Source organism: Lethenteron reissneri, chromosome 36 (genome assembly GCF_015708825.2).
Source record: "Lethenteron reissneri isolate LAM-NWPU_2019-01 chromosome 36, ASM1570882v1, whole genome shotgun sequence".
NCBI classification, from domain to species: domain Eukaryota; kingdom Metazoa; phylum Chordata; class Hyperoartia; order Petromyzontiformes; family Petromyzontidae; genus Lethenteron; species Lethenteron reissneri.
In genome coordinates this window covers 11,503,923-11,648,101 of record NC_083814.1, presented here as the reverse complement: position 1 = coordinate 11,648,101, position 144,179 = coordinate 11,503,923, and the positions used below count along the sequence as shown (strand labels likewise).

General features: G+C 49.0%; 4 protein-coding genes across 7 annotated transcripts; 2 read left to right on the top strand and 2 right to left on the bottom strand.

Annotated features, from left to right (window-relative positions):
- Positions 1-11,550: 11,550 nt before the first annotated feature.
- On the bottom strand, positions 11,551-24,678 carry LOC133351142 (calcium/calmodulin-dependent protein kinase II inhibitor 1-like). Its single transcript, XM_061566125.1, has 2 exons — positions 23,606-24,678; positions 11,551-12,256 (listed from the first exon to the last, which is right to left on the bottom strand). Exons 1-2 carry the CDS (start codon positions 23,844-23,846, stop codon positions 12,189-12,191), a joined length of 309 nt encoding a protein of 102 aa, XP_061422109.1. The 5' UTR covers positions 23,847-24,678; the 3' UTR covers positions 11,551-12,188.
- A 10,466-nt stretch (positions 24,679-35,144) lies between these two features.
- P3H1 (prolyl 3-hydroxylase 1) lies at positions 35,145-63,959 on the top strand. The gene is made up of 16 exons (XM_061566118.1): positions 35,145-35,743; positions 40,529-40,731; positions 52,321-52,473; positions 52,753-52,942; positions 53,654-53,785; positions 54,232-54,371; positions 54,857-54,946; positions 55,622-55,674; positions 56,027-56,148; positions 56,587-56,714; positions 57,036-57,131; positions 58,084-58,234; positions 58,684-58,801; positions 59,283-59,358; positions 60,025-60,165; positions 60,645-63,959. The coding sequence occupies exons 1-16, from the start codon at positions 35,470-35,472 to the stop codon at positions 60,735-60,737; spliced, it is 2,160 nt and encodes a 719-aa protein (XP_061422102.1). The 5' UTR covers positions 35,145-35,469; the 3' UTR covers positions 60,738-63,959.
- Positions 63,960-67,546: 3,587 nt separating this feature from the next.
- On the top strand, positions 67,547-91,288 carry MLF2 (myeloid leukemia factor 2). Of its 3 annotated transcripts, none has more exons than XR_009756153.1 (8): positions 67,547-67,776; positions 73,294-73,417; positions 77,145-77,192; positions 78,921-79,010; positions 79,825-79,971; positions 82,043-82,202; positions 83,445-83,750; positions 84,602-91,288. XR_009756153.1 is itself a non-coding variant. In XM_061566119.1 (8 exons), exons 1-8 carry the CDS (start codon positions 67,736-67,738, stop codon positions 84,618-84,620), a joined length of 783 nt encoding a protein of 260 aa, XP_061422103.1. In that variant the 5' UTR covers positions 67,547-67,735; the 3' UTR covers positions 84,621-91,288. The 3 variants fall into 3 exon arrangements, 2 of the variants coding, with proteins under 2 accessions (XP_061422103.1, XP_061422104.1); XM_061566119.1 differs by having other exon boundaries at positions 83,445-83,598; XM_061566120.1 differs by having other exon boundaries at positions 67,550-67,776; positions 79,843-79,971; positions 83,445-83,598.
- Positions 91,289-93,601: 2,313 nt separating this feature from the next.
- LOC133351141 (probable G-protein coupled receptor 162) lies at positions 93,602-140,091 on the bottom strand. Of its 2 annotated transcripts, none has more exons than XM_061566124.1 (5): positions 139,545-140,091; positions 128,111-129,109; positions 106,390-106,579; positions 99,790-99,950; positions 93,602-98,541 (listed from the first exon to the last, which is right to left on the bottom strand). In XM_061566124.1, the coding sequence occupies exons 2-5, from the start codon at positions 128,909-128,911 to the stop codon at positions 97,831-97,833; spliced, it is 1,863 nt and encodes a 620-aa protein (XP_061422108.1). In that variant the 5' UTR covers positions 128,912-129,109; positions 139,545-140,091; the 3' UTR covers positions 93,602-97,830. The 2 variants fall into 2 exon arrangements, with proteins under 2 accessions (XP_061422108.1, XP_061422107.1); XM_061566123.1 differs by having other exon boundaries at positions 139,578-140,091.
- Positions 140,092-144,179: the final 4,088 nt, after the last annotated feature.

Genomic DNA, 144,179 nt, shown 5'->3' with positions numbered 1-144,179 from the left:
TTACATGAAGATCTGCCTCCGAGTTATCATTTACACCCCAACAACTGGTGTCAGAAGTGGGGTCACTAGCGACAAATTGGCTACGTTCTGCTTACGTGACAACCCTTACTAGTTGGCTGTGTCGGGTGGTGGCGGGTTTAACGACACACTTATTTTGCCTCGCGCGATCTAACTCAAACACTAGATTTGAAGCTTTTTTGTGACTGCAAGGATTCATAATCTTAGGTTTTTCGGTAAAGTCACGTAGGTAAAAAAAATAAAAATATAATTGAAATAATAATAGAAATAAAATAATTATAATTATTATTTCAATTATATTTTTATTATTTCTTTTTTACCTACGTGAAATAAAGTAAATATTGTATTTCTATTAAAATTATTATTTCATTTCTATTATTATTTCAATTCTATTTTTATTATTTATTTTTTACCTACGTGACTTTACCGCAAAAAACTACGAGTATAACCCAAACACCTCCGTGATGGGGTTGTGTTTTTTGCGCCATTCGTGTCTTGCCGGGGGCCGCACTAAAGGGCCCCCGAGGGCCCCCAGGAGCCACCAATGACCCGCGGGGCCTTGCGATGAAAGTCGCTGCCCAACAACAAAAAGTGGCCGTGCAGAGAGAGAGAGAGAGATGCATTCCAGACGGTTTTTATGTTTTTATTCGTTTTTTTTCTTCTTTCAAATGTATTAATAATAATCATCGTCATCATCATCATTGTTAGTAGTATTTTTTTAATTGTTATTTTATCTTGAAATTAAGTCATCGTAAAGCGTGCATGGGGGTGGGGGGGGGCAGGGGTTTAGTTCGCGAGTCGCACGATCCTTACCAACGTCTCAGCAACGTCTCAGCAACGTCTCGTATCAAAAACCTTCACCTCGCGATGTCGTAGCCGGACCATCAGAACTAACAAAAACGTTCGACTTAACATCTGTGTGTGTGTGTCCGTGTGATTGCTACATCTGTGTGTTTTTTGTGTCTGGGTCTGTGTTTGTGGTTTATACATCTGTGTGTGTGTTCGTGTGGTTGCTACATCTGTGTGTGTGTGGTTTTTGTGTCTGTGTGTTTGTGGTTTCTACATCTGTGTGTGTCTGTGTGTGTGTCTGTGTTTGTGGTTTCTTCACCGCGCCTCGCCGTGACACCATCACGGCCCGCCAAGATTATCTGGCCCCTGTCAATGTCCACGTGACGAGTTACTGCGTTGAGCTACCATTTGTGCCCTTGAAAGTGAGACCCAGAAGGTGAACATCGGCCAGAGAGTTCCCTTTACTCGACTGGACATCTGCGAGAAAGAGCTTTATAGCTCAGCGGGTTCCTCCGGCATAAATGAGTATTGTGAGTCTGATTACTTTGCCGACACTAATGCTCGCGAGGCAATATTGGTAGACTGATGGCCTAGACAGCATTGTATTATAGTTGTGTACGTGAAGACGTGGGGGGCTGGTGGTACAGGTCACGTGCATTATTCCCGTGATGCTCCTCGGCGACGCGTAACGAGTTTGTGTACAAACAACAACCACAACAACCACCACCACCAACAACAACAACCGCTCCGTTGTGATTTTTTTTGTTACTGGAAAAGGCGAATCAATGTATATTCATGGGGGAGGTAGGGGGGTGGAATCGTTTTCTCAGATTTCAAGTAGCAAAAACAATAATGATCATCATTGGAACCTCATTTGCCAGTAGCAAAATATGATAATTGGTTTTTACCCTTTTATCTGGCAACAAAACTGACACCTTTTGGCGTCATCTGGTCCAACACCATGAGAGACTAGGCTCTAAAGAAAGCTGTCTCGGGTGTGGACCAATCGATTTCAAGGACAGTGCATACATGATCAGAGTTATGTTTTTGTTTGCATTCCGACTGCAGGTATTGTGGTCAATACAAACATGACTCCTTGTAAAAAAAGGTGTCAGTTTTGTTGCCAGATAAAAGGGTAAAAAACTAATTATTATAATAATGATCATTATAATGATCACCACCACCGAGGAATGAATACACTGGTCAACAAGAAAAAAACATTTTTTTCTGGCATGGACTTTTGCAGCTGTTTTAGACTAATTTCAGGGTGCTGATTCCAAATCTGATTTCAAATTTGCTCTACCACATCATTTTTATGCTATCGGCATACCCCATTTTCATTGCTTTTACCCGAAATTAACTCTGTCACTTATGATTGCAAGTTGTTGCGAGTCAGTGACTGCTTTAGTGTTAAAATATGGTGCTGTATTTTTAGGATAGTGTGTTTATAATATCATTTTATGTAGATATCCACATTTAATATTTTTCTTCTGCAGTTTTTTTATTGAAAATGCAATATTTGATATCTCAAAAACCTGATGTGATAGACAAAAACTGATGACAGATTTGGAATCAGCACCCCAAAATTACCTTAAACCCGTTGGAATATCTTATGCCAGAAAAAGTGTGTTGACCAGTGTTATTGCCACTTCATCTATCGCGGTCGTGGGGAGACTCCGGGATGGTCACTCCACGTTCTGGAGCCATCGTGGGGTCACGGCGACTCGGGCGTGCGCACGCGAGCGAGAGACACCGCGCGCTGGCCAGGTACTACGTGCTCTGTGCGCTGATGGATGGGGTCCTACGTGGCATTGAGGGTGGGTTTATGATTTTACATCGGTGGTGGTGGTGCTGGGCCATTGGGATGTGGAGTGGAGGGGAAGGGGGGGGGTCTATGGGCGGAGTTTGCGGGGGGGGGGGGCGGAAATGCCCTGCTCAAACTGGGCACCTTTATGAAATCATGTTCAGTAAGTTTACAATCAAGATTTTTTAATTTTATTAATTATACGCACCCGCGATTCCTAATGTGAAGAACAAAGCGAGTCCCTGCACCCCCCCCCCTCTCCACCCACTCAAATATAGAAGTCAAACTCCGCCACCCGTCAGCCGCGCGTGTTATTGACAATCACCGCCCGGTATCTCTCAGCCAGGGCAGACTTGTCCGAGCAGGCAAACTCCATCCACCATACATACCCCTCTCTCTCTCTCTCGTTCTCAGTACGTATCGGCTGCGGCTACTATTTGTGACACGTACGTACGGTGAACTCTTTTTTTCGCACCGTACGTGGCTAATCACCTACTCCCAAGTCTGCCAGCGACCCAGAAAAATACTTCAGAAACCCCCCCCCCCCACTCCCACCACAACCACCACCACCCGGCACACCACATCCAGTAAACCGCACCGGCAGTCCCAAAGGGGGCTTTCTGGCCGCCACCATTTCCACGTATCCCACCGACTCCAAAATTTAGCAGCGGAGCCGGAGAATTTACTCGATGACAAATTAAGCCGAGGCCGCTGTGATTGAGGTCCTAGCGAAATTAAATGTGGCGAGCGGGGGTGGAAGTGGTGGGGGGGGGGGGCTGTGTGATCATCATCGACAAATGCATGGACGGCAAGGACTGGAGCAGCCCCAGGTTACTGAGGACTCCACCCATGGAACGACGCGTTCTGTCTCTCGATATGTCGTCTGTAAGTTGTACAAAAAAAATACTTGTAATCATAGATCACAACGTGTGTGTGTATATGAAATATGCAACACTTTTCGTTTAAAAAAATCCGTGCAGCGACTGACGACGAATGTTGAGACCCCTTTCCGTTCTGCGCGCGGACCGCAAATGCGCCTCGTCTCCCCCCCCCCCCCCTCGTGTGCCCCACCTCGCCCCCTCCTCCACTCCCCCCCCGTTTCCCCCCCCCCCTTGCCCCCCCACCTCGTCTCCCCCCCCTCGTCTCCCTCACCTCGTCTCCCCCCCCCCCTCGTCTCCCCCCTCGTCCCCCCTCGTCTCCCCCCCCTCTCGTCTCCCCCACCTCGCCCCCCCTCGTCTCCCCCCACCTCGTCTCCCCCCCTCGTCTCCCCCCCCCCTCGTCTCCCCCCCCTCGTCTCCCCCCACCTCGTCTCTCCCCACCTCGTCTCCCCCACCTTGTCCCCCCCCCTCGTCCCCCCTCGCCCCCCCCCCCTCGTCCCCCCTCTCCCTCCCACCCACTTTGGCACTGTGACGCTGGGCACGTGGCCAGCGAAGGGGAACGAACGGTGCGTCGCGTGCGGACCTCGGCCGCTGAATGTTCAGTGTCGCTTCGCCCACATCACGCACCGTCATCATGATCACCACCACGACCACCACCTCCATCATCACATTCGTCATGTGTGTATGTTGAACTTCTTTCGCACCGTACAGATGTGCGGAGGAAGGACAACAAACTAAACATAAGTATCATAACAATTGTTACCATCATCATTGCTATTATCGTCATCATTATCACAATCGTTATCATACTCTTCATTACCATCATTGTCATTACCATCATTGTCATAGCCATCATCATTACCATCATCATTACAATCATCATCATTACAATCAGCATCATCATTACCATCATCATCATCATCATTGCCATCATCGTCGTTATTACCAGGGCCGTCCATAGAGGGGGGCACGGGGCAAACCCCACACCGTGTGTGCCCCCCAAAACGCGGGGCCCGGGGCGATCGCCCCGATTCGCCGTTACCCCTAGGGACGGCTCTGGTCATTGCCATCGTCGCCGCCACCGCGGTCACCGTTGTTGATGGAGCACTGCGTGCGCGCCGATGTCAGAATATTGATTCACACTGGAGAAATCCGATGAGCTATGAAGCTCTTTTCACAGATGTCCAGTTTAATCACCCACACCGCGCCTCCGCAGCGTTCATTTACTTTGATTGGCCGAGGAGCCGCGGTGCAGCGGTTACCGCTTGCGTTATTAGCCGGCGAGCCGAGTTCGATTCCCGCTCACGGCGATCATCGATGGGCTCCTGCCTGGTTCGTCAAACGTGAACTATGCCCCCCCCCCACGTGGATGGGGGGGGGGGCATCACCCCAGCAATTGATTGACAGGCATCTATACATTATTACAATGATTTAATTAAGGCGCCTTTGATAATAATAGTTTTTTTACCCTTCTATCTGGCAACAAAACTAACACCTGTTTTACAAGGAGTCATGTTTACATAGACCACAATACCTGCAGTAATAATGCAAACAAAAAACATAACTCTGATCGTGTGCACTGTCCTTGAAATTGATTGGTCCACACCCGAGACAGCTTTCCTTAGAGCCTAGTCTCACATGGGTTGGACCAGATGACGCCAAAAGGTGCGCCTTTGTAAATATGACTCCTTGTAAAAAAGGTGTCAGTTTTGTTGCCAGATAGAAGGGTAAAAAAACTAATTATCATATTTTTACTGGCAAATGAGGTTCCAATGGTGTAAGGCGCCTTTATTTAATTATTAAGGTGCGCTGCCTCTTTTGCATGGGGAGATGTAACCACTTGGATTGCTTTTGCAGTCGTGGGCTGTTTGCGTTTGGAATTTGGTACTTTGCCGATAACAAATGGGGCAACCACCAACCCTTAGAGAGGGCACGCGATGTCGATGATTGGCGCATTGGACACGCTCACCGTCCGAAACTCCGTTTGGTCGTTGCTGGAAAGACGATGACAATGACGACGACGATGATGGTGATGATTTCGGTGACCCTTGGCTAGGATTTCAACTCAAGACCTTTCAAATGTGTGGGTCAGTCGCTCTCGACTGCAGAGAGATAGTTACCCGGTCGGATTCCGGTTTAAAAAATATTTTTGTAGAAACGTGGGTTTGGTGGGGGGTACAAAGTTAATATCTCCACCACCACCGCCACCACCACCACCACTGCCGCCACCACCACCACTACCGCCGCCATCACCATCACCATCATAACCATCACCAACGCCACTACTACCACCACCGCCACCATCATAGAAAAGGCTACGGTTTTGTCGTGGCTTTTATTTTTTAAAATAAAATTTACGTCCGAGGTCCGGTGAAAAAAACGAAAACATAATTTCACCAAATAAGTTGGGGCGGTTCCGCACCAATTTTTTGCCTTTTTGTTGCTGTTATTAAATAATAATAAAAAGTTTTATTTCGAATAAAAACAATACATTGATAAACATTACAATTCCAAGCGTTATAAAACAAAACGTTATTCTAGCGTCGTTTAGTTTGTTTTCTTGCGTTTGTTTTGGCATTCCGGATCGATCGGAGGAGAGAATGGAAATCCGCGAGGTGCCAGGTTGGCATCGGAGGAACGGGCAACCCCAATCTCTGCCACCCCCTTCCAAAAAAACCTAAATCCACCGTCATTTCCAAAACTTTCACGATTCATTCAAACTTTCGTGACAAAATTCGCAGCCCTCCCTGTGCCCTCCGCGTCCCCGAACGAACCCCGCCGCGCCCCCCACACCCCCCACAGCGACACCGCCACCCGCGGCATCACCAGCGACCCACAGCGACAACATCGCAAGCAGTGAGAGACGTTGAGACGATCGCGGTAGAACACCATTTTCACGATGCAATATCAGTGTACGCAACCTCAGTATTTTTGGTTGTTGTTATTATTATTAATCGCAACAATAATATTATATTTTTTTCGCCGCTCGGTACGAATAAAGTGCCCTTGTTTCCGCTGACCGCGCAAGGAACATCCGTCGAACGCAACTATCTTCGTCGCCATGTTATCGTTGTAGTCATCGTAGGCATCATCATCATCATTGCCATCTTCATAATAATTCTTCATTGTGGTCATCATCGCCATTGTCATAATGAGTCATCGTCGTCGTCAACGCAGTTGGCAGGAGCGTTCGCCCTTTATTGACGGAAGGGCGAGGTTAAACAGCGCGTGCAGTCACAGAGAGAGCGAGAGAGAGATGGAGAGAGAGATGAAGACGCAGATCGCGAGTGAAACCGCCCCAAGCCACGCGAAACGCACCCAGACACGCAACTGCGCTCGTGTCATCACGGTGTAGGGGGGGGGGGGTGGATTTCTCGTGGGAATACTTTCAGGAGCTCGGCCGCAGGATGGGCCATGGACACGAGGTCGCTCTTGACCTCAAACGAAGCCCCTAGCCGGTGAAAAGGAAGCCCAGGAGACGGGCGCAATTGAAGGGGCTGTGCGTGTGTTTATATTTGATGGGTGCCGCACGTCCGACGATGGTTTTTACGAGTTCGTGCGGAAGCTGCCCTCGAAGCGACGTCGGTGAGTGTGGACCACTTCCACCGCGACGCATTTGCTCCCCTGTTCGTGTCTGTTCCACACGAAAGACAAAGATCCCCCCCCACCACCACACACTCCAGTGTAGCCTACGCAGACTGTTGGGGCAAGTGCAGTTCGCGAGCACCTATTAAGGTTGGCACTGCGGACGAAGGTCGTTGTGTAGTGCATCCAGCACCGCGCCCGGCCGCATTTGTCTTCCCAGTGCTGATGTTTCACACACACAGCATAAGCTTTTTAAAATTAAATTTAAATCACGATTGCCGAGCTTAGGCCTAACTAGCCTCAAAAAACATCGAGCGGCCAGCAACCCACAGCACTATTGCAGGTGCTGTAGTCATGGATACTGGTTGGCAGGCGTCTTGAATTGAGCAAGGTTGTTTGTTACGCGACCCTTTGGAGGAGACACGATGGGACGGAATTCCAAAGTTGAGCAGCGCGAAGGGAAGACGCAGGCGACGCGGTTGGACAGAGTGTGGTGCAGGATGAGACGAACCAGTCCGCTAGACCCGACCCCTCGACGTTTTCAAGTGAAAGTTCAAGAGAACTCCAGCCCTGGTCGTGGCGCTGACGAAGGCTGCGTTGACCTAGGGTGGGACCCGCGTTGCGTTTAGGTGCCACGTGCAATGATTGGCCGAACAACCTATAAATTGGTTATCTGCTTTGGTGCATCCAACATGGGCAGGGACTGGGGAGACAAAGGCGGCCGGGTTGCGGTTTTCCAGCCACACCCCCAGCTCCTCACCACATTGGGCCATGTCAGCTTTAATAGGTGCTCGCTAACAGCGCTTGCCCGTCACGTGCTGTGTGGTCGTACAGGGGGATCCGTGTCTCATTCACACTCACACACACGGTGTGACGTTGTCACCCATCACCTTGACGTCGTATCAATGTAAGTCCTCGCTTAACGCGTGGCGGGGTTCACACTACGACGCGCTTTTCGCTTTGACGCGGTTCTTCCATTCGGGAATACTTGTCGCGGAACGCGTGACGCGCACCGTTATAACGCGGAACGCGCCCGTTATAACGCGCCCGTTATAACGCGCCCGTTATAACACTGTTTCTGAGCGGTCGAAGACGAACTACTTTATTGAGCTGCGCGGCTGAGCAGTACAGCGATACAGGACGCGGAATGATACAGTAATGCAGTGGCGGTGTGTACCCTCCGTTATTTGTCACGCCATCTCACTGTGTTGTGTGCGTAGTAGTGGTAGTAGTAGTGGTAGTAGTACATCGCATCTCGCTGAACCTTTATCGTTACTACATTAATTACGGGGAAATGTTTTCGCTTAATGCGGCACTTTTCAGGAACGCATCTTCCACCGCGTTAAACGAGGACCTAATGTACACGCATCACCACCGTGCCGCGTCGAATCAGAATCGTCAATCGTCGCACGCAACTTCTTGGTTCTTTCGGTAAAGTCACGTAGAAGGGAAGTAATAAAATAATAAAAATAAAACATAATAAAATAAAATTATTTTATTTTATTATGTTTTATTCCCTGCAGTCACGAAAGCTTTAAATCGTCGCACGCAAGTCGATGCGTCGTACGCGTCGGGGTCTCCACCCATTTCTAACGGTGGCCCTGAACCAATGGTTGGAAATTCCACATTCCCATGACGGGCCGGGGGGGGGGGGGGCTACACGTTCCAGATGAGACTATAATACATCTCGTGTCACTGAATTTGCCTCCCAGTTTTATGGGGGGGGGGGGGGGTGGGGGGCGCAGAGAAAATCACATCGTGTGGGCCCCCCCAATGCCTTCAAGACTAAACCGGCACTATTACATCAGACACCGTGACGTGTAAGTGCCAGGTCCCCCCCCCCCCAAAGCGCGGGGCCCGGGGCGGTCGCCCCTTGGGACGCCTCTGGGCTCTATTCAGAACCCGTTCCTCAATACGGTCCCTTTATATCTGAAATCAGTGCGGCTGGACACTGGGATATCAGAGTCTGGCATGAGCCATCCTCCCTTCCCTAGGTCGCTCCGATATAACAAAGTTAACAATTGGGTGGTTAGGTCAGGGCAGTGCGGGGAGCGGGTTAACAGCAGTCAGCGGTGGGGGAGAGACAAAGGCGGCCGGCCAGGCGTCAACTTATTGACCGTCCGCCAAACATGCACCGCGCCAGCCTTAATAATAGGCGCTCGCTAGGGGGGCGCGTTACCGACACGAACGACGCGGTACACGGAGAGGATGGAAGGGCAGCCGGGGGGCCGTCTGTGAATTCACGTCACCAATGACATCACTGTGACTCGCACGCTTCAAATCATGCTGATACCGATGTAGTAGATACAACACGAGCGATAGTTATATATTGTCCCGTACGCAAAGGAGGAATTGTTTGCCTGTGGTAGAAATTCCACGTGCCCATGACGGGGCACGGTAGAAGAATAGCAGCAGCTGGGGCTCGGTTTGTATCTTTTTGTTTAAACGGAGACCGTTCATCTTAATAATAATTGGCTGACGCTTGCAAAATTGACGACGCTCACAGACCACGGGGGGTGGGGGCGGGGGGGGTCTTTAACGTCCCTCCTTGGTACAGCCCCCGGGCTGAGATGACGGGGCGGTCGAAAAAGTTATTGCGACGTTAAGCGACCGACGTTTCGTGCCCGGTCCGTATTGTGTTCACCCTCCCCCCCCTCCCCCACATCCGTGAGCGCGCCTCCTTACAACCCTCGTGGACAGAATTCCATCGCATGTCATTTCGCTAGAGACTTTTTGTTATTTAATATTAAAAGTATATATATGTACGCTTTTTACTTAGTAGTTATTTGTTTAATACAGCCCCACAATTATTATGGAACTTTGGATAACAGTTACTGTCAGTCGCAGGCAGCAGCAGGAGCTTCCTTGCCACCGAGCAGAGTGTGCGTGTCGTGCGTGAGTGCGGAATTGCGGGGCTGCAATTCCTTGATAACTTTACATCCATTCATATGGCTCGGATGAATTTCTCCCTCAACCCACCAAACACCAACCAAAAAAACGAAACTCCGTGGCAGCTGCTGCGTCGGGGGAGGGAGTTCAGTTTGTGACGTAGGGGTCAATAAGCGCGTTTCGACGCGTTGACGCATTCCGTACGCGCCCGCCTGCACGCGCGTTAATTTTTGTCGACAACGCAGCGCGTGGAGGCGTCCGAATCCGCAAAAGGTGGACGTTGAAATCCCGCTCACAGAATGAACGTTGAACGATGCGCAACGTTTCAGGCCCCGTGTATATAATGGAAGGAGGATCGGGCCTGGCTGCTGTAACTGGACATAATTAATCTCGTTCACAGAATTAATGATCAAATAATGTTAATGTTTGCAGGGCCAATATATGGAGGGATTGGGCATGGATGTGCCTAAATAGATCATTAATAATCATGATTCGGTTAATCGTTTTGGGGTGGCAGGGGGGTGTGGCAGGGTGGGTCTTCATCTAGCAGCGGATCAACCATGTCCTCGCGGCTGGGCCAACTGAAACGCCGCTCTGGCGTTCACTGAGCCACATTCACCCCGGCTCACGGGAGTCGGGGCCATTCGGTCTCACTCACTCTCTCTCTCTGAGCGTGAGCGGTTATAACTGCAGAATTAGTAAAGTTGGACTGCATTTATTTCGGAAGCATTTTGTCCGTAGACCAGCGTTACCGGACGGGCGCGGAATGAGGAGTGTTGCGAGCCAGTGTCACTGCAGAAATAATTTTTACTCGCTGTCAAAATCAACCAGGGGTTTGGCAGCCGTATCTAATTAACACCGGCGGCCATGAAAATGCCCAGATAGGGCCCCACGGCGATAAACGTCCCGCTAGTTCACCAGCATTGGTTTAAAGCAAAGGCTGACGGATTGCCCACGAGACACTGAATTTCGATACCGCTCCCGAGTCTGCTCGTGTTGAACCGATGCTGCTGATCAAATGCCCTGGCGAGGACAATGGCCCTGCCGCTTAACGGAAAGTGTGACACACGAACAAAACAATTGATGTTTTGTGTGTCACAAACACGGAGTTGGTGAGAGGCCAGAGCAGAATGCACAATAGACAAACATTCCAAAAATCGTAAATATTTATCTATTCCACCCTTTAAACAGGGTCACGCTCCGTCGCTGGCTAGCGAGTGTGCCGCTTGGCAAAGAGGGAGTCTCAACACCCATTTTCAAGAGGATCCTGACTTGGGATGGTTTGGCCAATTAAAACTTTATTGTTCTTGTCGAGTGCGTTTACTTGTGGGATGAACCAGAGTGCCCGTTGACAACGTCAGTGTGAGTTTGTGTGTGTGTGCGCGCGTGCGTGTGGTTATATAGATTTAATACAGTAAAAAACATTTTCCCCACCACACCACTGACGACACATGTAGTGCTATAATCGCACACACCTCTCTAATAAATACTTCATGCAAAACAAAATAATACAGCCAAAGAAGCGAGCGGATCGGGCAAACCAACCCGCCCCTCTCCCCCCCCACCCACCCACCCACCCCCCCCAAAATAATTTCCCCTTCGCCGAAATCATCGCCCGCAGTTCCTTCCCAGCGATCCCCGCATCATCCCCTCCCCTCCCCGTCCCGGCCCGCATCTCCGTTCTCCACTGCTGGCTTGCCGAAAGTGGTAGCCTCAAGTCGGTTTCCGTGGCGACAGTGCAGTTAAGGCGTTGTGTCCATTTGCTCCATCTCCCCCCCGTCGGTGTCGGGGGACGTAACCCGCGGCACGGGCTGGCGCGCACGGGAACGCACGCAGAGCTCGCGAGCGCGTATGCGCACGTGTGTACGCGCGCACGCGCGCACGCGCGCGTGTGCGCACGTGCGCACGCACGCACGCGCGCCATGCATGTACACCCGCGCGTCACGCTCACCTACACCGTGTGCCTGCTACACGCGTCTTCCCGATCGTGTCAAAGGTCCGCTGATATTGTAATTCCCCCGTTGATATCAATGTCACACACACACAGCATATACATGTGTGTGTGTGTGTGCCATATGCGATGATGATTCGCAGTGCACTGTTATCGATGGCATTTGCCCGAACGCGAGGGCTTCTCACTCTGCTGCCCTTGATTGATTGTTGGTCGATGGGTTGATGATTGGCCGACTCGTCGCTCTGTCGATCGATCGATGGGGTCGATCGATTTAATTGGGCGGTGTCTTGTCCGATAGGCCCTTGAGCACATCATCAATCCGCTCGTCCTCGATGACCACTGCGGAGAGGGGGACAGTGGAATGTGGGAGGAGGAGGGGTGGGGAGGATGAGGAGGGGCGAGGAGTTTGGGGGGGAGGAGGAGAGTGGAGAAGGGGATGGGAGGAGGAGGAGGGATGGGACGGAATGGGAGGAGGAAACGGAGGAGGAGGGAGCAGAAGGAGGGATGGAATGAAGAGGATGAGGGAGGGAGAGTAGAGAAGAGGAGGAGGAGGAGGAGGAGGGGGGAAAAGGAGATGGCAGGAGGATGAGGAGAAGGAGGAAGGATAGGAGGGGTGGGAGGAGGAGGGAGGAAGATGAGGGAGGGGGAGGAGGGGAAGGGAGAGAACATTGGTTAATTCAAACATTGGCCGATCTGCCCGTGTATGCAACCGTGTGCGGTTACACATCTATCATCGTCATCGATTCACGTCTCTTATTTACAAGACAGGAAAAACGCAGAGGTGGCCGGGTGGCTCAGAGGTCAGAGCCCCAGCGACGGCACCGCTAGGACCCTGGGTTCCAACCCAGATTTCGGCCGCCCCGTGAGCAAACCGGCTTCTCGTGTGCAGTGACTTGATAGCCTCAGCCCGGTCACCAACGCAATAACAACCATGACCCTCAATTGGTTTCCGTATTTAATTTGGATAAATTCCAACTTTGGCAATGAAAATGTCAGTTCAGACTGTCGAGCGATGAACGTTGCTCTTGCGTGCGGCAGAACGGGTGGGAAAGTGCCGTGCCCTCTGCAGTGTTGAGTAGGTGGCTCTCTTGAAGGGATCTTAGAAGTAGCTCTTTGAAATCCACTTCCTGGGGCCGTTGTCTTAAACGCAGCGGGTCCCACCACTGTGCGAGACATCCAAACGGACTCTTCGGGTCAATACATGATGGCGATGATATTTTTCTAGTTTTTTGCAGAGATTGGCAAAACCCACAAAAGTACGGTTATCTAATTGCACCTGGGTCCGTCTTGGGTCGGTGAACCGGAAGAAATATCCCCGTGCCCGGCACACCATGCCCGCCATACCGCTCGCTTATGGGTTGTGGCTACCTCCTCCTCAACTCCAGGCAGTGAACTGGAAAAGGCGGCCAGTGAGCAATGAGTCACGGGTGGAGGATTTGGAACTCTAGGCCACGTGCATCACGGCATGTCTCAAGCTTCGTTCGGGAGTAGAAAACAAAATATTTTGTTTAAATTTACGATCGAACACAGCATTGTGGCACGTTCGTGACATCACTTGATATGCAATGACAATACAGACTGTATTTACACTGCATGTAAAGGCCACTGCGTCTCAAGGTACTGATGTCAACAGAGAGCTATGATGGAGTACAGCGATGGTGAATTTTAAGTTTATTTTTAAAATTGTATTTCTCTTTATCAACGAACAAATGAGACTTAAATTGTTTTGGACAGCCCTAGACATCGACGCATTCGTCCACGTTGCTTTTACTGCCGTGAACGGGAACCCACGGTGTTCATGGGGTGCTCTTGCCCATCACATCAGACAACCTATCAGAGTATGCGGTCATTGGCCACACCTTGCCGATGAACACCAAGAGTTCGGAGGACGCTACAGAACGGGAACAATGGATAGCCGGGGAAGGGAAACACAAGAGGCCCTTTTGCCCATCAGTGGGAAGTTTTTGACTTGACAACAACCACGCTGATGAGACTCAGAGAAGTTGAAACCGTTGCAGGGTTTCCGGCTTAGACACATACCGCTGGAATAATTTATCTTGAAGTCCGACAGGATGCTGGGCGCAGTGTTAAGTGTGTCCCATGGTCACGTGTCCCATGTCTATGTGTCGGTTGGACGTGAGTCCCATGGTCGCGCGTCCCAGCAGCAGCAGCCACCACCGTTATTCGTCAGCGAGCCACAGCCTTTCTCGAGCGACCCCGACGATCTCGACCCTGACCCCGACCCCCTGGACCCTGACCCCGACGACCTCGACCCTGACCCCTGACCCTTGACCCCGACGACCTCGACTCAGCCTTTTACCTTCGATGGAAATCGGCAGTCAAGGAGCCGGCGCAAATATCCACGCGACGTCCCAACAAGACCCCCCCCCCTCCCCTGCCCTCCCATCATCTTCGCTCGCTGCTCTTCCTCAAGCCTTCTTCTCCCTCCACGCGAAGCTCCCGACGGAGGATCATCTCTGTTCGCTCTCTCTTTCTGCCATCCACGCATCGCTGAGGTTCAAGCTGCTGCTGCTGCTATTGTTGCAGTGGAGTTTCCTTCTTTGCATAAATTGTCACACGGTCATATTTTCTGGGTTAGATCGTGTACGTCTGTTGTCAGTTATATATATATATTTTTAATCTATAACAATTCACTACTCAACACAGTCAAATAAGCTCAAATTGTCACGTGGAGGGTGGGCGGACAAAAATGTCGATTGCTTTGTTTTTATCAGGCCAAAACCGGAGGGTGGGATGCCGATAAGCGGGCAAAGAATCTCGACAATTCCGCGCGGTTCGTTTGGAGATTCCATCCGAGCGTCGCCAGCTGTTAGCAAAAGAGCTCAGCGCTCTCGCGTGATATTAACTTCCCAATAATCAAACCGAAGATCATTTGGCGTCATCGTCCACGCGACAGCTCGCATTGATTCGTCTCTCGTCGTGTGGCAGAGGGTTCAGAGTTTAAACGTTGGCGCTGCGCCTTACGCGAAGATCTCACCTAAAATAATATGCTCGTGAATCATGATGTTGGTCGCGAAAGGCTACGTGTAAAATGTCCGATTTGCAATGTTCGTTCATGGTCAAGGTTTTTTTTCGTGAATATAAATGCGCCGTTAAACCCGCCACCACCCGACACAGCCGATTGGTAAGGTTTGTCACGTAAACAAAACGTGCCAATTCGTTACTAGTGCACCATACCGGTGTACGACGTTTCGCTGGTGCTTACAGCCAGCCTCATCAGGGGATTTTCCAGAATTGTGAAGAAGTCAAACTGCTTTCGGCCTTAAATAGAGCAAAAAGTGATGTCATCACTGCGAGTCTCTCAGGCGCGAAGACCAGTGGGGTTAATGTAGTCATGTAAATTACAATGGATTTTGTTAATCTGATCATGTGCAGGACCTATTAACGGCTGGGTTAGTCACAGTTAATCAACGATGTTACATTTTTCTGTGCTGTATTCTCCTTTTTTCACACCCCCCCCTTCGCTCCCGTAGTCACCTTTGAAAAACCTAGCCTCTTAAGCTCAAGAGGCTCAATGAATGAAAACAACAACAACAGCAGCAACACAACTCAGCTCAAACACCCAACAAGACAGACATCCGTATAAAAACAGAGACTATGCAGGACAAGGTCGCCTATCCGACCCTCACGGACCCCGTTCCGATCGAAGGCCCCCACCATCCCGTGTCGATAAATTCGCGTGGACGCATGCCACCGTCCCTTTCTTTTTGGCCCTACAGGGCCACATTCACGAATCCGACACTTTTCACGTAACCGCCTGCCTCTTACCTCCGGCCCGCCCACCCAGCCAGCCAGCCAGCCGGATTATGCGACGTTTCTCATTTGCGCTGGAATTGAAAATGACGGCTCCGATGGAAGACTGCCAGTTAATTATCGCATTTTAAATTCATAAATAAGAGAGGGGGGGGGGGTGGAGGGGCCGCGGGGCTTTAGTGGGGTGCGGGTGGGAAATTACATCCATAAACGGGGGCTGGAATTACAGTGGCGAATTCAGAGGCCAGCGTCTCCGCACCGAACAGAAACCTAATCCAATCCCATCGCCACAGCACCCTTCTAAGCTCATCCGATGACCCAATCTTTGGTCCCTCTGTCACTCGCCGTGCCCAGTGCCTCAACGCAGACCGACGCTCGATCCGTCAAACGTGAACCCCTTTATTTCACCACCGATCTGTCTGCGTATTTCTCGCCTGAGTCTCGGCCCGTGGAGGGTGCTCGTGTGGCAATTTACAGACGGTGAACACGGACAGGCGCCATCCCAGCCCGGTTGAATAAAGGGCATCGTCAAATGTGAAATGGCTAAGGGCTCTTCCAACTTGGTTTCGATACTACGTTGTCAAATATATATGAATAGAATGATATAAAGTCCCCTTGTCAATCCACTACTGTTGGACGGAAGCCATTCTATGGCAGCGCACGCAGTGGCGCGGTTTGTTTTGACCATACTTCACCACGTTGGTCAATGAGGTTTGGTGAAGGGCAGTAGCAGGGGCGGGAGACTGATTAAAAGTTGGTTACATAAGGGACACCACCCAAATGTGATTTCATATTTCATCAAAATATTTCACCCGGAAAATCCCCTGAGAAAAGAACATTCTAGATTGCAAGGGTGAATTTGCTCGGCGAGTCTAACCCTGATGAAATAATGGATGTAAAGTATGAAATGCGTGTAGGCCAGTCTTAATTTGTTTATTTAAAGGACATTACACATTGGGGAATGACTTGGCTGTTACATGGGCATGGTTATATAAAAACACATTCCTGCGGAGGGAGCTGGTAGGAACGTTGGTTTGCTCGGTCAATGGCCAGGGTCAACGGCGGCGTGGTGTATTTCGCAAATATGGGCGACTGTGAGGGCGGGCACAAGCCGGCGTGAGTAGGTTAAACGTTGAGTTTTATAAGGACACCACGGGGTGACCAGCCCCTCCCCATCCAGCCCCACCCCTCCCACCCCCCACCCAGCCCCACCGTCCCCACCCAGCCCCTCCCCACCCAGCCCCTCCCCACCCTCCCTTCCCCACCCAGCTCCTCCCTCCCCACCCAGCCCCTCCCTGCACGACGGACGCAATAATCCCCTGTGGGCTGGTGTAACCAGGATGTTTCTACCAGTATCAAAGGCGTGAACTGCCATATAAAGCATGAAGCTTACAGTATTGATGTTCGCGATCGCATGACTGCAACCACATTAAAATTTTAGGCTAAGCCGACCTAGGGGGGAAGTCATTGCACATCACAGTTGTTTACCGATGATGATGTGGTGAGTCATGCTGTGAATGTGTCATGTAAAAACGTATTAATGCCGAGTGTAATTATTTCAATTTCCAGCCACAGCCAACGTCAGTTAGCCGTGCATGTTAAGCACAAAGGCAAATATAAAGGTTACCCGTATAGCCTTGAGCAGCCTGTTGGGGCAAGTGGTGTTAGCGAGCCCCTATGAAAGCCAGCACGGCACAACCTATGAGCGCGGGGGAGGGGGGGGCAACACCACTCCCGACCGCCTTTGTCACCCCAGTGCTGATGTTTGAGACACCGCAGCACGTGACCCATTTAAGGTTGAGTCGACCTAAGTGAGGCCTAGGACCCGTTCAGATAATCGTGATTAGAAGTTGGTCGTAAGCGCGGGGATTCGACATCGGGTACCAGGGACTAGCAGGACACTGATGCTGGCCACTCACCCCCTCGTCGTTATGGCACTTGCCACGGCAGTCTGCTAAAGGCTATAGGGGGGCTCTTTGTCTTTGGCTGTATGTCTGTGTGCACACACTGGATACGAGTGCACGCAATGTATGCGTGTGAGCTTGTGCGAGATGATTGTGTGGAGAGTGCAGCAGCGTAGCGTCCCGAGTTCGACTCTGATGACGGCCAACACCGGTGACGATTATCTAAACCGGTCCTGGGACTCGCCTAGATCGACTCAACCTCAAATGAGTACCTGGTGCAATGTGTAAATATCGCCACTAGGGAGACAAAGGCGGCCGAGCGTGGTGCTGACCACCCACCCCCTAGCGTGCTGTGCCAGCTTCCATAGGCGCTCGCAAACAGCACCTGCTCCTACAGTCTGTTAGGGCTCTAGGGGGAATCTTTGTCTTTGTGCGGAGAGAGGGAGGGAGAAAGAGAGAATGGGTATTAAATTACAAATTGAGGTTTGAATTAATGTGAAATCACAAGGAGAGGGACAGGCCGTGCTTTTCAAACGATTATCAGTTGCGCGCCACATCAACACGTCACTTAAAGCCGCGCCAAGGTCAGCCCCAAGGACATCCAAGGTCAAACATCTATCCGCGTCGTGAGCGGGATTCGAACTCGGGACGTGTGTTCGTATGGTGGAGGGGAGATTGATGATGGATCAGCAATGGCCAAACGTTCATGTGGATGCGGTTGAGTGGGTGAGAGTGATTTGGGGAGTTGTCTCACGGCAGACATCTGAGATGCTGCCGGTGATGTAAACTCTGCGGTCAATGGTTTTGAAACATTGACTCATGTGGAGATTCATAGACTGACACAGAGACCCATCTATTCACACAGACCCGCAGACTCACACAGATACCCATAGACTCACACAGACACCCATAGACAAACACATACAACCATATACTCACATACACATTCATAGACTCACGCATATGCCCATACTAACATATAGCCACATTGACTTATGTTATAGAAACGGGAGATGTGTTACTATGCGGTTCATGGTTTCAGGTGTAGACTCACATGGGAATTAGTAGAGTCGCCTGGAGACCCATATAAACTCACACAGGAACCCGTTGACTCACAGGAGGACCAATTGACTCACCCAGAGACCAATACTAGACTCACGTAGTAGCAACCCATCGTCGAAAACTATCGGAGCGGGCAGTGGCGTTCCGTGCTCCGTGTGTGTGGCACACGGTTTCGTGATTAGTGACAGTCATCGCCGTATCGTGTGTGGGCTACTCTGCATTGGCTATTGGTGCAGCAGCAGCAGGAGGTGGAGGAAGGAGGAGCAGGCGGTAGCTGCCATCTGCTGCGCGCTGCTCTGCCGCCCATCAGCAAGGGGCCGTGGTTTTTCCTGCGGGGTAAACCGAAACCCGTCGGATGGATGTATGTCCCTGCTGTGGGGTAGGCGATTAAGGAAAGTGCTCGTTTGACTGTGCAGCACATCGCACCGCGTGTCACACCATCTTGCCGGAGTGCACCACGGATGAAAGGGCCCTTTGCCAGTGGACGGCGTTTGTCGACGGGGCTGTCGAGACCTCTATCGCCAACCCCACCACAGGCGGCAATTGTTTAAGCTGGATGCACCCTCGCCCATAAGACTCGGCAGCATCGAAGCTGGCCCCAAAATGGTGCCCGCGCGGTGTTTAGATCGCCTCCCCACGTGCCATGAATTGTCAGATCAGTGGAGTAACAAGCAAGGGGGGGGGGCAGGGGGTGCCTTACCCCCCCCTACCTCCCCCCTGGTGACCAAAGCTATGAGTTTGGGCCCCCTTGACAACCACCACGAGACATGTTAATCAACAACAGTCTCTAAAACAACAACAACAACAATCACTTGTATTTGTTATTGAAAACTCGGTTTAAATTGGTGTCTTTTTTTTCAATTAAAATGCTGAATGATGGGATGAGGCAAGAGGAGGAGCCGCGATGTATATATAATAGTCTCCTCGGTGCGACCGTGCGAGACAAATCAAATGTTGGGGTCCCATCTGACCAATTTCTGCACCTCCACCTGGGCTGATGACGTCGTTACCTCGCCACTGTGTCAGACACGTCGCACCGGAAGGCCGCTAGGCTGATGGAACTAAACATGGTCCATTTAAAGCTTTCGTGACTGCAGGGATTCATCTTCTTGGTTCTTTCGGTAAAGTCACGTAGAAGGGAAATAATAAAATAAGAAAAATAAAACATATTTTATTATGCTTTAATAAAGGGAAATAATCAAATAATAAAAATGAAACATCTTTTATTATGTTTTGGTTTTATTATTTTATTATTTCCCTTCTACGTGACTTTACCGAAAGAACCAAGAAGATAAACATGGTCCACCACATTCGTCACTTGACACCGTGGCCTTAAAATAAATGGATAAAAACACGTACATGAAAGGCGACGTTTCAGGCAACGACCCTTCTTCTGAGCACGTACAATGCACTTGCTAGAAATGGTGGTTGAATTTGTGTCGACGTTCCGCGCGGCTGATGTTGACCCTGGAAATAAACAACTCGAGGCCCAGCTGATGGTCACCCTGGGGAAGACGAGGCGCGTTTCCGTCTCTCGAGTGCCAGCCCCCGGTTGGACAAAAATAAACGTGGAATTGTCTCGTTTGTCCCCTTTTCTCAGCGTGGCAAGGCCACTGCCAAGCCCCCTCGCCCCCTCCCCCCGTGTGCACACCACTCGATTGTTAACGCGAGGCATCGGACAACTCCGTATGTGTGCCATTACATCCTGCGCGGGATTCCTCCGCTAAGCTCTGTTGCGAGTCATCTTCTTGCTTCTTTCGGTAAAGTCACGTAGAATGGAAACAATAAAAATAAAACATAATAAAATAATTCTCACGACGTTTCGGCCACAACGCACGCAGCCGTCAGACGCTGTCTCCCCGACAGACCTGGTCTTCACCTGGTGACGGCTGCTTGCGTTGTGGCCGAAACGTCGTGAGAATTATTTTATTATGTTTTATTTTATTATTTTTATTGTTTCCATTCTATGTGACTTTACCGAAAGAACCAAGAAGATGAATCCCTGCAGTCACGAAAGCTTTAAATCGAAATTTGCTGCGAGTGTTGGAGGAGAAAAGCCAGATTTCATTTGTGGAGTGTAAAAAAACAAGATATATACACCAACAATAAAGATTTTTGTTGTTGGGTTCGATCGCGTAAATAGAAATGTGTCATTAAACCCGCCACCATCCGACACAGCCAATTAGCAAGATTTGTCGCGTAAACAAAACGTAGCCAATTAGTTTCTATTTCAGCACGCCGGTTGTGTGTTGGAGAGGAAAAAACTCACAACGTTGAGAATTCGAGTCCTGTGACGTTCCACCGGTGACTACCACAACCGGCTTCATCAGGCGACAACTCGATCTAACCCCCAAAAAACTCACCTTTATCATTGATAATATTAGTCGCTTCGCTATTCTGGCAAATCGCCCGATGATGCTGAATGCAATTACCAGCGAAACGTCGTACTATTCAAATTTTAAATGTTGTGGATTTACTCTCCAACACACCGGTGGGCTGAAGTAGTATCTAATTGGCGCGTTGTTTACGTGAACAAACCTTACTGGCCGTGTCGGGTGGTGGAGGGTTACGACACATTTATACTTACGCGATCTGACCCAAAAACCGTTATTATAAATAATATTGGTCGCGAAAGCCTACGTGTTAAAAGCCTACATGTTACACTGATATATACAAATATATATATATATATATCCATGCATACAATGACAAAGCACTCAAATAGAGCTGCACGCGTAATAAGCTGCCAGCAACCTACTTTCTGTACTGCATCTCCTAGAGGCAACCAACCCCCCATGATCCGCTAACCCCCTAAACCCCTCCCAATACGGTGTGGTTTCAGGCCTGCATTATGGCAGTGGCGTTATCGAACAAGTGAAATTAATTGATTGAAATCGGGTTTGTTAAATGCACGAATGAATTGATGAACGGATGAATGAATAACAACGGATAACAGAAACTCGATAAGGGTCGGCCATTAGTGTTTGTTACGCCACAAATAACGCATGTCACGTTGCTAAATTACACACCGCCACGTCACCACGTGCGTATGTCTGCACTCGAAGTCGCGGTGGCGAGATGTTAACTCCCTCGCCTGGTATGCAGGAGGTCGTGGGCTCGATCCCGAAATTGACGCCTCTATATTTCGAGTTTGCGTGTCTGTCTCCCTCCCCGTGATCGCTTGGGTATTTCTCCAGGTCCTTCGGTTTTTCACTCCATTTTTAGAATCAACATTGTGCGTTTTAGAGTATTTGGCTGCGATGCATTTCCACGTGATTAGCCACTACGTTGATCAATCCATGTGGCCATGTCGCTACAGAAAAAAAATAGCTCTATATAGCTCAGTGGGCCTTACCATGGTAAAATAATAAAAACATGTTTAGTCTTCAGGTTTTCTATCCTATACGTACAAATCAGGTCGTTTGTCTGGCATACAAATCATAAAGGTTACCTGCGTTGATTCCAGGCAGGTGAGTTTCACGTCACCTCGTGCGTAGGAAGGGCTGCCCGCCAAGGATTGTATATGCAAATCTTCCAGGTCATGTGACTTACCAAAACTCCACGAATACATGTCGTACATCTTGCGTGCAATAATCGTACGAATCTTAAACGATTGTGCTCTGGGGATGGGCTTGCGGATGCCTTCATCCGGCAGTGGATTGATCATGGTGACGAATCCTCTCTCAAATGAAGGTGAACGTCACGTTCCCTCGTCCGTAGGACGGCCTGCCCTCTGGCCCATGCCCTCGCAATTGGGGCCGCTTACATAACCGGGTGAAACGCATTAAATTGGGGAAGATTATGGTACGAGACCAGACCTTGACGTCGTGGAAATTCCACAATGCCATGGCAGGGGATGGGCTTGGACAAGGGTAACCTTTTCGACAACCACCGTTTAACTCTTTCCCCCACAACGTGGTACTCGATTTAGCGACCACCCGACCCGAATGTGATCTTGGTTACCATCAGCCCACAGTGGGCCAGGTACCGTGCGCCTTGCTCACTGTGTGTACGCAATGGGCGCGTATGCACATGTACGTGTGTGTGTGTGTGCGCGTATTCATATGTGGGGAGCGGTGGTGTAGCGGTTTAGCGCTACGAACCTGGCGACCCGGGTTCGATTCCCGCTCACGGCCACCACCAGTGACGATTATTTGAACCGGCCCCGGGCCTCCCTCTATGTAGACTCAGCCTCAAATGAGTACATGGTACGGTGTGCAGTAAACATCGTCACTGGGGAGACAATGGCGGTCGGGCGTCGTGCATAGGTGCTCGTTAACTGCGTTTGCCAAAAGTCTGTCAAGGCTTTGTCTTTGTACTTATGTATGCGTGCAAGGCGGCGTATGTGTTTGGCGGTGTGTACGTTGTGTATATATAATAAACCCGATTGTGTATACAATACATTTATACTTATAGCCTTGTGTGCCTGTATATGTACACGCCTGTATATGTGCACGCCTGTATAAATATACACGTGCCACACAGGTACGGATTAGGCACAAGCCCTCACCTGTCTGACTCGGTGAGTCATCCAAAACACAGATGCTCACCCCGCCCCTACACCACCACCCCACATCCCTGGGCATCATCAAACAAAAGCAAAACGCCGAACGCCCCAAGTGGCTCAAGGCGCTCTACGCTCGTGAAACCAAACAAAGAAAGAAAAAAAAAACCCGAAAATAAACTAAACATAAAAATTGCAAACATCAATTAACGTCATTTGTAATCGTTCTATTCGAGCAAAACGTGCCACGCGGCTGATGTAATTAAGGTGGAGCAGCTTGTCTGACTCGCAGTCAAATCATTGATTAGGGTCCCCAGTAGGCGAGCACCCACCACTGCCCCCCCCAAAATAAAACTGCCCCCCTCGACACAGCCCCCCCTTTCCCCAGCCCCCCTCGAACACAACCCCCCCTCCCCCCACGTCGCACCACCCATTCATCCTCACCGCACTGCGTGCGTCCGATCTGACCCAACTTTGGAGGTCTCTTTCCTTGCCCACCGGCTCCACCTCCACCTCCTCCGCCACCGCCGCCGCCTCCTCCTCCACCACCTCCTCCTCCTCCTCCCCCGCTGCCGTAGAAGTTGTCTGTGCCCTGGAGGCGGCACGAGAAGGCCAGCTGCCCCACGTCCGATCCCTCGGGGAAGCGCGCCAGCTTCTCATCCGCGTAGGGCATCACCTCCGACATGCCTGCGCCAAGCGCTCTTCAATTCGCCGCGCTCTCTCTCTCTCCTCCTCCCCTCCTCCTTCACGCTCTGTTCCCTCGGCGTCTCTCCGTCTCTTCACTCCTCTTCTGGTCTCCGCGCCGCTGTCGTTCTCCCCCTCCCCTCCTCCTCCTTGTCTCTGTCTAATTGCCCGCTGTTGTCCCCTCGTCTCAGGGAGTCGTAGCAAGCCCCGTGTCCGTCCTCTCGTCTTCTGCTTCTTCCTCTCTGCGTCTCTTTGTTCAATGCGACCGCAACGCGATTGGAGATCGATGCCTCTCTGACAGTTAAACAGCTGCCACCACCACCGCCGCCGCCGCTGCTGTTGCTGACGATGATGATGCAGCCGCTGTTGCTGCTGCTGCTGCCACCGCCGCTGCGATCGGCCGACGAAACGCGTTCGTTACACGGACGCCACCAGCACCGCAGCAATCAAATCAATAGCAATACTAATGACAGCGGCGAGGGTAATTACGCTCGACGTTGGATAAATAATAGTCGAGGAGTCTTCTTCTTCTTCGATTGTTGTCGTCTCGAGCCCCCTTTTGTCGGATAAAAAAACAAACAAATTCGATTCTGTTGCGCGTCAATTGGTCCCAATGCTGCTGCTGCCGCTGCTGCTGCTACCGAAGCTGCTGCTGCTGCCGATGATGTTGTTTTATCACCGTGCCTCGATGAACGGCGCTGGTTCTATTCTACACAACGCGGACACCTCTGTCCATCGGTTGTGTCCGCTCGGCTCAAGCCTGGCGCTCTCTCTCTCTGCCTCGCGAGATCTCTTCACTCCGTGTGTCACCTACTCCCCCGCGCATCCCACTCATATAGGCGTGACGTCACCCCACTTCATCCCGAGCGCGAGCGCCGTTGTGGGGAGGGGGGCAAGGGGGGGGGCGCTACCACCAGTGTCATTGGCCTAGGTGGGATCCCAGGTACCGCCTACAACCAAAGCCAAAGACAAAGGTCCCCCGTAAAGCCAGCCTTCCCCCAGACCTTTTGGAGGGGCAAGTGCTGTTAGCGAGGAACACCTATGGAGGCGAGCACCACGCCCGACCGCCTTTGTCTCCCCCCCCCCCCAAGCGCCAATGTTGTTTTCACGTCCGCATCAGGTGCTCGTTTGAGGCTGAGCTGACCTTGGGGAGGGTCTAGGACCGGGTTCAGATAATCGTCACCGATGTTGGTGGCCGTGAGCGGGAAACCTCGAGCCGTCGCGCTAACCGCTACGCTACCGCTCCTGGGCCGCCTACAACCACCACCACCATCGTCGTCTCACCCACCACCACCACCACTCCTCCCTCCCCTCCTCTACATCACAACCCACAACCCCCCATTCACCCCCCCCCCAAATTCTACCCCCCACCACAATCCCTCTCTTAACGGTGACGTCACCTTAACGGCCCCATTGCACGCGTAGTGTTTTGTGAATGGCCATTATTTGTTTAATGCACAAACACAAATAGACAAGATTCACCCATATTTAGTAGTTGACTTAACGACCGCCGCAGTGATCTCGTCGGGATCGCCTATTGAGATGTGGTCCACGCACGAGAGGGTAGTGTGGTCGGAAAAAAAAAACCCACGCCCGGCCGCCTTTGTCTCCCCAGTGCTGTGTTTTTTGAGACCGAGTCGACCCAGGTTCAGATATTTGTCACTAAATTTGGCCGTGAGCGGGATTCGAACTGGGGGTTGATGGGTTCATCGCGCAGTGCGCTAACCGCGTCGCCACCGCTCCCCCTAACACACGCACACACTGGGACTATATATAGCGTGGGAGCTCATGCGGAGATAGTGGTAACATGTGCCTTACTCACAGGGGTTGTAACGAGCTTAATAATCGATTAAGATCTATTATTAAGCTCGCCGTAAATGCATCGATTGATGTCAATTATAAGCATCGATATTTTTCTTTCTTTCATATACGTATGCGGTGTATTTAACTGGATCACGTGACGCTTGCCATCGCCAGAGGCCGCTACAGTCACCACAATTGCAAAGCAAACTAAAATAAAGTCTTGAGGTGGCCGGTTGGCTCAAGAGTGTCAGAATATTGAGCTGTAATTGCGGAGAGCCTGGGTTCGAATCGGGGTCTCAGCCGCCCTGTGTTCAAACCGGGTTCTCAAGTGTATCGAGCTAACGATCTCAACTCGACCATCGATAACTTGCCATGGAAACCCATAGATTCACAGAGACCTATAGATTCACGTAGATACCCATAGATTCACAAAGATATTCATAGATTCAGAGACCCATAGATTTACATAGATACCCATAGATTCACATAGATACCCATAGATTCACAGAGACCCGTATATTCACAAAGATATTCATAGATTCAGAGACACATAGATTCGCATAGATACCCATAGATTCACATAGATACCCACAGATTCACAGAGACCCATATATTCACATAGATACCCATAGATTCACATAAATACCCACAGATTCACAGAGACCCATAGATTCACATAGATATCCATATATTCACATAGATACCCATAGATTCACATAGATACCCACAGATTCACAGAGACCCGTAGATTCACAAAGATATTCATAGATTCAGATACCCATAGATTCACATAGATTCCCATGAATTCACATAGATACCCATAGATTTACACACCCATAGATTCACATAGATACACATAAATTCACACAGATACCCATTGATTCACATAGAGACAAATAGATTCACACACTGGCGGAGCCAGTGGGGGGTGGGGTAGCACATGCCCCTCCCAATGATCCGACCGAAATCCCGAATTTCGATCGGATCAATGGGGTTTATGAGTAATAAATCGGCATTTTGCGACCCCCACTGCCACTGTGTAGCAGCATATTATTACGTGCCAGGGACTCGATGAGATGATAGGACAATAGTCCGAGTCCATAATTGGCAATAAGTAACGGCAAAGCAGTTATAAGTGACTCAGAATTGTGCGCAGTTGTGTATACAGAGCACACGACTTCCCTGAAGGAATTCACCTTCAGCGAGCGCGATGCCGATCACACAACGCGGTTCGAATTCGACCCTCGATCGATGGCTGCGCCATCGCCGCACACGCGTCGAATAAAAAGCAAGGGACAAGTCCTTAGTTACTAACAACTCCTTACTTGCTAACAACTCCTCTATCATTTTTCATTGCTGGATTCACATAAATATTCATAAATTATCATAGATACCCATAGATTCATACAGATACCCATAGATTCACATCGAGACTGAGTTGTAATGAAATCTGGGTTCTCCAGTGTAGCGAGTTCACAGTCTCAGCCCAATCAATGCGACTCGTGCCATTTTTATTCAGTAGTTCGATCGCGTCGAATCTGGAGCCTGGATATTTCTCGAATGGGTGACCATCACGCACGCACAAGGTCGTGTCATTGGGATATTTGGTGATGGGCAGCAGAGTGCAGCACAGTACAACAATGTGCTTTGATTGTACTTCTGTGCTGGCCACCTTCACCAACCCGCGTTGCCCAGCATGGTGAAGTATGGTCGAATAGCAACAACGCGCCACTCCGCGTGAAGTCCTCTTCGCGACAGGGCTGTACACGTACATGATCTGGCCGAGGTATTAATGCCATGACCCACACAGGTATTAGTCACCTAATGTGCGCGAATCTTCCCCAAGGGGACACTTGAGCCAACACCCATGAGAGGTCATCGAAGGCATCTTACTCATCAGCTTTGCCTGCATTCCCTCACAGATACTCATCTTCTGTGAGGACGTGGGCTACCACCACTATCATCACTTTTTCTCACCTATTCTTTGGTTCTTTCGGTAAAGTCACGTAGATAGAAAAATAATAAAAAAGAAAGTGAATAAAAAATTATAAAAATAAAAAATAATAAAAATAAAATAAAGACAAAAACCACGACGTTTCAATCGTAACACAAGCGGTCGTCCTGGTGATGACCGCTTGTGTTATTTTTTTTAATTCACTTTATTTTTTTTAAGTCAAACATTTTCTCACCTGTTGATGGAGAGGCGAGCCCACACCAGCCTGGGATTTCCAGCCTCCAACACACCCCACCGTCACATTTCAAGCCCTCCCCTATTTTTTGGCGACAGTTTCTGATGTCCTGCCCCTATTAGCAGGGGCCGTCCATCCCCTCCCATGGTGATAGGAGTTGGAACCAGTCCCAACTATTCCCGTCCGCATCTCACAGAGAGCCCGGGGGGTGGTAACGGTTCAAGCTCCCAACGGAGGATGCACGACCAGAGGCTGTTCTAAACCCGCCTGCCCGCCAGCGAGCTTCTGGGAAATTCCGTGCGGCCAGCCAAAGTGATTGGCTGGTGTTTCTCGAGGTGCGGTGAGTAATTATTTTGACTAGACCACGTTGGGATTTTTGGTTCGACGGCGTCATAGATGGGTTTTTTTCTATTGTTGTTCTTCTTCTTCTTCTCTCCAAGGGTCTCTCCGGCACAAGTTTGTCATCGCCCTTGTTTGGAGGTTCCTTAGGTAATTATTATGCCGCAGTGGAAAATGTTACCAAACTCCTATCAATAAACCAGAGAGCCCTCTTAGTCATTGAAAGGCACAAACAAGGTCGCGCACACACAGGCGAAGAAGGTACCCATATAATCTACACAGGCTGTTGGAGAAAGTGCTGTTAGTGAGCACCTTGTTACTAGAGTTACTAGAAACTAGCAGTGCACTGGGGGGGAAGGGGGGTCGTGAGTGTTCGGGGTATGTCGCCGGGGTCAAAGTTCAGCGCACCAAACACGACGTCACCGTTGACCACGCACAACAAAGACAAAGATCCCCCCTATAGCCTGTAACAGACTGTAGGGGCAAGTGCTGTTAGCGAGCACCTATGAAGACAAGCACGGCACAGGACGGGGTGGGTGGCCAGCACTACACCCGGCCGCCTTTGTCTCCTCGAGTGACGATGTTTGTACACCGCACCAGGTACTCATTTGAGGCTGAGTCGACCTAGGGGACGAGGCCCAGGACCAGTTCAGATAATCGTCACCAGTGTTGGCCGTGAGTGGGAATCAAACTGGGGTCACCGGGGTTCGTAGCGCAGCGCGCTGACCGCTGCACCACCGCTCCCCACACAAACATACAAAAGACAAAGATCCCCCCTATAGCTGGTAACAGACTGTTGGGGCAAGTGCTGTTAGCGAGCACCTATGAAGGCACCGCACCAGATACTCATTTGAGGCTGAGTCGACCTAGGGGAAGAGGCCCAGGACCGGTTCAGATAATGGTCACTGGGTGTTGGCCATGAGTGGGAATCGAACCCGGATCGCCAGGTTCGTAGCGCAGCGTAGCGCTAATCGCTACACCACCGCTCCCCACACAAACACACACTCACATGGACACACACACACACGCGGATTGATGCACACGCGCATACACACACGGACAGTCACAGTGACACAGACGCGTTATGAAAGGGCGTTGTATTGAATCGTATGCAAATTGACGCCGCACTGGCGTCATTAGAGTGCTTCTGACTCAGGTTTCAAACATGTTCTGGCTTCCCTCAAACTTGTTGGACTCTCTAAGACTGAGGGAGCCCGAGGGTGGTGTGGTAGGGCGTGTGTGTGTATACAAGGCGACGTTTCGGGCAATGATCCTTCTTCACAGCACACGGGTAGAGTGGGAGGTCCTAAGTCTCTCTGGCCTGTGTGCCGTGAGGTCCATTGGTTGAAACGTGGCTTATGTTTTTTTTAAAGACCACACACGTTTTGGCCAAAGTTGGTAAAACATTGGTTCCAACGGCTCCAACCGCATGCTAACGTTGGCCCAACGTCGCGCGTTTACAGGAGAAGTTTTCTACTTGTTTGTTTAAAACGTTGGTCAAAGATGACGATGACGGAGCGGGCAGTAACTCATCACGGGGCCGTGACTGCGCCAGTAGCGGTGCACCAAGGAAGACCACGCGTGGTATTTGGCTGTGCAGTACATGCCAGAGGTCGCAACCGGGTACCCGATACCCGTACTCTACCCGATACCCGGCTACCCGTACCCGGGTACGGGTAGCCGTTTGCCACCCTGGTGTGGCCGGGTACGGGTAGGCCGTGAGTCACTGGTGAGTAACCGTTTGTCACTCATTTCGGGTAGGGTACGGGTATGGGTAGGAAATCAAAACCCGTTTGCGACCTCTGGATACATGCAGGGTATATACATATTTACTGAGTTTACTAATTGGCTGAACTGGTAAAAAAGAAAAAAGTTCAAGGCGCGACCCTGCAATAGCCTGCGCTCGTCACTGCTGGCGGAAGGGTCTCCGCTAGAGGGAGCTCCAGAGAGCCCCGCTCCAGAGTATTTGGCCTACTCTTCCACGCTGGGCTCACTTAATTGGCTGAGCTGCTAATATTAATGGTGATGATTATGATGGGGGGGGGGGGGGTATTGCTCGCTCCTCAAAACAACATTTAATAGCTCAAGAGAGTCGGGACTGTCCGTTTCACTTACCTGGTAAGATTTTTAAAAGATTGAAGTAAAATTTGTATTTTTATTTTAAATGATTTGTTTACCTTTCCGATACTTTGCACTCCTATCGTGATGATGACCCGCCCCTACTAGACATCTGTGAAAAAAGTTTTATAGCTCATCGGATTCCTCCAGAATAAATACAGTATTCTGATCGCTGTAAACTAAGAGAATGAGTAGATAATCCACAGACTTAACAGACCAGGCTAAGATTCACCAGGGGTGTTGGCTACTAAACGAAGACTGCCCGCACTACGATTTGCACGGTTGGCTACGTACGGTGCGAAAGGAGTTCAACATAAATGCGCCACGTCCTTTCTCAAAGACGTCAGCTATCATTGCCTTACTTCCATTTAGCTCAGTCCACTTAGCTCAGTTGCCAATTGTTCAAGTTGCTTACGTAACTTCATTCATCGCTTCCCCCTGCTCCTTGCACCTAATAATATTCCCAGTCAAAAACGAAGACGTAACTACATTTTACTAAAATAACAAATGAAAGGACTGTGTAAAATTACGCGTCGCTCTTTCTCTCTCTGCTGGTCTTGGGGGTTTTCGAGTCAGCATTTGCAAGCCAAGTCTGCCACCTTGTGGCTACACACACACGTCACTGCATTATCATCCACCACCATCATCGTTATATGTCTCACTCTTACTGGTAGGAACCCACTGGTTCCACCAGCCCACAGGGGATTATTGTGTCCGTCCGTCCGTCGTGCAGGGAGGGGCTGGGTGGGGAGGGTGGGGAGGGGCTGGGTGGGGAGGGGAGGGTGGGGATGGGCTGGGTGGGGAGGGTGGGGAGGGGTTGGGTGGGGAGGGTGGGACAGGGTGGGGGCTGGGTGGGGAGGGGCTAGTCACCCCGTGGTGCCCTTATACAACTCAACGTTTAACCTCACGCCGACTTGTGCCCGCCCTCAATCGGCCATATTTGCGGAATACACCACGCCGCCGTTGACCCTGGCCATTGACCGAGCAACCCAACGTTCCTACCAGCTCCCTCCGCAGGAATGTGTTTATCTTCCATCCGTGGGCTTTCCACGCCCACATCCCATGAATTCATCCCGTCTCAATGTCGGCTTGAGAACAAGTTCCAAGGCAGGGTCTTTCACTAATTGTCATAGGAGGTGGGCCACCTTCGCCGATAAGACATCATCAGTGTGAGGTCCGCCACACAATTTGAAACCATGGGGGTTTGACAGCAGCACGATGATGATGATGATGGGGTTGTGTTTTGACCATTTGACATTTGTGTTTTGTCATCGGCCGCACGTTAGGGGCCGCACTAGAGGCCACCGCGGGCCGCTAGTGGCCTGCGGGGCCTTGCATTGAAGCACATTGCGCTAAGTTCTCATTCTTGACCTTGGCCTCAATCCGTTTCGTCATCGTTGTCAGCAATGATCGAGCCACTGCTGGATTAAAGCATCAAAAAGCCATCACCATCCCTCTAGATCTTGCGATAACACAATCCATCTAGCTCCCCCCTCGACTGCAGCTCCTCCACACAGGTGGTCGGGGTGACGAGATGTTAACTGCCTCGCCTGGTATACAAGGGGTCGTGGGTTCTATCCCGATCCTGACATGCATGTCTCTCTTTCTCTCTCTCCCCGTGGTCGCGTGGATTTTTCTCCGGATCCTCCGGTTTCCCCCTCCCCATTGAGAATCAACGTGCATTTAGAGTATTTGGCTGCTATGAATGTCCACATGATAAGCCACTTCGTTGAGCTATCATTTGTGGCCAGGTCGCTTCTGAAAAAAAAAGAACTACATAGCTTGGCGGGCCTTACCTGGTTAAATAACAAAAATAATTTAATGGTTTTTAGTTCAAGCCTATTAGCATCCTATCCCCTCGGCTACAGCTCCTCCACACTTAAAACTCCAGCACCTGTACTCGGCTCCCCGCATACATTGCATAGGGTCGGCCCGTCTAACCCGTTTAACCTGCCGCTTGATGATCATAACATTTTTGGTTCATCCCTTGTCACAAACAGCAAACGAAAAAAAAACATCCATGTCATTGTGGAACCCGGCTCTGTCTTTTATAAGCGCACGTCAAAACATATTTTAAAAAGTTATATTTACGTTAAATCGCTCGGATAAAATCCTGCCTGTCCGCCTCTGATGCAGATAAGTTGATCCATGCACTCGTCTTTTCTCGGGTCGAAGATTCTAATGCCCCTCTGTCAGAGGTCGCAAACGGGTTTTGATTCCTTACCCGTACCCATACCCGGCCGCACCAGGGTCGCAAACGGGTACCCGTACTCTACTCGTACCCTACCCGAAATGAGTGACAAACGGTTACTCACCGGTGACTCACTGCCTACCCGTACCCGTACCCGGCCGCACCAGGGTCGCAAACGGGTACCCGTACCCGTACCCGGCCGGGTATCGGGTACGGGTATCGGGTAGGGTACGGGTATCGGGTACCCGGTTGCGACCTCTGCCCTCTGTCAGGCTTCCCGGCAAAGGGTCCTGAAGCGACCTCGAGTTGAATCGAGAACTACTCCTTACCAACACATATGCCCAATTCTAGATTTGAAGCTTTCGTGACTGCAAGGATTCATATTCTTAGGTTTTTTTCGGTAAAGTCACGTAGGTAAAAAAATAAATTAATAAAAGTTAATTTTTTTAAAAATCACTTAATTTGAATTTTTTACCTACGTGACTTTACCGAAAAAACCTAAGAATACATATGCCCAAGTCATGGCCCCCTGGCACTGGCTCCCGGTAAGACAGCTTCTATTTAAATATTTACTGAGTGAACCTTTAAAGAATTAAGAGGGCTCGCACCGATCTGTATTCGTGACCTATTTTAAACAAAACGTTATATTTTATCAGGCAAGGCCCACTGAGCTATTTCGCTCTTTTCAAGAAGCGACCTGGCCACGAATGATAGCTCAACGAAGTGGCTCATCACTTTGACATTTATTGCAGCCAAATACAGTACTCTCAACCCAGTTTGCTAAACGTGGAGGTTAAAAACCCGAGGACCGAGAAAAATCCACGTGACCACGGGGAGACACGCAAACTCGAAATATACAGGAGGCGTCTGGGTCGGGATCGAACCCACGGCCATCCTGTATACCAGGCGAGGTAGTTAACATCTCACCACGGAGAGAGAGGCACACAAACTCCACATATACAGCGGGCGTCTGGGTCAGGATCGAACCCACGACCATCCTGTATACCAGGCGAGGGAGTTAACATCTCACCATGGAGAGAGAGGCACGCAAACTCCACATATACAGCAGGCGTCTGGGTCAGGATCGAACCCACGAGATAATCTACTCTATACCGTGGCTCACCGCCTGTGGGAATCACTGATTTCACCCTCAAAACGAATCGTTTTTCTTGCTTTAGCCATGCACCATGGCCACACAACCCTACCTATGGCTCGTTATATAGACCCGTCACAAGGGAACGGCAAATCGGGGTGACCGCCCCGGGCCCCGTGCTTTGGGGGGTGGGGGGGGGGGCGCGCTTTGACATCACGGTGTGAGATGATTTGGCCCCGGAGCCCCCGCACCACCCCACCTATGGACGGCCCTGCTCGTACACTAAACGATGGCAGTCTGCACTCAAAGAGTGTAGGAGGAGCAACAGCGAAACTACACGAACTCTCTCTGCTGAAACCCTCTCAGTTCGTGGCTGGCAAGACCTCGACATCGGAATTTGGCTCCTGAACCATATTGCTGCTGCTGCTGCTGCTGTCATCCTACACAGGAATGTAATATTCCCCAAGTTTGTTATCGCTCCTACAAGTTCCTCTCTCTCTCTGTCCGTCTGGCCAGGACTGCATTTCCTGTGGCCATAACTACTGCTTGGGTCATTGTTCAGCGCTCTGTGCATTTTTCTTTGAAAGGCGCTCTATGAAAAGAAATGTATACTTAATTCGCTATTCTTTTTAAACTAAGCCTCGGCGTGTCCAAATCTGCTCGGTCACAGCTCCTCCACACACACAGTTCAGCATCCGCACGTCCTCACACCCAGCCCACCGCCCCCAAATTAAAAAAAAATGTGGGATCCGCCCGTGGCAAAGAGGTCCATGGAAGGTTATGGAAAGCCATGGAAAGTTCACAGCTTGCGTGGAACTTCTGTCGAATATTTTTGGTAAGGAGGGGGAAGCGAAGGGCGGACACGGATGGGAGGAGCTGAGAGGAGTTGGTGGGGTGGAAGTGGGAGGAGGAAGGGAGGTGAAGAGAGAGAGAGAGTGGGGGGCGGAGAGGGTGGGAGGAGGAGAGATTGTGGCGAGGACAGCAAGACGTCGATTGGGTCGTGGAGAAAGTGGGCGCACAAGGAGAGAGGAGAGAAGGGAACAGGAGGAGAGAGAGTGGGAGGAGGAGGAGGAGAGAGTGGGAGGAGGAGGAGAGAGAGTGGGAGGAGGAGGAGAGAGTAGGAGGGAGAGAGGAGGAGAGGGAGGAGGAGGAGTGGGAGGAGGAGGAGAGAGGTAGGAGGGAGGAGGAGGAGAGAGAGGGGAGGAGGAGGGGAGAGGGAGTGGGAGGAGGAGAGAGTGGGAGGAGGAGGAGGAGAGAGGAGGAGAGAGGGGAGGGGAGGAGAGAGGGAGAGGAGGAGGAGGGGAGGAGACAGAGAGTGGGAGGAGTGGGAACAGAAGGAGAGAGTGGGAGGAGGAGGAGTGGGAGGAGGGGGAGTGGGAACAGGAGGAGGAAAGAGTGGGAGAGAGTGGGGAGGAGGAGGAGAGAGTGGGAGGAGGAGGAGAGAGAGAGTGGGAGGAGAGAGTGGGAACAGGAGGAGAGAGTGGGAGGAGGAGGAGAGAGTGGGAGGAGGAGGGGAGAGTGGGAACAGGAGGAGAGAGAGAGTGGGAGGATAGAGTGGGAATAGGAGGAGAGTAAAAAAAAGAGAGAGAGTGGGAGGAGGAAAGAGTGGGAGGAGGAGGAGAGAGTGGGAGGAGTATGAGAGGAGAGAGAGAGAGAGGGAGGGTAGGCGGAGTGCACATTCTGTGGGACAGATCCAAGACCCCCCCCCACTCAGCCAATACCGCTCAGCCACCCGGCAACTTTTTAAGCAACGGGATTCCGAGGCGGGCAATCCAGAAACGAGAGGCCGGAGCGAAGAAGTGTCCTTGGGGTCCACGACAACTCATCCTCCCAGTCTCGTCTCATCAGTCTCGTATCCTCCTCGAGTGACTCGGGCAAGCCAAGCTCAACCATGACCCGTACGGACGGCGCACGGAGCTCGCCACTGCTGCTTGTCACGACGACGACGGTGATGGTGGTGATGGTGGTGACTGTCTCCACCGTGGAGGTTTCGTCCACCCTGCAGCCCTACGACCTGCTGTTCGACAGCGGCGTGGAGGCGTACCACAGGGGCGACTGGCGGGTCGTCGTGTCCACCATGGAGCAGGCGTTGCGCAATCACGCCGAGCGGCGCCGCCTCACTGTCGTCTGCGGGCAGCGCTGCACCAATCACAGCGCCTTCCATGGTACAGCTTTGTTGTTGATGTTGTTGTTGTTGATGACCAGCTGAGGTTGTTTGTTGTTGATGTTGTGATGGTGGTGGAGATAGGTGATTGATTGGCGGTGGTGATAGCGGTGTTGGGTCGTGATATTGGTGATGGTGATAGCGGTGATGGTGTTGGTGATGATGGTAGTGGTATTCGCAGGTGATGATATGGATGGTGGTGACATTTTTGGTGATGGTAATGGTCGAATGGTGATAGTGACGATGGTGGTGGTTGATGACCAGCTGGGGTTTTGTTGTTGTTGTTGTGATGGTGGTGGAGATTGCAGGTGATTGATTGGCGGTGGTGATAGCGGTGTTGGGTCGTGATATTGGTGATGGTGTTGGTGATGATGGTGTTGGTGATGATGGTAGTGGTAATCGCAGGTGATGATTGCGGTGAAGATATGGATGGTGGTGACAGTTTTGGTGGTCGTAATGGTCGAATAGTGATGGTGACGATGGTGGTGGTGATAACAGTTGTGAATGATAACGCAATAGTGATATTGGTGGTTAGTGGTGATTATAACGGTAATGTGATGAGTGTGGTGTTGATATCCCAATTGTGGTTGTGATGTTAGTGATGATATTGATTTGATGATCGGCATGGTGAAGTGATGGCAGCGGTGATGATAAGGATGTTGATAACGGTGATGGGGATAATCCTTCGTGGCAATTGTGGTTACGACGGTGTGTGATGGTGATGGTTATTGTGGCGGTGGTAATGGTGAGAATTCCAGTGAAACTTTGGCGTCGACTTTCTGTTGGGTCAACTCTGCCAAGTCGCCATAAGGTCGCCCTCAAAAGCACAACGACCCTCGTGGGAACACGGGTGCTGGTGTGGTAACAGCAGTCCTGTACTAAGTACACACACAACACAGTACACACACAACACAGTACACACACACACATGTTGTTGTGTGTGTGCTGTGTTGGTGTGGGGAGCGGTGGTGTAGCGGTTAGCGCCACGCAACCAGCCACCCCAAAGTTCGATTCCAGCTCACGGCCACCAACAACCACCAGTGACAGATCACCTGAACCGGTCCTGGGCCTCCCCTGGGTCGACTCAGCCACAAACGAGTACCTGGTGCGGTGTGTAGTATAAACATCGCCACTGGGGAGACAAAGGCGGCCGGGCGTGGTGTTGGCCACAGTGCCGGCCTGCACAATTGCTCGCTAACGGCACTTGCCCCGTCAGTCTGTGCAGGCTACACGGGGGATCTTTGTCCTGTGCTTGTAACAGTATAGTGTGCACAGTACAGTGTGTACTGTACGCGCGCAGGGTATACAGTATGCTCATACAGTATGCAGACGTGCGTACTGTACGTGTGCATACAGTGCGTGTACAGTTTGCGCGTGCGGTATGCAGACGGTGTACACGTGTGCGTACAGTGCACACACGTGTGCATATTTGTAGCATATGAAGGCATATTAAAACTGTATTTTGCGTTAACGTGCAATAAACAGTATGTTATAGAAAGCTATTGCAATCACGACGACACGATGAGCAATCGTAATCGACCGTCTTTGGTCACGATCGTAAGAAACTAATTTAGCGATTGTAGGAATCGAATCAATCACAGATTTCTGAAACCCCAGGATATCGATCGGTTCGTTGTCTTCGAACACAGCCACCGTGAAACCTGCCTCCCCGTGAGGCACTCGGCCGCCACCACAACTACCACCGCCACCACCACCACAACTACCACCGCCACCACCACTCCCACCGCCACTACCACCACCACCACTACCACCGCCACCACTACCACCACCACTACCACCGCCACCACCACTACAACCACCGCCACCACCACTACAACCACCGCCACCACCACAACTACCGCAACTACCACCACAACCACCGCCCCCCCTATCACCACCGCCACAACCACTATCACCGCCACCACTACCACCACAACCACTACCACCGCAACTACCACCACAACCACTACCACCGCCACCACTACAACTACCACCACAACCACTACCACCACAACCACTACTACCACCGCGACCACAACCACCACTACCACCGTCACCACAACTACCACCACCACTACAGCCACAACTACCACCGCGACTGTAACTCATGCGCATTCCCTCTCAGGAATGCCAGCACTGTGTGTGCGGTTCCGTGTTCATTAAACCCCACCACGCCAACAATTTCTCTTGCACCATTCTCCACCTCTGCCATCGCCACACAACAGCGACGGGGAGTTTATTAAATCCCCTAATCTCCAGCCTCTTGTCCACCCAGGTTGGGTGGGCTAAAGTGTGGGTACTGCCCCGCCTCTTCTTCCAAGAGGCCGTCCATAAATGACGTCACGCACCTAGGGGGGTGAGAAATGTAACGTCACATCAAAATGGGCAACTTTAAATACATGTAGAATTGTTATAACAACTACTAATTGTTATAACAACACTCCTACAACATCAGAGTGCAGCGCCACATTAAATACGCACTACAATGACAATATTTTAAAGCGATTTGAAGCATGTTTTATATTTTTTGGGGGGGGGGGGGGCAGAGCTTTGTGACGTCATATTTGAGGGGGGGGGGGTCTGACTTTTTGTGACGCCGTGTGACGAGTGGGGGGGGGGTCAAAAATCGTCCAAAATCTCGTGACGTCATTTATGGACGGCCCCCAAGGTGTCTTCCCCGTATGGAAGAGTAGGCCTGAGATACCCTTTTCCAACAGACGGGCTCTCTTGAGCTCTTTCTAGTGGAGGCCCTGCTACAATGGGGCATGCTGCGGTGGCTAGGAGATGTTAACTCCCTCGCCTGGTATGCAGGAGGTCGTGGGTTCGATCCCGATCCTTCATGTCCGTGTATTTGGAGTTCTCCCTGTAATCGCGTGGATTTTTTCTCGAGGTCCTCTGGTTTTTTTTTTCTCTCTCCACGTTTAGAAACGTGTGCTTGGATTATTTGGCTGGGATACATTTCCACATGATACGTCGCTTCAATGAGCTATCATTTGAACGTTTTATTTTACCAGGTAGAGGCCCACTGAGCTATATAGCTCCATTTACAGAAGCGACCTGGAAAAATAGCTGTACACCAACAGCAACATCGCCCTTGACTGCGAAATCCTAACATGACTCTCCTGTAAAATTGTCTTGTGACTCGGTGAGGCGTTCCTGCATTTAACAAACGTAGCAGTAATAATAATAACAACAAACACGTTCCTTGTGTGTGATGTCATCCACCACGGCTCTGGTTCTGCAATGGAAAAAAAAACAACGTGGTTATTTCCTGAGCCGTGCCAGCCTGGCTCGTGATGGGCGTCGCTCGGGTATAGAGTGAAATAAACTCCTTAAAAAAAGTTTTTTTTAAACAACTTTTTTATTTTAAAATGCACTCAAAAGTAAAAAATACTTTTTTTCAGCCGTCACCAGCTGATCAGAATATTTTGGACATTTGTAACTAAAGAATAAAACCGTGGGGCGTTCCTTTAATATTTTTATGCATAATGAGTTGCTTTATAATGTTTTGGTTTGATAAAAGTGTATTTGTGTGATAGAATGTATGTAAAAAATATGTTCACATTTTTTTAGTAGAAGGCAAAATGTTGATAATTATGTCATTTGACGATGAAGTGTAGAACATTTACGCGTGATATCGATTCTAAATGCGGAGGGAAAAAAACCCGAGGACCCGGAGAAAAACCCACGTGACCAGGTGGAGAGAGAAAGACGTGCAAACTTCAAATATACAGCAGGCGTTGGGGTGTGTAGTCGAACCCACGACCTTTGCGTATCAAGTGAGGGAGTTGACATCTCGCCACCGTGGCACCCTTGACTCTCCACCGCCACCACCCTGGCAGCGGGCGCTGAGTGGAGAAATGTGTGTGCCATTAAGAAAACGAGACAGTGGGGCGTTGTGTGTTTGCTGTGAATCGACAGGCAACGGGGGCGGAAGTGGGAGAGACTCACTTAGTCTCGGGGATTTTCAGAACGGGATTTATGTACGTATGTTGAACTTCTTTCGCACCGTACGTAGCCAACCGTGCTAATCGGAGATCTGTGTAGTATGTTTGGCCAATTTATCACGAATAACCAGGAGTGTTTTGTGTTTATTGAAGCGATTTTCTATTTTGGAGAGACGGACACAGTCACACACCCACAGAACATCAGACTTGGTGTGTGCCTGTGATCACACAATGCCATCTATTTAGCCATTTTGAGTCTCGGGAAGATCCGGTATTGGGATATTTGGCTGATGCTCTTGCTGTTATATGAGCGTTTGGCACATGGGGTGAAACCAGGGTGCCCGGGGAAACCCCACCACGTGACCTCAAACGTTGCATGAAGAAGAAGTGTCCAAACTTTATTGTATCACAGCTGTGTGAAATAATTACATCATAAGACTTAATTACAATTGACATTATGTTAATAGTTTTATTATAGTGATGAGCTTTTTCTGTTATTATCAGAACTTGAACTGATATACTCTCTGGCTCTTTCGGTAAAGTCACGTAGGTAGAAAAAATTATATAATAACATTTCTCTACCTACGTGACTTTACCGAAAGAACCAAAGAATATGGATCCCTGCAGTCACGAAAGCTTCAAATCAAGATTGAACCGATATATGTTTTCATCAATCCCATCAGCCACACGGCCTTCTGAGAGTGCATGATTTCAGCGGCATTGGTTCAGCAAACGGCAGACCGGTTTTGCCATTCGGTGTCTCGTCAGCAGTCAGGCTTGAACCTATTTTACTTAGCGATGCCACTGCCCACTTGCCCCCCCCCCTCCCCCTTGCGTAGCCGTGCAGGCTGAGGGGGACCGCGGGGAGTGGGGGATGTGGGACCTGCGGCTGCTGGAGGCCGTGGTGCGACGCGCGCACTGCCTGCACTCGTGCCTCGAGCAGGTGCTGGGCCCCGCCTCGCTGCACCTTGTCTCCGAGGAGACGCAGCTGGAGTTCCGCAAGCGTAGCCCCTACAACTACCTGCAGCTTGCATACTTCAAGGTGCGTGCGCCCCCCCTGCCTACCCAAACAACCACCCAATCAAGCAAACAACCATCCACCCACCCAACCATCCATTTACCAAACCATCCATCCACCCAACCATGCACCCAACCAATCAACCACCAAACTGTTTCATTGCTGCTTGCTTAATTGCTGAATTTTGGTGGCCCAGGTCAAATCCTCTATCCCGGTGTCTTCTTAAATTCCCACCTGGTTAAACAAATAACCCTGACTTGAACCAACCCATCACTGAGGCCCGCTGTGGGATTTCTCTCCCCATCTATTTTTTTTACTTCAAGGTGCCATCCCCTGACCTGCCCTACCCTCCCCTAGTCCAGCCAACCCAACCAGACCCGACCCGACCCGACCAATCACGATCTCTTCTATAACGGTGACTCCCAACCGGTGGTCCATGGACGGCTGATGGTCTGGAACGCTGTCGTAAGCGGCCCGAGGAAATTGCGTCAAATCCGACCTTGATTAACAAAACGAATTTTTTTTTACTGCATGTTTATCTGCGAAAAACTGTCGAGGATTGACAGTTGTCCACTTATCTTCAGGATGGTTGGAAACCACTGCCCTTTGTGATCTCTCATTGCCTATCTTGCAATACAAGGTGCCGCCCCTTAGTCTGTCCCACCCACTCACCCACCCACTCGCCCACCAATCCACCCACCCATGAACCCACCCACCAACCTACCCACCAACCTGCCAACCCATCAATCCACCCACCAATCCACCTATTCATGAACCAATGAACCACCAACCCACCCACCCATCACAATTCAATCTGTAGTGTCTCTCTCTATCTCTTTCCTGCCTCTCTGACATGACATCTGGAATTTCACCTCCTCATTAGGGAATTTGGGAGAATTCCAAAATTCCTTGAAGACCCAGGGACAAAAATTTGGGAATTGGGGAGAATTCCAAATCCCTTGGAGGCCCAGATTCCTGTCCATCTAACTCAAATGTCACATTCGGGCCGCGTGTACGTCAGCCATGGTGGGGAATCGAACTCTGGACGGCGAGTTCATCCCGCAGTGCTCAAACCGATGGAGCGCTACCCCACTCCAATTGGATGTCGTCGATAAAGATGAGGATATTACATGCAAATGCGTGGACTTGTACGATGCTTTGAAACACGCGCTTGTCTTCGAGATGAAATTATGTCTATTCTTATTCTTGGTTCTTTCGGTAAAGTCACGTAGAAGGGAAATAATAAAATAATAAAAATAAAACATAATATAATAAAATTTTCACGACGTTTCGGCCACAACGCAAGCAGCCGTCGTCAGGTGAAAAAACATTTTATATAATGTTTTATTGTTATTATATTATTATTTCCCTTCTACGTGACTTTACCGAAAGAGCCAACAATATGAATCCCTGCAGTCACGAAAGCTTTAAATCGAAATGTCTATTCTTGCGTAAGATTTTGGAAATGCATTCATGAGCTAAATGTCAAACGTGGACGTCTGCTGCGACGAGAGGGCTTCAGCAGCGAGAGAGTTTGCGTCGCTTTGCTGTTTGTTGTTCCTCCTCTTCCGTTGAAGGAGTGCAGACCGCAGTGGGTTCACTGTGGTTTGCTATTTGTTCCATTTAATTAGCAAGTTTGGAAACTTGACGGGGACCTGTCGGGGGCGAAACGCCTTTGCATATTTGCACACAGCCCTCTTGGCTCTGGTTTTGTTTGTCTCCAAAGTTTTGGGCAAAGCCCTGGCCAGTTTGTCTGATTTTACAATCGGGTTAGTTCCCAATAGCAACACTCATTCATACTAAAGTGTCATTCGTAGTGCATCATTTGTATGAGAGTTCATCAGGCCTCCTTCATCATCAGAATCTTTACGTAGACTGCAGGAGGAATCCAATGCGCTATGAAGCTCTTTTTCACAGTTGTCCAGTACGGGCGGGCCAGCAAGTTATGGATAGGGCAGACGGACAGAGCTCGTCCGTAAACGCTTTCCGCCTCGCTTGGAAAGTGTTAAAAAACGTGGGAGCAACGGCTCAAGTTGGAAAGCTGAAAAACCCGGAACGATAGCATCGCGTTCCTTGTTGCACGACGCTGCTCCATAGCCTTGTGCCGCACCGGGCCCTTCACCGCCCACGGCCTGGCAGATTCCCGTCGTTCCCATCGTCATTCTCAACTACAAAAGTGTGCGGTCGTGCCGTTTGCCACTGGCTGCCTAGCGGTTTTGGGCCCTTGCACCCGTGTTCAGGAACCGTGATGGATCGTGCCATCGCAGGACTGTGAGGGGGGAGGTGGCGATAGCTTGCGGAGGCCTTCGTCTAGCAGCGGAGAGACCAAGGCTGATGATGGCGATGACGATGTTGTCGACGATGAGTTGTGTGTTCCATCTCTCTCGAGGCCGTGCCACGTGGCCCTCCCCCACCCCTCTCCACTGGCGAGTGTCTCCGAAGGCTTCTTAAATATTTACTTGACAGTTGACGGCTCTTGTTTAGATTTTAGTTGCAGCCACCAACCCACCGCTCAACCCAACCCCCCCAAAATTTCGGCGTGGATACCGTGCAGGAGCAATTTAGAATGTGCACGGGGAAACGTCGGTGTTGCACCGTGACGACAACATACACTGATGGTCAACGTGAGACTATCGCTTTACCAACACCGCGTGGACTAGAGGTGTGGACATGTGATCTCTCTCTCTCGCACTGTGCGAGAAAGGATGGGAATGGGGTTAGGGCTAGAGGTTTTGTTTGGGTCGGCCGCCATACCATAAAGGGTTAGGGGACAGAGTTGATGTGAACCCCTAATCCTAGCTCACCCCCACAGCACTCATTCGATCGCCCGCTCGCTCACCCGCTTGCCCTCCCTGAACCCGATCCGTCCCTCCCCTCCACATCGTGAACCCCCGCCCCCCGCCCCCCCTGCCCCCCGCCCCCCCCCCATGCCCTGGAGTCTCCTCTAACCTGGCTGTGTTTCAGATTAAGCAACGTCCATCGTCTGCCGCGCATTCCCGGCAGGGCAGGCGCGCGGTGGAATGTCCATTCATTCGCTCGCCCCGCGCTCCGCACACAGAGCCTAGAATGTTCGCAGCATCGCCACCGCCACCCTCTCTCGTGTGCGTGGCAGCACCTGCATTGGCAACAGGTGGTCACGTCCAGCAGTGGATAGAGCATAGCTCGTGATGTGTGTGTGGGGAGCAGTCGTGTCGCGGTTAGCACCCTGCGCTGCAAACCCGGCTACCCGAGTTCGATTCCCGCCCAAGGCCAACAACGCCGGTGACGATTATCTGAACCGGTCCTGGGACTCCCCTAGGTCGATTCAACCTCAAATGAGTACCTGCTACGATGTGTGAACATCGCCACTCGGGAGACAAAGTTTGCCGGGAGTGGTGCTGTCCACCCGCCCCTTTGTGTGTTGTGCCGGCCTTCACCGTAGGCGCTCGCCCCAACAGTCTTGTTAACGGCAATATGGGTGGGGGAGAGATCTTTGTGTTTGTTTGACGGCGCCCATATTCATTCGCTGTGTAGTTCTTTGTTGTGGGATCGCTCGTGTTCAAATCCACGGCTGGCTTATCTCTGCGTGGATGCGAGCCGTTGACGTTTTGTTTGAAAAAAATTGCCCCCCTCTCTGTTGACGCGGTGAACGCGTAGAACCGACAGCGAGCGAGCGCGAGAGCGAGCGAACTGATGCTCGAAGTTCCGATGGTTTTCAAGAAGAAGGGTTGTAAAGTCGATTTTTGGCCTGAATGTAGCCAAATCTGTTCATTATCAGAATTATTTTTCATCCCAAATCCAAATATTTGTTTTAATATTTTAGGTTCCTAGCAACTTGACAGCCAGGAAGCTGTGATTGATGATTGGTTTCACTCATGTGGCAAGGGTCACCCTGAAGATCTACAATGCTCTAAGTCTTGCACGTAAACACTTACACTTGTACACTTCACCCATTGTCAGTGGACTGAGTAATGTGCCCCCGCACCCCCCCCCCCCCTTCGGCGCAGTGTGACGATGGTCGAGAATCACTGCGAGAGGTTTGGTGGGGAGGCCTTCATCCAGCAGTGGAATGATCATGGCTGGCGATGACGATGGTGGAGTGTGACGATGTAGCCGGTAGAAAGCAGGACCGCTCGACCCTCTCTCGGAAAGGTCGCGAGTTCAAATCCCTTTATTATAATTATTATTATTTTAATTTAATCAATTTGGGACGAGCGTTGGATAGTTAATTTCATTGTGTGTGTACACACAGTAACGCATCTGTTCCGTCTCGGGATTGAATTTCAGGATTAAAATTCCCCCACCCCAGCAGTCGACCACGGGTTGCCGTCGGTAGGGGCGTGCTGGCGTGCGCCCTGGGCCGGCAGTGTGCGGTTACCCGCCGGTAACACCGGCTCCTTTTGTGTCCCGGCCGCTCGCTCGCTCGCTCGCTCGGCCGACTGGCCGGCTGGCCGCAGGTACGGGCCCAGTGCGAGGAGAGAGTGTCTGTCTTGTCTGTGCGTCAAAGACGCAAGGGAGATGGACAAATAAATTGATGTACAAGCAGGCTTTCTTATCCGCTGCTCCTTACTCATTAGGGGCCAGCGACTCGCTGCCCGCTGGACTGCAGACTCGTCGGCAAGTCAACGGCGATTTTGGGGGCAGCCTTCATCCAGCAGTGGCTGACGATCCCCCCACCTCCTCCACCACCCAATTTACATCTGCTTTGTATTCCCTGTGTTTGTGTTTGATGTGGGCTTTGCCATTTCCCCACCGCCGTTCCCCCAAAGTGAAAGAGAAACGCCTCCTGCGTGAAAGACTCCGCGTCGCAGGAGATCCCCCGGCTTCAATCTCCCGAGGAGCTCATGGGCCACAACCCCTGAACCGCATCCACTGCACAAACCATGGGCCAGCAGCAGATGTGGTCACTTGATGATGATAATAATTCACAAATAGAAAATACAAAACTCTCCAGCCAGCGTGCGGAGACAGAGCCACGGGGAAATGCCATGACGACTCAATGGCCCGATTCACAAATACCAAGGAGGAGGAGGCATCATCGCAGCCGTGACGCACCGCTCCGCTACTACTGGTGTGATTATCTGGCTCGTTAACTACCTCGATGTAGAATCACGGCCATTGCTCTTCGTCGACGTCGGCCACACGATGATGAAGATGGCGAAGACCGTGGACAATTGAGAGTTGGCTCGGCTTTAAAAGTAGCGTTGGGAAAGAAAAGTAACGGTGCGTACGTGCGCGCGTGCGAGCGTGCGGGCGGGCGCATGACGTTATTAAGTCAGTGGAAAATATGACCTTACAATCTACAAAGCGAAAATGCCAGACGGATGACATAGGTGCGGACGCTGACTATGAGCAGATTTTCGCGGGGGGTGGGGATGGTGGTCGGGGCAGTAGCCCAGCCTTAACAAAACCACATCTTTTCAGGCAGGCCTGACCGTTTTTTTTTGTTTAAAATCCCAGAAAATCCTCGCCGAGTCCCAAGACTCACCGCGAACGCTGTCCCACGGATGTTAAAAACGGCTTGCCGCATCGGCTCTATCCATCTGCCTGTCTGCTTGCCTGTCTGTCTGCCTGTCTGTGAAGGGGGTGTTTGCTTTCGACTGTCCCTTGTACTGCCTGGCTCATCTGTAACGTCTGTCTCGTGTGCACCATCTGTCTCGTCTGCACAGCGAGTCTCGATTTGTCACTATAGCTCGTGAAAGATGAGGCGTACGGCACGAATTACATTTTACGATTGCGTTGTGTTGCGAGTAGAGACTTGCCCTGTAAGACAACAACCGAAACTTGACAATTTAAAAAAAGGAAACACCCCACCGGTAAAATGGCAAGCCCTTGTCCCGTGACGGCGACATCGGACGCCGTGCACACGCAAACCCCGATGACGTCGTTAACATGTGACATCATCTCGCGACCATGCCATTTGGCCGTGATGACCTCTTGACCTGCACGCGACCTCTTGACCTGCACGCTGCAGAATTATCTGCCATGTAACCCGCAGGCGGGGGAATCTTCTCCCTGGCGAGGAACAAATTGTACATTCAGATTCCTGCGGCGGACGACCGCATGCGGACACGTGCCCCTCGTTCCATTCCGTCACTGCAGAGAGAGACCCTTCCAGCGATCGAAGTCGAGTCAATTTAATATTTTTTGTTGAACACATGCCGCCACCTTCCTGGCACAAATCTGCCACTCGGGAACTCCATCACATTAAAACACTCGTAAAACATCAAAATAGAAAAATCTGGACAATGAGACAACAGAATACGATTGATCGTTGTGACCAAACACCGTTAATTGTTGCCCGGTCAAAAATATTCTCCCCCTCTAGTCCCCGATGAGTGCGGCTGAGATGCTCTTGCAGCGACTGATTAACATTACCGCCACGTAGGTTGTCGCGGTTGTGGCCGCGATGTGTTTTCGGATGGTACCGCACGTTCAAGGGACTGGGATTTGGTTCCTGTAGAGAGCTCCTGGCGGCACGCGGAGCGAAACGTCGGACATCGTGTCGGAACGACGCGCGGGCACGATCTGACGAAGACGGCTACACAGCACGGCCGCGAAACCCCCCACGTGGGAGAACTAAAGTACAGCACCCCAAGCATCTCAAGGGGGCCCCAAGAAAGCCACCTTAGAGCCGATAAATATTTATCGTTTGCAGGCCGCGTGTCGCGCCAAACGAGCTCGTGGGCCGTGCGTGGGCTCCCCTCCCTCCCCCCTCCGGACGTAACCCGACGCCCGACTCGGTCTCGGCAAAAAGAATCTCAAATATCCCGACCGACGGAGCGTTCTCCTACGTCGACGCAATGTCCCCGTCCCCCGGGTGCCCCCACCCCTCCACCCCCCCTACCCGCCCTCACTCCCGCGATTTAAGCATTGGTGGAAACTTTTCCCCGTTTTCCGTTCGACCCCGCACCCGCGTTTCACTTTTGCCCTGAACCCTCCCTCTGACGCCCCAGGGGCAGTCAGTGAAGTGGGGCATGTATGTGTGTGTGTGCGTGCACGCGTGTGCGATCGTGCGTGCGATCGTGCGTGCGATCGTGCAAGGGCGAGCAGAACGCGAGAGTGAGCACGTAGTCGTGGCATGAGACGGGCGCTTGAAGGATTCCAGAAAAGCTTTTGCACCGTTTGCATCAACCAAAATTGGCCGGTTGCCCTCCCTCCCACTTTCCTTCCCTGTCTGTCTATCCGTCCGTCTGTCTGTTCATCCTTTGCCCTGTCTTGCTCATCTCTCCCGTCCCGTCTGTCCGTCTGTGTACCGAGGGCAACAACAGCCCATGGGATGCCAGCTTGAAACGCTTTGGCCAGCGTTTCCTGGAGCAGAATGAGAGACGGAGAGACAAATAAACAATGCGGCGCAGTCCCCCTTCTTTTTAAAGAGCGTTCTGCGGAAATGAAAGTGCTACGCACACGCTAGTAGTTAACGTCTGCAGGGCTTGACCTGCCGATAAACCGGCGGCAGGATGACTGTGTGTGTGTGTGTAAGTGGTCGCTAACAGTACTTGCCCTAACAGTCTGTTAAACCTATACGGGGTGTCTTTGTTGTGTTTGTATGGGGAGCGGTAGTGCAGGGGTTAGCGCACTGCGCTACTAACCTGCCTACTGGAGTTCGAGTCCTGCTCGTGGTCAATAACAGGGGCAAGTATTTGAACTGGTCCTGGGAATACCCTAGGTCGACTCGGCCTTAAATAAGCATCTGGCACGATGTGTAAACATCAGCACTGGGAATACAGAGGCACGCCCCCTCCGTGTGCTGTGCCAGCCTTTATAAGTGCTCGCTAACATTATTTGCCCCCAACAGCTACACGGGGTATATGTCTTTGCCGCCTTGACATGTTCTTTGTCCCGTGCGCCGTTTCCTGTGTCCTGTGTCCAGTGCCCTGTGTCATGTTCTTTGTCCCGTGCGCCGTTTCCTGTGTCCTGTGTCCAGTGCCCTGTGTCATGTTCTTTGTCCCGTGCGCCGTTTCCTGTGTCCTGTGTCCAGTGCCCTGTGTCATGTTCTTTGTCCCGTGCGCCGTTTCCTGTGTCCTGTGTCCAGTGCCCTGTGTCATGTTCTTTGTCCCGTGCGCCGTTTCCTGTGTCTCCAGTGCCCTGTGTCATGTTCTTTGTCCCGTGCGCCGTTTCCTGTGTCCTGTGTCCAGTGCCCTGTGTCATGTTCTTTGTCCCGTGCGCCGTTTCCTGTGTCCTGTGTCCAGTGCCCTGTGTCATGTTCTTTGTCCCGTGCGCCGTTTCCTGTGTCCTGTGTCCAGTGCCCTGTGTCATGTTCTTTGTCCCGTGCGCCGTTTCCTGTGTCCTGTGTCCAGTGCCCTGTGTCATGTTCTTTGTCCCGTGCGCCGTTTCCTGTGTCCTGTGTCCAGTGCCCTGTGTCATGTTCTTTGTCCCGTGCGCCGTTTCCTGTGTCCTGTGTCCAGTGCCCTGTGTCATGTTCTTTGTCCCGTGCGCCGTTTCCTGTGTCCTGTGTCCAGTGCCCTGTGTCATGTTCTTTGTCCCGTGCGCCGTTTCCTGTGTCCTGTGTCCAGTGCCCTGTGTCATGTTCTTTGTCCCGTGCGCCGTTTCCTGTGTCCTGTGTCCAGTGCCCTGTGTCATGTTCTTTGTCCCGTGCGCCGTTTCCTGTGTCCTGTGTCCAGTGCCCTGTGTCATGTTCTTTGTCCCGTGCGCCGTTTCCTGTGTCCTGTGTCCAGTGCCCTGTGTCATGTTCTTTGTCCCGTGCGCCGTTTCCTGTGTCCTGTGTCCAGTGCCCTGTGTCATGTTCTTTGTCCCGTGCGCCGTTTCCTGTGTCCTGTGTCCAGTGCCCTGTGTCATGTTCTTTGTCCCGTGCGCCGTTTCCTGTGTCCTGTGTCCAGTGCCCTGTGTCATGTTCTTTGTCCCGTGCGCCGTTTCCTGTGTCCTGTGTCCAGTGCCCTGTGTCATGTTCTTTGTCCCGTGCGCCGTTTCCTGTGTCCTGTGTCCAGTGCCCTGTGTCATGTTCTTTGTCCCGTGCGCCGTTTCCTGTGTCCTGTGTCCAGTGCCCTGTGTCATGTTCTTTGTCCCGTGCGCCGTTTCCTGTGTCCTGTGTCCAGTGCCCTGTGTCATGTTCTTTGTCCCGTGCGCCGTTTCCTGTGTCCTGTGTCCAGTGCCCTGTGTCATGTTCTTTGTCCCGTGCGCCGTTTCCTGTGTCCTGTGTCCAGTGCCCTGTGTCATGTTCTTTGTCCCGTGCGCCGTTTCCTGTGTCCTGTGTCCAGTGCCCTGTGTCATGTTCTTTGTCCCGTGCGCCGTTTCCTGTGTCCTGTGTCCAGTGCCCTGTGTCATGTTCTTTGTCCCGTGCGCCGTTTCCTGTGTCCTGTGTCCAGTGCCCTGTGTCATGTTCTTTGTCCCGTGCGCCGTTTCCTGTGTCCTGTGTCCAGTGCCCTGTGTCATGTTCTTTGTCCCGTGCGCCGTTTCCTGTGTCCTGTGTCCAGTGCCCTGTGTCATGTTCTTTGTCCCGTGCGCCGTTTCCTGTGTCCTGTGTCCAGTGCCCTGTGTCATGTTCTTTGTCCCGTGCGCCGTTTCCTGTGTCCTGTGTCCAGTGCCCTGTGTCATGTTCTTTGTCCCGTGCGCCGTTTCCTGTGTCCTGTGTCCAGTGCCCTGTGTCATGTTCTTTGTCCCGTGCGCCGTTTCCTGTGTCCTGTGTCCAGTGCCCTGTGTCATGTTCTTTGTCCCGTGCGCCGTTTCCTGTGTCCTGTGTCCAGTGCCCTGTGTCATGTTCTTTGTCCCGTGCGCCGTTTCCTGTGTCCTGTGTCCAGTGCCCTGTGTCATGTTCTTTGTCCCGTGCGCCGTTTCCTGTGTCCTGTGTCCAGTGCCCTGTGTCATGTTCTTTGTCCCGTGCGCCGTTTCCTGTGTCCTGTGTCCAGTGCCCTGTGTCATGTTCTTTGTCCCGTGCGCCGTTTCCTGTGTCCTGTGTCCAGTGCCCTGTGTCATGTTCTTTGTCCCGTGCGCCGTTTCCTGTGTCCTGTGTCCAGTGCCCTGTGTCATGTTCTTTGTCCCGTGCGCCGTTTCCTGTGTCCTGTGTCCAGTGCCCTGTGTCATGTTCTTTGTCCCGTGCGCCGTTTCCTGTGTCCTGTGTCCAGTGCCCTGTGTCATGTTCTTTGTCCCGTGCGCCGTTTCCTGTGTCCTGTGTCCAGTGCCCTGTGTCCCATGCGGTCAGAATCGCCCTGCCGCTACCGCCCCCCACCCCCTCTCCCCCCCTGGTCTCGTGTGATGCGGTGCAATATGACGCGCGAGTGCAGTGGCCGTGTCAGACACGGCCGATATTGCTGCTCGGTTGAGTTCGCTGTTATATGACGCGGCGTTAATGAGCCGATGGCTCCCGCCCCCCCCGCCCAATATGATATGAACCAACGTGGCATCGCTATGAGGGACTTGCCTCTCCAGCAAACCGGCCACGTTGACCAAAGGCTTTTTTGGCCCAGTGATTTGGAGGAGTGTGTGCAAACTCGCGACCACATTGGCCTCCTAGTACCGCAAATGGGGGGATTGCATTCCGGAGACGGGCGCGCGTTGGTGATCGCTGCGGAGTCCGTGCGGCGTGCGCATGCCTCTTCCTCAACACATCCGTAAACGGCGAGCTTTATTTAGTGCCGCCGGGTAGGTGTTGGAAGCCAATTTTATTATCCGTCAACGATCCTTGGGTTGAGCCACGCAACGGATCTCGGCTGGGTGGGGGGGGTGTGGGTGGGGGGGTGTGGGTGGAGGGGTGTGGGTGGGTATTTCAGATAAAGTGCACCTGGCCTGGCACGGGCGCCGTCGTGACGTCATCGTCACTTGGTGGCGAGTGGCGGGTATTGGTATTTGAGATAATTTCTCCGTAAAGTGATTGCAGACCTTTGACAATACTCACAAGCAGCACGGTGTTAGACAATACGCACGGACAATGAGCACCAACAAGCTCAGTCATTCATACGCAAGTCGCACGCAAATGTGTCTTCAATTTTTTCTCAAACCGATGATCTGTGGGCACATGAACACTATTTCCGGGTAATCTGTTCCACAACTGTGGTCCCAAAACGGCACATGCGCTGTTCAGCGATTCCTCATCTCCCCCGCCTTGCTTGTAGTAATAACAATAATCAAAGAGCTTTGACGTAGGATAATTTACGGTTGGGAACATAATATTTTCCTAATCGTTGTGCCAAAATACGGCGGCTCCGTGTTTTTTTCGTGGCTGAAACGAGTTGTCACCGAACACATGAATTCATATCTTCTCCAGTTCTAACATAATTTGTTGTTTTACTTACGAGGAAGAGTTCTTGCTGTGGAATTCGGCTACGCTTTGTAGCGGTCTGTGTTGCATTTTTTGGAATTCCAGCGTACGTCCTTCGTCCCGTGTCTCCAGGTGTCCTGTGTCTCATGTCCCACTGGCTGTCTCCCAGAGTCCCGTGTCTCTATTATCTCCAGTGTCCCATCATTTGTCTACTTACACTATTTCACGTCTTAAATCCCACATCCTGATCACCGCATCCCACGCACTGATCCCCACGTCCTGGTGTCCCATGGCCTGATCTCCAAGTCCCCGTGTCCCACGGCCTCATCCCCATGTCCCATGGCCTGATCCCCGTTTCTCACGCTCTGATCCCCGTCTCCCCATGTCTCACGCCGTGATCCCCCTGTGTGCCGGCCCAGATGGACAACCTGGCGGCGGCGGCGGCAGCAGCGCACACGTTCTCGGTGGGGAACCCCGAGCACACGGAGATGAGGCAGAACCTGGAGTACTACCGCCAGGTGTACAATGTGGAGGCGCAGCACTTCGTCGACCGCGAGGCGCGGCCGCATCTTGTGAGCAGGGACATGCGGGGAGCAGGGGACATGGGTGGACATGGGAGGGGGACAGGCGGGGACACGCGGGGACATGTGGGAGAGGGACACGTTGGAAGAGGACAGGCGGGACACGTGGGAGAGGGACATGCGGGGACACGGAAGGGTGGGACATGCGGACACACGAGGGGAATCGCGCGCATGCGCAGACACAGACGCGTACATGTCTTTCGGAAGACAGGACGCTTTCTAGCAGGGCGTATGCGTGCGCGTGTGCATGATGGCGTGCGCCGGACACAGGACGCGTTCCAGCAGGGAGTGGAGCGCTACGCGGCGGAGGAGTTCCCAATCGCCGTGGAGTACATGGAGCTGGCGGTGGACGAGTATTTCGCTGCGGACTTGGAGTGCCGCGCGCAGTGCGAGGGCCCCTTCGAATTCGACGGCTACGCCTACCTGGACTACAACTCGGACCTCTACCAGGCCATGGCCGGTGAGCGTTGGGAGCAGGCTGCGCGAGTTGAATGCGGGGGTGGGGGAGGGGTGGGGTAACGATCGATAACTTGAAATCTCAATAAACGTGACGGACCTCGATGGAAGCGGGAAGCCGTGGAAATTAGCGAAAGTGAGAAATATTATTTGAGCGAGTTGAATGTGAAGAGATTGTACGTGTGCAGCCCGTGGTCAATCCACGGCTGGATTAGAGGGCCTCCACCACTCAATACAGTGATTAGCGTGCAGGTAAACGGGGAAATATTAAATTTCGGCTACAATCATCTTTTGGCAAGCCGTGACCCAAATCTCTCCCAGTCCGCCCCATCCCATGCGATCTCGGAAGCTAGGCAGCGGGCCTTGAGGCTGGATAGTGCTTGGATGGGCAGCCACCAATTCGTCTTTACATGTGGGCGAAAACCAGAGTGCCTTGGTGGAAACCCAGACGGAAACAGGTGGAGTCCACATTTTTGCCGCTCCTCCTCGACGCCCACGGGGGACGGGAGTTTCTCAACAACGTCTGTGCGGCGATCCACCAACCCTCCCTCGCCTGCTTCCTCCACAATGCCGGATCGCGGGCCGCGTGCGGCAGCGTGGCCACCACCGCCACCACCGCTACGACCGCCACTGCCACCGCCGCCCGTCCTTTTACCGAGAAAACGGAATGCCGCGGCTGACTCGAGCCCCACGTTCCTGCCCCCTCCCTTCGCAGACCACTACGTGCAGGTGCTGAACTGCCGGCATGACTGCGCTCGAGAGTTGTCCACCCGTCCCGGGCGCACGACGCCCATCGAGGACTTCCTGCCGGCGCATTACAACTACCTGCAGTTCGCGTACTACAAGAGTGAGTTCGCGAGCCGGGCGCTCCCGGTGCAGGCCCCTGTCGATGCCCATGGCTTTGGCAGCTGTTGTGATCGTGGCTCGCGTCCATTGTCGTCACCCTCTGAGCACCGCCACTAGCAGCACCAACGGCGGTAGCGGCACCAACAGCAGCACCAATGCCATGAATACCACCACCACCACCGCTGCTGCTGCTGCTGCGCTACCAGCACCTCTAGTACAACCAGCAACATGACGAGCACTATCAATAGCACCACCACTACCGCTGCTAGACAAGACCACCGCTATGACCAGTATCACCACGACTATTACCAGCATATCACCACGACTATCACCAGCATAAATCACTGCCCCCCCACCCCCCGCCCCCTACCGCGCCCTGCGCCGTCGTGCTTGCGCCGCTCAACCGGCGCGCCGTGCTCTCTGTCCCACGTGCGACGCCGCCGGCAGTGGAGGAGCTGGAGAGCGCCATCGCGTGCACGCGCTCCTACCTGCTGTTCCGCCCGGACGACGAGATCATGCAGCAGAACGAGCGCTTCTACGTGGCCACGCTGGGGGAGGCGGAGAGCGCCGGAATCGAGCCCCGCAAGGCGAGCGCCGACATTCACACAACCATGAGCACCAGCAGGACCACCACCACCACTCACACTACCACCACCACCACTACCGCCACTCGCACTACCACCACCACCACTACCACCACTCGCACTACCACCACTCGCACTACCACCACCACTACCACCACTCGCACTACCACCACCACCACTAGCACTACCACCACCACTCACACTACCGCCATCAACACTTGTATTACCAGCAGCACCACTAGCACTACCACCACTAGCACTACTACCACCACTAGCACTACCACCAGCACTAGAACTACTAACACCACTTGCACCACCACTAGCACCACCACCAGCACTACCACGAGCACCACCACCAGCACTAGCACAATCACCAACAGCAGGACCACTACTACCACCACCACCTCTACCACCACCACCACCACCACAGGAATGACACCCACCACCACAGCCGACGGTGCTGACGGTAAAACGGTTGTGCGGTGCAGGAAGTGGTGAGCTACGTGCAGCGCTCGCTGCTCGAGAAGGAGATGCTGTTCTTCGCCAGCGAGGCCTTCGCCACCACCTTCCTGGATCCCGTGAGTGGCGCGTAAAAGCACAACAACAACAATAATAATGACGTCATTAACAAAACTACATATGCCACGTGCGCAAGTTCGCAAACGGGCTATTCGTTGATTCGTCCGACTTCCTATTTACAAAGCTTCGGCTCTGTCCGTCCGTCTGTGATGGCGAGGGTGGGGCCTTGATCCGTCTGACGGCGAGGGTGCAGGGTCTTGGTAGTAGGGGAGCGGGGGGGTAGGTGGGGGGAGTGGGGGGGCTACAATCGATACACCCTTAATGTGCACTTATCTGTTTTTATCATCTTCTGAAGCATTCGTCCGTTCTGCCATTCAGTTTGTGAACGTGCTTCTAAGTTCACCTATGAATTACCGCAACATCCGTGTTGAGTCCGTTCAGCCATTGCGTGCGAGGTGGCACAACTTGAGATGCGTACACGGCAGGCGCCAATTACTCATTGATTGGTTGGCTGATGAACTGGTGGATTGATCGGTTGATTGATTAACTGGTTGATGGATTGATTGATTGTTGGTTGGCTAAATTGCTTGACTGATTATCAACTGGTGGAATGATTGACGGGATGACTGAGTAGTCGGCTGATTAACTGGTTAACTGCTCTGTCGACTGCTTGAGTGATAAGCTGGGCTAACTTCGACCCTCATGTCTCCCCTGCTGTACCTCCTGCTGCCCAGGACACCTGGACCCCTGACTCTGTGAAGCCTCAGAGCCTCCTCCAGCGACAGAGGTCAGCACTTTCGTTTGACCTCGCGTTCACTGTGGGCGATGCTGCGGGGGGTGGGGGGGATGGGGGGTGGGGGGAGAGTGAAGAAGGTGCTGATGGTAGAGATACCTCACAGTGGACGTTAAAGATCCCCTGACGTCATTTGCAAGAGTAGGCCCACTGTGTGTGACGTTGTTCATGTTGATATCGGTGGTGATGATGGTCGTGATAATCATTGATGACGATGATGGTGACGATCTCGACGATGATGGTGACGATCTCGACAATGGTGATGATGACGATGGTAATGAATGTGACGATGTCGATGCTGGTGACGAATGGGAACGATGGCGACGACGGTGCCCGTGCGATGCAGGACGGAGCGGAGCGCGACGTCGCGCATCTCGGAGGAAATCGGGAGCCTGATGCGCGAGATCGAGGAGATGGTGGAGGAGAAGACGCGCGAGCACACGCAGCTCGAGTCGCTCATCAAGGAAGGTACGGACCCCCACAACCCCACATCCCTCCCTCCGATTGACCGGCTTGTATTTGCCGCGTCGCTTGTGAGCACCGATTGGCTGGGTCGTTTCTCCGAAGCGGGGCGATCGCCTACTGTGCTCTCCTAGTGTGCGCCGATTGACTCGTTTGTTGCCTTGATGTGTATTGATTGGCCAGTTCTCAAACTGCGTGCCGATTGGCTTGTCAACGCCCTTTTCCGGTGTGTTTTCCACGGGTGTGCCGATTGGCTGTTGGCTGATATGTTCCAACCAAGCATCTCCTATAATGTGCGCATTGCTGGTTGGCCGGGGGGGTGATCGTCGTCTCCCCGCCTCCACGTGAATGCTCATTACCGATTGGCCGCGGGGATCGCAAAGTCCCCGCCCCCTCGTGAATGCCAAATACCGATTGGCCGCTGCGGCTGTTGTTGACGGACAGGTGGGCCGCTGCTGTACCCGGGCGTGGTGCTCACCATGGACTCGCGCGCCCTCAACGGATCGCAGCGCGCGCTACTCGACGATGTCATCACGGCCGAAGAGAGTAAAGAGCTGCTGGAGCTTGTTAACGTGCGTCGTTGCCCCCTCCACCCTCGCACCGTGCCCCCCACACCCCCCCTACCCCCGAATGTAATTAGATCATTTGCATAAAACAGGAACTAGTCGATTCGTACGAGCGCTGTGCATTGCATGCCTCGTGAGCGTTAAGTCGAATTTATTTGTAGAATGCAACATATCGGTTCCATTCTCGTGTTTTGTCTGCTGTCGGCTCGATGACGCGATCAGTCGCTCGTCGAGGCTGGGATGATGATGATGACGATGGTAACTTGCCAGCGTGTCGCAATGTTTGACCCCCTAACCCCGATTCCAACTCTTGACCCCAAACATCAGACGGCGGGAGCCTCGGGTGACGGTTACCGCGGCAAGCCCTCTCCTCACACGCCCAACGAGAAGTTTGATGGCATCACCGTCTACAAGGCGCTGCGGGTTAGACAAAGATCCCCCGTGTAGCCTTAACAGACTGATAGGGCAAGTGCTGTTAGCGAGCATCTATCAAATATTAACTATTTTTATTTTGCCAGGTAAGGCCCACTTTTTCAGAAGCAACCTGGCCACAAATGATAGCTCAACGAATTGGCTTATTATCATGTGCCAATTTATAGCAGCCAAATACTCTAAACCAACATCGATTTTAAATGTGGCAAAACCGGAGGACCCAGAGAAAAATCCACGTGACCATGGGGAGAGAGACATGCAAACTCCAAATATAAAGGCGTCAAGGTCAGAATCAAACCCACGACTTCCTGTATACCAGGCGAGGTAGTTAACATCTCGCCACCGTGGTGCCCCATGAACACGAGGGGGTGGGTGGCCAGAACCACGCTCAGCCACCTTTGTCTCCCCAGTGGTAATGTTTACACATCTCTCCAGGTACACATTTAAGACCTAGGGGGAGGCGCAGGACCGGTTCAGATATTATCACCGTTGTTGGCCGTGAGCGGGAATTGATCTCGGGTCGACGCGTTTGTAACGCAGTGCGCTAACCGCAGTACCACCGCTCCCCATTACGGGTTCGACACACACACAGGTCGCACAAACGTAGGCAACGTTAGATTAAGGGTATTGATTCGCATTTGCATGGCGCTTAAATACCTCGGAAACTCAGAGCCCTACAGCACTTCTTATATCAACCATCACATTGTGTTCGTGTCACCGTCACAATTTGCCATGTTGAAAACTTACTCCGTAATTTACTCTAAGGATGACACACAAAGCAACCATTGCCTCTACTATGAAAAACTTGACAGGACCCGCCTGAAAATTAGTCATGAGACTCGGCGAGGCTTTCTTTCCTGGGTATAAAATCGTAATCGCAATCATGATGACGATAAAAAAAATGTTCTCTGGCGAACGAACTGACCATTTACCGTGGTCGCAGTTTGGACAGGAGGGTCGCATCGCGCTGAAGACGGCGCGTCTCTTCTACGACGTGAGCGAGCGTGTGCGCAGCATCCTCGAGTCCTACTTTCGGCTCGAGTCGCCGCTCTACTTCTCCTACACGCACCTAGTGTGCCGCACGGCTATCGCAGGTACCCTCCCCTCTCCTGCTGCTCGTATGCGTGCGTGTGTGTCTTTGTGTGCCGTGTCGGCCTTAATATGTGCTCGCTAACAACACTTGCTGTTAGAGTCTGTTAAAGGCTCCATGGGTGGTCTTTGTACAAACGCGCACATGCAGGTGAGATGTTTTCAACCAATTAATGTTTAAATATACACGCACGACTATGTTCCGAGTATGCAGTAATGCCATCTCTGACGATGGTGGTAGATATGACAGTGATGACGAAGATGTTGCGACTGCTGGTGATGATGATAATCAAATTGATGATGACAACACAGTGATGATGACTACGCTAATGACTGTGATATGAGAATGATGATGATGCTGATGACAAAGACGACGACGATTATGTTGTTGCTGCTGGTGATGATCATGACAATGACGATGATGTTTAATGTACGCGCCATGCCGTGCCCCCAGGCCAACAGGACAACCGCTCAGACCTGAGCCACCCGATCCACGCCGACAACTGCGTTCTGGACCCCGAGAGCAAAAACTGCCTCAAGGAGCCTCCGGCCTACTTCTACCGAGACTACAGGTGGCGTGGGGGAGATAGCAGGGAACTAGCGGGGGGACTCGCAGAGGGAAGTTGTTGTGGCGTTGCCTGGAACTTAGGGGGTGCGTGTGTGTGTGAGAGCGAGTACCGTGGGGGAGCGGTGGTGTAGCGGTTAGCGCACTGCACTACGAACCCGGCGACCCGAGTTCGATTCCTGTTTACAGCCACCAACACCAGTGAGGATTATCTGAATCGGTTCTGGGCCTCCCCGAGGTCGACTCAGCCTCTAATAAGTGCCTGGTGCGATGTGTAAACATCGCCACTTGGGAGACAAAGGCGGCCGGCCGTGGTGCTGGCCACCCACCCCCTCGTGTGCCATGTCGGCTTTCATGGGTGGTTGCCAACAGGACTTGCTCCAACATTCTGTAAAGGATATACGGGGGATCTTTGTCTGTATATCATGCGGCATGTTATAAGTTGATATTATTTAGCACAACGAGTTTTACGCGTTTCCTCTCTGCAGCGCCATCTTGTACCTGAATGGAGGCTTCGAGGGTGGGAATTTTGTCTTCACGGAGTTGGATGCCGACACGGTCACGGTAAGGAGCTGCTCCTGCTACCTCTGTTGTTGCTGTTGCTGCTGCGTGGGAGGGGAGTGTTGGGTGAGGAGGGTTGATGAGTCGTGGCAGGCCTAATGTGTGGGTGATAAATAGTCAATTTTTTACTTGCAACGCGTAGACGGCGCTCAGTGTCCGCTCGCTCACGAGCTGTGAGAACAACCTCATTCAGACGCTGTCTTCCCGACAGACCTGTTCTTCACCTGAGGAAGGCTGCTTGCGTTGTGGCCGAAACGTCGTGAGAATTATTTTATTATGTTTTATTTTTATCATTTTATTATTTCCATTCTACGTGACTTTACCGAAAGAACCAAGAAGATGAATCCCTGCAGTCACGAAAGCTTTAAATCGAAACTGTGAGAACGACTCGGAGGCGCGAGCCGGAACCACCGACGAACGGGGGACGGGCGGCATCCGGGTAGTGAGCTGGCGCCAACAAATGCCCACGCTCTGCAGTCCTCTGTATATAAAAATATTTTTTCCAGACATTAATGAGTCGTTATTATGCATGTGGGAGGGAAAATTAATGACGCTGGATAAAATGATTACGAGATGAAGATGCTCGAGAAGATGACTGAATGTGGCGGCACTAACGGATGTTCCCCTAATCACCAATCTCCCTTCTTGCGTCCCCACCCCCCCCCCCAGGCGGAGGTGGTTCCGCAGGCGGGCAGGATGGTGGCCTTTTCGTCAGGAGGAGAGAACCCGCACGGTGTTCGCGCCGTCACCAAGGGTCAGCGCTGCGCCATGGCGCTGTGGTTCACGCTCAACCCCATCTTCCGCGAGAAGGTGCCCCACCCTCCCCATCCCTCTCTCCTCCCTCTCTGCCTCCCTCCCTCTCTGCCTCCCTCCGTCTGAAGCGATATCCATCATATTGCTAGGCTCTATAATATTCGTTAAACAACGAAGTCCATTCCCCTTCGCCCCCCAGCGCCTTCCTTAGCCCTCGGTCTCAAGAGCTGAGCTGACCGATCGTTCAGACGTGCGTGCGGACCCCGGAAATAACGGAACTCTCTCCTGCCCCCTCCCTCCGTCCTCCACCCCCCAAGAGTCCACGGGCCCCGCTATAATCCTAAGTCATTCCTGACAATGTAACTCTCTTTACTTGTCTGGGAGTCCTTAAAACGGACGAGGATGAAACCTGGGACGTTTTGTTGCCGTGAGCATCAAACGACGTGCGTGGGAATGTTTCACGCGTTTCGCTGGCTCTCGCGCCCCCCTTACATTACGCTTGTGTGTCTTTTTAAATCCCCCTCCCCCCGCCACAGGAGCGAATCAAGGCCGACGACCTCATAAAGATGCTCTTCACGGAACAACAAAGCGAAAGCGATCTCTTCCCCAACGCGCGGGACGAACTTTGAGAAGTGACACACAAGCGCACGGCACGGCACACCCGCTGCACGCACCCATGAGCGTTCACCGTCTGGATCGTTCTTTGTGACGAGAACGTTTCTTCAGCCGCAGTGGTTATTCCCGCCTGCGCTACATGACCTCGTGTCGTTGTAAATGAAGCTGATGTCAAAAGGTAGGAAAGTAAAAAAAAGTAAAAGAAAACTGCTTCGCGGGGGGCATGTGGCTCTGGTCACGTGACCCTTACCTGGCCATTAACGATGGATGGGCAGTTTTGACGAAAACCGTCGTGATAAAACACTGCCTTTTAACTCCAGAACGTGGTCTTCCAGTGTTTCAGGCCGATCGATGGATGATTGTGAACCCATTGCCCCGAAACCCGAGCTCATTTAATTTTTGTATTCTTCCTACGTTAATGTTGGGCACATGCACGTATCCGCCAGCGAGCACGTTCCGCACGGCACGATCGCCGTTGAGCTGCAGAGAATCTTGTTTTTCTGCATCATTGCGGGAATCCGCCACAGTGGTGTTAGAGATTTTATGAGATAGCATTTTTTTTATTTTACTCGCCACTTCCAACGCACTCCACGAAATGTTCCAACCCAAAATGTTTTTGTATCTAATAATAATTATATGTAAATTAAAAATAAGCAATTTTTACGATGTGCCGTACTGCGCTGAATGTGCAACCGTGGTGCTCGCACGCCTTGCCTTGTATTCGTACGCCGCGATGAATCTGCGATCACCGATCTGCTTTCGGGTTGAACCGCGGAATGTTCGTCAAGCATGTATGATGTGAGTCACGCTGCAGCACGTGCTGTGCTCGGGAGCTTCTCGGTGAAGTTTCTTCACGGAGCTCCCAGTACGTGGAGCGAAACGTCGGACGTTGCGCCCAACGACGTGCGGCGCGACCCACAAACACATCGGAGAGCTTTGCAGCGCAACCGCGGCGAACATACGTTGTGCTATCTGTGCTCTTGTTTTCCATGAGCACTGCAGCTTTGAGTGGTGATTGTGGAGTCTCTTTTTCACCACCGCCCAAGCTATTTTTAAATTTGAACTCCGCTCAGAAGTGACATCGACCCTCCGAGTTGTCCTCATGTTGTGGTTTTTTATTCATTCATTTTAGCTGCACTGATTGCTGTGTCCCCTCTTGGGGTCATGACCCACGGTTTGGAAATCCCTGCCCTTGGGAATTTCACGACTCGTGCCAAAAATACATCGAGAGACTGGCGTATCTTTTTTACGAGAAGGGGAAAGTGCATGATTATGCCAAGGCACTGTGGATCGGAACTCGGCAACAACTTTTCTGGCACGTGGTGATGTAATGGCTTCACATCATCGCGCGAGAAAAAGCGGGATCGGACGCCAGACGTGTCATTAAAATTGTCCACCGAGGAAAAAAAACGGAGCGAGTCGGTTTACATTAATTTCGGGACCATGGTTCTTCCCTGCAGAAGAAATTCGGTTGGGAACTCATCGGGTCATTACTTTGTTCTATAAATGAAGAAAGCGGTTTTGTCCAGCTCCTATTCGTCTTGGGTAGAAAAAAAACATTGGCACGAGCGAGTGGCCCTTTTTCTGTCGACACAGAAATTCGCCGGCCAACACGCACTGTCCCTCCGCAGCTGAAGTTGATGGCTGCCATTTGTCGTAAATGTAGTTTTCATAATCTCGAAAATTGGAGCGTACAAAACTGACACCCTTCTGTATGAGTCTTATCATTTCCACTCGAAAAAGGGGCAAAACACCTGCCCATTCATTGCTGCCTTCCTGTGTTTTAAGTTTTAAATGTTTTTATTCGCTACGTATGGTGCTAATGATTTTAATGCGTTCTTGACAAGCCTAATATTTTTTTACACTACTTTAAAGCCTATGATGTGTTTTTGGGTTATACCGCGTGTTGTCCGCATTGATATCCGATATTTTGCTCCGCGTGCTAGATGATCAGTTTCTGAAGAAAGCTCTTGCATTTTTTTCGAGAAGCATGTGGATCAAAACGTTGGACATCGTGCCAAGCAACACACGGTAAAAACCCAATAACCCCATAGGGAGCGCACCACAGCATGACCTCCGCAGTACTATTACTCCTCACATGAAAACCACTGAGCCTTGGCAAAAGCTAAACGTTTTGAGGTTATAATTCAGGAGAGTGATCGGAGGTAAACCCATTTGCTGGAACCTAGCACAAACCGCGAGCTGATGAACGTTTGCAAATGAAAATACTTCTCGTCGGCGTTGCCAGTAGCTTTCCGAATGCTTTATTTATACGCAATGAAATCACTTGGAAATGTTTTTTCGTGTTTTTATTGTACATATATATTTGTACGCGGGAGTTGTGATTCGCGCGTTTTGTACGTTGTGGGTGAGGCGAGTGCAAACTACCGTATTCTCCGGATTGTGAGAATTTCCCAGAGAGTGAGAGACTCGTCAAACGTGTGTCCGCTGTCCATAAAGGTAGACAGATCTGGTCGCACGCACACACACACACACGCCTACACACGGCCAGGTTGTAAGATGCACCACCAATGTTTACTTTAAAATAGAAAATATGGGGAGTGTACCGTGTAATCCAGAGAATACGGTACTTGCATAACTATCAGGTCTAAGCAAACGGGTCAAGAGATGACCTATTAACCTTTTGACCTAATTATGGCTGCTGATGTGTCATTTTTAGAATCGCCCACGCTGAATTTGTTGGGTACCACCTACATTTTTTTTAAGTTTGTAAAAAAAAAATTACAAATAGCATTGAATTGATGCAAAACGATCACGCAATAAAAAAAAAGTTTTCATGTCTGATTTATGTTTTCTTTCATCTACCCCACCACACTTTGATTCTATGTGAAGCCGGGTATTCCCCACAAACATGCAACGTTGGGCCAATGTTGGAATGTGATTGGAATCTTTGGGTCAACGTTGGGTCAACGTTGGGTCCACGTTGCAACTATGTTGCGGCTTTGGTAGACTGTTGAGTGGTATTGTGCCGGATACAATCTTGAGATATAATTTTTGTTCAATTGAAGGACATGGGTTTTTTTCTCTCTCCAGGTTTGTGGCATAACGTGGAGTGAATGTCACTGAAATTCACTTCACTTGAACTCTTTTTCCATACTCGGCCCGGTAAACATGGAATGTTGGGTCAAAAGTTCTAACCACATGCCAACGTTGGGCAAAAGATCTGACCACATGCCAACGTTAGGTCAACATGAGATGTGGCATCACCCATATGGGTTTGACCCTGGACAGTCCTGGAATTGACATTACTGTGTTTGGGTGGTGAGAATTGATCTGTACCGAACTTTTATCACTGTAAACTGCAATGTTTTGATAGACAGGATGACTGAGAAATAAATCCTGGTTTGGTCTACAGTGGGAAAAGTGGCAGCCCCTAAGGTCGAAACCGGGTCTAGATGAGGTTGCTTACTTCAATGCTGTTTGGTACAATAAAAATGGTCTGAAAAGGAAATAGACCGATGGACCAGACCATGTTTTAGTCGGAATGTGAAGGCATAACTGAGTTACGCTCATACACATTTACCTCAGAATCTAGCTTATACATAAATAAAGACCTTAATCTGTCTCAAAAACCTCTTGGGACTTCCCAACAAGGTATAAAGCTGACATTTGGTACATATTTAGCTTTTAGGACAGCAAAACAGAAACATCTTTAAATCCAAGATTGATTATTTAAAGGCCCCAAAATCTTGATTTGAAGTGCCCCATCAACATGTTTGTGCGTGATGTAATTCAGAAACCGCTTGAAATATAAGATAGCGTTTTTTTTCTTTTGATAGAGTGTTAAACAAATAAAATTCAATTGACAACCATTGTTCCTTTATTGTTTTTGAGATATTTCGGATTAAATCGGTTTTGAACGAAATAATACGCATTTTATGATGTTCAAATCTGGGTAATTCGAAAACCGTAAAAGATAGGAGCTTTCCCTCAGAGTATTAAGTTCCTGAATTTTTGTTCTTCCAATAGAAAATAGAATGGAATTTTTACATTGAGCGGTTTCCGATGGATTACGTCTTTAAATAGAAATTTAATCAAGTCAACAATTTTCGTTTTTTTGCGGTATTTTTAAAAGTAGCGCCTGATTGGAAAAAAAATTATCAGCTAAATTATATTTATTGAAAACTTTTGCATGGCGAAGACTGCCTTTATGAACCATCTTTCGGTAAAGTCACGTAGGTAGAAAAATAATAGATCACGACTTAAGTAGTATGGATTCATGCAGTCACAAAAGCTTTGAATCAAGATCAGCAACACACTCCTGCGGAGGGAGCTGGTAGGAACGTTGGGTTGCTCGGTCAATGGCCTGCAGGGTCAACGGCGGCGTGGTGTATTCCGCAAATATGGCCGACTGTGAGTGCGGGCACAAGCCGGCGTGAGTAGGTTAAACGTTGAGTTTTATAAGGGCACCACGGGGTGACCAGCCCCTCCCCACCCAGCCCCACCCCTCCCACCCCCCACCCAGCCCCTCCCCACCCAGCCCCTCTCCACCCAGCCCCACCCCTCCCACCCCCCACCTAGCCCCACCCTCCCCACCCAGTCCCTCTCCACCCTCCCCACCCAGCCCCTCCCCACCCAGCCCCACCCTCCCCACCCAGCCCCTCTCCACCCTCCCCACCTAGCCCCTCCCCATCCAGCCCCACCCCTCCCACCGCCCCACCCAGCCCCTCCCCACCCAGCCCCACCCTCCCCACCCAGCCCCTCCCTCCCCACCCAGCCCCTCCCTGCACGACGGACACAATAATCCCCTGTGGGCTCGTGTAACCAGGAGGCTCCTACCAGTACAATAGGATTGTGCGTGTGTCTGTCTGCAACTTACCTGGATGACGTCATGCCAGATTGGGGTGCGGTGAGAAGGGGGGTTGATGACATCATAAAGGCTGGGTTGAGAGCGCAGTACAACGTCACGCCAGCTGGAGGTGAGGTTGCGAGAAGACAATTCGATGACGTCAGACGCTGGGTTGTTGAGAGGAGTAATGACGTCACACCAGATTTGGGGTGAGGTTGCGAGAAGACAATTCGATGACGTCAGAAGCTGGGTTGTTGAGAGGAGTAATGACGTCACACCAGATTTGGGGTGAGGTTGCGAGAAGACAATTCGATGACGTCAGAAGCTGGGTTGTTGAGAGGAGTAATGACGTCATACCAGATTTGGGGTGAGGTTGCGAGAAGACAATTCGATGACGTCAGAAGCTGGGTTGTTGAGAGGAGTAATGACGTCACACCAGATTTGGGGTGAGGTTGCGAGAAGACAATTCGATGACGTCAGAAGCTGGGTTGTTGAGAGGAGTAATGACGTCACACCAGATTTGGGGTGAGGTTGCGAGAAAACAATTCGATGACGTCAGAAGCTGGGTTGTTGAGAGGAATAATGACGTCACACCAGATTTGGGGTGAGGTTGCGAGAAGACAATTCGATGACGTCAGAAGCTGGGTTGTTGAGAGGAGTAATGACGTCACACCAGATTTGGAGTGAGGTTGCGAGAAAACAATTCGATGACGTCAGAAGCTGGGTTGTTGAGAGGAGTAATGACGTCACACCAGATTTGGGGTGAGGTTGTGACAAGGGAGGTTAATGACGTCACGCGACGCGAGGTTGCGATGGGCGTGATGACGTCATGATACAGAATCTTTATATTGGAGGAAATCGATGAGCTTTCAAGCGCTTTTTTACAGACGTCCAGTAGTTCAAGTTCAAGTTCATTTATTAGGTATAGCCCTGTGAGCCATTCAGCTCTTGAATCGGGTGCAACCGCAACAAACAAAAAACAAAAACATGAACAAAAAAACATCTTAAAGTGAATATGTGACTAAGTGCAAACAGAAAATCCAAGAAAAGACAGCAAAAAATATTGCAGAAAAAACACCGTACACCAACGCTGTGTGCAAAAATCCCAGTGGGATGCAAGTCAAACAACAACAACAACCACAAGACAACTTAGATTAAGGCCATCAGTCTAACTCTGTACTACAACAACACAAACATGGCTAAACCAATACACTTTTCGAAATCACCAAAATAAAGCCATGAAGGCAATGAAAAAGCAATCATAGGAACTGACGGAATTTTCACAATAAATGGCATAAACAACATGTACTACCAAAACCCTGCAGCCATAGCTGGCTGCATGAGTCACTCCACAACAGCAGGAGCATCAATCGGAGTATTGTAATTTTTCAATGCACCTTTAAGATCAGCACACTAAATCAAAACACAGGTCATACTTTGTAGCGATCATCCGGAGCGAAACATTTTATTTTAGGTCACTGAATAGCACTGGCAGCTAGGGGTGTACAACTCCTCTAGAGCAGTTTTGAGTGAAGATCTCATAGGTAGTGACTCAAGTTTCAATTTATTTGCAACAGCATTCCAGACCCTGGGGGCATCAATAGCAAAGGCCCTTCCTCCAGTATATGTACGGCAATAGGGACTATTAAGCTGGTAAATGAGTGTAGACCTTAGGTCAAATTTGTTCTTTGAAACAGAGACGAGATCCAGCAGTAGGGGCAGGTCAGAACGTTACAACAAGAAACAATAAAAAAAACGACGTGAGTGGAAAAATATAGTAACGGTTATGAAGTGGAATAATCGGTTCGTGAAAGCATCAGTCTCTGTACAGAATCGCCATCCTTTTACCGCGGAAACTCTGCCAGTGTGTAAGAATCGCACCTTACAATGACGAGACGACGTTTTAAATTTCCCGCCAAATTTACTTTGACGCCTGACGTCACCCTGGTCGGGATGCGGGGGGGGGAGGGGTGACGTCGTGACGTGGTGACGTCACGAGGGGTGACGTCGTGACGTGGTGACGTCACGAGGGGTAGTCGCTGAGCCGTTGTTAAATCGACGGCGACGTCGCCAGCAAAACAGCGTCCAAACCAACTCCGCGCAAACACCTCCACCACTATAACAACCACCACCACCAACACCACAGCCGCCACCGCTACAACCACGACGACCACAGCCAGCACCAGGAGCTGAGAGAAGGCGATGTTCGGTCTCAGAGATCTGGACGACGATCCCTTCATGGCGTGAGCGAGCCCCGGTGTTAAATCGTCTCCCCACCCCCTACCCCCCACTCGCGTTTAAGTCGTCGTGTTTTTGTCAAGATAACCATTAATGTGTAATCATCCGTCACCCCCCTCTGCTCTCGTCGCGATGGCGAGGTGGATGTTGACGTGTACGGCTCGTCTCGGTAAAGGGATATAGATACCAGGCCGAAGTTGGGCCTCACCGACGCTTACCGCTCTTGCCTGAATTCGCTGCCCGGCTTGAGCGCTGTTGCTCGGCAGATGGAGAAGGCTGAGAGGGGGTGGAGGGGGTCTCCCCCCCCCCCACCAGGCCGATACGACTCGGTGTCTTAACGATGCGCGCGGTCTTTGTGTCTCTGTGTTTGTCTCCGTGTGTGTCGCTCTCCTATGCGTTTGTGTGTCTTTGTATTGGCCTTTCGATGATACGCGATGTGTATCCGTGTGTGACTTTGCGGGCGTGTTTGTGTTGTGTCGGTTCCTCTCGTGATTCGCGCTTTCTATCTTCCTCTCCCGTGTCTGTCTTGTGCGTTTGTTTTCTCTGTGGCGTTGCATACGCTCATTGTAGCAATTCGCCCTCTCTATCTCTGTGTCGGTGTGTGGCCTCTTGAGGCCGTGTGCGTGTCTCACCTCTGATGCGTCTGCGATACCTCGGTGTCTCTCGAATGGCGCGGGTTCGGGTGTTCGTGTCTTTGTCTTTGCGTGTGCAATGTGTTGTCTCTGGCTCAAGTGACCCGCTCCCCGTGTGTGTGTGTGTGTACTGTGTTGGTGTCTGTGAATGTGTTGCATCGTTGTCTCTCGTGAGCCTCCCTCTCGCTCTGTGTATTTGTGCGAGCCTGTGTCCGTGAGTTGTATCGCTGTGTGTGTCTTTCTCCATAGTGTGTGTGTGGGGAGCGGTAGTGCAGTGGTCAGCGCTACGCTGCATTACGAACCCGGCCACCCGAGTTCGATTCCCCCTCACGGCCAAAACCAGTGACGATTATCTGAACCGGTCCTGGGCCTCCCCTAGGTCGACTCAGCCTCAAATGAGTACCTGGTACTGGCCACTCACCTCCCCCCCACCCCTCGTGTACCGTGCTTGCTAACAGCACTTGTCCCATCAGTCTATTAAGGCTACGGCGGATCTTTGTCGTTTTTGTTAGTCATACTTTAGTGTATATAGTGACTATTATTATATTTTAATCTCTCTGTTTTAATTCCGTCGGGGTATGGATTTATGTTATCTCTACCTGTCTCGCTGCGTATTATTCCAACTTCTCTATTGTCTCTGTCTCATTGTATGGACGTATCTTGTAGCATTATGTTTATTTAAGTTTGTATGCGTCTCACCTCTCAATGTGACTTGTACGTCTCACTTCCGCCTGAGCTATACTATATACCGTATTGTTTTATCGAAGTCTTCATCTCTGTCTTATGCATCTCGCAGTCTGCGTACCTTGGCAGCCTCCCAGTTTTCTCTTATCTAACTCCTCCTGGTCTTTATATGTTTTATCTTTCACCGTCTGTCTCCATTCAGTCTCTTATTCACCTGTTCTTCTTTGCATGTCCACTCTGTCTATGTATATTAGCTCTTGTGTGTTGTGCCAGTGTTATGTACGTCTTTGTTTCATGCGTGTCTGTGTATCTTTGTTATGTATCCATATTATTTTTCTCACCGAGTCTTATTACGTTTTCTATTGTCTCACGTGAGTCTATTTTTGCGTCTAATTTCCCTCAAGATTCCAGTGTTTGTTGTGTTTCTGTCGCCGCCTCTTAGTATCTCTTCTCTTCTTCTGGGCGTCTCGTATCGCGTGACCTTAATCCTGCTGTCGTTCGCTTTAACTTTGCCGTCTCCACGTCCCTCCCCTCCCAACTCTTCCATCGAATCCCAACTCCCTTCCAAGCTCAAACTCTCGTCATCTACCATCCCACCAGATCTAAACCCAATCTCCATGTCTCACTTTACTGATCCGACCTTGGCGTCATCGTCTCCTCTATGCGACTGCTCATTACCGATAATTTCAACATCTATGTTGATGATTTTATTTGATTCCAGTAACCTTCCGGTCAGTTTTATAATGCACGGATCTCGCCCAACTGATCTCATACACCACTCCTAAACTGTGACATTATACTAGGAAATAGTGCAAAAACTTGGAGTTGCTGTAGATATTAACTCTGCAGGACATCTGTACAACATTTTCCGCATCCACCTGCTATTATAACCCACATCCATGACTTTATCAAGGCCTCCCAAAATATGTCATTTGCAAACTCGGGTTAATTCAAAATAATGCTGCCAAACATCTCGCCCACAAACGAGACCATTTTACCCCGAAACTACCATCCACCATCTTTGTGATCCTCCACGAACTTGCACCTGCCAATCACTGAACCTTCTCATCCCACTCTACTCCCTCTCCACACACTCCGCTCCAGCAACCAAGGCCTTCTGTCGGCCACGAGTCAACATTTGTTCCATGGGACATAGCTCATTCTCTCTCGGTTGCCCATGTTGCCTTGCACATCCTCCAGACATCCGTGCTGTCGTCTACCCATGGCTGTTTCAAGTCCAAGCTCAAAACATTCTCCTTCTGCCCCTCATGACAAAATTATCACGCGCACCTGTTTCTGTGGAGTATCTGCAGATGCAATCGCATTCAGACACATTATGTTCATCCGATTTCTGTTGTATTGATTGATTGTAAAGTACATTTTATTTAACAGGTTTTGAAATTCAGGGCATTCTATTAAAACAGCTGAGGTGTGTCGAAGTTTGTATTGTAAAGTGCTCTGGAGTGCTCTGCATTATGAGCGCTATATAAAGACAATACTATATAAAAACAATGCGTTGCATTGTACGGGTTGTGGGGCTGCTTTTTTAATGTCAGCTATCATTGGAGGGCAGGTAATGGATACATGTTTAATAATGTCTAATTGGTCTTGCCCATCTGCTGTTGAGAGCTCTGCAACCAGTTTTATAATTGTGTTTTCCAGACCCAGGTATAAAAAAAGGAATTCATGTAGAGGGCATATTTGAACAGGTGTGAGAGCCTATTGGTATTGTTTACCTGGAGGGGGTCGTTAAGAGTGGTAGTTAAGGTTAGGATCAGGGTTGGTATTCAGTGAAGTGACTCAACATCAAAAAAGTAAATAAGCTGATGATAAGCCTCCTTCGCTTATCTGTCCATCCACATAAAAAAACGAGTTTTGATGCATCCCATCAGCCACACTGCTGTACTGGCATCGTCTATGCCCTCTGGGTCAGAAGAGGGAACGACGCAATGTGCTGTTTCTTGCATCGTATTCCGTGGTTATGTAAATAATTTACGTATGAATTTACAAATACAAAAGTTATTCCGTATGGCATTATTTATTAATAGGGCAAATGCGGTGTTAAAAGGCACTTATTAAGCCTGGCACAGCACACAAAAGTGGTTGGTGATGCGAGCATCATGCCTGGTCCCCTTTGACTCCCTCGTCCTGATGTTTACTCACTGCACCAGGTTGAGTCTGAGTCCACATAGGAGAGGACCAGATTAATTTTTGAGACCGCTTGCCATAAATGTGCGTGGTGACTGGGATTCGAACCCATGTTTTTGGGTTTGGAGTTCAGTTTGTAAATCAGTGCACCTCTGCTCCCCACAATGCATTAACACACTCAACCAGACTCGTGCGAGAGTCATAAACTACTAGATGCAAAAAATCCGCACACTCCCAATCCAGTTTTTTGTTAGTGTAGTCGCCCTTTAATATAAAATGTATGTTTTGTTTTGTATGGTAAACAAAGTTACGTGTATCAGCGCATATTTTGGTTGTTAAAAATACTGTATTAGCAGCATCTCTTTGGTCAACTATTATGTGTGTGTGGGAGTCTGGGAATTTGTGTGAATATGCCTATGTGCTGTTCCGTGAGTGAGTTTTTATGTGTGTGTTTATGCATTTGTGTGTTTGTTTTTGTGCGCGTGTACTGCACATACACAAAAGTCTGGTAATCGTGCTGCTGCGGCTGTAGTGGGTTGAGTTTTTGGCTTTATAAGGCATTCGCCCACATTGCATGTGTAAGCTTTCATGGTGGATATGGACTTGTGATTAGGAAACAAAGAACATGTTAATTTAACTCGATACATTTGTGTTTTTTTTACCCCCAACGTCTGCATCATTTGAATATATTATTCCAAGACTTTTAAACCATATCTTGGTGCATTGAATCCAGCCTTAAAGGATAACTGTTTTGAGTTTGATTTTAGAACACTGTAACATCCCAGAGAGCTCAAACTTGGCCTCTGATTACCAAGTTGGGGTGTGATGGTGCACGTCTCTGATCTAGCATTTTTGAGGCAAAGGGTTGGTGGATTGCTCAGGTTTCGTGAAATTCCCAAACTGGAAGATGACCAGAAAGATACCAGTTACATTTTTATCTTTTTTGTGTGAACCCATCTGTTATGCCCTCGTATGCACAGTCAGCTTCTCTGGCCACTAGATTTCCTTCCACAAGAAAAAAAACTCTGATAAAAAAAACGTTAGCAAAAAAGTCCCAATGCAACACCCTGATCATAAAGAAATGTTCTGAGGAACAATACATGAACAAAAAAACTACTGAAATTATAGTGTCAATAAATAATGTACAGCCCTTTGTCAATCCACTGCTTAGATGAAGACCTTGTCCACGCTGTGCTGGTAATGAGTGATGTTTGGCCATACTTCACCACTCTGGTCAGGGAAGGTTGTGCAAGGGTGGGGCATCCAGAGCGGGTTCAGATCATTATCGCCACCGATGTTTGTCATGACCGGGAATGGACCTGAATGCTGCTAACCACTGCACCACTGGTCCCGCCCCCAGATTAATGGAAGGAAGCTATTAACTACGTAAAATCTAAATGACATTTGATTGAAGTTGGGTAAAATGGCTGAATGGAATGAGCATGGAATCACCAAAAAGTGCCTTAAGGTAAATTTTTAAAAATAACCCTCAGCTCACATGGTGTTAAGAGACCATCATTCAGCATATATGGCTCTATTTCTATTATACGCAGAATTTAGAGAAACCTATGGCTATAAAAAAAATATTGGCCAAGTGGCTCGGGGTAGAGCGAGCAGCTCACAATTGGAAGGTTGTAAGTTAAAATCCTGGTTTGGGCAGTTGACTTGGCCCCACCATCCCTCCGGGGTCCATAAAATATAGACAACTTTGTGGGAAGTCAACAGTGATTGTTGTATGCATAGATTCTTCCAGCTGAAGGCATGTAGTATTTTCACGACAAGCTCAGGACTGTAAACAATGCCTTAATGCTCAATCGAGCATGAAATGTCTGACTGGTAAAGACAACATGGAATAAGGATGTGTACATGACCTCAAAGTGTAGCTCAGTATAACAGCGATGGCAACACTTTAATCTGTGCACCCGTTCCTCCCCCGTGCGCGGTCTCTTTTGCTCTCTCTTCCCATCTCCCGGACCCATCTCCCCCCACCCCCACAAATTCCTGGACCCCGCCGGTCCCCGAAAACACGACTGGTGGCGCCGTCTCTCTCCCAAGCAGCGACCCTTTCCGGGCACATCACGAGCGCGTGCGGCGCGCAATGCAGGGCTTCCCAGCGCCGATGCCCCTCGCTCTGCCCGACGCCCGTGCCCCCATGGGCCTCTTTGCTCCGTTCCCGAGATTGGTGAGGCTGACGTCGGCGCGTCTCGTTTCGAACTCCGCACTGTAAATGTTGCTGCCCCGCAATTGATTTGTTGTGCCACTGCTGGTGGAGGGGCCTCCACTAAAGGGAGCTCTGGAGAGCCACCCCACAGGGGCTTATTGGCCTGCTCTTCCACACTGTTTAGACATCTTAGAAGAGATGGGAGTATGTACACGTTATCCCACCATTCGCAACTTGCTGATTATTAACTGTGGTGTACCCATTTATATTCCTGGGTCGACAGCGGTGGGCGATTTTAAGAAACTTGCCCAATGAACCTGTGACCTGGATTGTAAGTCCAGTGTGCTAACCACTATGAGAGGGCAACATCTCCCCTCACTGGTTGGATTCATCGTCACGATTAGGAATTGTTTGATTCAAGAATTTGTTGTTTATTTTTGTTAGTACTCTGCAGGGATTCCTTTCTCACCCCGGCAAAGCTGCACTCTGTGAGTGGCTACAAAGAGCTCTCCAGTCCTTCAGATTATGAAGGGAGGTACTGAATTAATAAATTAACATTTACAATCACAGTTTATGCTGGAGATGTTGCTACTTACGGGTGTTGAATTGTTTGGGCTATGAGCCTCGTGGCTACATTTGAAAAAATATATTTTGCGCCTGGGTCGATTTGCTGAAGCCCATGGCCACCTGTGTCACTGGTTTTTATTTCTACGCAGCTGTGTTTTGTTTCACACTCTAAAGCGTTACACGCGTCATTTAAGGCTGAGTGTTAAAACGGGCACTCGTCGCCGAGAGTGAGGAGTCTGGGCAGTGCGCCTTTCCTCCCCCAAGTGTCTCCTTAGCTTTTAAATCGAACGTTTTACAAGTCGCGTTGCCGAACACCCATCTGTGCCGTGTTAACGGCAAGCCCCCCGCGCTGTCTGAGTGTTCTATGAGTGCCGTAGTTTGGACCTTGTTGAGTTGATTTGGCCACACGTGCACTGTATCACTAACGGCGGTCTTAGTTGTTGCAAAAATACATTTATGGTATTTGTAATTTTAGCTGTGTTATTTGTTGCACTTTTTTTATGCTTGGCTATGCCATTAAGCAAATTCTCTGTTGGAATTATTGTAGGATTAACGGTAATGATGTAGGCCCTGTAATTGCTTGCTTATTCCACTTTTGGTGGAGGGGCGTTCACTTGAGGGAGCGCTGGACTCCTTGAGTGTATTTATGGCCTCCTCTATCACGCCGTTCAGACGTCTTGGAAGAGGTTTGAGTACCCACACTCTACCCCACTATATATACGTCCTGCCTGTCAAGGAACTGTGGTGAACCCATTCGTACTGTGAGTGGATAGAGGCAGGGGGATTTGAGAAACTTGCTACACTGTTTCAACTGCCGTTTGAAAAAAAGCTTCATAGCTCATCGGATTCCTCCAGTCTAAATAAAGATTTTTATTCTGATGTCAGATTGAATTGATGACCTCTGAATTGCAGGTCCATTGTGCTAACCATTATATCATGGCAACATCTGTGGGATTCAATGAGATGAACTATATAATATTAATACAGTAATTCATTCAGGAAAGCCACCATTGTGATCAAGACTGCGTTTCAGGAGGGTATTGCATTGGGATGTTTGGCCATCTCCTTACTGATGAGTGCTTTGCGTAGAGCAGGAGATTAGAGTACCGTATTAAACCCACGCATAAAGAGGGATAACCCTTTGTTAATGTATTACGCTAAAGAACCATTTTCATGAAGATGGTTCTGAACAACGAGATTAAAGTACTTTTTCTGGAAGATGTTTACCATGTTCTCTGGATTATAAGACACTGTAAAATGTTACACACTGCAGGCTTGTGCCCTGTGTCGATAAAGTTATACAAATCTGGACTCGCACACAAAAACTTTTTCTTTAGAATACAGATGGGAAAAAGTGCATCTTATAATCCGCAGAATAGGGTAAGTGTAAATGGACGAGTGGGACTGAACAGCCACAACAGCCCTCTTCGTGCTGTGCTTCAATGTGGGCTGTTAGTGAGCAGGGCCAAGAGTTTGAGCTGTTGGCTTCTGAACTCTTGGGGCCTCGGTTACACAGCTGTGGCAAGGGAGCAGAAACATTTCTAAGGTTGCTGAATAAGGCGCTGAGTAAAAACATAAATAATTCAGCATTCTGTGTGGGGCAGTGATGGAGGCGTGCGTTGTCTTGTGGGTGGCGCGATATGCTGTGTGTGCGATTTGTGCTTGTTTACGCTCGAGTTGGAAACGTCAATAATCCCACGCGAGCCTTCGTGCCTCGCTTGTGACCTCATCGCGGGTCGATATAAAACCCAAGACCGTGACAGTGGCAGGAAATGCCGGTGACAGGTCGCCAAGAGAAAACGGTTTTGAAACGTATTGTTCTGGTGTTGAGATCTTTGGTGTGAAGAGGCTGATGCGTCACGATTGATCCCTGGCGCCACGGAATTTGATGAATCGTTACAATTCTGGGTCACAGTTTGGTCTTGAGAATTAATGCGCGTGCTCATTATGCGTTGCTGTGAAGCATTATAGGTGAAAATAAATCATACGCAGGATTCCGTTCCGTGAAAAAAATACCGAGACCATCAGCCTAGAAACCATGAAGCAGCATTTGTTTGAGCAGAAATTGGTTGTATTGCAATGTGTTTGTGCCGTCTCGAATGCCTTGTTTCGTTCTCTCGCTTATTTCATTAGCTTAAACGCAACATGTGCTGCTGTATTTTAAACATGTCATAAATAATATCTGATGTGCATATTTCAATACGTATTGCGTAAGGCTAACAATATTTTTTTATTGATAAATCATGATACTCCTTTAAGGAACTCTGTAATTTCCTTTGTCTTTTTGGTCCAGACATTAACTTAAGTGGTTTGTTTGTCATTTTGTGTTGGGATTTTAATTACACGATTTGTGTGTCCCAGTGACTAAACGCTATTGGCTGTTCCCTGCCTAACCGTCTTTGTATCTCACTGGGTCGTGACCGAGCAGCATCTGCCACATTTTTGTTAACTTGTCGCCCTTTATCATTAAACCTCATGAGCCTTGCCAGTGTTAAAGGAATACATCACCCCAAAATAACAAGTAGCTCTTCGCTTTTAGTTACATATTTGGTTGTGTGCTCCAGGATATATGGTGTGAAGCGTCAGATTTTTTTAACAAATTAAAAATACGTCAAAAATCTTGATCATCTGCGCCATTGTAATGCTCTAGCTATATTGTTGCGTTGACGTTAAATTGCAATTACTGGGAGTGAGGTCGAAAGCAACGGGTTAAACCGTGAAAGCCTCCCCACACAAAGTTAGTCCCGGAGGTTGTTTGACCACTCTTCACCTTGCTGGTCAGAAATCTACGTTGAACTTCTTTCGCACCATACTTAGCCAACTATGCTCATCGGAGGTGCGGGTCAGGGGAGAGCCCAGGACAGGTCCAGATATCACTCGTTGCAGATGTTAGCCGTGGTCAGGAATTGAACTCGGTTCATGGTGAAGTGAAAACTCACCACTGCGTCTCCGCAGAGCTTCAAACTTGTGTGGGCAACGGACGTGGACACACGGGATATGTGTGGCCAAATAGTCACGGTTGTTTTCTATTTGTCGAGTATTCCTTCAAACCAAGCTGGCAGTTGTTTTTGTTTTCAGGAGCATCTGCATTCATCACTGCCCCATTATATGCGTTTGATATGTGATGTGGGCTAATTGTGGTGTTGGCGCTTCCTTAACTTGGGTCTCTTCTGCTTCGCAGGGTTTCGGAATGCAGCTCTCTCCGTTCGGCGCCTTCGGAAACCCGATGGTGAGAGCTTCATGTTTTAATTTTTAAGAGCTTATTATCTGTTCGTTTTTTTGCCCATTTTGTATTGCATTTCGTCAAGAAACCTCACGCCATCAAGTATACAAACCGATCTGAGCGAAAACATTTTCTTGGACGGTTATGCTTGCTTTGTATCCTTGCTGCATAGTAACTGAAGCATGTTATTTTGTATTTCTTTAACATTTTATCCTAGATGTGGTCGAGTGGTAATACCGTGTTGGAGCACTGAACTTGAGTTTCAAATTGGCCATCTGGGATTAAATTGGCTTCTTAAAATGTATTGAGTTGTTTGCCTCAGCCTTGTGGCCATGAATTACCGTGATTACCATAACTGCATACATTACCATGATATAAAACTAGTTTTTTGCTTCATTTGGCATATTTCAAGACTGAGGATATATTTTTTAGTTTTGACTGTTATGTAACAAACACATCTACAGTCGTGCCTGTGCACCACCTCTTGTCTTTAAGGGGCAATTCAAGAGACTCAGAAGTAGTTCTGTGACATCTCCTTCCAGAGGCGAATCTCTAGTGCGAGAGTTCCTAATGTAAATATCATCGCCTCGTGACATGGTGCTAATAAACGCAATTGGAATGTTAAGCGCGGAAAAAAAAAAAATACCAACTAAAAATATTCGAGGGTAAAAAAATCTCCCACGTAATCCTAAAAATAATAAATCCTGTTGCGGAGGATCAACCGTGCTCGCGAGACACGTGACGTGGGAGCGCCGAGGTGCCGTGAAGGAAGAATTAGTCACTCCAAAAATAGCTCCCGCGAATGCTGATCGCATGTTGTCTAGCCCAACGTATGACTTAACATCAACGTTGGTCCCCTGAGCCGCCCCTTACACTTGTACTCCATGAGGGTTTTAAATTTATTAGAAATCGTGGAAATGCAGGCAACTCTTGGGTTATCCGCAGTGGAATAGGGAATGATGGCCCGGATATGAGAACAATGCAAATACGGATAATGCAAACCAAATACGTGGGGCAAAATTCTGTATTTATTACTTAACTACATAAGTTTAGGGGTGAAGATTTATAATGTGTTTTTTATTGCCTCTTGAAGTAATCCTTTTACTTGCCGACGTGTTTGAAGTCACGAGGCAGCTAATAATTTAACCGGCGCGTGTGTAAATGACAAAAAAAAATTCCGCACGCACGCTTATATCGTAAACTCGAATGTTCCTCCGGTAAATAATCCAGAATTGGCTCTGGCTTCAAAAAGGTAACTGCTAACCAACATAACAAATACTCTTGTCCTGTAGATTGGTACATTAAGATGCTTGTCCTGCGCTGTCTAACATCGGTTTGAGCTGCTTTTGTGAGAGAAAATGTAATTTTGAATGGCCATCATTGTGTGCTCCAGTGATGCTGTAAAGTGCAGTGCTTGCTGGTAGCCAGCACTACAATTGTGGCACTTAGCACAATGCATGTTGTGCTTGGTTCCTTCGGTTGTGTAACATGGACTCGGAGGAAAAATCTATTTTTTCCATTGTCAGCAGACAAAATATACTGGCGCTGCTGTGCATTTGCGCTGCTATTGATGAATACATTGCAACAATTTAACTTGTTTATTTGGGAGCTTCTTCATCCTTGAAGTGAAAACAAGACTCGGCCGTCACGTGTGGGTGTCGCTCGCTGAGTTTTTTTGCCATGCTCCGTGCCGTCGCTCCTCCCTGTCTCTTCCTTCCGGTCGCCTGTGTGCAGTCGGGTGTCATGATGAATCCGTTCCAGATGATGGACAGCATGATCAGCAACATGCACAGCATGATGTCGTCTGATATGCACGGAAATTATGTGAGTACCGGGTGAACACGCACTGCCGACTCCAGAGTCGCTTGGGCATCAGCAATTGTTTTCAGCTTGTTCAATTGAAATGTTTTTTTAATGCGTTTAAACTAAGGTTGAAAGCATTAAAGCGTTATGCATTAATTAACTCTGTAGATTGGATAACTTTCTAGAAACCCAAAAAATTGAAAGGGTTGCTAAAAACTTCGCGGTAAAATACCAGCGTTAGATATGTCAGCCTTTTCGGCCAGTGCATTGACATCACACGCCATTGTGCGTGCCTCGCTTCCCCATGATGTACTGCATTTTCACGAGGTACATGCCTCATGCGCCGGTATACGCATCATCTCGTTGTGCGGCTCGAAAGGTAACGTTATCAGTGCCAAATTAAATATTACAGAGTCCATGCGTATGCATGATTTAAAATATTATTGTTCAAACAATTGGAGGTCAACCGTAGATTTAGTTGAATAGTTTGCATTCTTACCTCCTGGTTTCTGGCACAGGGATTCTCGATGCAGATTCAAGCAAAATGTTGTGTTTAAGTGCTTTATTTAGTTACGAGAATTGTTATATTTACCGGTGAGCCGGGAAAACAATATTTGGCGAATAAAATACTTGTACGCACGACATTTTGTTTTGTTGGTCTTGTCAGGTGGTGAAGGGTTACACGATAACAATTTGGCCAGATCATTACGTGGCCATTCCGAAAAATATATTATGAATCTGTTTTGTAATTGTTTTAATATAGTTTTTTTTTTATGTCGGAGCGACGGCAAGCCCAGGGTGATTTTCAAGCACCGCAGAGTTGATGCAGGCACAGTGCACGTTGTGTCCCCAGGAGACAATCAGCCCCAACCCGAACGGGCACTCCTTCTCGTCCACCACCGTCATGTCCTACAGCAACATGGGTGACGGGCCTCCCCGTGTCTACCAGGCGAGCAGCCAGACCCACCAAGTGCCCGGGGGGGTGAGTGTTGCACCGAATCGCACCGCCATGAGTCGCACCGCAGCATGTGTCCCGCACGGCGGTAACGGCACGCTCCACGCTCCACATCCTGCACGTCAAGGCGCGCGCTGTCCACAGCCGTGGCAAATCCCGCGGCGGGATTCGCGCATCAACAAATATCCTTCACCTGGATAATGTACGCAACACAGACTAGGGATGCCTGCTTAAACTAAATAAATAGGAACACACAGCAGAGATAATACACAACACACCACAAATACGGAAATACGGAACACACCACTGGGAAATTCCCTGCAGTGGAGGTACATGCCACAGTGAAGGTAAACACAACAGTGAATCCACACATCACGGATTATACACAACCACGAAACACACCGTGACGTATACACGCCATTAGAACGCCACCAGATATACCATAGACACGGCATACATGAAAAAAAGTCTTGAGTTTTGAGGCTTTCATGGAGGAGAAAAAGGGTATGAATTTTATGTAAGATCACACATCACAGTAAATACGCACAACATGGATAATACACGCGGAACACATCATCACAATAAGAGCCTTGAGACTCGGTGAGGCTTTGTGGATGAATGAAGGGATTAGTATTATAAATACACTTACACCACAACAAATTGACAGCGTGGATAATGCACACTCGTGCACACGGTGGTCATGGAATAGACTTGTAAATATATGCATCACGACATTACTCACAGTATGCATAATATACACACCAGAGTCAAAACGCAGTGCACGAAATATCCACGCTGTGGAGAATACACCACTACACACAGCATATGCATACACTATTCAAATACACAGCAGAAAAAACACGTAATCAATTACACATACTACAACAATTAAAACACAATGTAGCAAACAAAAAACACCAAATGCACTCCACAGAAAACACAAACAAACACTTCATGGAATACACATACTACAGCAAGTGCACACAACACACACTTGCGCTTTCACAGTCACTTCGTGCGCCAACCCCTTGGTTGCGGCTCTGCGATCTGCCATTAACTTGCTAATCTCCCTTTAACATGCAAATTTTCACCTGGCAGCCCTTTGATTGGTGGAAAACCAATCACTGTCGGGTTCGGCTGCCCACCGCTTACATTATCATTGGCTGCTGGCATTTGGGCTACGCCCATTTCAAACCCCTTTATAAACAGTTTGCCTTGGAAGCTAACTCCCCTTTTCCTGAAGACAACCGCTTGTGTTGCGATCGAAACGTGTTTTTTTGTTATTTTCTTTGAACCTATCTACGTGACTTTACCGAAAGACCCAAGAATATGAATTCCTGCAGTCACGAAAGTTTTAAGTCAAGATACAACACACACTGTTGCAAATGCACAACATTTACACCACAGCAAACATGTACACACTTCGGCAAATACACACACTACAGTGAAATACGAAATGAACACATAGCAACAACATGCACCACTCAATTAACACGCAGTACACAATTATCATTCAGTGACATCCTACTACTCCGACACATGCCATCTGACGACCAAACGAGGAGACATGCCACAAAACGTATTGTTTAATGGGATCAATCCCTAATAAAAAAAAATCATCACAGGCAAATGCGGGTATGAAGCTTTGGCAGATTGCTCTTACTCAGTTTAACAAAACATTAATATTTTTGTGATCTAACCCTATAGAGAGGACCGGTCTCCACCATAGGAATCGCCGGCTCAATGCCGCTAATGGAGGGTACCTGATGCCCGTTGGAGTGTAGAGATATGTTAATTCTTTAGAAAACTTAAAGCTATGAACAACTGTTGCTTTGTAACATCGGTTAAGATGTGGCTTCTCTGGTCTGCGTGTCGGTTGGACTTTGGGGTTTAAACTGTGTTAGAGCACTGAGCAGGTAGCGCTGGTACTCAATATGAATTTGGGGGGAAAAAAAACTAAATGAGAACCCACGGTTGCCCGCAAACCATGAGTGGTGTAATAAACGGCAGTTGGGCCATTGTCAGCTTGAGTTGAGGGTGGCGGTGAGCGATGCCGAGCTGATGGTGGGGCTGGGTACGTGGTGTCCGGCGTGAGCAGGTGCGAGAGGTGCGGCGGTCGGTGCGCGACTCTGAGAGCGGCCTCGAGAAGATGTCCATCGGCCACCACATTGGCGAGCGCGCCCACATCATTGAGCGCTCGCGCAACCATCGCACGGGCAACCGCGAGGAGAACCAGGACTTCATCAACCTGGAGGAGAGTGAGTAAAACTAAACTACACAATTTTTTTAATCTCACCAGGTGAGACCCACTGAGGCTATATAGGTCTTTTTCAGAAGTGACCTGGTCACAAATGATAGCCCAAAAAGTAGCTTATCATGTGCAAATTTATAGCAATCAAATACTCTGAACGCACATTGAATTTGAATGTGGAGTGTCAAGGCCGTAGCCTATAAATTATCTGCAACCCTGTTGTAGACAAGTTTATCGCTGTCACTAAAGTATCTATGGTTACGCACACACATTTTGTCGTTATCAGTTGACAGAGTGCAAACTTAGTTTTGTTTACAAGTCATGTTATTTTAAGCTCAGGGACTTTGGAAGCCTTTGGCCAAGATGCTCACTCTGGTATCTGAGTTCTCGCCACTGGGTCTGGATGTCACAAACCCGACACCAGCCTCACTTACAGCCCCACTTACCAGCTGCTAAGGCTGGCCTGGCATGTTTGCACTACGCCCTTCATCTAGCGCTCCGGAGGCAAGAGTTGACAGATCATAGCAGATTTTGTAAAACTATCAAACCTGCTGGGCTGTGAAGGTAGCTGAGTAATGGCGATTCCAGCAAATTTTTCCTGTGACTCATCTCAGTGTTCTCTCTTCGAGTGTGGGTTTTCCCTGGGAATTTAGGGTTTTCTCCCACAAGCGATACCCATCCTCGAAAGGCAGGTGCCTCCTGGTACATTGTCTTGAAACTTGGTGAAGCTCTTCTGGACAAATGAATCACCTACATCTACGGCCCTTTTGTCAGTTGACTGCTGCATGAGGGGGCCCTTGCCATACCAGTCATGGGTGTTATCTGACCATAATAATAATTAAAGCGATTTGTCAATCGACTGCTATATGAAGATTCTTTAACCATACTTCACGCTGGTCAGTGTGGGTTGGTCAAGGTGGACCGAGGACCGGTTCAGATACCATTTGCTGCTATTGTTAGGCCGGCAATCAGATTGATGTCACCAGTTTCACCGTGTGTGCCAAACTACTGTGCCACTTTTTCTTCTTGGTTCTTTCGGTAAAGTCACGTAGAAGGGAAGTAATAAAATAATAAAAATTTGACCATTCTCCACCGCTTAATACAATTTGTTTCCCTCAGCCGGGCCGGTCATTTTTAAGAAATTAATGCTCCAGATGTGGTGCCGTGAGGGCTGCTGCTTTGAAGTTGGCGCCAATTTATCCCATGCTCTAACCCTGGCTCCTCCCTCTGCCCCCCCCCCCCCCTCTAGCTGAAGCACCGGCGTTTGACGCAGAGTTCCGCTCCCGCACCTCCCAGTACGCGGGTGGCGGAGGTGGGGACCGTCGCATTGACTACCGTCGCCGTGCCGACCGCACCCCTGCCATCATGCCGGCCGGGGCTAGCAGTGAGGTGCCGGTGAGGAGGTACGACTGGTGAGGGCGGGGGGGGGGCGGTGGTGGCTGGGGTGGCCGGGGTGGGGGCTCACGCTTCCTCCTCCTCCTCATCCCCGCACCCCCCACCCCCGCTCCCTCCCTCGCCGTCGCCTCGGAGACGGAGCCGCGCACGATGCTGTATGGTACGTGGACAGAGCGGGTACTCGCCGTACTGCGGTACACTGCACCGCACAATGTTATGCAGTAAGGTCTCGAGAGTATGCGGGGGTTAGGTTCCGTGTACCCCCGCGTAAGCGCAAATTCACGTAAGCTGGGATTCGCCTTTACGTGTGTGGTATATAGCATGCATATACATGTACAGAAATGTCCAGTACTGAAACCGTAAATGATTCACTAATCATCAGTAGCGTCCAGGTCAGATAGAACACTAGATATTTTTTTGGACTCGTTTCTTGCTCAGGCGATACAGTTATACGACCTCAAATCCATGTTCGCATGATGGCGGGGTGGAGCGAAAGTACGAGTCACAAGTGTCAGTGATTCGGGGTCGGTCGCGTATGACTGGGTCCGCGTACTCTGAGACCTTACTGTACTGCACTGTGTTATACCACGCCTCGCTGCGGTACACCGAATAAGCACTGCAGTGCGGTACACTGCAGTGAACTGCATTGTGCTCCACACTGCATGGTCACTACACTGCACTGCTTTACACTGCTACACTACGCTGCATCACACCGCTCCATGGCACTGCACTAGAGTACACCGCATTGCGCTGCGCTTTGTTAAAACTCGCTGGACTGTGTGACACCACTGCACTATTCCACACGATACCGCACTGTGCTGCATACCACTGCACTACGCTACTGAACATTTCACTGCACTACACAGTGCTGCACTGCAGAATGTCATACCACACCAGATGAACAAACCCATACTGCCCTTCACAACGCACCACACTGGACCACGCTGAACTGTCACTCAGTTGCCTAGTTCTGAGGTTTCGCGTGTGCGTGTGTTTATTTTCTCTTTTCAGGGGTGTAAGTCACGTGTAGGCCTGGTCTCCAGTGAAAGTGTGACCTCTCAGCCCAGCTACGACCTCGCCTCACCTGACCTCCTCCCCCCCACCCTCACCCCACCCGACCCTGTGTGGGACGATGACGGTCGTTTGTGTTCACGAGCTCCGGAAACAAAAATGTCATAACATGTTACGCCAGCACAACGAAGGGGAAAGATCCAGCCCCATAGTGTCCGGGAGAGGGCGGGGGAGGGGTGGGGAGGACTCGAGAGGGCCCCCCCCCACCACACCCCCTCCCTCCTTCTAAATTCATACTCAAGTCTAAAAATATTGGTACAATATTTAACACCAATTGTGGTTTTCTTCAAAGTTTCTACACACAGAGAGCTAGGGCAGAATGCACGATCGGCAAGAGAAGATCATATCGTTGTTACCCTTGTTTAGCGTTTTCACGTTTTCTGAAAGTTTAATGTTCACCGTGTTATTCCCCCCTCCTGAGTTTTTGTATATCGCCTTCCACCCCACTATTTAAACAAGTCGCACGGCAGGGGCTGGAGCGATCTTCGCGGGTGGTACAGCAGCCCTGGGGACATGTCGACCGTCCGTCCCGTTCTTTTCATCTTATTTTTGTTCTTTCTCCCCTCCCTCACTTGACCGTCTCTTTTTACCGTCACCTCTCCTCCTTCCGTTGTTTGTTGTTTTTCGTCCACCGACGCCACGGCTTAGACGGACGGCGGTTTCCACGCGTTGACGACGGGAGACCAGGAGGAGGGGGGGGGGGGCGGTGTGTGTGGGCTGCATGGGGGGCGGAGTACATCTTCCCGTGCGGCTCTGGGCCGCCACCTCGTGGTTTCACGTCGCTTTCGCACGGGGGCTGCGGGGGATAGATTTGGGTCGTTAACGAATAAATATCGTTCAAGGTCATATAGACCTCGGAACACTTTGCCATGCACTACACCTGCATTTGCGTCCAGAAGCGAGTTTCTCCGTTAAAGCAAAATATGAAGCCGGATGTGTTGTGATGCTCACGCATGCTGTAAGTTCGTATGATAGGTAGAGCCTAATTGTCCACTGTTGGATGAGGATCACCCTTTGTGGTGCTGCTCATGAGGGCTATTTGACCATACTGCCCCACGCTGGTTATCCCGGACTGGTGATAGGACGGTATAGCACACACAACAGTGGCTGCATTGCCATCTGCTGCCCCAATGCCTATAACACCTGTTGTTATTTGCATGGCGGTCACCCATCCACGCACTGTCGAGATTCAACGCTGCTTAGCTTGTGATTTGATCCGTAGGTTAGGAGCTGCAATTGCAGTGGGGGATGATGCATTAAGGAGGGACGAGCTCATTACTCCAATCCGATCAGCAAAATTAGTCGTGCAGGAATGCGAGGAATTGTACCTTGTGACTGCTAACAGCCACGACTCTAGATTGCAAATGGGTCAGGGATTCGGCACATCACGCCTGGCTGCTGCCTTTAGGTGTGGCTCTGGTTCCTTGGTGATTGTGTAATGCAATTTCCCTGAACGAAGATGCTATATGAAACACATTATTATGTGTTCTAGAATAAATAAAAGTTTTCAACTGCTAGAAATGAGCCCTGTGACGATTCACCAAATTGTAATTTAAAATCTCTTCTTCCAATTGCAACGCTCACACCAATGTGTGCATGTGAGGATACATGATTTTCGATTCGTGCATACGTCATAGGATTTTTTTCCTTTAATTGCAATGGTTACGGTTCAAAACGAGATGGTACAAAACGCAAATGAGAATAATATCGCGTATCGAATCGTGACCTTCAATCTTAACTGGAACATCAAATTGAAGGGCAGCGGGGAGGTGGGTTGGTTGAATTGGCACTTGCCTATAAATAACACATTTTCATTGCAGGTGGCAAACGCGCTTCTGTACACAAATGCAGCTGACATGGCCAGCTTAGTGTTCTGCGGTCTTCATAAGGGTTGGGGAACACCCTTAACAGAGTTCTCTCTTAAAGGCCACGATCCCACTAGGGCAGTCGTCGTCGGCAACATATGGCTGCAGTCGTTTCCTCTTGTAAAAATGTAGTTGCCCAATATGTGAACTTAACCTGGTCGCAGGTCCTATTAGTTGGCAAATCGAGATGGCAACTTCCAAAAAGGTGATAAGACGAGAGGTCACGTGACTTGCCTGAAGTCAAGCTCAAGTCTTCGTTTGAGAGATGGTGGCTTCACGTTGGTGCATGACTGGGTTCTGGATAGATGAAAGAGAGAGCCTTGTGATTGATTACACTGGTCAACACACTTTTTCTGGCATAAGGTATTCCAACGGTTTTAATGTAATTTTGGGGTGCTGATTCCAAATCTGGCATCAGTTTTTGTCTATCACATCAGGTTTTTGAGATATCAAATATTGCATTTTCAATAAAAACTGCAGAAGAAAAATATTAAATAAATGTGGATATCTACATAAAATGATATTATAAACACACTATCCTAAAAATACAGCACCATATTTTAACACTAAAGCAGTCACTGACTCGCAACAACTTGCACTCATAAGTGACAGTTAATTTCGGGTAAAATCAATGAAAATGGGGTATGCCGATAGCATAAAAATGAGATGTGATGGAGCAAATCTGAGATCAGATTTGGAATCAACACCCTGAAATTAGTCTAAAACAGCTGCAAAAGTCCAGGCCAGAAAAAAATGTTTTTTTTTGTTGACCAGTGTTATCCTTTTCATCAAAGCGTATTAACACAAGCGTCTTGGAATAAGGTGCGATATAAATCTACGTAAGATAAGATGTATGTATCGACCAAGTGACTGATAAGAATGGATCGCATCAAGAATTGTCGCTTCAATTGCCATAGTTGCTCATTCTTCAAGAGTTGCTGGTGACGGTTGCCGGCGTAGATTTATTCAAAACTGCCCCCGTGGATCATGGCCTTATTGGTCTCTGTTAATTCTTGCCAGAGATTCCTGTTTTAAATTCTGTCCCCGTGAGGCCCTGTCGGTGGTTAAGTGGCATTGGGAATGGCTTTACAGTTTTGTTTTTGTGAAGCCATTCTTCTTGGGGTTACAAGGCATAGCGCAGCCGTCGCTTATTTAACTTGTTATGGAAACTAACATAGTAATATCCTCCCTTAAGCAACTACGATTTCCCAGGTCTCCTTTTTGAAACGCAGATGGCTTGCACCTGGTTTAATAAAGGACGATGAATCGAATCGGACTTGTCACTGTCCCTCTGCTGCAGTCTGTACCAATCACACACTAATGTTTGGTGTACTGAATTTACAAAAACAATAACTTGCCATCAAAGCACATTGTTGTACAGCGTCTAATAACGAGGCTCTGTGAAAACTCTGTATAATGAAGTACTGAGCAGTCAGTACAGTAATTCAAAATGTCAAAGTTACTGGAGAAATGTTTGACCTAGGAATCGAAAATACATTTTATGCAGGGCACTTCTCTGGAATGAAATGTTTTTTGTTGATGAATTCTTCCGAGCCATTGTATATTAATCTCATTTGCTAAAACGGGGTTAATAAAAATGTAACAACCCATAAAACTCGGTCTAGAAAGTAATATTTTGTTGAGAGAATACTCTGCATTTACTCAAACGACTAATTGAGGTGTACCCTGAAGCGACCTGGGTAACCCACAAAAACTCATGGTCCATTTGATAGAGGTTTGTAGAGAGTATGGAGGTGATGCAACAAGAATTTCCAAAATTGGGTTTTCATTTAATCAAGCTATTATTGTATTGGGTTGTATCTGCTGTACCTCCTTGATTGTGTAACCAGTTTTCACAGAGCCTCCGGCATTTGTTGAGCAGATGGTGCTGAATAGTAATTCATTGTAATGGTACAAGAGCCATCCATGAAAACACGGGGTGCAAAAACAACAAGGAAGGGGCCCGGTCATGAGATGCCATACGTAATACAGGGTTTTCAGTTTAGATATTCACGGTGGAGTTTGTTGGCTGGCAGTGTGTTCAGGTGGGGAGCCGGTTAGTTCCAGGCTGCAGAGGAGCAGGAGTGACCTGCTGCTTTATGTGGGTGCACCGTGCCACCGACCCATGCTGTGTTGATGGGGAACGGAGCCCCCCAACCCCACCCCATCTTGTCGGGGTTTTGGAATGAGCAGTAGGGTCGTGAGTAATCTGTTAACTGGGTGAAAATGTGACCCTGGTGGCCAATGCTGTGCTTGCCTCAAGAAAACTCTTCACAGCTGCTGCCTCTGCTGTGTTCTTGTTTAAGAGTTTGTAACCGTGCACACGTGACCTGCACCCGGAAGTCTCCCGTGTGTTGGTGAGACGTGTCGATTTCGCAGATTTATCAATTCAAATGGATGTGCTAATTTAAAAATCAAACAGCATATGTCAATTTTGAAGTCCGTAAAACAAATATTTGCTCGGTTCTATGAAAGTGTCCAATTGAAGTTTAATGTCTACTTTAAGAGATACATTCCTTTATAAAATGTTCAAATATGCATGACATTTTGCAGTGGGAGAGGAGAGTGGAAGTTGTATCGAGTCCTGGTCGATGTGTTCACCCTCTAAGTGTAAAACAAGGGATTGAGCTCACATTTTGTATATTAAAGAAAAACTGTTCCCTTAGTAATCTGTAGTTAACACCATCTGTATGTAATTAAAATATGTAGCCAAAAGGATATGTAATTCATCCATCAGCCTATGCACCTTCTGAACCTTAAAAATTAAAGAACAAAAACGAGGTTATTAAAAGCAATTGGTCAAGATATTGACGATGTTTTGGGCAAATCCGCTTTCGCAACATCATTTGTTCCAAGGTAAATTTACATCGATTTTGACTTCGTTGAGGTTCATTGGAAATGTGTGACCGGTTGCCAATAGGCCGATGGATAACTTTGTTCCCCTTCTGTCCTTTAAACTGACTTCGTCCACGGTGTGGTTTGTGTTCACCCGGGATAATGATCTTCCATCAGCAACCATTCGGTCGCGCAAGGTGGCGCTGTGACAGCTTACCATCGATCACTTGGCCAGGTAAAAATAAACTTCGCCCGGGTCCAATGTTGCCAACTCAGCGATTTTGTTGCTAGATCTCGTCGCCCCTCTTTGGGTTGCCCTGTCAACAACGTGCTGTTCAAAGTAGCTAGCAACAACTCCAGCGGCCTTCGCTGCATCGTAAATGGTACAGATTTAGGAACGATTCAATTTGTGTTTTAATGATTCTGTATCAAATTCTGTATCAGTTTAATGTTCAGTCTTTTGTAAATTGACTCGTGACACTTGGCAACTTTACACGGTCTATGGAGCAACTTCTTTGATGTTTATTTGGCGACTTTCCGCTTTGAGGAGTTGGCAAGATTGGGGCTCGGGTGATTTAATCCCGAGTCTCAAGACTTCAGGAGCGTCCTGCCCTGGGGTTCTTGACAAATTTGTTTTATTAAAACTGGCACTTACAAAAGCAAAGTTCAGATTTAAATTCATTGTACATTTAGTCGATAGTTTGATACTTTGTTTAATACAGGGCCTATATAACAACAACAGGATAACCCCCCCCCCTCCCTCCCAATTAACCTTTTGAAAATGTAAACCTGTCTGTGAAGTTGTAGATTATAGACGTTATAGACCATAGAATGTTGAATAATCTTCTTTCGTTTTCGGATTTAACTTTGTTCACGAGTCATTTTGAATTGTAGTGTCCATGCGTAGTAGAGTGACATACTGTATGTAATGTTTGACAAGGCGCATTAAGGGTAATATTAAGAGGTGAGAATGTTGTAGTCAGTGGTGGGGAACCTTTTACAAAGGGCCGAATACCTTTTAGTGGGCAACATACATTAGTTCACACTAAACCTTGATGGACTAAACATATTTGCTACGAAGAACATCAATTGCCCAAAACATCACCTATGATGTATATGTTTAATTCGAAGGCAGCGTTATTGACCAATTGTTAGTTTTTCTTGTTAATTGTGCTTTTCCATCACTGCCAACGCAGCAGAAAGATCACCGACATTTTTTTAAATTAGGCTACGGCTGGATTGGCCTTGTTCTTACAGCTACTTTAAAGACGGCCAGTGTTTCTGAGCGTCCTAAAATCGGAAGCTCGGTTCAGTCAGGTTGGAACATTCCCTCCCAGTGCCCAATGAGTGCAGCTGAGAAGCTGATGGAATATCGTTTTTGCGGGCTGTTTTGAAGTTGGTAGCCCTGGTGTAAGCTACGCGTTTTAGGAAGTGAAGCCACGGGTCGTATCTGGCCCCGCTGGGCCCATGGGTTCCCCACTCCTGCCAGAAGTCATTTGCTGTATGTTGCGCGGAAATGTTAACAATAAAACCAAACGTTGATTACGATATGAAACAAGCCACTTGTCACTGGTATAATAAACTGTCGGCAGCAACCTGAGCCACCCGTCACGAATGAGCACAGGGGGTGGGCTGGCAATCAGCTCCCTTGAGTCGTTGATGGAATTTCCACATTCCCTGTGGCCGGGAGTCGGTTTATCCACAGGACAGCTGTTGTTAATATTCGTGTATAAATGCTAATATTGTAGTGTCAAATATATAGTACTGACTGTCTAGTTATAACGTACCACGAACTCTTTTCGGGTTTTGCATAAAAAAAGAGAGTGATTAGCAAATTTGATACGAAATAAATGAAACCTAAACGACAGTTAGGGCGTTTGTTGGCGTTGTATAATTTTTATTCCAATACAAGCTTGCGTGGACTCTCTGTGCCTCGTCATTGTTATTGTTTGTGCTGTCCAGTTGTTTATCCCAACTTTGTAAACCAGGGTCAATCGTAAGGCACAGAACATACGTACATAAAGGTGCACTCACAACATTACCTTTTGTTGTACGGCTGATGTAGATGCAAGCAAGAACTACAATTTCACATTCAGATGGTCAGGCCAGATTTCCGTGTCAGGAGCAGCGAAGTCTATCGCTGTGATGTCTTCGTTATTTGCGGGTCGGGCATTGTGTCGTTATAGCCGCTAGAGGGAGCACTAGAGTAGAGGGCATTTGGGCGAACTTCCACTTTCCAGATGTGTCTAAACTCGAGGTTGGAGTAATACTCAGTTTTTTTTCGGTAAAGTCACGTAGGTAAAAAATAAAATAAATGAAAACAACTCCATTAAATCACGACGTTTCGGGCGCGACACAAGCGTCCTTCTTCAGGTGGGGACAACGTAGCGAAAGCACAACCGTCCGTTGCTTTCACATCGTTAACGTACCACGAAACGTCGTGATTTAATTTAGTTGTTTTCATTTATTTTAGTAGATTTTTTACCTACGTGACTTTACCGAAAACAACCAAATAGTATGAATCCTTGCAGTCACGAAAGCTTCAAATCTAGGTTGGAGTAAACCCACAGTTTTAACTCGCCACGTGCAACTTGCCCATCGGCTGATGTAGCCCATTTATGCTGTTGAGTGGAAAGATGCGGGTGGGGGGGGACGATTTAAGATAGTTTCCCATCAACTGCTACGCCTGGAGTTCGAAGCACCTGCGTGTGTCCCCTTATGTCTCGTCATAAAGGGGCCGGGCAATATGATCAAATAACGCGGAATGTGCCAACATCGAGGCACGCTGATAATTTGTTATGATGGAGCGCGCCTTTATTCCGGGACGTTCTTAGAACGCGTCGCACAGCGATAAGCAACTTGCATCTCATCTCAAGCATTTGTCGTTAAACCCGCCACCACCCGACAAAGCCAACTACTAAGGTTTGTCACGTAAACAGAACATGCCAATTCGTTACGAGTACAGCACATCGGTGTGATGGAGAGTAAATCCACAACATTTACAATCCGAGTACGATGTTTCGCCAGGACATTACAACGAGCAGCATCAGGCAACGACCAGATTTGTGAAGAAATCCTTAATTCTAGATTTGAAGCTTTCGTGACTGCAATGATTCATATTCTTAGGTTTTTTCGGTAAAGTCACGTAGGTAAAACATTAAAATTAATCATTGATGCAGCAAATCTGGCTGTGACGGTCCCACCTGATGACAGACTTGTGTTGCCTCCGAAACGTCGTGATTTTTATTTTATTTTACTTTTATTAATTTTAATGTTTTACCTACGTGACTTTACCGAAAAAACCTAAGAATAAGAAATCCTCCTGTTTCGCTCCTGAAATAGAGGGGTAGATGTGACGTCGGCACTTGTAAACCCACTCACGTGCGAAGTCCAGAGAGAGGAGGGGGTGGGGTGTTAATGAATGTATATACATTACAATGCGTAGTCATTACCGGTTGGGATAGTCATATGGTAACCAACGTACATGATGCATGCAAATTGTTCCTGCACATCAGCAGCAAAATCAAGCGAGCAGACTTCGTCTGACTCGCATGTGCACTTATTCCTCCACACAATAACTTATTCGAAGTCTTTTTTTTTACACATTCCATCAGCGTCACGGCCCATAATTGCATAATTTAGGCAGCATTTGTTTAACAACAACAACACTCTGGTTCCGATTATTAAGTGGGGATCATCAGCGGAGTCTCGCGTGAATATTTGTATTATATAAATAATATTTGTATTACTTAATTATTTCCCTTCTACGTGACTTTACCGAAAGAACCAAGAATATAGTGACGAATTGTCAAGTTCAGTTTACGTGACAACCATTGCTCGTTGGCTGTGTCGGGTCGTGGCGGGTTTGAACGACACATTTATATATTTACACGATCTAACCCCAAAATAAAAACTCTTAGGCATGTATTTGATGGCGAAGTCTGCTGCCCGACCCCAAAGCAAATTTCTTACGGTATATTCTTAGGTTTTTTCGGTAAAGTCGCGTAGGTAAAACAATTCAATTAATAAAAGTAAACTAAAAATAAAATAAAATACTTTTATTAATTTTAATTTTTTACCTACGTGACTTTACCGAAAAAAACCTAAGAATATGAATCCTTGCAGTCACGAAAGCTTAAAATCTAGAATTCTTACGGTATCTATAATTTACAAAAAATTTACACATTGGTGACAGCGGCGTTGGGGGTATATTTTACGCGCACGCTTTCACGACGACGATGCCGAATGCGTCAATTGCTGCTCGATCAGCCAGTGCACGTGTCGTCTTAGCGGGACACCTCGCAAGCGGCCAATCAGTGCCGTGCTTCATGAATGATTTTCGTCCGTCAGTTTTCGGTGGCTCGCCCCGCGTTTAATTTGTCTCTGTGCAGTAAGTAAACATTTAATCTTGGAGCGATGGCATCGGTGTGCGAGGCCAAACACGCCGCACGAATGCAAAGCCGCACATATTTGTCCCTGTGCAGTGTTTGTCTTCTTCTTCTGCTTAGCACAGAGAGACACGCATTACATAAATGAGCCACTGATTTGCCATGCAAAGTTTTAACAGGGTCATCATTGCAAAACTGGACTCGAGTAAGAACACAACGATTGATGCTGCTGAGAGCAGAAACGGGCATACTTTTTTTATTCGTTTGAAGGAGAGAGGGGGGGGGGATGTGTTTTCAAATATTGTTTTCTGCTGCAAAAAGAGACGAGCACGTTGACCCAATGTACAGTCATCCAACCCACGTTATAACAACAACAAAAAACAACAAATTAAAATAACGACGATGATATTGATCATAATAGTAACGAATTTTGGAATCACAAGACAAGGCAGTTGTTGAGTTCAGAAGGGAAGATAGCGGAATTTTTTTTTTCATTTCAAATTGGAAATTCACCAATACAATTAACACAATACGGGACGTCAACTTAAAGCACATAATGGTATTTAAAACGTTTATTATCAAAGCACACAACCTTCAGCTACAGAACACCTGAAACATCGGTAACATATCAATAGGACCAGTCACATCATTGTAACGGTCGCAGCCGCTAGCACGCATGCCCCCCCCCCCCCCCCCTGGGACACGAGCCATCATCACTTGAACCGACGCCCCGAAAAGCCAAACCCCAGCAAGCGCACAGGCGAAAGGGCGCGGGTATCGGGGCGAAAACACGAGACACGTGCGAAACGTTGTCGCAGGTGTGCACTTCCACGGGATAGGATAATCGTGGACCAATGACGGAGCATTATCACATAACTCCATCGTCCAAGGTTGCAAGAACAAATCATTGGGGGTTTTCACGGAGTGCACCGATGTTGTGAGATCGACGTCACCATCTGTTGCGGGTTATATTTGTTGTCGCTTGGTGTTTTTCTTCCTGCACGGCGTTGCTTAGCTGTGTCAGGAAGACGAGAGGAACGCCGCGGGGAACTGAAATGCATGCCTCGTGTGCATGGACCGCCTCGCTCGTGGGACAACGAGGTCTCCAGTCTCTTTAGGTGGTGTTGTGTAACCCGAGTGTGGAAGAAAGAGAGCACAGAGGCAATGGTGCCTACACGAGTGGTCAGTGCGTGACCAAACTTCCTGCCCTTCCGAACCAAAATATTCACAAGACCCGATCGCCACAAAACAACAACGGTGGTCACAGCCAGTTCGCTCGTGCGCTGGTTGGCTGTGGAGTTTTTCATTTAAAAAAAAATCTACATTAGCACCCCACAAGTACTCATTATGTCTGGCTCGGCCGCCACAGGCACAAGTGCCTCGTGCTAGTCGCAATTCTGCAGATGTTTCCTGTTTCAAATGAAGATAAAATTGAAAAGTAAAAAATATATATATACACATGAACGTCTCCATCGAGCAGCACTTGGAAGTGCCCAGCCGCGGTTTGGCCATCCCTGGCCATGTGGAGATCTGACCCCTGGTCATAAGGTGCCAGTACGTGGGCTTGTTAATGAACGTGTAACAATGAACTCTTAACGTAGATTCGTGATCATTATTTAACCAAATGAAGTATTTTTTTGTCTCGTTTTTACTGCCCCGTTTGCATTATTTGAATTTTTTTTCTGTCTCCGTACAGTTTTGTTCACTCAGCCTTGATGTAGCGGCATGTAGTAATACATAAATGGTCAACAAAGGAGTCATACAAGTAGGAATCTATGCACGTGTTGTGAGCACAATGATACATTTAAAGTTATTGATGCATTGTTACGTTCCCAATCGTTAAGCTTTTATCAGAGCACTTCATTGCAGTGTTTAAACCATCTTTTTAAATTGCGCTCTTTTGTATGAGATAATACAATTGACTAACCACTTAAGTACAATTTATGTAATGTTTTTCTTGGCTGCAGTACTATGCAATTCATTCATGAATACGAGTAGATTTCCCATTGGATTATAAATGTTTTAAGGTATCATATTTTAGAACCGCATTCCGACAAATGCCATCTCCATATATCCATAACACATTTGTAAATAAATCCTGGTCTTTTTAGAATTAATATCGTAATAAAGTCATCGACAATAATACTTTTCAGCTCTTTGTCAATCCACTGTTTGGATGAAGGCCTTCCCACACAGTGTTAGTCATGAGGGGTCGTTAGACCATACGTTGGTCACGTGCGGATTGGTGAAGGGGATGTTTGGTTAGCAGGGGAGGATTGCCACGTCTGCTTCAGATATTCAGATATAAATCACCACGATGTTATCTGTAGCTGGGAACTAAACCGGAGTACTCGAGTATCGGGATTTATCGCAGTACAATGTGCTCACCACTGCAACCCTGGTCCCCCAGACAGGAAATTAATACAGTACAAGGAGATGAAACAACTTTTTTCGTGACACTTAAGCGCAGCTCGGCTTGAATTGCAGAGCTGCGCCTAAGGCGATGGCCACTATGAGCTTGCTTGCCAATCGTTTCAATATTTACAGTTAGTTACAAAAACGGCAAAATGAACCCTTTCATAATACAAGATCAAAATCACCCTTTTAAATGCTTCCAATCATCAGATCTCAACGAGCTAAGCAGGCCTGAGCCTGTGTTTAGTACTTGGATGGACGGGAGACTGCCTTGGAATACCAAGTGTTGTATGCTGGTGTTGAGAGGTGGCCAGGAAATGGCAGTGCAGAAATGGATTCTTTAATCTGCGAGGTTTTACCCGCTTCAAAAATATGCGTGGGGTTATTCTGGGGGAGTTGGGTTTCCTCCCACACGAAGCCAACCCCTCTCATGGAGTTGGCCAAAACATCTCAATGTAGCAGGACCCTCCCAAGAAGAGTCTTGAGACTCAGTGAGGCTCTCCTGGTGAAGTAAATGGCATTGCTATTATTAATATCATAAACGTAACCCACAATTCGCTCTGCACAAAATCGATCAACGTGCTTCGCAATATTTCGCCTTTGTGACATTTAACATCATGTCCGTAGAGAAAGTGCTTCCTTCGGAAAATAAAATCAATTGATGATGTGCTTAAATAAAAAATCTAATGTGAATATCGGCAACCTTTGTGTGACAAATCGACAACTCTGTTTTAATGGAATATTAAAGTAAGGCTCTCCTAGTGACCCTTCACCACCACTAGATGGAGACTCGCTTGTATCGGAGGAAACATCTATCCTTTGTTTTTCCTTGCAAATCATCACGGCTCAACTATTGAATGGTTCCCTTCTTGATATTCAGCACATCAGCACCTGTGGCTGCACAATACACGCAACATGCTTCATGCAAGTAAGAAAAGTCCTCGCAGCAACACGAGCCTTGTTACGCGTTCATCTCAAACCTCGAACCTCGCCGCTGCTGTACAAGAGGGCGCAAGATAACTGAAATATTTTTGCCCTTCGCTTATCGGTCCCAACAGTGATCAAAAGATGGCTCATGCCTATAACACCAGTCAACCCGGGAACAGTTGTTATGCAGGCCACACGCTGCTAATGAGACTCAGCAAAGTCAAAACCAGTCTAGGATTATGCCCCTTCAAACAAATACTGCCGCAAAACGTTGGTCCTTTATGCCCATTGGTGATGGACTTACTAAGTGCGATTCTCTTTCGATGATGAAACAGACCCTTTCCTCTGCACGTGTTTGTTCTGTTTGATTATTCTCTGCTGTTGAATGCGTCTTACTCTTTTTTTATTGTCCTGATCTGTATTCAGGGCTTTTTTTCTCTCATCACCATCCATGGTTTTTAATTACAGTCACAGTAGTAGTAGTATCGTGAGCACTGCAATCTTATCAATCGGCAAAGATACACATTTATTCAATGGCTTATCAATAAACCCCTCAAGACTGGGTTTTCCAAAAAAGCTGTTATGTTTCAACAGTCCAATCTGCCTCCACACTCACAATCTCGGTGGAAAATCTCACATGAGGCCATGGAGGGACCTCAGAGCTCCACCCCGAGAGCCTGATCTTGGAAACACCAAGTGCGTTTCTCAGTGCCCACGCGTGCAATTCCAGCGCACATTGTCACTGAGTTACACCGTTCTGCGTGGAAATATTGATTCTTCTCATGGTCGAGCATTTGTCCCAGCAGCAGCCGTCCGCGGCACCGTGCTCTCCGCACTTCATCTGCGCTGCCGCCATCTCCGCGTCCTCCGCATCCCGACTACCACCGTCGCCGCCGATGTCAAAGGTCCCTCCAGACACGACAAACAGTTCACAGTCGGGCAGGCCGCGCGCGCCCTTGGACGGCGTGCCGTGCCTTGGCACAGGCGTGCTGGTGCGCGGGCCACCCCCTCTTGGCGTGGAGGAGTGGGCCGGGCTCGGGCAGGGGCTCACCATCGGCGTCTCGTCGATGTAGCTGATGATCTCGTCGAGCGTGAAGAAGCGGCTGCTGCCGCTGTCGCCATCGCCTTCGTCCAGGCTCATGGTCTTGACGACGACGGGACGCAGCGTGGCCGTCACGCCACCCTCCGAGCGCCGCCTGCGCCCTGCGTAGTTGGCGGGGCGCCCGTCTGGAGCCGACCCCGAGGTGGAGATCTGCCCGGCGCTGCTGCTTACTCCGATGCCGCCACCGCCGCCGCCGCCTAATCTCTTGCGGTAGTGCTTGGGCGAGGCGTGCTGCTGCAGCCCGGTGGAGGAGTCGTCTGTGGGTCCGCGAAGTTTGCTGCCGCTGGATGAGCCCACGGGCCAGCACATGTCCCCATCGTCGTGCGAGCAGCGCCTCGTGTGCGGCAGCTGGAAGAGAAAATCGCACACGAGTTGGTCCGTGTCAGCGATGGGCCGAGACGTCAAGCTAATCAAAAAAAGATGTCAGATTTAATTTTTTTACAGATGCTGGGCACATGTCCAAAAATCCAAGTGCCAAGCAGCGAGCGACATTCTTGCATGTGTAATAGTAACGGTTAATCCGCTTCTTGAATTGAGCAAGGCAATTGTAAGAGATTTGGAAGAGAGGCGATGGGAAGAAAGTCCAAAGTGGAGCGCTGCGGGGAAAGATGCAGAAATAGGAGTGTTTGGACCCACAGTTTGGTGAGTGGGTGAGTGATTGAATGGGTGAGTGTATTGTTTTTTACCTGCAGTGTGGTGGTTAATCACGGTACAAATGAGACGAAATAGTCAGTGTGCTCGACCGATTCCACGTAATTGGGTGGAGGGAATCAATGAGTGAAGTTCATGGGAACGAGAAGTGATAACGAGGTGACTGATTTAATCGGTGAGTGCGGGATCGTTAATCAGCCTGACTGCTTGATGTTTAATTCGCATTGGAATTTTATCTGTTCCTTTGAGTGAGTAGGACATAAAAGTGGGTTAAGTACAAACGGGTTTGCTTGTTTGATATTTGCCCTGGTGATATATATTTTAGTGATGTCATCAAGGGAAACAGACATTTTCAATCTAGATTTGAAGTTTTATTTATTTTATTTTATACCTTACGTGACTTTACCGAAAGAACCAAAGAATTTCGACATTTTCAGTGGCACGTTGATGAGTCAACACATTCTGTACCACATTCTCCTTGGCAGACCAGGGGACAAGCACCACAACAGGGGCTTGCGCACAAACACGTCCACGTCGACGCCTACGAGCACCTCGTGCTCTCTTTTAGCCCCGCCCCCCCTCCCGATACGTCCCATTCATTGGCTACCACATTCTGATAAGCTCCCCCCCCTCTCCTCCCCTCCCCCTTAACTTGTATTTAAGAGCTTGCATCTTGAATCCCTGCCTCACTTGATGCAGCAAATCTGGCTGTGACGGTCCCACCTGATGACGGAGACTTGTGTTGCCTCCGAAACGTCGTGATTTTTATTTAATTTTTTATTAATTTTAATTTCATTTTTTACCTACATGGTGACTTTACCGAAAGAACTAAGAGCATGCTAAGGGAGTTTCGCAACATTTGTGTCATCCACCAGTGCTGAATTACAGGCGTACATAGCCACCCCCCTCCCGGCTATGAATGTTTCACGGCTCTGCCAGAGGTACCTGGAGGAAGTGCTTGCCTTCCACGAGCAACTGGTGCAGGTCACGCAGCTGGTACCCCTCCAGCGGTATGCGGTTGAGAGCGATGTTCTCTTTGCTGGGGCTCAGCTCGACATCGCCTTCAGCCGGCAAATCACGAACGCATCCCCCGTTGGTCTTCATGCCTGTCGATATACACACACATCGATGCAAGGGAGAGGCGAGCGTTGTCATCATGCAGCATAACGTCGCATATCCGTCCATCGCAAACCTGACCTGTAAACCAGCAACTGCGGAGGCGCGGGTTTGCTGGATCACACAAATGTCGTGACGCTCCTTTACTGTGGGCGTCAAGGTGCCATGCGCTGGTTTGACAGAAGGTAGTACGGAACAAAATACGGACCTTTTCTACCTGTGTGGGATAGTGCGTTGCCCCCTTGCACGCGTGCGTTTGCTCGGGGTGCTCCGTTTTCTTCCCACATGTAAACACTCGTGAATTGGCCGATCACACCTTCGTATGTTGGGGAACTGTAGAGCTTGGGCAACTGTTGGTATCGCCGGCTCACCCCGTGGATGTCGCTTTTTTTCTCCCCCGATTGAGATTCGTCGCGCCTCTTCGCCGTGTTCTCTCGTTGTCGAGAGTGAGCGCAGCCTGTGCGGTGCCGCGCTCCGAGTTTAATTCATCATCATCATCATGCTTGTGATTAGCAGGTCAGGCTACCTCCTGTGTGCAATCGGGCCGGGTTGTCAGCTGTTCATATGATGGAGCCTTCTGCGGACGCCGCTGTGCAATAGAATTACGGTTGCGGCAGTCACGTGGCTGTAAATGTGGCATTGTTATCGTACGGTACAACGTTGCATATACGCAACCATCACACATCTTCCCTGAACAATTATCCGTCCATACCGAGTGTGGTGTAGTATTTTTGTATGCCTGGTGTAATTAGTCTCTGTATGTAAAGGTGCAACCCTGCAGTTGCTTGCTTGTGGCACTGTTGGTGGAAGGACTTCCAATAGAGGGAGCTCTGGAGCGTATTTTTGGCCTACTCTTTCACTCTGGCCAGTCGACTGACTGGTGTTTCCATTGTTTGCATACTGCTGGATGGTCGGAGGAAAAATGGGGTGTTAACAATCTTGCATCGTCGATTCAACAACCTCGCCAGGAAATCGATCGGGCGACCTCGATTGCAAGTCCCATGCGCTCACGGTTACGTCATCGATGTGACCTTTTCAGACAGTAATGTATTCCTAATCATCCGCCTCGAAAGCACAGTGTAGCATGTTCCCATGTGTAAAGCAGCGTTAATTATTTATTTCCAGCACCTCATTTGTACGTGGCGTGTATCTGTAATTATCTACAGATGTTCACATTTCTGACCTTTCACATATCCGTCTCCGGCGAGTGGGTGCTGTGAGGTTGCGTACATTAGTGCTCGACTATTCCTGCTGTGTTCTCTGGGCGTACGCATGTTGAACCTCTAGTAAGCAGTGTATAGCCTGGATAGTTTAAAAGCATAAAACAAACTTAATGCTCATGTAATAAAATGGCTGATAACATGAAATATATATTTTTTCCCACCTTAGGTTTTGTGCAGTCATTGTTTATGGACAACACAAAGTGTTAATTCCCCATCGTTGTGGAGAAAGTTCATAACAATACTTTATTGCTGTTACTAAGTTTCTCTTGTGTAACCAGATCTAAAAAAAGGTGTGGGTGTTTACGCTTGCCAAAATAAACTCACAAAATGCATGATGTCACCTCACCATATTTGTCAATCCACATTTAACATAACGTTTTTTTGTACAAAATCCATCAGCCATATGGTCTTATTTAATATATACTTTAGCTCCTTAGTATTAGTTAGACTTGTACCTTTAGTATAGTTTGACTTGTAAACCACTTATTTAAGATTTAAGATTCCTAAATGTTGAATGTATGCACCTTCCGGCCAAAGTTAATTCCTTGTCTGTGCGAACTTTCATGGCGAATAAAACCCTTTCTGATTCTGATTTTGATTCTGAGTGTATTTTAGCAGTATTAGTTCGATGTAATCAAACCCTGATACGGATTTTGACAGTGTCTCCATCAGCAGAGTCAGGCTTGTGGTGAACCAATGCTGGTGAACTGGCTGATGTTTATAGGCAAGGACCCTTTCTGTTAGATATGGGTCCTAGTTTGATTGAAAGGTTTCGTGACTGCAGGGATTCATATTCTTGGTTCTGTCGGTAAAGCCACGTAGAAGGGAAACAATAAAATAAATATTATCTATAAAACAAAATTATCACGACATTTCGATTGCAACACAAGCAATCATCATCAGGTGTTTTCAAATCTTCTTGCTGTGGTTTTCACGCCTGATGATGATTGCTTGTGTTGCAATCGAAACGTCGTGAGAATTTTATTGTTTTCTATTTTTATTATTTTATTGTTTCCCTTCTACGCGACTTTACCGAAAGAACCAATAATATATATATGGGTCCTAATTTGAGGGAAGTGAGCTTAGATGGAAAGCACACCTTGGTCGATCGATACATTGTGACGGGCCAGACTTTGAAGGCAGCCTTTGTGATGAATATTGTTTGGTGGCTGAAGGGACATCCTCCGGATTCTAGATTTGAAGGTTTCGTGACGGCAAGGATCCATACTCTTTGGTTCTTTCGGTAAAGTCACGTAGGTGAAAATAAAATAAAAATCGTTTATCGCTCGTCCCTCACTGCTCCGTGTTTAGCCGCCTTCCTCAAAGCCGGGATGCATGAGAAATGATGAAGACCAATTAATTTATTTTTTGTTAAAGACAAACTGGCATTGTTAGACGACGCGTTCAACCCAGTAACGCTGGGTGTCACTGTCATTCGTGCAGAATTCCGCCCGTAGACCGGCCTGAGGATCTCTTTCTCTATTTGCCCTTCCTTGTTGGACATCGCGTAGCATCGCTGTTCTTTGCCTTCCGCTGGGCCTTTCCCAAAGAATCTCCTATCGATCACCTCCTTCCGCTCATTCCCTCTCACCACCACATGTCTAATCGCCTCCTTCAGGTCATTTCCTCTTACTATTACCACCTAATTACATCATTCAGCTCATTCCCTTTCACTGCTGCCTGCCAAATCCAGCTTTCATTCCTCCTCCCGCTAGATTGAATGAGTCCACATTCAATCTAGCGGGAGATCTCGGAGCTCAGCTGGTAGACCCTGGGTAGTGATTGGATGAAGCAGATGTTACAGACTGTGCAGATACCTTTTGAGCAGCAGCAGCAGCAGCAGAAGGCGGTAAGTACAACACATCTCATCGCTGTGCTAGTCTTCTACACTTCGCTTTCGTGACTGCAGGGATTCATCTGCTTGGTTCTTTCGGTAAAGTCACGTAGAAAGAAATTAATAAAATAAAAAAAACATAATAAAATAATTCTCACGACGTTTCAGCCACAACGCAAGCAGCCGTCCTCAGGTGAAGAACAGGTCTGTCTCTCCTTGTTCTTCACCTGAAGACGGCTACTTGCGTTGTGGCCGAAACGTCGTGAGAATGATTTTATTATGTTTTATTTTTATTATTTTATTAATTTCTTTCTACGTGACTTTACCGAAAGAACCAAGAAAAAGTATGGTCAAGTAACACACCCCCCCCATAACTTGCACCACATGGGGAAGTCTTCATGCAGCAGTGGATTGATGAAGGCCTGTTGCACGTACAAGTGAAGATCCCCCACGTGGGTCAACAAACCTACTTGCTGCACTGACTTCTACTCAGTGGTGGCACTGCTCGACAAAAGTCATAATAATACTAATACTTATTCTTGGTTCTTTGGTACAGTCAAGTAGAAGGGAAATAATAAAATAAAATAAAAATATTACTTTATTATTTCCCTTCTACGTGACTTTACCGAAAAAACAAAGAATATGAATCCCTGCAGTCACGACAGCTTTAAATCAAAATTGAATACTAATACTTGCTTGCTCATGAAGATTAAAAACTGCGTATGCCATCTCCCACCCCATGCTTCCCTTGCCGACCCTCATCCTCCATCCCCCACCGCAGGGATCTGTGCCTCCACCAAAATATTTACCCACCAACCATCCCTGCAGCTGCAGGAACCACCTTACCGTGCGTGCGTGCGCAACGCGCGCACACACAGCCGAAGCGACTCCCAACAACATCTAAGTCTCAGGCTTTACACGCGTGAGTCACTGGCAACGTCCAGCCACGCGCTCCACGTGACGCCGAGCTGACACCCGCTCGCTCGTCTCTATTGAAGGACGTGTCTGGGTCAAAGTGCGGCCACCGGCTACTGCAGACGCAGCGCATCGATCGAGCGGCTGAGCAGCAGTCTAGACACGCAGTCAGCCCCCAGGGCACCACTCTGTGGACCCATTTGCCAGCGGGGGGCTGGGGGGGCGGCGGAGGGGGGGGCGAGGGGCCCGACGGGGGGGGGGGGGCCGGGGGGCAGACGAACTTGCAATGCGCACATGTCTGTGTGTTGTTTAATCTAGTCCAGAAGCCAGAGAATGCTCGTGCTGTTTGTTCTGCTGGGTGGCACGTGGCTCGCCACCTTGCAAGCCGGGCCTCTCTCACACGCACGATCTCCACGCCACCCACAGACTCGCAGTGTGGGGACCATACGCCAAGACGACACCACGTAGCGACGTGCCTCCTCCCACGCCAACCCCTTGAAAAAAAACCCTCAAACGGGGGTCTTTTCCAAGGGGGTCCCTCCTAGCAAAGCCCCCAAGCAAGCAGCCCCCCCTTCTATCCCCAAATGTCGACAGTAAAATTCGATCTGATAGAGCTGCCGTGGTGTCATGGTCAGCTCAGCTGGACGTGCAATCCAAAGGATGCCAGTTCTCAGCGCTCTCTTGGCGTGGCAGTTAAAAACAACGGGGACAGTCCTCTTAAATCGCCTCACTTATGTTCACGCTTACGGTGACTTTCAGACCGCATTCCATTCTCCGTCTCTCCCCCCTCCTCTGTTCCGAGCATAGATGGACTCGTCCGTCTGAACAACCGCCAGTCGCTGTCCGTGGTGCTGACGATAAGAAAAAACGCCACTTTTTTCAAAAAAATTCTTGCTGTGGTTTTCACACCTGCCGATGATTGCTTGTGTTGCAATAGAAACGTCGTGAGAAATTAATTGTTTAATTTTTATTATTATATTATTTCCCTTCTACGTGACTTTACCGAAAGAATACGCCTCACTTCTGTCCACCGAGCACTATGAATGGGTACACCATGGTAAGTTGATTGGCAGGTCACTCGTGATGGGAGGCATTGTGGGTACTCCCACCTTGTCCACGATGTCTGGCCAACATTGGAAGAGTAGGCCAAATACCCTTCCATCAGCAGTTCCCTGGGCAAGTAATTGGATAGGCTATAGCTTTCACAGTCAATTGCCATATTTGTTATTCAGTGTACTGCTGACTCTAATGACGTTACAAAATTAACTTAGTCTGTCCCTTCAATCGGGCTAATTAATTTTGTCTCAATCAGCCGAGCTTTGTACTTTGGAGGGCAGTTCTCGTCCCCATCACTCATGATGATTCTCATCCAATCGGTGAATATTGACTGCCATAAAAACAAATAAAACACTCGCTGCTGAACAATTTTTCATTACTCATTTCGTTAACAACATTGGCGCTGCTATGTTACGTTTGCGTTTAATTACTGATGAGTCCGTCCCCTTAGCGAGAACACCCCCCCCCCTCCCTGCGGCCCTTTAACGCGAACGACTGTGAGTGAAACCCACGCTGCACTCGTGGCTTTGGCGGCCGGGCCATTTGCTCGCGGTGCCTGCGACCCCACGGGGGCAGACGTCGCTCGCAGCGAGCCAACGGTGTTGTTTCTAATCCGGGAGGATGCGGCAACCGGTCGGCCAAATTCGTACACGCGAGCATCGCTGTTCGAATAAGCCCTGGCGCCTTCTGCACTTTTAACCAACCGTGGTGACATTCCAACTGGCGCCTACGTTCCCGATTGGCGGTGTTGACCAAACATCCTCCGATGCTGAAAAGTGTACCTGCGAATTACTCGGCTGGGATTATACGTGGCAACGTCGCCACCCCCCCCCCACCCCCCAACTGCAAAAACTTGGCAGGACCCTGCTGAAAAAGTGTCTTTGACTCAATGAACAATAATAGCAAATAACACAATGTGAAGTCACAAAACCACTGGCAGATGTCCATGCACGTTTTTTTGTTCTACACTTCCACCTGACCGCCTTCTCTGCAACCGTGCAAACGAACGAGTGGTTTAGCAAATGTCTTAATGGATGAAGCCATATCAGCTGGCTCGACTGATTTAACTGTGTCTTAGGCTGGCCATTTGTGACCATTAAGAGCCCCTAGACATGATACTCTTCTTAAATATTTGACGGGAATCTTGCGTTTGTCACCGGTGTCGCTAGCGGCGTAGCATGGTTGCCATAGGCCCTGGCGCAAGGAATGAAATAGGGTCCCCTTGTCTAAATTTGCCCACTCGTTGTAGCCAAGAAACTCGGCTACGATTGCCACCTGTCCTGATTTTACCAGGATCGCCCGCTGTTTGTGGTAACTCTCATCGATCCATTGATGAGTGGATGGATAGATATCTGAATGGATCGATGTATGACCCACGGATAACCACCGTCACCCACCCACCGTCATCGAGATCCTCGGCCGCCATGAGCGTGGCACAATGCTCCCAGATGGTGGGGCAGTCGGCACGGTAGCGCTCGCATGCGCACAGGAACAGCGGCAGCAGCAGCGTCTGCACCACGGAGCACCAGAGCAGCGCCAGCACCATCCAGAAGGACTGCGCGTCGTAGCGCAGGCTCACGAAGCTGATCACCTGTGTGTGTGTGTCAGAGGGGAGAGGAGCGCACGGGTTGTTAGCGGGGACGCTATCACATTTCTGGGATATTCATCTTCTTGGTTCTTTCGGTAAAGTCACGTAGAAGGGAAATAATAAAATAATAAAAATTAAACATAATAAAATAATTTATCACGACGTTTCGGCTACAACGCAAGCAGCCGTCCTCAGGTGAAGAATGAAACACCACCAAGCTTGGAGCGTATATTTAAGCTGGGTTGGAGGGGGAAGAAGAGCGCCTTGACAAAATCGAAATTTCTTGGAGACTCAACCGGGACCTCTGGTCGATGAACTGGCTGCACCGCCCACTTCACAGGTCACGGGCCGCCCCCTGCCTGCGTAATGAGTCGAGCGTGACGCTCGGCAATTTTAAACCGGGGACAAAATGGGATATTCACAAATAGGAGCAGAGATGACCGTTCTGACACCGGGATTGTCTCAGCCAAACCAGGACATTTGGGAGCTTTGACCTTAAGTTGAGCCCTGTACAAATGAGGGGAGGGATGCCCTAGATACAGAGGAGGGAGACAGAGAGAGAGAGACAGGCTTTCACGTTAGCCCAGATGGGCATGGTGGTTATACACACAAAAACTAAGACAAAGATCCCCCCCCCACTCTTGCACATGGTATTGGTGTACACACAGAATAAAGATAAGATAAGGCGCAGGTGCTGTTGTGTTGGGGGGTCCAAGCTCTGTGCATTCACGAGGCTGGGATGACCTTTTCACACAGAGCCCCACCGTGCCACCCAATGGGATGCTTGGAGCTGTCGGCATTCGCTGAAAAAAAAAATCTCCTTGCTCGGAAAGCTCCTGGCCAGAAGCCAGCGCCACTACGAGCGACGAAGTCACAGTCTGTTGTGTCACAATGCACAGAGCAGACAGAGAGGGCAGTGGCTGAGAAACACCGTAAACCAATAACAATGAAAACAAACAATTCGCCCAGAGTAACTGGTAACATTTACACGGAAATGTATCAGGATTATGTGATTTTTATTTTATTTAAATGCTGTTACACAGGTAATTGAGGAAATGTTCCTCTGAAATAAGTTTTTATTTCAAACACAACATTTCCCAAAATCGATTTGAAGCTTTCGTGACTGCAGGAATTACTCTTTGGTTATTTCGGTAAAGTCACGTAGAAAAAAAATAAATTAAATAATGGAATACGACGTTTCGATTGCAACACAAGCAGTCGTCATCATAAGGCGTTACGTCTGTGTGTCTATGTTGTGTGTGTCTCTCTCTGTGTGTCTGTGTTGTCTCTCTCTGCTTGTGTGTCTGTTTGTTTGTCTCTCTCTCTGTGTCTGTGTTGTCTCTCTCTGCTTGTGTCTCTCTCTGTGTCTGTGTTGTCTCTCTCTGCTTGTGTGTCTGTCTGCGTATCCCCGTGTCTGTGTTTTGTCTCTCTCTCACATTTAACAATCTTTGGAAGAACGTAATCAACCAGATAGGGTGCTGACCAGAGGTGGGACAAAGTCATTGTTATGCAAGTCCAAGTCGAGTCTCAAGTCATCAAATTCATGACTCGAGTCTGACTCGAGTCCAAGTCACATGACTCGAGTCCACACCTCTGGTGCTGACTGTTGTGTTGCAATCGAAACGTCGTATTCTGTTATTTAATTTATTTTCTTTCTACGCGACTTTACCGAAAGAACCAAGGAGTAATACAATTTCCCCTTCACTTTGTTCCAATTGTGTTCTCGGCGTCACGCCACGAGATGAAAAATCTCTTCAGATGTCTCGAGGAGCAGCGCATCCCTTCGTTTTGGAGAAGTGGATATCCCAGAGCTAACGCTTCAGACCTGTTCAAGTTACGAATGGTTCACGCAGCAATGGCCAGCACGTGTCCCCAATGGCCCTGCATAACGAGAGTAATGTTCATCACGTTCTGATTTGTGCTCATGATGGAACATTTAAATTACACGCTAACGCATGAGCAGTAGGCTAAGCAGTGAGTCGGTGGCCAATAGCTCCGTAGATTGATGATTAAACGAACGCTAAATAGGGCTTGTCAGTACTACACGTAGCGTGGCAACAGTAATTATTGATCACATTACCAAATAATTGGTCACTTTTGCATTCGTGATACAACTAATAACCACCAGCCACCATTCACTCCCAGGACACCTCCAATTTTCACAGCGTGACTCTGCCCCTGCATAGAGATCTGTAGGCCAAAGCGGCCTCAACTCACTCCCATAAGAGATGCCTTAGCTCAAGCAAGCTCCTTCAATCTCACAGAGATCAAGTGGCTCACACAAACTCATCCACACTCGTAGAGATGCGCGTTAGCGTGAGAAAATAACTGGTCAGCGCGCATCTGTAATCTAAGCGCTAACGCCTGGGAATGCAACTTTCTCAGTACGGCTGGCAGCTGCTTGCATTGACGCCGTGTACACGCCGTGTACAAGACGTGTACACATCGTCAAGCAACGTGTACAAGCGACGTGTACGCGGACGGCACACGCGGATTGCTCGCGCAGATGTTTGCCCGCGTCCCATCGTTCCCGAGAGGAAGACAAAGCCTGGATTGTCTGGAAGGATTAATGAGGCGAGTTGTGAATCCACACGACGCCTCTGGATTTTGGCACTCCCGTGTAAACACACACACACACACGCGCACCCCTAAAAAAAATTGGGTTAGGCCACGTGGTAGCTTTATGCCTGTCATTAACCCTTGACCACCCGAAAAAATTGTCACGCTTACAAGATTGTCACGGTTATTTACACAATGCCAATGTATCGATCAAATTCTGGCCGATGAAGCTCCTCCTCACCGGTGGCTTAAGATAAAACTATTGGCCAGGGGAACACATGTTTTAATTATACGCACGCTTGGCAAACATCATCTGTGAGCGTTGGCGCAGGTGTCCCGGCAAAGCGCGCGGTGTTTGTTGATGCCGACGCCGGATTGATTGAATTCGCCACTTTGAGATGCATTTTTTCATTTTTTATTTAACACGCCTTATCTGAGCATACTGGGTGGAGTGGGAATGGTGGGGGGGGGGGGGGGTAAGTTGTCGGACTATCCTGGTGACCTGTGACCTGGTGACCCGGTGACTTGGTGACCTGGTGACCCGGTGACCTGGTGACTTGGTGACCTGGTGACCTGGTGACTTGGTGACTTGGTGACCTGGTGACGTGGTGACCTGGTGACTTGGTGACCTGGTGACCCGGTGACCTGGTGACTTGGTGACCTGGTGACCTGGTGACTTGGTGACCTTGTGACCTGGTGACCTGGTTATGGCTCGCATTAGCTTCGAGTGATCTTTGAATCGGCCCCCACCTCTGCCAGCCCACACTGGCCAGCGTAGTGAAGTGGACAAAAAGGGCTGTTCATGATGATCCAAGCCCGCTCGGACAACGAGTTTCTCTTGCGTTACATTCCAACAGGCTCTTATCGCGTTTTAGTCAGAATCGGAATTAGAATATGTATTCATACTGGAGGAATGCAATGAGCTATAAAGCTCGTTCTCACAGATGTCCAGTCATCACCGACACACGAGAGGTTTGGATCTTGCTCGCGATGTGTGGCCAGTTGTTACGAGATGAGTTTGGAGCAAAGGGTGGCACAGTCGGGTGTTTTACAATCGGGTTTAATTGTCTTTTTATATTAAAACCGATCATCTGAGATTGGGAGAAATCCGGTTTAATTGGTTCTAATTGCAGAACCGCACTTCGCCAACTTCTCAACGATGGGCTTCATCCATTCCAAGCGAAGGAACTCACTGGCGCCCACGATTGTGGAGAAGCTCGTGTTCATCAAGACCAACCTGCCCGCCGCATTCTACGACTACCCCGTGCCCGACGGCCCCCCTGAGTACGATAGCAGCACCGACGAGGAAGCAGCCTAAGCCTTGGATCAGAGTTTCGTATTCATTAAACCAGGTTTTAATTCCCCGAAATCGTGTTTAATTGTATTAAAGAAACAGCCCGATGCCTGCCGCTGGAAAAATCGGGTTTTTAAATCCTTTATATTAAGTTCGCTTGCTTGCTTGCTTGCGTGCTTGCGTGCTTGCTTGCTTGCTTGCTTTCGACCGTGCAAATCTTTCGGTCGTTTTTTAACCCACTTCCCGTGATCCAATCGAGCTGACATTTTGCACACAGACTCGTTGTGCGAGACAATTAGTGTTCGTGAAAATTTAAATACTGGCACACAATCATCTGACCCATAGGTGGCAGCCATCTCAAGCCAGAGGACGAGAGGACTCTAGCCGCCACGCATATAAAGGATTTATAGTGAAAAACTTTGTTTTTACGGGTTATACTTATTTCCACCCATGGTTTGGAGCGCCTGGATAAAAACCCCACACGCAGCCCACGAGAAGAACTGTCTCTCAAGCTGTGCACGCGTGGGGGAGTCAGAAAACACCCTCCATGCACTGCTTCCGGCAGGCAGCTCTCCACCTTACAAGCGGCCCTCTCGTGAACACAATCTGTGCGCCATCCACAGGCCGCTTGGAGGTCAAGGGGGAAATGTGGACGCTTTTTTTACACGCTTTTATTGAACTCACTCTGTCTGTTGTTGTCGTTGTTGTTTTCGTAGTTGTATCCTCAAATCTCGTAACTCAATTTTAATCCACTTCCCAATGTGGTATCGACTGCAAACTTGGTATATTTATGTCGTACTGATGACAATAGTATATTCTGTCAAAAAAATAAAGTATTTTAAAACATTAATTTTTATATGTTATGTTTCGGCTTGGGTCTAATTGTCCACGCTCAACTGACGTTGGCTGTAAATCACCACGGCCCCTCACGTTGTGGCAAGCTTCGGGGCCACTTCCTGGAGTCGTGGAGTTCTGCCATTACGAGTAGGGTACATTTCATTAAAGTGTGTTTGAAAAAAAGTATTTTTAAATATTACTTATTGAAGAAAATATTCAGTCGGGTCCCTTTGTTTGACACCGCGAGATGACTGGAGGGCCAAAACAATGTTAAATGGATGGGCATTAAAAGTCGTGTCTTTTTAATAGAGCCAAAAAGATCGGAATCGATGGACTCCATAGACCATGTGTTTCATGGTTTCATTAAACATGAAAACACGCCGTGAAATACGATTTAATTGCAGGCGTGTGTCTCCGCAGGCCAAGTTCAGTGTGGGAGCGTAAGACACTTTACAGCATATTCCCTTTGGCATCAACCCCGAGTGTACCTCCTGGCAAATCTCTTCCTCGGGGTCCCTGCAGGCAAAAACCCAAGCGAGACCCCCTTCATATCCCCCACGTCTCGACAGTAACAGTCGATCTGATGTATATATATGGGATGCTGCCACTGTAGTGTAATGGTTAGCACATCGGACTCGCAATCCAGAGGTCACCGGTTCAAATTCATCTCCCAGCGTGGCAGCTGAAACAATGGGGCGGGTTTTTAAAACACCCCCCACCACCACCACAACCACTCCTGTCAACCCAACAGCATAAATGGATTCCTCTACAGTTGATAGACGGGTTGCTTTCAATGGGATGAAGTGTGGTTACAGTACTTCCACCCATTCCAAGGCACCTGGCCAACGTTGGGAAGTAGGCCAAAACGCACTATACATTGGGGGCTCTCTATAGTGTATGCTGACCTCTTATTTCACAAGAAATGGTATGAGCAGGATATTTAAGGACTACACTTTTATCTGATAGAGCCACGAGGCCTGTGTCTGACCCCATGGCCATGCCTCATCCTCCTCCTCCTCCTCCACCCACGAGATTCTCTCTAGCACAGAGGACCAGGGTGTGCCACTGCACGTGGCAGATAAATAATTGATGTGTACCCATGGCTGTGTGAGTGCAGTTACGTGGTGTGGGACGGGAGGGGGGAATTATCTCTTTGCTCGGTGCAGAAGCGACACATAAAATCAAATCCCAGTCGCTCCCCACGAGATTGCTATGAAGTCTGCCAGTGTAGTGTGCCCCAGTATCTATCCAATTAATCTGCCTTCCGTGTTCATTTCAAGGCAATTGATTGGGCACATCACATCTGTTTTGCAATGAATAGCTCAAGCGGGGACTGTGTACTTTCCAAAAAAGATTATGGTTAAATGACTTGATAGAGTGAGATGACAGCAGGGAAAAAAATGTGCAATGAGCGAATATGGAGTGTGTTGTTTTAATAGAGTCACGAGGATTGATATCGGATCAATATGCGTCTCGCGGTTTATAACGCATCTCGCGGTTTAATTAAACATTGGACGTAAAATGTGAAATGGAATGTAAGTAATATTCGCTCTAAAAACAAAGCGCACGGAGTAGAATATTAAAATGCTGGCTACTACTCCTGCCCAACCACCCGTTCACCCACCGTCATTATTCAAATGCAAGTGGTGTCCTAGGATGTGGCGCCACACTCTCCCATACACGAGCACGCGGATGACTTCCACGTGTGATGGTGAGCACATTGACCTTGCGATCCAGAGGTCGCCGGTTGGATTCGAGCACCCGGCGCTGCAGCTAACACAATCGGTGCAACTTTCTCAACCTCCCCACACCCCTCCAGCCCACAGCCTCTATCCACTCAGCAGCGTAAACAACGATGCAGTTAAATTTTAATTAAAAGCTTTCGTGACTGCAGTGATTCATAATCTTGGTTCTTTCGGTAAAGTTACGTAGAAGGGAAATAATCAAATAATATAAATATAAAACAATAAAAATTGTCACGACGTTTCGACTGCAACACAAGCAATCATCATCAGGTGTGAAATCCACGGCAAGAAAATTTGAAAAAAATTCCGCGTAATCACACCTGATGATGATTGCTTGTGTTGCAGTCGAAACGTCGTGAGAATTTTTATTGTTTCGTATTTTTATTATTTTATTATTTTCCTTCTACGTGACTTTACCGAAAGAACCAAGAATATAACGACGCAGTTAGTTTACGATTTGCACGTGGTGTGTGTGTGTGCTGGGGTAAAGTGTAGGTACTTCCGCCTTTCCCAAGAGGTTCTGGCCAAAGTGAAATAAGTAGACCAAATGCGCTTCAGAGGGGCTGTCGTGAGCGGCCTCTATTGGAAATCTGTGACTTTTATAGCTCATTGCAAGGCCGTAGCCATGGAGTCAACATTGGGGGGGACCAAATCTTCCAGGGGGTCTGGGGTCCCCCCACCAGAAAAAAATAATCTAAATTTGAAAACTAATTTATTGGCATTTCCTGCCTAAAATATAAAAAATGCACTAACACATAGGATAGACTTTTTATTTATTTTTACAATAATGTCTAATAGTGTATTGTATTACATTGCTCTGTTTTTTTCTGTTTTTACATTTTCTTATTTTATTGTATGTAACGGCAGAGATTAGGGATTAATAAAGTACAATTATAACCACAATCATATAAACAGAAATGTATTTTATAGCAATAATTTGGGTGGGGGGGGGGGCATTTTGAGCATATTTGAAAATTGGGGGGGGGAATCTGTCCCCCCCAAATATATTATAATTATAGCCTTGGCTGATTGGATTCCTCCAGTATAAATACATATTCTGATTCTGGAAGGCCTTCTCACCAGCAGTGGCGTCAGTTAGCAATTGCAGGGCTGCACCTTCTACACAAGTCTCGGTGCGGCCCTCTGCTCGTGGCGTACCTCGATGCTGGAGATGTCAGCGTTCACTTTCTTTGCGACTCAACAAACAGTCGCGATACGATTCGACAGTCGGTTCACGTCTTAAAACCGTGTGGTGGAATGTGGCAACATCTCGCGGTTGGAGGGGCTCGCATTAAAAACCGTTACAACATGCGAATACAACCACGTGCATTGATCCACACGGACAGCGTTGAACGGTAACCGGAAACCGTTTAAAAAATTCCACGTAATCGTTTTCAGTGGAATTTCAGCAGGAAGAGGCGTGCATACCCGAACTGTACTCCACCACATGCGAACTGCCGATCCAATTACTGTGGCGTTATCCATTTATACTACTGGGCGGATAGAGTCCTGGGGGAATTGTCTGCATGTTGAACTTTTTTCGCACCAGCGTACGTAGCCAGTCGCGCTGATGGACAACAAACTAAAAACAAAACGCAGTTCTACTATGAGACATCTCCTTTACCAGTGGCAAAATATAGTAGTAGGTTTTTACCCTTTAAACTGGTACCTTAAAGGGTAAAAACCTACTACTATATTTTACCACTGGTAAAGGAGGTCTCATAGTGTAAATGCTTATCCCTGAGCTCTCAATACTCTGATAGTGCACTGTTTTTTGAGTTGTACGCCTTTTGGCGTCATCTGGTCCAACACCAATGGAGACTAGGCTCTAAGGAAAGCTGTCTCGGGTGTGGACCAGTCAACTTCAAGGACAGTGCATATCATTACCATTATCAGAGTTGTTTCTTTTTGTTTGCATTTTGACTGCTTGTGTTGCGGTTATTGCAAACATGATGCCTTGTATAAAGGTGTCAGTTTTTGTACCAGTTTAAAGGGTAAAAACCTATTACTATAAAACGCAGTTCTGTTAGAAATTTGTTTTTTTTCCGTTTAGATTTAAGAAACTTTCCCCATTGTTTGACCTGCAGTGCCCAAAAGATGGGATGGCACGCCTGACCTTTGGATTGTATGTCCATTGTGCTGATAACCATTACACCACTGTGGCAGCATCCTTTGTTTTCCCCTCTCAGTTAAAAGAACGTGATGTTCATCACTCTCGGCGTGTCTGTGTGTCTACGCTCAACTCAGCGGATGGATTTACAGACCGATAACATTGAAAAAAACCTCACCACAGCCGTTCAATGTGAATCGCACACCGACAGCGGACAACTGCCCTTGAGAAGAGGACGAGGGTACCCTATTAACTAATTCATATATCCAATTAGGGGGAGAGAACAATTGATACGGGCTGAATTATACGACTGCAGCGAAACGTAAACACGGGGAGAGAGAGAGACACAGACGTCAGGCTTTTGTGTTGGTACCTTTTACCGCTGAAATAGGGATAGGAAAATCGGACCCGAATATCATATTTCTGAATGTGCGTGATTCAAAATTTAAAAGGGAGAAACAGAAGGAGCCGAGTGAAAAAGTGAAACCACTTCTTTTCAGGGTCAGTGATTTGAAACGCTAAACTCCCAGGATGCTCTGCGGTGTATTTTCGGGTTGTACCGCATGTTGTTGTTTTGCGTGGTGTCCAACGTTTTGCGTCCACATGCTGCGAGCTTCTGCAGGAACTGAATTAAATCAAATTTCAGCACCACACGACGGCGCGTTGTTCGTCACGACGTCCGATGTTTCAGGAACTGATTTGAATTGATGACATTTGTTCAGTTTTTTGAAGAAGCTCCCGGCACGCTGAGCGAAACTTCGGACACTGTGCCGAACCACGCACGGTAACCCCGAAAACACATCGGAGAGCTAAAGGATGGAGGGAGCTTGAACCAGGGACCTACCCTCTGCGGTTAGATAACTTTCAGAAGAGAAGTAGATAATTCAATGTACACGTGTTGGTTCAAGGAAGCCCCACTCACCCCGTCTCTCTTACCACTCAGCAGTGGTAACATTTGTCGATGTGAGGAGCGAGCCGCGCATTTGGAGAGAAGAAATGATTTCAAACCACGTGGCGGGTTGGGAAGACATTGTCTGTATTCAAGTTCAAGTTAATTTATTAGGTATAGCCCTGTGAGCCATTCAGCTCTTGAATCAGAGCCGCTGCGAGACGTTGGGGCACCGTGCCAACATCCGACTAAATTCTGATATTCATCCTTCTGTGGCTGGTAAAAGCTGACTTTATTGGAGGTGCCGGCCACGGAACGTCTATTTGTCTGAAGCATGCGCTGTCCACTGCTGGACATATGCACCCCATGCAGGGAACCCCTTTGGCTGTGGGGCCAGGATATGAGAAGAGGAGTGTTTAATCGCATTCTTCTCGGATGGTTCTGAGTGGATTTGTTGTTTGTGTCATTTGCCTCTGTGATGACCTCTTGACCTTTGCCGTGAACGCTAACGATCCTCAGTGTAAAACTCTCACGAAACATAATACCGGTGAACTCTCGTCGATTGAGTATTTAATCACCGCATCGCAAGACGTGCGGTCCAATCTCGCGAGACTTCGTGCGGACTGCGCGCCGCGGTTTTGCGTTTCACGGGGGGGGGGGCCTTGAGCCATGGACGTTGACTTCAGGCACAGAACTTGAAAACAAAGAGAGAGAGAGAACACGAAAGGTCTGTCAGGATAGCTGCTGCAATAAATTCGGTGGATTTTCCATTGCACCATGAAACGCTGAAGTTTGGACAGGTTTCATGAAATGCAGCACCTAAAATAACTCAAGGCGGGCGGTGATCAAAATGAACGTGGTGGTGGTGGTGCAGCTGAATGTTTATTTTATTATGAATCCAAAGTGCACGCAGGAAACGTGTTTGAAAGGACATTTCAAAGACTGCGGGTGACCGCCGTGGCACTTGCATCTCCGTAAGCCACAGGGACATTCAACAATAAAACATGGCTCGTTTGTGAGTGGGCTTGAACAGTCGCCACAAAGACGCCTTCCCCGCCGTGGAAGTTCATCGCTTTGAAATGAGGCCGCCCAGAAACCAAATTGCAATCTGTTAAGTGGCTCAGCACTCCTTCAGCTTAACGCACATCTCTGCGAGCTGAATATAAACGGAAATACTGCGTAGGTTTTACCGCGGTGTAATGGTTAGCAAATTAGACTCTCCAGTGGTCCTAGATTTGAAGCTTTCGTGACGGCAAGGATTCATACTCTTGGGTTTTTTCGGTTCGATTCTACTTATCGGAGCAGCAGATGAAACAATGGGGCAAATTTATGCAGGCCCAAACACATCAATTTATGCGTCTTCGCTCGCACGAATTGACTCTGGAATTTGGTCCCATCCTCTCTTTTCCCAGCTAATACCAGCTTCCTATCACCGTGCTTAATTCAAGACGAGTGTTTATCTATCGAATGTTCTACAACTTTAAGGACGCTGTTTGTTGCTGGACGCTTGGCGTTGTGGTGTGGGGTAGAGTGTGACTACTCGCACATTTTAGACGACGTCTGGCCAGCATTGAAGAGTAGGCCAACACGCCCTTAGAAGTGAGGGGTTCCCTAGAGCTCCCTCTAGCGGAAGGTTCATCTACCAGCAGTGGCTTGAGCAAGTAATTTTAGGGCTGCACTTTTGTTGCTGCTGCATAATACAAGCATCCGTTGTGTTTTTGGAGGTTTAAAAAAAAAACTAATTTCACGAATGACAGTCCAATTAGCCTTGCATCCGCAGAGAGCAAATCATGGGAGTCTATTTTAGTCGATAATGTTGAGTTCAGCTCGGCTGGAGGTGAGAGGCAGCGGCAGTCAAGTAAAGGGCTTCACGGTGCCACGCTCATACGGTCCGCTGACCTCCCGTGTGGCCAATTCTAAAACGTTTGGCGACGAAAATCATCCGTTAGCGCTGCCTCCCGGCACCGTGCTATTTGCATGAATACGTTTAACAAACGCTTCGGAGAGGATGCCGCACGAAAAGGTCGAGACCCTACGATGTGTCACCACTGGCCGGGACATGTTTGTAACGGTGACGAAGGCCGGCGATCACCGTAAGACACTCCAAGTGGTAGTTACACTTCACCAGTAGCAATAATTATGAAAGTTAAATATGCAGCCTTCGCACTTTCTTGCTCATGCTACTGCTGGTGGAAGGACCTCCATTCGTGGGAGCTGCAAGGAACCCTTCTCGAGGATATGCTTGCCTTCTCATGCCACTGCTAGCCACTCGTCTCAGAAGAGGTGGTCGTACCCACACTTTACACCATCGCACGTGGCCTGCCGATCGACTGACTATGGCCTACCCCATATATGCCGCTGCTTGGTCAGAGGAGTGGGCATTTTAGAAACTTGCGTATTGCTTCAACTGCAGCGCCGGGCAGATGAAACCAGCACATTGTGTTGATTTGTTTGCTCAAAAGCAAACCGTTTAATTGTTGAATTTTAAAAAAAATGCACATTGGCGGGCACATTAAGGTTAATTCACGAAGGCATGCGTAAGCACGGCCACAACAGAGGCTGCACCTCCCATGCGGAGTAAAGCCACATCAACAGGTGTGCACTTTTGCATAGAATCAATAGCGACAATGTCTCGCGGCCTTTCAGCGTGATTGACGTCCTTTCAGCCGACGAACTCTTCCTGCCTCCCCCCTTGCCGTCATTTGTCACCAGGCAATAAAGGTACTGTCCTCGTATGCACGTACGTTAAATATATTTTGAACGTCGGCGAGTGGATTTTACCGACCGTTCTCTGCATCGTACTCGAGGCTGGCGGGCGTACATCACCAGCGCACGCAGATTTATCCCCACATCTCGCGGCTACGAACCTCGGTGTGCGTACAGCTCAAGGCGCGGTGACATCTGCTCTGCCAAATTTACACTCGGCCACAGGTTTAGCGATAGACACGAAACAAAGGTGGTAAATCATCCTGATTCATTTTTTGGCAAAAAAAACACGTCCAACGGTGATTACATTACATCACATGGAAAAGCTGGCACGATGCGAATGACTTTTAATATTAGTCTAATTATTCTGTATGGTGGCAGGGCACTGTGATGAGTATGCAGTTTTCAGAACTGCAATAAAATTTTCCGTAGTGATTACATTTCCCTCCCGCCCACCCTCCTCCCAGCTGCGGACCATTGCTGAAATGTCATCTGTCACATTTTGATGACACGGTCGAAGCACTCATCATCTTGGCAATGCGTCGCATTGCTTGTAATTGACACTTTCCATATGATATCATGGCAAGACACGCTGTGCGATGTTTAAGTCTGGAAGAGAACATAGCAGGTAAGGGTTTTTAAGCTCTCAGTTGGCAAAAAATAAATGTCGCACTGGGTTGCACACGTGCGCAGGACAGAGGGAGGTCCAGGTTGCCGTGACGGTGGCATTTGGCGTGTTCTCCACGAGTCTGGCGACCAAAGGGGAAGAGATGACCTCAGAGCAGATGGCGTTAAACTGTTAGGGCAGATCGTGGAAGTCGGGTATCTACTGTGCAGCAGCTGTTGGATTTTGGCAGAGGGAAGAAAGGGTGGTCGCATCAGCGGTTTTATTCTTGAAGATGTCTTTGATCTTCTTGGTTCTTTCGGTAAAGTCACGTAGAAGGGAAGTAATAAAATAATAAAAATTAAAACATAATAAAATAATGCTCACGACGTTTCGGCCACAACGCAAGCAGCCGTCCTCAGGTGTCGCCTCGACAGACCTGGTTTCACCTGAGGACGGCTGCTTGCGTTGTGGCCGAAACGTCGTGAGAATTACTTTATTATGTTTTATTTTTATTATTTTATTACTTCCCTTCTACCTGACTTTACCGAAAGAACCAAGAAGATGAATCCCTGCAGTCACGAAAGCCTTAAATCGAGATGTCTTTGATCTTGATATTTTAAAATATTCGCCAAGAAATTAATGGAATCCTAGCGAGTGACGTCGTGGATCTCTGTGCGCGGGTCAATGCTCACAAAGTAAAACCTCTCCCGCGCCACTTGGAGTGACATTTACCGTCACTTGACGACTGTCACACGCGGTTGTGAGGTGTGTGACCAGGGGATGGCAGTGCTGAGTATCGCCGCTCTCATGTGCGACGGGGTTTTCTCCGGGCACTCTGGTTTCTTCCCACACGAAGCCAAACACTCAATAATAGTATTGGGCAGACATCCCAATGCAGCACTCTCTTGTCAAGAGATTCCTGAGATTCGGCGAGGCTTTCCTGGGTAAATACTTGGTAATGTTATTATTATTATTACACTGGTAAAAAAAAAAATTCTGGCCTGGACTGTTGCAGCTGTTTTAGACAAATTTCAGGGTGCTGATTCCAAATCTGATCTCAGATTTGCTCTATCACATCTCATTTTTATGCTATCGGCATACCCCATTTTCATTGATTTTACCCGAAATTAACTCTGTCACTTATGATTGCAAGTTGTTGCGAGTCAGTGACTGCTTTAGTGTTAAAATATGGTGCTGTATTTTTAGGATAGTGTGTTTATAATATCATTTTATGTAGATATCCACATTTATTTAATATTTTTATTCTGCAATTTTTATTGAAAATGCAATATATGATATCTCAAAAACCTGATGTGATAGACAAAAACCGATGCCAGATTTGGAATGAGCACCCCAAAAATACCTTATAACCGTTGGAATACCTTATGCCAGAAAAAGTGTGTTGACCAGTGTTATCAGAACTGATGATGGTGGTCGTGGTGGCACTGCACGCCTGTAATCCAACACTGCGAAGTCAAGGTTTGGTGTAACTTACACATATTGTGAGACTCCATTCCCACGGGCGTTGAGATGCCATGCCTTGGCGTGCCACCAGCAGCCGGTGCAGCAAGTTTGGACAAATCTCCATCAAATCAAGATTGAAATCTCCATCTGTTCCATCTTGTATCGCATATTGCTCCCTCGCATGCACGGGGGTTTCTCCCGGTGCTCCAGTCTCCTCCCACGTGTATAAACACTCATTAATTGGCTGAGAACCTCTGAATATATATTTTTACATGAATGCACCTGCGTGTTGTTTAATGTGCAGCGGCGGTGTGTGAGATGCAGTTTGCATTAATGACGCTACTGAATAAAAACTTTATTTTATTACGATTAATCGACCGAAAGTTGTAATCAACTACATTTTTGTGGTCGGTTACTCAGACCCCTTTAATCCTGACACCTGCCCCTAAAATCCAGGCTTCGCGTCATGCGACTGATAATGCAGATAATATCAACAAGGCCCGTCTATCACCTCCAGTCCAGCGGCACACATGGGAACAACGCAGTTGGGACGATTTCCCCCCAAATATATTTTCGTTTAATCCACTTAGTCAAGTTAATTGGACGATAATCGGTAGAGCGATCGATTACTGAAATAAACATATCCCGGTTGTAATTATTCCTCCATATGGCTTTAGTCTTCCAGTAGCCAGCTGGCACGCCTGTCAATGTAAATTGCACTGGATGAACATCGTGTAATGTATTTGAAAGGCGATGAAAAAGAAATGAAGTGTGCTTTGGCTTGTAGATGGTAGACGCCATCATAACAACACATACACGTGAGCCGTTGCATGTTCGTGCCAGCGTAAACACGACTCGGCCATTATAAGTCCAGGGGTTATAAATCTCTCCCATTGTGCTCGTGTTGACGGTGTTCTCTGTATGAGCCGTATCGCAATACAACACAGCACCACCACAGCTCTACGATATCCCAGTGGTGCATCTAGTAGGACGGGGGGTGGAGGTGGGGGTCTCGTGATAACACTCGTCAAGATAATCCATTACACTGGTCAACAAAAAAAAACATTTTTTTCTGGCCTGGACTTTTGCAGCTGTTCTAGACTAATTTCAGGGTGCTGATTCCAAATCTGATCTCAGATTTGCTCTATCACATCTCATTTTTATGCTATCGGCATACCCCATTTTCATTGATTTTACCCGAAATTAACTCTGTCACTTATGATTGCAAGTTGTTGCGAGTCAGTGACTGCTTTAGTGTTAAAATATGGTGCTGTATTTTTAGGATAGTGTGTTTATAATATCATTTTATGTAGATATCCACATTTATTTAATATTTTTCTTCGGCAGTTTTTATTGAAAATTCAATATTCGATATCTCAAAAAGCTGACGGGACAGACAAAACCTGATGCCAGATTTGGAATCAGCATCCCAAAATTAACTTAAAACCGTTGGAATACCTTATGCCAGAAAAAGTGTGTTGACCAGTGTTATGAACGAAACTGTGGTGTGAAGTTGTGTCACTATTTGGGAGTTGCTCGATTTGAAAACGGGCCACGTTGATGAGACGGTTGCCAGTGTATATCGCCCGTTTTGCCCGGGGTCCCCTTTCAAAAAGCGCTTCCCATCTCAACGGGCCTCCCTCACAATAAACTGACCACAGCCGAAGAAAGGACCGTTGCAGAATATGCAAATTAATTTGGCCCTGACAGCTTCCCGTCGGTTTACCCGACCGCTAATTAAAGACAAACCGCGGGTTGGAAAGCGCTGCATAAGCAAGCCGGCCATGCATAAGCGCGATTTTTAAATCCTTTATATTAAGTTCACTTGCTTGCTTGTGCGCTTACGACCGTGCAAATCTTTCGGTCGTTTTTTTAACCCACTTCCCGTGATCCAATCGAGCTGACATTTTGCACACAGACTCGTTGTGCGTGACAATGTATTTTCGTGAATTTTTTTTCCCAAAATTTGACACTTTGAAGGAAATTTTTATTTATTTAATTACCAATTGAGTAATGGTGGCAGGCAATCATCTGACCCATAGGTGGCAGCCATCTCAAGCCAGAGGACGAGAGGACTCTTGCCGCCACGCATATAAAGGATTTATAGTGAAAAACTTTGTTTTTACGGGTTAATTTTTTCACCACTTGTTTGTTTATCTCTCTTTTATGAGTCTGATAAGGCTCATGATTATTAGAATTGCCAACAGCCGCTCACAGTCATTCCTGCCCTTCCTGTCTGCACTACTGACTGGCCTTGCACACTCATCATTGCATCACAGCGGTGCAATTCAACTCAATGACTCTTGACGAATGCGCCTGTTTTACGACACATTCGTGGAAGCCGTATGCCCTGACCTGCAGCGTCAGCGCAATGTTTATACTCGTGTTTTAACGAAGGGAGCGTTAAAAGTGCGGTCCAACGGCGCATCTCTGCTGCGCTGTCCTCCGCTGTGCCACCCCACGTGGCCCCACAGTCTGTTGGCACATGCTCAATGCACGGTGGATCACCCATCGAAGCAACTGTCCAGGTCTTCTTGGTTCTTTCGGTAAAGTCACGTAGAAGGGGGAAAAAATACAATTCTTACGACGTGTCCAGGCTTAAATCAGCTCGAGATTCTGGGTGATTTGGTCGCGATAATAATATTATTTTACACCCCATTGCAAATCCACTGCTGGATAAAGGCCTCTCCATGCCTTATAATCATGGGTTTTTTTTTTTCAACCATACTTCACCACACCGGTCAATGTCGGTTGGTGAGAGCAAGGGCCCACAATTGGGTTGGGTCATCGCATGCATTTTGAGACTAGGCACTCAATACGGTTATAAGGGCATGTGCTTGGTCACGAAGCTATTACTGTGTGTGTGTGTGTGGGAGAGCAATGTCTGCTCTTGGCAGGCAAAGGCACATGCTTGATAATGGCACGAGTGCTCATCGCTGTGTGTGTATGTGTACATGGGTATGTATGGCACGAGAGCACATGCCTAACCTTAACGAAACGTGTTGGAGCAAGAGGGCATTTACTGGAGCATAAAGCCACCTTTCGTAGTTGAAGGCGTGGGGGGGAGGGAGGCGGCAAATATCAGCGAGTGGCACTAATGCCCTTTAGAATGTGTGACACCTGCACAGGTTTCGGAAGAAACGAGCTGAGATTTAATGGCTTTGGTGACTCAGTCCTCTGTGTGAAATTCAACTCTAGAATTTCACGATTCTCTGCGGCGTAACGGATTTGTTGTCACGGAGGCAACTTTCCGCTTCTTTCGCGCCCGCTGAATGCGGTATGCGCTGAGCGCCGTGGATTGTGATCAGCCCTTCGTGCCGCACAAGCTCGAAACGCCGTCCCAGTGGCGGAATGTGTCTCGTTTAAAAAGTCAGCCCCGTGGCGTGCGCGCCACGTGACCCCGGTCACGGAGTACATCACGGCATCTTTAAAACATTCCGTGGCAAGGCTTGCCGGATCGCGGCCAGATGTGGTTAAGGCCCCGTGGAATTGCGTCTCGCGGCATCGTTGACGGGAGCGGCCAAAACGGAGAGCTGTTCGTGTTTGGGCAATGCCGTGAATATTCATTTTGTGCGTTTAAAAAATTGAATCAAATGAATGTATCTAGCTAATTGAGAGAGTTTCTACTGCGTGGGCTTATTGCGGTCGTGCCGGAAGGCTCTCCGATGCGTTTTCAGATTTTATCGAGCGCGGCTCGGCACTTCATGACCCGCTTTAGAGTTCCGTTCCTGAATTTAAATCCAACTGCACTGAATGGAATGCTTATTTTGAGAGAAGTTCCCAGCAGTTGGAGCGAAACGTCGGACACGATGCCGGACAACACGCTGTGCAATAACGAAACGCACGTCAGAGAGCTACGCGAGATCTGACTGCGGTTACCCGCGTTGTACTTTGTGAGACTCTCTTAGTCGGGGGGGGGGGGGGGCTCTCCACCGCACCATCTCGTAAAAGGCCCTTCCGACAGCAGTGGCCTGAAGCAAGAGACGGCAGGGCTGAACCCTTTCCCTGTAACTTTATTTTGTGACAATTGAATCGCGCGCAGTAGTTTTTTTTAATGGTGCTTCTGCCCCGCGCGGCGCACCGGACGAAGCGACTCGTGGTCCCCCCTCACGCCGGCATCGACGGCATCCGCGTCACGTCAACTTGACCGACGGCCCTCATTTCCCCGGGCGGACGTCCGCACGCGACTCATCGAGCTTGCCCCGGGGTTCGTCGCTCGCGCCGCGCCGGGGAGGCTCCACGCGGCGCGTGGAATAGCCCCGCGTCCTCGGAGCAACGTGGTTGGTGGAGGTGATGGGCTCCAGGGTGCGGTGAAGGTGCATCCCTGCAATTCCTTGCTCACGCTACTGCTGGTCGAAGGGCCTCTAAGCTCTGTTCAGCCGCTGTCACGGACGATGGCATTTTGGGATACTCAACCATGCCGGCCGGATATCTTGGAAGAGTTTGGTACGCGCACACTTTACCCCGCCGCGCGCGACATGCCGATGGCTTAATTGGGTTGGTGGAAGCTATCCCTAATACATTTGCAGCAGAAGGCAGCAGCCCACGTACTTCATTACGACTTGCGCACAGCCAAATGTGCACCGCTGCTTCGTCATTTTAATTTGGGAGCCCATTAGAAGCCATTGTGTGGTAAGCGCCTTCCAGCGGCGCGCCGATAATATCGTGCCGAGTTGAATTCCTTTTGTGCTCGCCATTGGAATCTTGCGGGGGAGTTCACGTTTCGTGGTGCTTGCCAAATGAAAAAGAAACAAAGACAGAGACCCCCCCCCCGCCGTGTAGCCTTCACAAGCCGTTGGGGCAAGTGCTCTTCGCGAGCCAGTTTTCTAGTTTAAGGCCTGAAGCGCGTCGTAATAGTGATCGACCGAGGGGAGGCTCCGGACCGGTTCAGACATTCTCCGCTGATGTTGGCCGCCAGCGGGAATCGAATCCGGGTTCTCGTGTTTGTCGCGCGGCACGCGAACCCCATCGCCGCAGCTCCCTACATGACAAAATAGGCCGCGTAGATGCACGCGTAGCCTCGGCAAAACAGAGAGTCATCCTAATTCAGTGCATGTGCCAGGCACTTGAGGCCCGCGCAGGGGGTAATGTCAAACCAGTGATTTGCTTCTGAGAATAAAAGAAGCAAATAATCGCGTGCTCTGCTGAACGCGATTTTACAATTATCTCCCCGATGCGTTTTCGGGGTTTGCCGCATGTTGTTTGCCACGACGTCCGACGTTTCTGTCAATGGGTCGGGAACTTCGTCGGGAACGGCATTGTTGTCCGGATGGATTTCTCGGTGAAATTCCTAAAGATGCTGTCGGCGCTGGCAGCGAAACGTCGGACATGGTGCCGGACGATAGGCCAGGCGACCCAAAAAACCACATGGAAGCCGTGCAACAGCATGATCGCGCAAACTCTCCGCAGTGGATTCTACGATTCCTGCGTGAAATTTGATGCAGGATGAATGCAACGAACAGACTTTAGATGTTGAACTCTGTAGGAGTCCCCAGTGAATGGGATGCACATTGGGTTTCTGTGGATGTAAGACGGTTTGAGCTGCAGTGGCATTTAAGCGCCAAATAAATGCAAATCCATATTTTATACGCCCGCAGGCATAGCCTTGATTATTCCGTAAAAAAAAAAAAACTCGCAAAGCCTGCAGAGGAGCATTTTGGGTAATTGGTAAGAAGGTAAAGGTGCAGCCCTGCAATTGCTTGCTCACGTCACTGCTGGCAGTACGGCCTCAATTCGAGGGAGGTCGAGAGAGAGAGCTCCACTCGGACGCTATTCTTGGCCGACTTCCACGCGGGCCACGTGTGTAGAAGCACCAACACTTCACCCCACCGTGACGCGGCCTGCCCATCGACTACACGGTGGTGTGTTGCACGTGAAAACCGCTGAGGTGGTTGGTGGGGGCGATTTAAGAAACTTGCGTCATTGTGATAATTGTTTTTTTACCCTTCTATCTGGCAACAAAACTGACACCTTTTTTTACAAGGAGTCATGTTTACATAGACCACAATACCTGCAGTCATAATGCAAACAAAAAACATAACTCTGATAATGTGCACTGTCCTTGAAGTTGATTGGTCCACACCCGAGGAAAGCTGTCTCGGGTGTGGACCAATCAACTTCAAGGACAGTGCATATATTATCAGAGTTATGTGTTTTTTTGTTTGCATTATGACTGCAGGTATTGTGGTCTATGTAAACATGACTCCTTGTAAAAAAGGTGTCAGTTTTGTTGCCAGATAAAAGGGTAAAAAAAACAATTATCATATTTTTTACTTGCAAATGAGGTTCCAATGGTTGCGTCATCGTTTCAACTGCCGTGCCGGGAGATCGAATCGGGCCTGACGACCTCTCGTTTAACACGTCCAGTGTGCTGACCGTTCACCGTGGCGGGCACCCTGAAACATGTTGGGTAAGACAATCAAATATGTGAATCTGTATCGTCGTAATGATCCAGTGGCGTCTCGTTCTGAGACTCAGCCCGTCTGAGAGCAAAAACGCCTGCGGTCGGTCGCATGAAATATCTTAGGTGAGATTACATATTCTACGTGACTTTACCGAAAGAACCAAGAATATGCATCCCTGCAGTCATGAAAGCATTAAATTGAGATTATATATTTAAAACCCCAAATTTAAATTGGTGCGATCTACGATATAAAACAAATTCGCAGCGAATACAGCGAGTGGCCAGTTGCGTAAAATTCCTCTATGGGAAAATTTAAATTCATTATGAAACTGTTTAAATAATGCACCACCTCCTGTCCACGCAATGGAATGGTCGCGTGAACTCATCAGTAACTCGTGCAGGCCGTCTCAATGACAAACGACTATTGATTCTGGTGATAACGTATCATGCTGTGCCAGAGGCTATGCATATGGCCCCCTTTACAAGTCGCCTGTCTTCACGTCCACACGGAAGCCACGTGATTTACAGGAGGCTCGAGTTGATTGCGATGTGGAGATGGAGCGATATATCGATGAGCGGGGAGGGATTCAGAGTGGTGGGGTGCACACAGAATGAAGAGGCTTGAGCTGCTTTAGATGTGGGTTCTTTTCGCCAGTATAAAAAATGATGAAAATATAAGAAGAGGTTTTACCCTTTCTGGCAATAATACAGGAGGTGTTAAGTTATTCAAACACCAAATAAAAACCTTTTCCAAGGTATTGATTGACCACATACACACAAATACCCATTCAACAAGAGGGAGGGCGACTTTGGGGATAATTTAGGACGGGTGGTAAACGTACCACCTCCTCTGCCCCCATCGCCACCACCACTACCACCACCACTACCATCAACCGCCACCTCGACCGCCCGAAACTCACCAGCGTGGGGATGCCGGTGAGGCAGTCGTAGAAGAAGACGATGACGCTAATCAGGTAGGTGGTCTTGAGCGACGTCTGCACCGGCTCGGAGCCGTCGATGGACGACTTGCGCTTGCCCGTGGTGTCCTCAACCACGATGGTGGGCACCGTGATGGTGGCCTTCTCGGGCGCGCGGCGGGCCTGGTGTACGCGGCACGCGGTCTGGTAGAGGGTGATGCCCGTACACGCGATGCCCATGGCCAGGCTGCCGCCCTGCAGCGTCAGGAAGCAGGCACCGAAGCCGAGGCCGATCTTGGTGATGAGGAAGTGGCACTCGCGCGCGTAGTAGCGCTCGGTCGTGTCGTGCCAGCCGACGGCGGGCAGCGTGGACAGGATGAAGGACACGGTCCAGATGCCCATGATGGCCTGCACCGCCTGCTTGCGCGTGTTGCTCAGCCGGTAGTTGACGGGCCAGCGCACCATCCACATGCGGTGGTAGGCGAGCGACGACACGGTGAAGCACGTGGCCAGAGCCAGGGTGTAGAAGCTGGACACGAACACCTTGCAGAGGCCCTCGGTCCACTCGTAGTCCGAGGAGCCGCGTCGCATGTTCACCACGGCGTACATGAGCAGGGGGATGGTGGCGGTGAGGGCGTGCGTGCCGGCCAGGGTGCACAGGAGGAACTCGAGCGCCTTCCATTTCTGCTGCTTGGCCGACACGCTGAGGATGCCCCACACGTTGGCGACGAGGGCCGTCAGCGAGCACACGAGCCACGCCAGGGAGTTCTCGCGCAGGAAGAGCACCTCGCCATCGCCGCTCATCGTTCACGCGCCGCCCGCTGCGTGCGGAGCCCGGACCCTCGTGCCACCGCGCCACACGCTCGGGCGGTCGTTGGGCGGGAGGTGCTGCCGGGCCCCCGGCCGCATGGTCCACAGGCGACGCCGGATCAACGGGCCCCCCACCGCCCCCCACCGCCTGCCTGCCGGGTCGAGGAGTGGAGCGGTGCGTCCTCTGACGAGCTGCGGGCGGGACACATTTCACGCGGCTCAGCGGTCAAAGGTCATTTGAATTCACGGTTGATTTTAAGGGGTTCGCGGCCACGTTCTCCGTTATGTCCGCGTGCTGGGAGCTGTGTTGGGGTTCAGTTCCCCGATTAGGTTCCCTATGCGGCTCCGAGCAAACGGGAACGAAGCCGAGCTTTGTCAGAAATGGAATGCGGCTCCGGGCGCGTGGAGCGAAATGTCGGACGTCGTGCCGAGCAACACGCGGTCACGATCAGAAAACACATCGGAGAGGTGATAGGCACGACCGGGCATCTGTATTCAGATTTAGAATTGTCATATTTATTGTTAGAACGGAGGAATCCGATTATCTATGAAACTCTGTTTCGCAGATGTCCAGTCGTGTTTATTTGTTAACAAAGGCCTCAAGGAGTCTCGAGACTGGACCAGGCGGGTCCTGGCATGTTGGGATGTTGGCCTATTCCATTGAAGAGTGTGAAATGTTATAGAAAGCGTTTGATTAAAAAAAAACACTTTATTGCGAATAAAATAAAGTGTTTGGCTTCCTGTGGGAGGAAACTGGGGAAATCGGAGAAAACCCAATGCATTCAAAGAGGTGACGATAGTACGTTGAACTCAAAAGCCCCCAAACCCATCGATTCAAGAATCAATTTTCTGTACCACCAACTCCTGGTCACATGGCATCTTCGATCTTACACAAGCTGGTAATAACCAGGCAGTCTCCCATCCAAAGCACTAACCAGGCTCAACACACCAGCTGACCTTTCACACCGATCTGCTGAGATCGGGTGCATTCATGGTGCTCCGGTCACATGTAATATTCATGTTTATTATCATTATCAGAGCACGTCTTTATACTTACTTTCTCAACGCAGCACTTATGGCAAAGTAACTCGTCGTTTATATCTGTCGAAGACTCTGAACGCCATGCACATCGAGTATGTAAATGACTCTGTAGGGGCACATCGAGCGGCAAGGCTCGCGTTGTTTTACAATCGCGCTTGACCCGACCTCCGACGGCCGGCTCCGTTATCTGACGGAGACTCACTCACTCCTAATGGCGGCGACATTATAATGGTGATGATGCCGCCAACGCCGAGGAAGGAGGAGGATGAGGAGGCTAAAAGACATTTTGATTGCCCTCGTGGCAGGAGAGTGCTACGAGCGTGTTGCGTGCGCAGCAACAGGCGATTCCGGCGAGAGGTTGGGCGATTCGGGGTTCCTTTAGCGCGTGGGCCCCAGCAGATGCCACGAATAGGCGGCGCTTTTACCAGTGACCCCATTGCGAAGCCCGTTTTGTGCGATGCCGAGACTGAGCCGAGAATGGGGGTAAAAACAACATGGGCATTTTCGTTCTCTTCTATCATGTGCACCAACAGGTGCTTGCGCACAAACACGTACACGTGCACCTTGTGCTCTCTTTTAGCCCCACCCCTCCAAATACGTTCCATTCATTGGCTACCACATTCTGATGAGCTCCCCCCCTCTCCCTCCCCCTTAACTTGTATTTAAGAGCTTGCATCTTGAAATCCCTGCCTCACTTGATGCAGCAAATCTGGCTGTGACGGTCCCACCTGATGACGGAGACTTGTGTTGCCTCCGAAAAGTCGTGATTTTTATTATTTTATTTTTTATTAATTTAAATTTTATTTTTTTACCTACGTGACTTTACCGAAAAAACTAAGAGTATGAATCCTTGCAGTCACGAAAGCTTCAAATCTAGAATTCGTTCATCGTGCAGAAATTATCGTCAGTCAGTCATGTTCGATCTACTGCTGAGTTGACCCCGATCTCCGCCCCCCCTGCCCCCCCCCCTCCCGAAGTCGCCGTTATTTCTCGCGGTCTTGCCGCAAAGAGTTACGGAGGCTGATTTCACGATAGCTCCATCCCTGCGGTGAACGTCCTGCCATGGGCGCCTTCGTCAAACCTTGGCTGCCCGCCCGGCCTCATGCTTCACCATCGGCCGTCATTCTTTCGAGCAGCGACGCGTCCTGCCCAATCCCAGTTTTATTTTTTTGGAGCCAGCCACCACGATGCGTTTCACGCCTGTGTACTTCCTCAACATTCCGCTTCACCGAGATTATTAATGAAAGTGTGGCGCGACACGCGTGGGACTGCATTCTAAACACAGCGATGCTTTTCACTTTCAAAAAGAATCAACCAGCGCGGAGAAGTATGGTCAGATAAATGGACATGACGTGGGGAGATCTTCGCCCTGCAGACCACTTACACAAGCCTGTACATTATTGCATTATTATTTCAATCTCGCAGCACCTACGCAGTCCAGTTTCTACCTTACCGTGTGTCTGTGGACCAAATCGCTCATAATGCGTGCGATCTCATCACATGATAATGGAGTTTTCCCTTTTTTTCTGGCAACAAAACAGCTGTGTTAAGATGTTAAAACACCAAACTGAAACCTTTTACAAGGAATCATGTCCGCATTAACCACAATGCTTGTGGTCAGAATGCAAACAAACAAACTAACTCTGATGATATATGCATTGTCCTTTGAAACTGATTTGGTCCACACCGGAGACAGCTTTCTTTGTTGCCAGAAAAAAATTGTGGTACTGGCAAAGGAGGTCCCATGATGTAGATCTCATCACATCTCGTGCAATTGTGCAGCTAAAGTGTGGGTAGTGCTTGGATGGCCGACCACCGTGCAGAAACAGGGTTTCCATCGCCTCTTGCTCTGCGGTGGGCAGCAGATGCTCAGTTGTGGTCAAATCCATTGTTATGTTGTACTGTACTTCTCTGCACCTGCGTCTATGTTCCCCACCTTCACCAACTCGCGCTGACCAGTGTGGTGAAGTATGATCACTCGACTGGCACGGGGCGTGAAAGGGGCCTTCATCCAGCAGGGGATTAACACCAGGGCTGTGCGTCACGTGTTAGATATGCATGATTGATAACGCAGCGTGCACTGCACCCACAGCCCAGGGATATGTGGAAGCGTGATGGTGATGAGAGGAGGTTTTGTTCCATCTTGGATAATTATTGAGTCGAGCGGCCACCGTCAGCCAAATTACCCGCATTTCAGATTGCCATTAGAGAAACATTTTCCGAAGTGCCCTTGAGAACATTAACGATGGTTATTAATTGGAGAATTATAAAAACGGCGAAACGAATCAAGGTGATGTTGAGGGCCAGGAGACGTCACGAGAATCACCCAACGACGAGAGACGCAATGAACTCCCTTGGAGTGGAGACTGAGAGAGGGGGAGCGGAGAGACGGTGGAGAGAGACAGAGACACAGAGACAGAGAGACACAGAGACAGAGAGACACAGAGACACAGACAGAGAGACACAGAGACAGAGAGTCAGAGAGACACAGAGACAGAGAGTCAGAGAGACAGAGACAGAGACACAGAGACAGAGAGACACAGAGACAGAGAGTCAGAGAGACACAGCAACAGAGACACAGAGACAGAGAGACACAGAGACAGAGAGACGGAGAGACACAGAGACAGAGAGACGGAGAGACACAGAGACAGAGAGACAGAGACAGAGAGATACAGAGACAGAGAGACACAGAGACAGAGAGTCAGAGAGACACAGCAACAGAGACACAGAGACACAGAGACAGAGAGACGGAGAGACACAGAGAAAGAGAGACGGAGAGACACAGAGACAGAGAGACGGAGAGACAGAGAGACGGAGAGATACAGATACAGAGAGACGGAGAGACACAGAGACGGAGAGACAGAGAGACACAGAGACAGAGAGACGGAGAGACACAGAGAAAGAGAGACACAGATACACAGAGACAGAGAGACACAGAGACAGAGAGACGGAGAGATACAGATACAGAGAGACGGAGAGACACAGAGACAGAGAGACACATAGACGGAGAGACAGAGAGACACAGAGACAGAGACACAGAGAGAGAGACAGAGAGTCAGAGAGACAGAGAGACGGAGAGACAGAGACAGAGACACAGAGACAGAGAGACAGAGAGACAGAGAGACGGAGAGACACAGAGACAGAGAGACAGAGAGACGGAGAGACAGAGAGACACAGAGACAGAGAGACGGAGAGACACAGAGAAAGAGAGACGGAGAGACACAGAGACAGAGAGACACAGAGACAGAGAGACGGAGAGACACAGAGACAGAGAGACGGAGAGACACAGAGAAAGAGAGACGGAGAGACACAGACACAGAGAAACACAGAGACACAGAGACAGAGAAACACAGAGACAGAGAGACGGAGAGACACAGAGACAGAGAGACACAGAGACGGAGAGACAGAGAGACACAGAGACGGAGAGACACAAAGACACAGACGGAGACGACGTCACGGAGGTCACGGCTAGATAGGTGCGTCTCGCCCGAGGAGGGAATGTAAGCGAATTGCATTGGGGGTAGAGGCCTTTCGTGCCCTTCCGGCAGTTGGAAATTAAAGGCCGACGGTAACAGCAAGAGGTTGTTAATTAGCCATCATTATTGTTGTTGTTGTCATTGTGTACAGCTTTGTTGTCAGTCCACGGCTGGATCGAGGGCCTCCTGCGCATGCCGTTTCTGTCTCCTCGGGGCTCGTTGAGCGGCAGCCGCAGCGCTGCTCAGTGGCGGTCGGCGAGAGGAGATCGGCTCGGATCCCACTGCTGGTAGCTGCGGCAGTGCATCTTCCTGGGGTTCACCCCCGGGTTCATATTGCAGCGCGCTAACCACTGCACCACCGCTCCACCAACCCCCCCCATCCCCACCAAGTCATTACTGTTTTTTTTACGTATTCGATTAAACTAATACGCAGTACACGCTGATGATATGGATGTTGGGAATGTATCTAAGGAGATGGAGCATGAATGAAGAGGATCGAGTCTTCAGCGGGGATTGCTGATCTTCTCAAGTTCGGGGAGGCGAGGCTCGGATGGTCCTGGCACGTGTTGACAAAGAACAAGAAGATGCAGTTATCGAAGGCTTTGGAGATTAGAGACTCGTAGACAAACACAGAGACCCATAGACTCGCATAGAGATCCGTAGACTCGACAAAAGACCATGGACTCACGCAGCGACCCATGGACTCACGCATAGAGCCATAGACTCACACAGAGTCCCATAAATTCAAGAGAGCCATAGACTCACGCAGCGACACATAGACTCACGCAGACACCCATGGACTCACGCAGAGAGCCATATACTCACACAGAGTCCCATAAATTCAAGAGAGCCATAGACTCCCGCAGAGATGCATAGACTCACGCAGAGACCCATAGACTCACGCAGCGACCCATGCACTCACGCAGAGAGCCATAGACTCATAGAGTCCCATAGATTCAAGAGAGCCATAGACTCACGCAGCGACACATAGACTCACGCAGAGACCCATGGACTCACGCAGAGAGCCATATACTCACACAGAGTCCCATAGATTCAAGAGAGCCATAGACTTATGCAGAGATGCATAGACTCACGCAGAGACCCATAGACTCACGCAGCGACCCATGGACCCACGTAGAGACCCATAGACTCATGAGAGCCATAGACTCACACAGAGTCCCATAGATTCAAGAGAGCCATAGACTCACGCAGAGATGCATAGACTCACGCAGAGACCCATAGACTCACGCAGAGACGCATAGACTCACGCAGTGACCCATGGACTCACGCAGAGATTCGTAGATTAGAAGGGCTGTGGAGGCGCCACTCGTGCAACGCACAAAGGAGTGGAGGGTGACCGAGGGGGTGGGGGATGGGGGGATGATGTGGAACGGGGTACGAGGATCGTCGTGGATGTGACGAGGGAAGAGGCACCGAATTGAAGCTCGTGGAGAAATAAAATCTAAGACGCCGAACCCACGAGGGATTCATGGGACTTTTGAATAATAACACCAATAACCATAGTACTGTGCGCGTGCTGCGCCATGGTGAACATTGATTGTACTGCGGTGACCACGTGCACGGGCTCCGCTCTCTCTCTCTCTCGAGTGTCCTCAGCATTGGCTGCGAGACGCTCCCTATTGACATGCAGCGCTCTCGGCCAGAAACGCTGTCTTGTCAGTGTGCTGTGTGTGTGCTGTGTGTGTGTATGTGTGTGTGTCTGTGCGTGTGTGTCTGTGTGTGTGTCTGTGCGTGTGTGTGTGTCTGTGTGTGTGTGTCTGTGGTGTCTGTGCGTGTGTGTGTCTGTGTGTCTGTGCGTGTGTGTGTCTGTGCGTGTGCATGTGTGTCTGTGTGGGCGTGTGTGTCTGTGCGTGTGCGGTGGTGTAGCGTTTAGCGCTACGCTGCGCTATGAACCTGGTGACCCGGGTTCGATTCCCGCTCACGGCCAACACCAGTGACGATTATCTGAACCGGTCCTGGACCTCCCCTAGGTCGACTCAGCCTCAAATGAGTATCTGGTGCGATGTGTAAACATCGCCACTGGGGAGACAAAGGCGGTCGGGCGTGGTCCTGGCTACCCACGCCCTCGTGTGCCGTTCCGGCCTTCATAGGTGCTCGCTAACAGCACTTGCCCCTACATTCTGTTACAGGCTGTACGGGGGATCTTTGTCTTTGTTACAGGGTGGGGAGCGGTAGTGTAGCGGTTAGCGCGCTGCGCTACGAACTCGGCAGAGACCCGAGTTTGATTCCCACTCAAGGCCACCAACACCAGTGACGAGTATCTGAATCAGTCCTGGGCCTCCCCTAGGTCGACTCGGCCTCAAATTAGTACCTGGCGCGCTTTGGAAACATCGGCACTGGGGAGATAAATACGGCTGGGCGTGGTGCTGGCCACCCAACCCCTCGTGTGCCGTGCCGGCCTTCATAGGTGCTCGCTAGCTAACAGCACTTGCTCCAAAAGTCTGTTAAGGCTATAGGGGGATCTTTGTCTTTGTGTGTTACAGGAGGTGTCGTGGTTATCACATTCAACCCGGCGAACCGAGTTCGATTTCCGCACACAACCAACAACAGTGGCGAATTTCGATTTAAAGCTTTCGTGACTGCAGGGATTCATCTTCTTGGTTCTTTCGGTAAAGTCACGTAGAATGGAAACAATAAAAATAATAAAATAAAACATAATAAAATAATTCTCACGACGTTTCGGCCACAAGCAAGCAGCCGTCATCAGGTAAAGACCCCCCGACAGACCTGGTCTTCACCTGAGGACGGTTGCTTGCGTTGTGGCCGAAACGTCGTGATAATTATTTTATTATGTTTTATTTTTATTGTTTCCATTCTACGTGACTTTACCGAAAGAACCAAGAAGAACAGTGGCGAATGTTTGGACCGATCTTGGGCCCTCCCCTAGGCCGACTTAGCCTCAAATGAGTAGTTGGGTGTGGTGAAATATATAAAACGCCGGGACTGAGGAGACAGCACTTGCCCAGCAGCCTTTTAAATGCCATGGGGGGGGGGAGGAGGTGTTTGTCTACGTGGCGTGTGCAGGTTCGGAGGTCGCTGAATTCATCAGGTGCAGCAACAGCTGCTCGTTTGAGTTCCGCTCGCAGTGTTTACCCACGACGGCTATTTTTAGCTTCGCATTATTCAGTGCGGGCGAACGGTGGCGATGGTTTAGCTCCGTAACGCTGGACGCACTCGCAGCTTGTTGTCCACCCAGCAGCATTGGTGGACAACGCGCAGTCGAACGGTGCGGTGGGGGGTGAAACGTGTGTGCTCTCACCCCCTTCCAATACGTCTGGCCATCGTGGACGAGTCGGCCAAACACCGACTCCTCGTGTGTAGGTGGCCCCTTCCACCAGCGCCGGCCGTGAGCCAGAGGTCGCAACCGGGTACCCGATACCCGTACCCTACTCGATACCCGTACCCGGCCGGGTACGGGTACCCGTTTGCGACCCTGGTGCGGCCGGTTACGGGTAGGCCGTGAGTCACTGGTGAGTAACTGTTTGTCACTCATTTCCCAACGTCTTGTCTCTTCTCACAATTCAAGTTCCTAGAATCAACCCACCCGCGCCTGCAACATGGCTTCATCCCAGAGGTCGCAATCGGGTACCCGATACCCGTTCAAGTTCCTAGAATCAACCCACCCGCGCCTGCAACATGGCTTCATCCCAGAGGTCGCAATCAGGTACCCGATACCCATACCCGGCCGGGTACGGGTAGGGTACGGGTACGGCCGGGTACGGGTACCCGTTTGCGACCCTGGTGCGGCCGGGTACGGGTACGGGTAAGGAATCAAAATCCGTTTGCGACCTCTGCCGTGAGCAAGTCATTGCAGGGCTGAACCTTTGACTTCCACGGCACTCGTCGCGCATTTCGGATGTGCACCACTGCTCAACACGCGCAAGCGCGCGAGTGTGCGCTCGGTTATGCAGCACGCGACTGGATATGAGATGCCCCGCGGCTGTGTCTCAGTCGGATCTGTCTGGGTCGGTGACCGTTCAGGTGTCACTCACCGACTACTCCCTCGGCACACCACGTTCAGGATACCCCTCGCTCTGGCCACGTGCTCACGACTGCAGTGGACGAGCGACCCTGATAGTAAAGGAGCAATAGCCTTGAATGTCGCTAGCATTACGTGTGATGTACTAGTTTGTAATATATAAAGTACTGTATTGTAGTGTGTGTTGTAATCTCAAACGTAGCATATACACATGCACAATTATAATTATTCAATTATTTTAATTAGGCATTCAATTACGACGACTTACCTCTGGCCTATGTGCTGTAAAGGAGGGCCATTGCCCGAAACGTCGCCTGTTATATATTTTTTTTAATGTTTAAACCACGGTGTTATTGACGAATGCGTTGAGGTTGTTTTAGTTGTAAAGTACAAATGTATACTCTACATTATTGCAATGCATGATATTACGGTATACATTATATGGGTGCAAGAATCCACAAGAAAGGTCACAATGCATCGCTTCCACGTGCATGCAAAGACACAGATCCCCCATACAGCCTGTAACAGACTGTTGGGGCAAGTGCTGTTAGCGAGCACCTCTATAAAGGCCGTCAGGGTACACAAAAGTGCGGGGGGGGGGGAGAGGTTGGCCAGCACCACGCCCGACCGCCTTTGTCTTCCCAGTAGCAATGTTTGCACCAGGTATTCATTTGAAAAATGCATATACACACACGTATTATACTGTGCATGTGTGTGCGCGTGCAATGCGTTAATGTGCATTCTATACACACATTCTGTACATGCACGCAGTCATATACAGATTGAACAGTGGAATCCACCGAGCGGCGTCTCGCTTCACAGCTGCACGTCGGCAACCATGCACGCCTCTGCACAATAAAGAATCACATGGCAATGCTGCGATGATAACGCTCACCATTCTTGCGGAGTATATACACACACACACGCGCGCATGTGAAACTGTGGGAGTGAGACATCCTCGTAGTTTATACGCGCATGACCACACACACACACATCTCTGTGGAATAATCAAATCACATTGGCTGTCATGGTTACACTGATAACCATTCTTGCGGGCTATTGGGCATCTCACGTGCAACGTCGAAGACAAAGGCAATGATCCCGCTTGTATAGCCTCAACAGACTGTTGGGCCAAGTGCTGTTAGCGAGTACCTCTATGAATTCTGGCACGGCACACGAGAGAGTGGCTGGCCGCCTTTGTCTCCCTAGTGCAGATGTTCACACATCTGCAGATGTTCACACATCTGCAGATGTTTACGGTATACATTATATGGGTGCAAGAATTCACAAGAATTGTCACAATGCATCGCTTCCACGTGCATGCAAAGACACAGATCCCCCATACAGCCTGTAACAGACTGTTGGGGAAAGTGCTGTTAGCGAGTACCTCTATGAATTGCTGTTAGTTTACACATCTGCACTAGGTTCTCAATTGGGGCTGAGTCGACCTAGGGGAGGCCCAGGACCGGTTCAGACAATCGTCGCTGGCGTTGGCCGTGAGCGGGAATCGAACTCGGGCAGCGGGGTTCTTAGCGCAGCGTTGCACACATCGCAAGACACACAGACGCCGATGAACAGAGCAACAGGAAATCATTGTAATTTGAATTCCACCACTCATCATCCCCTTGGCTACGATGCAGCGGGTACTATTAATACACCAACCCAGTGCAACAAAGGTGTGAACTGCTTGGCAGCAATAAGCCACACACACACACACCGCCCCCTATTACGAACAGCGATGTTGCACTGCAAAAGCAAAGATCCCCCGTATAGCCTACAAAGGCGATCGCGGGGCAAGTGCTGTTAGCGGATAGCACCTAAGAAAGCCGGACCGGCGCACGATAAGCGATTTGGCGTGGATCAGTAGTACCACTCCCCGGCTGCCTTTGTCTTCCCAGTGCCGATGTTCACGCACATAGCACTGAGGTGTTCGTTTTAGGCTGAGTCGACCCGGGGGAGGCCCAGGACCGTTTCAGATAGAATCATCACCGATGTTGACCGTGAGCGGGAATCGAACTAGCGTCGCCGGTTTCGTACGGTCAGCGCGCTAACCGCTGCGCCACCGCTCCCCACGCTCGCCACGTGCACGGTGATTGACCAGGCTTCTCACCTGCTTAGGCTCGTGGTGACCGTATCACCTTACCTTCAGCAGGAACGGTCCTGCGCCTCCTGTTGTCCCTCTTTGCTGAACCTTGCACGAGACAGAGGCATCTGCCGGGAACTGTCACTGACAGAACACCCCACGACGAAGCGCCGATGCTGCTGCTGATTCTAGCTGCTGCTGCTGAACATATCGATGATAATGATTGTTTCAACTGCTGATTATGATGATGGTGTTGCTGATGGTTGCTGCTACTGCTGCTGATGATACCCCTGCTTCTTCAATTGTCGCTGCTGCTGCTGCTGCTGATGCTGCCGATGGCGTGGATGATATCACTGCTGCAACAGCTTCTGCTGATATTGCTGCGGCTGCTGCTGATGAAAGCAGTGATAACTGCTGCTGCTACAGCTTCTACAGCTGATCAGTGTGGATCAATGCATTAAGCTTCACTCGAGTGTGCGTGTCTTTGTATATTTGTGTGTGTGTGAGAGAGAGAGAGAGAGCGCTGCAAGAAGCCTCCATCAGTAGAGGCGTCTGGGTTCTTCTCCCGCACATCACAACGAGCTCGTGTGTGTTTCTCTCTCTCTCTCACTCGCTCTCCCCCCTCCCACTCTCTCTCTCTCGCTCTCATTCCCCTTCTTATTTTTATTCTGACGCTGCCTCCATCTCTTACTACAGGGGGCAGCGTAGTCATGTCTACGATCGCGCGATCCCAGGCGCGGTGGTTTAAAGCCGATGCACATCGGAACCAGGAGCTGCCCGGGACTGATGACCAGAAAAATTAACCCGTAAAAACAAAGTTTTTCACTATAAATCCTTTATATGCGTGGCGGCTAGAGTCCTCTCGTCCTCTGGCTTGAGATGGCTGCCACCTATGGGTCAGATGATTGTCTGCCATCATTAAGCAATTGGTAATTAAATATTAAATTTTTTCCCTAAACAGTGTTACATTTTGGATATTTTTTTCACGAACATTAATTGTCTCGCACAACGAGTCTGTGTGCAAAATATCAGCTCGATTGGATCACGGGAAGTGGGTTAAAAAACGACCGAAAGATTTGCACGGTCGTAAGCAAAGCAAGCAAGCACGCAAGCACGCAAGCAAGCAAGCAAGTTAACTTAATATAAAGGATTTAAAAATATACTCCGCCCCAGCTGTTTTTGGTTTGGTCATGTTTGTTTGTTGTAGTACAGAGTTAGACTGATGGCCTTAATCTAAGTTGTCTTGTGGTTGTTGTTGTTGACTTGTATCCCACTGGGATATTTGCACAAGGTTGGTGTACGGTGATTTTTCTGCAATATTTTTCTGTCTTTTCTTTGATTTTCTGTTTGCACATAGTCACTTTAAGATGTTTTCTTGTTCATGTTTTTTTTGTTTGTTGCAGTTGCACTCGATTCAAGAGCCGAATGGCTCACAGGGCTATACCTAATAAATGAACTTTGAACTAATAAATGAACTTTGAACTTGAGGAGGAGATAGGGTCACGGTTGGTTTTTTGGCCACCCCGGAAAATATTCCACGAGGAATTCAAACTCCCCCGACGGTTAGAATAGTCATGTATGCACTTGTATCTATTCTATATGTTAACCGTGTCAAACTCCGCTTCAAATCGTTACTGCTCTAGCTCTGTCCATCTGACTATAAAGAGGGGGGGGGGGGGCGCAAGGGGGGGTCACGTTAACTCGTAAAGATAACCCAGTTTAAATCGATTTTAATACGACGTGTTGCTGCTATTAGGGACTTTGCCCAATACAAATCCGATGATTTGGTGATGCTGCTGCTGCGTTGGCAGCGGTGCACGAAGCAGAATTAACAATTTATCTCATTCGTAAATAACAACGCTGTGTGTGGTCTTAAAAGGGAAACAATGGATATATGTAACCTGACGTTTTGGCTCATGAGACGTGACGAAATCAGATCTGACACATACATCGAAAGTGTGGATGTTGTGATGTACTGCGTATATATAACAAATATATATCAATGAATACATTCAAAAATTCAAAACGGATGCACACAACCATATTTGAATATTTTTACGGAAAATGTTGCTGCAGAAACAAAGAACTCCCAATTTACTAAAAAAAACAACAGCTTTGACCGTGGCGTCTTGTGGGAGCCGCTTTACTTGAAGCGCGCGGCTCCTTCTCCGCATTTCGCACTCGTGCCACGAATTCCTTCCCTCCTTCCCCACCCCCCGTATAGTAAAGAAGAAAACCACGAGATACGTGCCATGCCGTGCCACGCCGTTTCATGCCTAGATTTGAAGCTTTCGTGACTGCAAGGATTCATATTCTTAGGTTTTTTCGGTAAAGTCACGTAGGTAAATTTTTTTAAATTTAAATTAATAAAAGTAAAATAAAATAAAAAATAAAATTAAAATCACGACGTTTCGGAGGCAACACTCATTTACTTGATGCAGCTATCGTGCTTTGACGGTTCCACCTGAAGACGGAAGCTTGTGTTGCCTCCGAAACGTCGTGATTTTTTTATTTTTATTTTATTTTATTTTGCTTTTTTTAATTACATTTTTTTTACCTACGTGACTTTACCGGAAAAAACCTAAGAATACCGTGTCATGCCGTTCCGTGCCATGCCGTGTCGGCTGAACGATGACTCAGAACTACGGCGGTGACAATGCAAGGAGCACAACAAGTGGGCTCTAATTTTAGCGACGATGTGTAATCATCATTATACGCGCCCACTTTAAAAAAAAAATGGCCGCCTAATTTTTATACACATTAAAAGAAAATAACCAAAAAGTTGGCGTGGATAATTATTTGTATCCATTTCAACATAAATACGTACAGTGTCACAATTAACCAAAACCGTACGGGGCCTTCATGATATCTGCATGCCACAAGCGAAAAAAACATCGCTGATGCGACAACTTTGGAACATTGCCGGCGATTCTTTTCACTCGCATCGTTCGTCATCTTATTCAGCATCGTTTTTGTCTGTACAAGTCAGAGGTCGCAAACGGGTTTTGATTCCTTACCCGTACCCGTACCCGGCCGCACCAGGGTCGCAAACGGGTACCCGTACCCGGCCGGGTACGGGTAGGGTACGGGTATCGGGTATCTGATTGCGACCTCTGGGATGAAGCCATGTTGCAGGCGCGGGTGGGTTGATTCTATTAACTTGAATTGTGAGAAGAGACAAGACGTTGGGAAATGAGTGACAAACAGTTACTCACCAGTGACTCACGGTCTACCCGTACCCGTACCCGGCCGCACCAGGGTCGCAAACGGGTACCCGTACCCGGCCGGGTACGGGTAGCTGGGTATCGGGTACGGTACGGGTATCGGGTACCCGGTTGCGACCTCTGGTACAAGTAGGGTAAAGGTGCGACCCTGCAACCGCGTGCTGCTCGCCACTGCAGGAGGAAGGGATGACGTTATAGAGCCCTCTCCTCCAAGATTGCATTTTGGCTTCCTTTTGGAACATCACAATAATGGACATCGGTTCTTCACGGCCGGTCGTGTGCGTGTGAAACGTAATGCAGTGATCCGGATTAACTTTTGGGACATATTTAGTAATTCACCCTCCAGTTTTAACACGATACGAGTCAAAAAAAAGTATTTCGAGGGGATAAGAAAAAACATCCCACACAAATTCAGAAATATCCTGAATAATTTCGATAAACATTGTGCGACTCTTTAATGCCAACTTAACGTGAGTATGCATTCATAGCTCCACTCTCCATATTTTAGCCGCAGTGTTACTTTGAACTTACTGTCGTGGCGAACTCAAGCTCTGCACCTATATTGATACGCCTGTTATTCCGCATAATATTTAAACGTAATGCGTAATTCATGTCGAATGCGTATAATGCCCGGTTGTCAGCTTATCTCTTGGGCTGTATGTGTGCCAGGATTAGTCACATGGCAGTCAGTAAGAGTACTGCAATCTTCTTGGTTCTTTCGGTAAAATCACGTAGAAGGAAAATAATAAAATAATAAAAATTAAACATAATAAAATAATTGTATTTTATTATGTTTAATTTTAATTTTTATTATTTTCCTTCTACGTGACTTTACCGAAAGAACCAATAATATGAATCCCTGCAGTCACGAAAGCTTTAAATCGAGAAGTACTGCAATCCTTTTTTTAAAATCAAGGTTGCTTAGCCACAGGCCCAACAATGCCAAGCAGCCAGCAACCATCAGCACTGTCGAAGCTGTAGTAGGTAAGAGTCATTGTAGTAGCTATCTGGATTTGAGCAAGGTTAGTGGGGGGGGGGGGCAGGGGGGAGAGAGACGATGGGATGGGATTCTACAGTCGAGCAGTGCGAGGGAGGAAGCATAAATAATAGTTTTATTTTATTTCATACCTACGTGACTTTACGGAAAGATCCAAAGAGTATAATGAATAGTGTTGAGACCTGTGGTGTGGCGAGTGGGCGGGTGGCTGAGTAAGTGGCTGAGTGAGTGGTTGTGTGAGTGGGTGAGTTCGTGAGCAGTTATGATCTGCAGCGTGGTCAATCTTCTTCATGCGTTTGGCTGATGTAGATGCAGAGCAACAACTGCGGTCTGTTCTGGATGATCACAGTTGCACAATGGAGAGTTTTTATTTTTCCATTTGTGCATCAGGCATCTACTACCATGGTTTGTGCGGACGCAGTTTAAGGTGGCCCTTTATAA

Excerpts from the sequence above, each read along its gene's own strand:
- MLF2 (XM_061566119.1), top strand. The coding sequence starts at position 67,736 with ATGTTCGGTCTCAGAGATCTGGACGACGATCCCTTCATGGC. Across the intron at positions 77,193-78,920 it reads GCGCCTTCGGAAACCCGATG|TCGGGTGTCATGATGAATCC; the intron begins GTGAGAGCTTCA and ends GCCTGTGTGCAG. Across the intron at positions 79,972-82,042 it reads CCCACCAAGTGCCCGGGGGG|GTGCGAGAGGTGCGGCGGTC; the intron begins GTGAGTGTTGCA and ends CGGCGTGAGCAG.
- LOC133351142 (XM_061566125.1), bottom strand. The coding sequence starts at position 23,846 with ATGTCGGAGGTGATGCCCTACGCGGATGAGAAGCTGGCGCGCTTCCCC. Across the intron at positions 12,257-23,605 it reads GATCGGACGCACGCAGTGCG|TGGTCATCGAGGACGAGCGG; the intron begins GTGAGGATGAAT and ends CCCTCTCCGCAG.
- LOC133351141 (XM_061566124.1), bottom strand. The coding sequence starts at position 128,911 with ATGAGCGGCGATGGCGAGGTGCTCTTCCTGCGCGAGAACTCCCTGGCG. Across the intron at positions 99,951-106,389 it reads GGCCGAGGATCTCGATGACG|GCATGAAGACCAACGGGGGA; the intron begins GTGGGTGGGTGA and ends GTATATCGACAG. Across the intron at positions 98,542-99,789 it reads AAGGCAAGCACTTCCTCCAG|CTGCCGCACACGAGGCGCTG; the intron begins GTACCTCTGGCA and ends TTTCTCTTCCAG.
- P3H1 (XM_061566118.1), top strand. The coding sequence starts at position 35,470 with ATGACCCGTACGGACGGCGCACGGAGCTCGCCACTGCTGCTTGTCACG. Across the intron at positions 54,947-55,621 it reads CCACCACCTTCCTGGATCCC|GACACCTGGACCCCTGACTC; the intron begins GTGAGTGGCGCG and ends CCTGCTGCCCAG. Across the intron at positions 60,166-60,644 it reads ACCCCATCTTCCGCGAGAAG|GAGCGAATCAAGGCCGACGA; the intron begins GTGCCCCACCCT and ends CCCCCGCCACAG.